At 43.4% G+C, this 121,896-nt stretch overlaps 1 protein-coding gene and 1 long non-coding RNA gene across 3 annotated transcripts; one reads left to right on the forward strand and one right to left on the reverse strand.

Annotated features, from left to right (window-relative positions):
• The first annotated feature begins 9,561 nt into the window (after positions 1–9,561).
• Positions 9,562–111,733, forward strand: WNT7B (Wnt family member 7B). 2 transcript variants are annotated; one of them, XM_072145303.1, is made up of 4 exons: positions 9,562–9,944; positions 83,784–84,010; positions 104,115–104,386; positions 110,355–111,733. In XM_072145303.1, the coding sequence occupies exons 1-4, from the start codon at positions 9,874–9,876 to the stop codon at positions 110,832–110,834; spliced, it is 1,050 nt and encodes a 349-aa protein (XP_072001404.1). In that variant the 5' UTR covers positions 9,562–9,873; the 3' UTR covers positions 110,835–111,733. The 2 variants fall into 2 exon arrangements, with proteins under 2 accessions (XP_072001404.1, XP_072001402.1); XM_072145301.1 differs by lacking the exon at positions 9,562–9,944 and adding an exon at positions 40,259–40,615.
• A 1,403-nt stretch (positions 111,734–113,136) lies between these two features.
• Positions 113,137–121,526, reverse strand: LOC140128869 (uncharacterized). The gene is made up of 3 exons (XR_011855162.1): positions 121,455–121,526; positions 114,681–114,843; positions 113,137–113,194 (listed from the first exon to the last, which is right to left on the reverse strand). It is a non-coding gene; the product is annotated as an uncharacterized lncRNA (long non-coding RNA).
• Between the last annotated feature and the right edge of the window lie 370 nt (positions 121,527–121,896).

Consider the following 121,896-nt stretch of genomic DNA (forward strand, 5'->3'; position numbering starts at 1 on the left):
TGCTCTATAACATGCTGCCTGCAGATAGGACACTATGTACAACCTGCTCTGCCTCTCTTGCTCTATAACATGCTGCCTGCAGATAGGACACTATGTACAATCTGCTCTGCCTCTCTTGCTCTATAACATGCTGCCTGCAGATAGGACACTATGTACAATCTGCGCAGATCCTACTGCTCTATAACATGCTGCCTGCAGATAGGACACTATGTACAATCTGCTCAGCTCCTCCTGCTCTATAACTTGCTGCCTGCAGATATGACACTATGTACAATCTGCTCAGCTCCTCTGGCTCTATAACATGCTGCTTGCAGATAGGACACTATGTACAATCTGCTCAGCTCCTCCTGCTCTATAACATGCTTCCTACAGATATGACACTGTGTATAATCTGCTCAGCTCCTCCTGCTCTATAACATGCTGCCTGCAGATATGACACTATGTACAACCTGCTCTGCCTCTCTTGCTCTATAACATGCTGCCTGCAGATAGGACACTATGTACAATCTGTGCAGATCCTACTGCTCTATAACTTGCTGCCTGTAGATAGGACACTATGTACAATCTGCTCAGCTCCTCCTGTTCCATAACATGCTGCCTGCAGATAGGACACTATGTACAATCTGCTCAGCTCCTCCTGCTCTATAACAGGCTGCCTGCAGATAGGACACTATGAACAATCTACTCAGCTCCTCCTGCTCTATAACATGCTGCCTGCAGATATGACACTATGTACAACCTGCTCTGCTTCTCTTGCTCTATAACATGCTGCCTGCAGATAGGACACTATGTACAATCTGCCCAGCTCCTCCTGTTCTATAACATGCTGCCTGCACATAGGACACTATGTACATTCTGCTCAGCCCCCCCCTGCTCTATAACATGCTGCCTGCAGATATGACACTATGTACAACCTGCTCTGCTTCTCTTGCTCTATAACATGCTGCCTGCAGATAGGACACTATGTACAATCTGCCCAGCTCCTCCTGTTCTATAACATGCTTCCTGCAGATAGGACACTATGTACAATCTGCTCAGCTCCTCCTGCTCTACAACATGCCGCCTGCAGATATGACACTATGTACAATCTGCGCAGATCCTACTGCTCTATAACATGCTGCCTGCAGATAGGACACTATGTACAATCTGCTCAGCTCCTCCTGCTCTATAACTTGCTGCCTGCAGATATGACACTATGTACAATCTGCTCAGCTCCTCTGGCTCTATAACATGCTGCTTGCAGATAGGACACTATGTACAATCTGCTCAGCTCCTCCTGCTCTATAACATGCTTCCTACAGATATGACACTGTGTATAATCTGCTCAGCTCCTCCTGCTCTATAACATGCTGCCTGCAGATATGACACTATGTACAACCTGCTCTGCCTCTCTTGCTCTATAACATGCTGCCTGCAGATAGGACACTATGTACAATCTGTGCAGATCCTACTGCTCTATAACTTGCTGCCTGCAGATAGGACACTATGTACAATCTGCTCAGCTCCTCCTGTTCCATAACATGCTGCCTGCAGATAGGATACTATGTACAATCTGCTCAGCTCCTCCTGCTCTATAACAGGCTGCCTGCAGATAGGACACTATGTACAATCTACTCAGCTCCTCCTGCTCTATAACATGCTGCCTGCAGATATGACACTATGTACAACCTGCTCTGCTTCTCTTGCTCTATAACATGCTGCCTGCAGATAGGACACTATGTACAATCTGCCCAGCTCCTCCTGTTCTATAACATGCTGCCTGCACATAGGACACTATGTACATTCTGCTCAGCCCCTCCTGCTCTATAACATGCTGCCTGCAGATATGACACTATGTACAACCTGCTCTGCTTCTCTTGCTCTATAACATGCTGCCTGCAGATAGGACACTATGTACAATCTGCCCAGCTCCTCCTGTTCTATAACATGCTTCCTGCAGATAGGACACTATGTACAATCTGCTCAGCTCCTCCTGCTCTACAACATGCCGCCTGCAGATATGACACTATGTACAATCTGCTCAGCTTCTCCTGCTCTATAACATGCTGCCTGCAGATAGGACACTATGAACAATCTGCTCCTGCTCTATAACATGCTGCTTGTAGATAGGACACTATGTACAATCTGCTCAGCTCTTTCTGCTCTATAACATGCTGCCTGCAGATAGGACACTATGTACAATCTGCACAGCTCCTCCTGCTCTATAGCATGCTGCCTGCAGATAGGACACTATGTACAATCTGCACAGCTCCTCCTGCTCTGTAGCATGCTGCCTGCAGATAGGTCACTATGTACAATCTACTCAGCTCCTCCTGCTCTATAACATGCTGCCTGCAGATAGAACACTATGTACATGTTCCCAGTATCAGGGGGATATCCTTAAGGTCATTGAAGAATAAACGAAGATCAAATTGACCATCCTCCTCCCAGAGTTTATGGTATGACGCTGGTGAGATCACCATGACATCATCTGACAGAATTGAGGAAAACCACTCCAAAGGTTACAACATCGGGAGTTTTTGTTGTTGTTTTACCTCAAGTTTTACCTAAGGTTTTACCTCAAGTTGTACCTCAAGTTTTACCTCAAGTTTTACCTCAAGTTTTACCTCAAGTTTTACCTCAGGTTTTACCTCAAGTCTTCTATAAAGATATCATGTGACCTCCTGGGTTGTAGGCCATGGGAATGGAGGTTCTCCGAGCAGGTTCTCAGATGTGTCATCTCAGCAGCCTCCAGCATGTCCTCCTACCACGTCCTGAGGGCCTTAGACCTAAGTAATAGAACCATCCATGGTCCTCCCAGGACCTCAGTGTCTTTCTTCTTGAAGACCTGCCAAGATGATCAAAGATCTCCCCTGGAACCCTGGTGGTGATCACGTTTCTCGCTGGATCCTTCTCATGTGGACAGGAAGAGATTATGTAAAACCCTTTTGGCATTTTTCTTTGACGTGACCTCGTCCACATGTCGCCTCGCGGGGGCTCTCTGTGAGAAATATCTCGAAGAAAAAAATTATTTTAGTCAAAAATTCTCAAAAACAAGGTGAAAAAAAGTAGTAACTCGATAGTGGGTGAAGACCTTCACATTTTTTGAAAAGTTTTGCCCTTGAGTTCCTACAAGAAATATTTTGGAAAATTCTGTAAGATGAAAATTCTCATACAGAATAAAAAAAATTTATTATTTCGAAAATTTTTCCTTTTAAAAATCCTCTCTGTGCTGGGAAGATGGTGGATCTACAGTAAATATGGGACAAACCCCAACAGGGTGTGTAGGGTCGATGGGGGGCGGGGGATACTTGATCACTAACTGCCCGTATAAGTGGAAGGTTCCTTGAAGATCTATCTGTGCTTTCTGGTCTGGGGTCTGTAGTAGATGAGGGGTCTGGGGTCTCTTTTCATAGGACATGTGAGGGCTGGACTCCTTTAGGTCTGCCCTTAGTCTGGATTTGTTTGTTGGGTCTGTGTCTGTCATTGTGTCTGTCTGGGGGTTGCATCTATTCTGGTAGTCTAGGGGCTTGGCTCTGGGGTCTGTATTCATTTAGGGGGTCTGTATTCATTTAGAGGGTCTGGGGGTGTATTCATTTAGGGGGTCTGGGGGTGTATTCATTTAGGGGGTCTGGGGTATGTGTTCATTTAGAGGGTCTGGGGTCTGTATTCATTTAGAGGGTATGGGGTATGTATTCATTTAGGGAATCTGGGGTCTGTATTCATTTAGGGGGCCTGGGGTCTGTATTCATTTAGGGGGCCTGGGGTCTGTATTCATTTAGGGGGCCTGGGGGTGTATTCATTTAGAGGGTCTGGGGTCTGTATTCATTTAGAGGGTCTGGGGTGTATTCATTTAGGGGGTCTGGGGTATGTATTCATTTAGAGGGTCTGGGGGTGTATTCATTTAGGGGGTCTGGGGTATGTATTCATTTAGGGGGTCTGGGGTATGTATTCATTTAGGGGGTCTGGGGTATGTATTTATTTAGGGGGTCTGGGGTATGTATTCATTTAGGGGGCCTGGGGTCTGTATTCATTTAGATGGTCTGGGGTCTGTATTCATTTAGATGGTCTGGGGTCTGTATTCATTTAGAGTGTCTGGGGTCTGTATTCATTTAGAGCAGCGGTGGCGAACCTATGGCACGGGTGCCAGAGGCGGCACTCAGAGCCCTTTTTGTGGGCACCCGGGCCATCACCCCATCACATCAGACAGGACTCAAAGAATCTTCCTCCAGTTCCAAGCAACTTAAAAGATGCTGCTTTCAGTCATATTTTGATACTTACTTCGCTACTTTGAGACTGTAGGAAGAAGGAGAAATAGACAGGGCCGAATTATCTGTGTACAGAGGGAAACTGGAAAGAAGTTAAAATGATGAAAATTGTCCATCTTTCTACTATGTTGCTCTCCTCAGGAGGCCAATATGATTGGAAGTTGTTGAAAAGGGAGCAATAAGTTACTGCTTTAATTTTTAGTTGGCACCTCGCGGTAAATAAGCGGGGTTTTGGGTTACAGTTTGGGCATTCGGCCTCTAAAAGGTTCGCCATCACTGATTTAGAGGGTCTGGGGGTGTATTCATTTAGGGGGCCTGGGGTCTGTATTCATTTAGAGGGTCTGGGGTCTGTATTCATTTAGAGGGTCTGGGGGTGTATTCATTTAGGGGGCCTGGGGTCTGTATTCATTTAGAGGGTCTGGGGGTGTATTCATTTAGGGGGCCTGGGGTCTGTATTCATTTAGAGGGTCTGGGGTCTGTATTCATTTAGGGGCCTGGGGTCTGTATTCATTTAGAGGGTCTGGGGGTGTATTCATTTAGGGGGCCTGGGGTCTGTATTCATTTAGAGGGTCTGGGGTATGTATTCATTTAGAGGGTCTGGGGTCTGTATTCATTTAGAGGGTCTGGGGGTGTATTCATTTAGGGGGTCTGGGGTGTGTATTCATTTAGAGGGTCTGGGGTCTGTATTCATTTAGAGTGTCTGGGGTCTGTATTCATTTAGAGGGTCTGGGGGTGTATTCATTTAGGGGGCCTGGGGTCTGTATTCATTTAGAGGGTCTGGGGTCTGTATTCATTTAGGGGCCTGGGGTCTGTATTCATTTAGAGGGTCTGGGGGTGTATTCATTTAGGGGGCCTGGGGGTGTATTCATTTAGAGGGTCTGGGGTCTGTATTCATTTAGAGTGTCTGGGATCTGTATTCATTTAGAGGGTCTGGGTATGTATTCATTTAGGGGGTCTGGGGTCTGTATTCATTTAGAGGGTCTGGGGGTGTATTCATTTAGGGGGTCTGGGGGTGTATTCATTTAGGGGGTCTGAGGTGTGTATTCATTTAGGGGGTCTGGGGGGTGTATTCATTTAGGGGGTCTGGGGTCTGTATTCATTTACGCGGTCTGGGGCTCTATATTTGATCTGGTAGTCTAGGGGTATGGTCTGGGGTCTGTGTTCATTTAGGAGGTCTGGGGGGTGTAATCATTTAGGGGGGCTAGGGGTCAATATTTAATCTGGTAGTCAAGGGGCTTGGCTCTGGGGTCTGTATTCATTTAGGGATCTGGTTTGGGGGTTTGCATTTATATTTCAGGTCTGGTCTTAGGCCTGTGTTGAATTTCCATGAGGAATCTTCTATTAGAAGTAGATGTGATGGTAGATTCCTCCCGCTGCCTCTGTCCTTATCTGGAATTTGATAATCCTGGAACATAACTTGTTAAAAACTTTATTTTAGTAATATGTAAATTAGCTGCAGCATAAACACACATACAGTATATACACACATACAGTATATACACAAAAAACACACCATATACACACATACTGCACACACATATAACATATTCACACATACATACCTTATATATATTTACAGTAAATATGTGTGTATATGTTATATGTATGTGTGTGGTATATGTATGTAGTGTGTTTATACTGCGTGTGTGTAAATATGGTCTGTATATACTGTATGTCTAAGTATATGATGTATATAAACTATGTATGTGTGTGTATGTGCTGTATGTTGTTTATATACTGTATGTATGTGTGAATATGTTATATGTGTGTGCAGTATGTGTGTATATGGTGTGTTTTTTACTGTATGTTTAAGTATATATACACTATATGTGTGTATATAATGTGTATGTACTATACAGTATGTGTGCACTTTTGATGTGTATATACTGTATGTGTGTATAAATATATGGATGTGTACATACTGTGTCTGTATATACTTTATGTGTGTATATAAAAAGTATAGAAATCTCTGTGATACATGTACGCAGGGTCTGGGGTTAGTATTCATTTGGGGGGGTTTAGGGTCTATACTTGTTTAAGGGTCTAGTCTGCTGTGTTGGTTCTAGGGATCAGGTTTGGGGGCTTTAGGGGTGTGGTCAGAGGTCTGTATTAGTTAGGGGGGGGGGGGTCTGTGCTTATTTAATGTTTTGGACTCGGGTCTGATCCCATGACCTGTGGGGGTTCTGGGTGTCGAGCTGTTCGGATATTGATAAATATATTTCACTTACTTCTGGTTTTGGGGTCTGTCTGGGTGTCTTTAGGGGTCTTGTCCCCTAAAAATTGATCAGGACTGTATTTTTTAAGCTATTTTAGTCCCAATTTTTGGATTTATAGTCCAGCTACACCTCAGCTTTGATAAGCAGAGCTGTCATGACATGAGATGTCCTGCGGGTGGAGTCAGCGGTACGTGTCTGACTAGGAGACGGACGTCTATGATGAGCCCTTCAATCACATTGTTAGTTATATCTGTTTTGGGAAATGTTAGGTGACACCTTATATAACTACCCCCCGCCCCCCCTCCCTCCCCCTCTGAGGTTGTCACCCAACTTTTTATAAACCCTTAACATCAAATCTCGTCTCGTAAACAAAGCAGGGAAAGTATCTCTCCGCAATGATACAAATTTCACAGCGATTAGTTGTGTTCCTTTTTTTCTACAGCGCCTCCGGAGGGGAAAGGGAGTATTACATGATTCCCATTGAAATGGGTCCTCCGGAGACAAAAACTTTATTTTGTGTTTTTTTTCCGTGGCTTAGTGATCAGAACGTGTAACTCACTATCCGAGATGGTGGAACTACAAGAACTACAAGTCCTAGCATGTCCGTTTAGGGCTATAAAGTTTTTTTTTCTTTAAAAATAGCATGACTATAGTTTTTTATAAAACCTGAGACATTGGATATATCGGACAACCCATAGGATAGAATGTCAGATGTAGCAGTGTTGAATGTGTTATATGTGGTCTGTCAGATGTAGCAGTGTTGAATGTGTTATATGTGGTCTGTCAGATGTAGCAGTGTTGAATGTGTTATATGTGGCCTGTCAGATGAAGCAGTGTTGAATGTGTTATATGTGGTCTGTCAGATGAAGCAGTGTTGAATGTGTTATATGTGGTCTGTCAGATGTAGCAGTGTTGAATGTGTTATATGTGGTCTGTCAGATGTAGCAGTGTTGAATGTGTTATATGTGGCCTGTCAGATGTAGCAGTGTTGAATGTGTTATATGTGGCCTGTCAGATGTAGCAGTGTTGAATGTGTTATATGTGGTCTGTCAGATGTAGCAGGTGCATTATGGTTAGATGTAGCAGAGCTATGTTTGTCAGATGTGACATAGCTGGGAATTTCACATGTAGCAGTGCCACCTTTGTTGTATATAGCAGTGACAAGTGTTTTAGAAGTAGCAGTGCTGTGTTTGTCACATGTAGAAGAACCTTAATAAGATACATCCTAACTACTTACTAGTTGGCGGGGATCCCTTCACCCTCACGCAAAGAGCCGGGTAACAAATTCATCACTGCTATTCCTCACCGTCTCTTCTATTAGGGCTCTTTCTATATGATGTAGTGAGTCTGTTAGATAGAGAAATTATGCATTAAGCAGATGTAGCAGAGCTCAGTTGGTCATGGGCGACTTTATGCTGCAGGTGGGGTGTAGCAGTGCTGAGTTTGTCAGATATACATATAGTGGTGGTGGGTTTGTTTGATGTAGCAGTATCAAATTTGATCTGAGATATAGCAATATTCATGTTATATATATATATATATTTGTGAAGTGTAGCAGAACTGGTTTTGTTAGATGTAGTAGAGCTGTATATGTCATATGGAGCAGTATTGAACTTGTCAGATATAGTGATGGAGACCTCTCACCCCCCCCCCCCCCCATAAAAGAGTAAAGTAACCCAGCACTGCTACATCTCGCCTTATCTATAGAAATATAGAATGATGTAGCAGAGCTTAGATGGTATTAGCCCGACAAAACTTATTGTATATAACGCAGCAGGTTTATCTTTGTCAGATGTAGTAGCACTGAGTTTGTCATACAAAGCAGCGCTGTGTCTATTATATATATAGAAGAGTTGTATTTGTCAGATGTAGTAGCACTGAGTTTGCCATATATACCAGTATGTGTATGTTAGATGTAGTAGAGCTGTCAATGTCAGATGTAGTTGTATTGAGTTTGTCATATATAGCAGCACTGTTTCTGCTATGTATAGTGGTACTGCTACATTTGTCAGATGTAGCAGTGCTGAGTTTGTCATGTATAGTAGCGCTGTGTCTGTTATATACAATAGAGTTGTATTTGTCAGGTGTAACGGTACTGAGTTTAGCAGTGCTGGGTATGTTAGTTGTAGTAGAGAGGGATTTGTCAGACTTAGCAGTACTAAGTTTGTCATGTATAGAAGCGCTGTGTCTGCTATATATAGTAGAGTTGTATTTGTCAGGTGTAGCAGTGCTGAGTTTGTCATATATTACATCGCTGTGTCTGCTATATACAGTAGAGATGTATTTGGGTCTGTTATATATACAGTAGAGGTGTATTTGTCAGGTGTAGCAGTGCTGAGTTTGTCATATACATCAGTGCTGTGTCAGCTACATATAGTAGAGTTGTATTTGTCAGGTGTAGCAGTGCTGAGTTTGTCATATATTACATCGCTGTGTCTGCTATATACAGTAGAGATGTATTTGGGTCTGTTATATATACAGTAGAGGTGTATTTGTCAGGTGTAGCAGTGCTGAGTTTGTCATATACATCAGTGCTGTGTCAGCTACATATAGTAGAGTTGTATTTGTTAGATGTAGCAGTGCTGAGTTTGTCACATACAGTAGCGCTGGGTCTGTTATATATAGTAGAGGTGTATTTGTCAGGTGTAGGAGTGCTGAGTTTGTCATATATTACAGCACTGAGTCTGCTATATATAGTAAGGTTGTATTTGTCAGGTGTAGCAGTGCTGAGTTTGTCATACACAGCAGTAATATGTAGTATAACACTTCTTTTTATCAGAATTGATCATCTCTCGCAGCCTGATCATAATGAAGACCCCCCCCCCCCTAAAGCGCGGCATAACTCCGCTCTGCTACATCTCTCCTCATCCATCCCATTACCAGGCGATGTAGCAGAGCTGATAATTTGCTCCAAATGTTTGCGAGCGCCTACAATATCACACGTTCCCTAAAAGTACAAAGAGAGAGAGAGAGACCCCACGAGTGACGGCTCTCAGCGCCCCGTGTAAGGTGTGTTTGTAGAGTGTAAAACGAGACTGCGAGAGAGAGACAGTCAGAGACAGAGAGAGAGTGACAGGCGATGTCTCACCCCGAGATCCTCCCTCCTACCTGCTCTCGCCCAGCCGGCGTGTTACCTGGAGTAGTCAGAACAAGTAGGGACACATTGGAGTGCGCACTGGATGGAGCCACGCTCACACTCACTCTCTCCGGGGGTTAAGTGATAATCCCTCCGCTCCGGCGCTCTCTCTCGCTCCCCACGTCCATGGATCGGGCGCCTTCCACATTGTTTTTACAGGCGAAACCCTCCGCTCTCCGCTCAGACTGAAACATGCCATTGCTGGGATCTTCTCCGGAGGAGACGCGTCTCATTTTTTCGTAACTTTTATATGGATCAGCCTGGTGTCTAGACCATGCACAGACACTCCCGGAGGTGGATTTTCTATGTGTTTCTCTGTTTCGGGATCATATACATGAAATTAGGGTGAGTACCTCTGACATATTCCGTAGCGCTGCACACACACACACTATCTATGTATTATAATACGGATGTAGCAGAGCTGGATTCGTTATTGGGATTCTCTATGGGCAGTGGACACACTCAGCTCTGCTACTTTGTTATTGGTGTTATAGAGGGGTCGAGGCAGAGGAGATTCTGATCTCAGGTGTTTGGGTTTTGAAGTTTGGTGCATATGACAAACTCGTTGCCGGTACGCCGTACTGATGTATGCGGCTGTGTTACCTGTGATAGATGGACAAGTTTGGACTTATGTTTGTTGTAGGCGACTGAATCGGCTCTGCTGGATGCGTAGAGATCCGCCGTGTTACAGCTGACAAACTCAGATCTGCTACATCTCTGTTATTAGTGACTAGATCATCCCTGAGATACCCAACAAACTCAGATCTGCTACATCTCTGTTATTAGTGACTAGATCATCCCTGAGATACCTGACAAACTCAGATCTGCTACATCTCTGTTACTAGATCATCCCTGAGATACCCGACAAACTCAGATCTGCTACATCTCTGTTACTAGATCATCCCTGAGATACCCGACAAACTCAGATCTGCTACATCTCTGTTACTAGATCATCCCTGAGATACCCGACGAACTCAGATCTGCTACATCTCTGTTACTAGATCATCTCTGCGATATCAGACAAACTCAGTTCTGCTACATCTCAGCTATCAGTGACTAAAACAGCCCTGTGATATCTGACAAACTCAGATCTGCTACATCTCTGTTACTAGTGACTAGATCATCCCTGTGATACCCGACAAACTCAGTCTTGCTACATCTCTGTTACTTGATCATCCCTGAGATACCTGACAAACTCAGTTCTGCTACATCTCTGTTACTAATGACTAGATCATTCCTGTGATACCCGACAAACTCAGTTCTGCTACATCTCTGTTACTAGATCATCCCTGCGATATCAGACAAACGCAGTTCTGCTACATCTCAGCTATTAGTGACAAGATCATCTCTGAGATACCCGACAAACTCAGATCTGCTACATCTCTGTTACCAGTGACTAGATCATCCCTGTGATATCTGACAAACTTAGATCTGCTATGTCTGACATCTCTGCTTTTCTTGACAGACTCAGTTCTGCTACATCTGTGTTACTAATGACTAGATCATCTCTGCGATATCTGACAGACTCAGTTCTGCTACATCTCACCACCCGAGCACTTGAGTATATAAGAAACATGTGTCTGTTACATCTGACAAACTCAGTTCTGCTACATCCGATGTGATGCGTTGAGAACGTTACATTTGGCAATTCTAGAACTAGTACAACTAGCACTTTACATCTGACAAACTCAGTTCTGCTACGTCTGACACAAACAGACCTAGGGAACCTCACAAAGACATCTGACAAACCCAATACTACTACATCTGACAGACCCAATGCTACTACATCTGACAGACCCAATACTACTACATCTGACAAACCCAGTACTACTACATCTGACAAACCCAATACTACAACATCTGACAAACCCAATACTACTACATCTGACAGACCCAATACTACTACATCTGACAGACCCAATACTACAACATCTGACAAACCCAACACTACTACATCTGACAGACCCAATACTACTACATCTAACAAACCCAATACTACTACATCTGACAAACCCAATACTACTACATCTGACAGACCCAACACTACTACATCTGACAAACCCAACACTACTACATCTGACAGACCCAATACTGCTACATCTGACAAACCCAATACTGCTACATCTGACAGACCCAATACTACTACATCTGACAGACCCAATACTACTACATCTGACAAACCCAACACTACTACATCTGACAGACCCAATACTGCTACATCTGACAAACCCAACACTACTACATCTGACAGACCCAATACTACTACATCTGACAGACCCAACAATACTACATCTGACAGACCCAATACTACTACACCTGACAGACCCAATACTACAACATCTGACAGACCCAATACTACTACATCTGACAAACCCAGTACTACAACATCTGACAAACCCAATACTACTACATCTGAAAGACCCAACACTACTACATCTGACAAACCCAATACTACAACATCTGAAAGACCCAACACTACTACATCTGACAAACCCAACAATACTACATCTGACAGACCCAATACTGCTACATCTGACAAACCCAATACTGCTACATCTGACAGACCCAATACTACTACATCTGACAAACCCAACACTACTACATCTGACAGACCCAATACTGCTACATCTGACAAACCCAATACTGCTACATCTGACAGACCCAATACTACTACATCTGACAAACCCAACACTACTACATCTGACAAACCCAATACTGCTACATCTGACAAACCCAATACTACTACATCTGACAAACCCAATACTGCAACATCTGACAAACCCAATACTACATCTGACAGACCCAACACTACTACATCTGACAAACCCAATACTACTACATCTGACAGAACCAACACTACTACATCTGACAGACCCAATACTACTACATCTGACAAACTCAATACTACTACATCTGACACACCCAATACTACTACATCTGACAAACCCAATACTACAACATCTGACAAACCCAATACTACTTCATCTGACAGACCCAATACTACTACATCTGACAAACCCAATACTACTACATCTGACAGACCCAATACTACTGCATCTGACAAACCCAATACTGCTACATCTGACAGACCCAATACTGCTACATCTGACAGACCCAATACTACAACATCTGACAAACCCAATACTACTACATCTGACAGACCCAATACTGCTACATCTGACAGACCCAGTACTACAACATCTGACAAACCCAATACTACTACATCTGACAAACCCAACAATACTACATCTGACAGACCCAATACTACTACATCTGACAAACCCAATACTACTACATCTGACAAACCCAATACTACTTCATCTGACAAACCCAATACTACTACATCTGACAAACCCAATACTGCTACATCTGACAGACCCAATACTACTACATCTGACAAACCCAATACTACTACATATGACAGACCCAGTACTACTACATCTGACAAACCCAATACTACTACATCTGACAAACCCAGTACTACTACATCTGACAGAACCAACACTACTACATCTGACAGACCCAATACTACTACATCTGACAAACTCAATACTACTACATCTGACACACCCAATACTACTACATCTGACAAACCCAATACTACAACATCTGACAGACCCAATACTACTGCATCTGACAAACCCAATACTGCTACATCTGACAGACCCAATACTGCTACATCTGACAGACCCAATACTACAACATCTGACAAACCCAATACTACTACATCTGACAGACCCAATACTGCTACATCTGACAAACCCAACAATACTACATCTGACAGACCCAATACTACTACATCTGACAAACCCAATACTACTTCATCTGACAAACCCAATACTACTACATCTGACAAACCCAATACTGCTACATCTGACAGACCCAATACTACTACATCTGACAAACCCAATACTACTACATATGACAAACCCAATACTACTTCATCTGACAAACCCAATACTACTACATCTGACAAACCCAATACTGCTACATCTGACAGACCCAATACTACTACATCTGACAAACCCAATACTACAACATCTGACAAACCCAATACTACTACATCTGACAGACCCAACACTACTACATCTGACAAACCCAACACTACTACATCTGACAGACCCAATACTGCTACATCTGACAAACCCAATACTGCTACATCTGACAGACCCAATACTACTACATCTGACAAACCCAATACTACTACATATGACAGACCCAGTACTACTACATCTGACAAACCCAATACTACTACATCTGACAAACCCAGTACTACTACATCTGACAGACCCAACACTACTACATCTGACAGACCCAATACTACTACATCTGACAGACCCAACACTACTACATCTGACAGACCCAATACTACTACATCTGACAAACCCAACAATACTACATCTGACAGACCCAATACTACTACATCTGACAGACCCAATACTACTTCATCTGACAAACCCAATACTACTACATCTGACAAACCCAATACTGCTACATCTGACAGACCCAATTCTACTACATCTGACAAACCCAATACTACTACATATGACAGACCCAGTACTACTACATCTGACAAACCCAATACTACTACATCTGACAAACCCAGTACTACTACATCTGACAGACCCAACACTACTACATCTGACAGACCCAATACTACTACATCTGACAGACCCAACACTACTACATCTGACAGACCCAATACTGCTACATCTGACAGACCCAATACTACTACATCTGACAGACCCAATACTACTACATCTGACAAACCCAACAATACTACATCTGACAGACCCAATACTACTACATCTGACAAACCCAATACTACTTCATCTGACAAACCCAATACTACTACATCTGACAAACCCAATACTGCTACATCTGACAGACCCAATTCTACTACATCTGACAAACCCAATACTACTACATATGACAGACCCAGTACTACTACATCTGACAAACCCAATACTACTACATCTGACAAACCCAGTACTACTACATCTGACAGACCCAACACTACTACATCTGACAGACCCAATACTACTACATCTGACAGACCCAACACTACTACATCTGACAGACCCAATACTGCTACATCTGACAGACCCAATACTACTACATATGACAGACCCAGTACTACTACATCTGACAAACCCAATACTACTACATCTGACAAACCCAGTACTACTACATCTGACAGACCCAACACTACTACATCTGACAGACCCAATACTACTACATCTGACAGACCCAACACTACTACATCTGACAGACCCAATACTACTACATCTGACAAACCCAACAATACTACATCTGACAGACCCAATACTACTTCATCTGACAAACCCAATACTACTACATCTGACAAACCCAATACTGCTACATCTGACAGACCCAATACTACTACATCTGACAAACCCAATACTACTACATATGACAGACCCAGTACTACTACATCTGACAAACCCAATACTACTACATCTGACAAACCCAGTACTACTACATCTGACAGACCCAACACTACTACATCTGACAGACCCAATACTACTACATCTGACAGACCCAACACTACTACATCTGACAGACCCAATACTACTACATCTGACAAACCCAACAATACTACATCTGACAGACCCAATACTACTTCATCTGACAAACCCAATACTACTACATCTGACAAACCCAATACTGCTACATCTGACAGACCCAGTACTACAACATCTGACAAACCCAATACTACTACATCTGACAGACCCAATACTGCTACATCTGACAGACCCAGTACTACAACATCTGACAAACCCAATACTACTACATCTGACAAACCCAACAATACTACATCTGACAGACCCACTACTGCTACATCTGACAAACCCAATACTACTACATCTGACAGACCCAATACTACTACATCTGACAAACCCAATACTACTTCATCTGACAAACCCAATACTACTACATCTGACAGACCCAATACTACTACATCTGACAAACCCAATACTACTTCATCTGACAAACCCAATACTACTACATCTGACAAACCCAACAATACTACATCTGACAGACCCAATACTGCTACATCTGACAAACCCAATACTACTACATCTGACAAACCCAATACTACTACATCTGACAAACCCAATACTACTTCATCTGACAAACCCAATACTACTACATCTGACAAACCCAATACTGCTACATCTGACAGACCCAATACTACTACATCTGACAAACCCAATACTACTACATATGACAGACCCAGTACTACTACATCTGACAAACCCAATACTACTACATCTGACAAACCCAGTACTACTACATCTGACAGACCCAACACTACTACATCTGACAGACCCAATACTACTACATCTGACAGACCCAACACTACTACATCTGACAGACCCAATACTACTACATCTGACAGACCCAACACTACTACATCTGACAGACCCAATACTACTACATCTGACAAACCCAACAATACTACATCTGACAGACCCAATACTACTACATCTGACAAACCCAATACTACTTCATCTGACAAACCCAATACTACTACATCTGACAAACCCAATACTGCTACATCTGACAGACCCAATACTACTACATCTGACAAACCCAATACTACTACATATGACAGACCCAGTACTACTACATCTGACAAACCCAATACTACTACATCTGACAAACCCAGTACTACTACATCTGACAGACCCAACACTACTACATCTGACAGACCCAATACTACTACATCTGACAGACCCAACACTACTACATCTGACAGACCCAATACTACTACATCTGACAAACCCAACAATACTACATCTGACAGACCCAATACTACTTCATCTGACAAACCCAATACTACTACATCTGACAAACCCAATACTGCTACATCTGACAGACCCAGTACTACAACATCTGACAAACCCAATACTACTACATCTGACAGACCCAATACTGCTACATCTGACAGACCCAGTACTACAACATCTGACAAACCCAATACTACTACATCTGACAAACCCAACAATACTACATCTGACAGACCCACTACTGCTACATCTGACAAACCCAATACTACTACATCTGACAGACCCAATACTACTACATCTGACAAACCCAATACTACTTCATCTGACAAACCCAATACTACTACATCTGACAGACCCAATACTACTACATCTGACAAACCCAATACTACTTCATCTGACAAACCCAATACTGCTACATCTGACAGACCCAATACTACTACATCTGACAAACCCAATACTACTACATCTGACAAACCCAACAATACTACATCTGACAGACCCAATACTGCTACATCTGACAAACCCAATACTACTACATCTGACAAACCCAATACTACTACATCTGACAAACCCAATACTACTTCATCTGACAAACCCAATACTACTACATCTGACAAACCCAATACTGCTACATCTGACAGACCCAATACTACTACATCTGACAAACCCAATACTACTACATATGACAGACCCAGTACTACTACATCTGACAAACCCAATACTACTACATCTGACAAACCCAGTACTACTACATCTGACAGACCCAACACTACTACATCTGACAGACCCAATACTACTACATCTGACAGACCCAACACTACTACATCTGACAGACCCAATACTACTACATCTGACAGACCCAACACTACTACATCTGACAGACCCAATACTACTACATCTGACAAACCCAACAATACTACATCTGACAGACCCAATGCTACTACATCTGACAAACCCAATGCTACTTCATCTGACAAACCCAATACTACTACATCTGACAAACCCAATACTGCTACATCTGACAGACCCAATACTACTACATCTGACAAACCCAATACTACTACATATGACAGACCCAGTACTACTACATCTGACAAACCCAATACTACTACATCTGACAGACCCAACACTACTACATCTGACAGACCCAACACTACTACATCTGACAGACCCAATACTACTACATCTGACAAACCCAACAATACTACATCTGACAGACCCAATACTACTACATCTGACAAACCCAACAATACTACATCTGACAGACCCAATACTACTTCATCTGACAAACCCAATACTACTACATCTGACAAACCCAATACTGCTACATCTGACAGACCCAATACTACTACATCTGACAGACCCAATACTACTACATCTGACAAACCCAATACTACTACATATGACAGACCCAATACTACTACATCTGACAAACCCAATACTACTACATCTGACAGACCCAATACTACTACATATGACAGACCCAATACTACTTGAAGGAGGGAGCCACAGCACCAAAGATGAAATTCAAGATGATTTATTTACATGTGCAAACCAACATGTTCAGCGCGACGTTTCGATTCGCAATGAATCTTTATCATGCTTGATAAAGATTCATTGCGAATCGAAACGTCGCGCTGAACATGTTGGTTTGCACATGTAAATAAATCATCTTGAATTTCATCTTTGGTGCTGTGGCTCCCTCCTTCAAGTATATTAACTCCTGGTTTCCGGCATCAGAAACTTCGGCCGCGGGCACCACTTTAAACTGCTTCTCACTGGAGACGGATTGCTGTCCTACCCTTCCATTTGTTTAGACCCAATACTACTACATCTGACAAACCCAATACTGCTACATCTGACAAACCCAATACTACTACATCTGACAAACCCAATACTGCAACATCTGACAAACCCAATACTACATCTGACAGACCCAACACTACTACATCTGACAAACCCAATACTACTACATCTGACAGAACCAACACTACTACATCTGACAGACCCAATACTACTACATCTGACAAACTCAATACTACTACATCTGACACACCCAATACTACTACATCTGACAAACCCAATACTACAACATCTGACAAACCCAATACTACTTCATCTGACAGACCCAATACTACTACATCTGACAAACCCAATACTACTACATCTGACAGACCCAATACTACTGCATCTGACAAACCCAATACTGCTACATCTGACAGACCCAATACTGCTACATCTGACAGACCCAATACTACAACATCTGACAAACCCAATACTACTACATCTGACAGACCCAATACTGCTACATCTGACAGACCCAGTACTACAACATCTGACAAACCCAATACTACTACATCTGACAAACCCAACAATACTACATCTGACAGACCCAATACTACTACATCTGACAAACCCAATACTACTACATCTGACAAACCCAATACTACTTCATCTGACAAACCCAATACTACTACATCTGACAAACCCAATACTGCTACATCTGACAGACCCAATACTACTACATCTGACAAACCCAATACTACTACATATGACAGACCCAGTACTACTACATCTGACAAACCCAATACTACTACATCTGACAGACCCAATACTACTACATATGACAGACCCAATACTACTACATCTGACAAACCCAATACTACTACATATGACAGACCCAGTACTACTACATCTGACAAACCCAATACTACTACATCTGACAAACCCAATACTACTACATATGACAGACCCAATACTACTACATCTGACAAACCCAATACTACTACATCTGACAGACCCAATACTACTACATATGACAGACCCAATACTACTTGAAGGAGGGAGCCACAGCACCAAAGATGAAATTCAAGATGATTTATTTACATGTGCAAACCAACATGTTCAGCGCGACGTTTCGATTCGCAATGAAACTTTATCATGCTTGATAAAGATTCATTGCGAATCGAAACGTCGCGCTGAACATGTTGGTTTGCACATGTAAATAAATCATCTTGAATTTCATCTTTGGTGCTGTGGCTCCCTCCTTCAAGTATATTAACTCCTGGTTTCCGGCATCAGAAACTTCGGCCGCGGGCACCACTTTAAACTGCTTCTCACTGGAGACGGATTGCTGTCCTACCCTTCCATTTGTTTAGACCCAATACTACTACATCTGACAAACCCAATACTGCTACATCTGACAAACCCAATACTACAACATCCGACAAACCCAATGCTACAACATCTGACAGACCCAATACTACTACATCTGACAGACCCAATATTACTTCATCTGACAAACCCAATACTACTACATCTGACACACCCAATACTACTACATCTGACAGACCCAATGCTACAACATCTGACAGACCCAATACTGCTACATCTGACAGACCCAATACTGCTACATCTGACAGACCCAATACTGCTACATCTGACAGACCCAATACTACTACATCTGACAAACCCAATACTACTACATCTGACAGACCCAATGCTACAACATCTGACAGACCCAATACTGCTACATCTGACAGACCCAATACTGCTACATCTGACAAACCCAATACTACTACATCTGACAGACCCAATACTGCTACATCTGACAGACCCAATACTACTACATCTGACAAACCCAATACTACTACATCTGACAGACCCAATACTGCTACATCTGACAGACCCAATACTACTACATCTGACAGACCCAATACTGCTACATCTGACAAACCCAATACTACTACATCTGACAGACCCAATACTACTACATCTGACAGACCCAATATTACTTCATCTGACAAACCCAATACTACTACATCTGACACACCCAATACTACTACATCTGACAGACCCAATGCTACAACATCTGACAGACCCAATACTGCTACATCTGACAGACCCAATACTGCTACATCTGACAGACCCAATACTACTACATCTGACAAACCCAATACTACTACATCTGACAGACCCAATGCTACAACATCTGACAGACCCAATACTGCTACATCTGACAGACCCAATACTGCTACATCTGACAAACCCAATACTACTACATCTGACAGACCCAATACTGCTACATCTGACAGACCCAATACTACTACATCTGACAAACCCAATACTACTACATCTGACAGACCCAATACTGCTACATCTGACAGACCCAATACTACTACATCTGACAGACCCAATACTGCTACATCTGACAAACCCAATACTACTACATCTGACAAACCCAGTACTACACCATCTGACAGACCCAATATTACTACATCTGACAGACCCAATACTACTACATCTGACAGACCCAATACTACTACATCTGACAAACCCAACAATACTACATCTGACAGACCCAATACTACTACATCTGACAAACCCAATACTACTACATCTGACAAACCCAATACTACTACATCTGACAAACCCAATACTACATCTGACAAACCCAATACTGCTACATCTGACAGACCCAATACTACTACATCTGACAGACCCAGTACTACTACATCTGACAAACCCAATACTACTACATCTGACAGACCCAATACTACTACATCTGACAGACCCAGTACTACTACATCTGACAAACCCAATACTACAACATCTGACAAACCCAACACTACTACATCTGACAGACCCAATACTACTACATCTGACAGACCCAGTACTACTACATCTGACAAACCCAATACTACTACATCTGACAGACCCAATACTACTACATCTGACAGACCCAGTACTACTACATCTGACAAACCCAATACTACAACATCTGACAAACCCAATACTACTACATCTGACAAACCCAATACTACTACATATGACAGACCCAATACTACTACATCTGACAAACCCAATACTGCAACATCTGACAAACCCAATACTACTACATCTGACAGACCCAATACTGCTACATCTGACAAACCCAATACTGCTACATCTGACAGACCCAATACTGCTACATCTGACAAACCCAACACTACTTCATCTGACAAACCCAGTACTACTACATCTGAGAAACCCAATACTACTACATCTGACAAACCCAATACTACTACATCTGACAAACCCAATACTACTACATCTGACAAACCCAATACTACTACATCTGACAGACCCAATACTGCTACATCTGACAGACCCAATACTACTGCATCTGACAGACCCAATACTGCTACATCTGACAAACCCAGTACTACTACATCTGACAGACCCAATACTGCTACATCTGACAAGCTGCGCTCAGCTCTATGTGACCTGTATTGACACGTGAGGCATTTCCCCCTCTCCGGAGGGATGGAGGGGACACGCTGCGCTGAGATTGTTGTCATTCCTCCCGAATTAGAGATGCTACACCTCAGCAGGAGGCGCTGACAGTCACTTGACATTTGCCCCACTTCGGGTCGCAGCCGGCCAGCAGATAGTACAATAGAAAATTTTGGGAATTTCAGCATTGACATAATACAGGGTGCCACTGTACTCGCAGTATAGGGAAGTCCTGCTACACTCCATTCACTTCTATGAGACTAATGGGGTCACATGACCCTCCAACTACGTGATTGGTGATTGGTTCCCACCAGTCGGACCACATTCATCCCCCTTTGCAATCCAAATCTCCTGCACAGACACAGAAGTGAATAACAGAACTCTGCCTGCCTGCAGTCACCACTAGAGGGAGCTCACGAGCAAACTGCATACAGCTTTATTATAGAGTTCAATGTAGAAACAGTATGCAGTCAGCTGCAGAGCTCCCTCTAGTGGCGCACATTTTTATAAGGACTTTGATTTTTTTCTTTACATGTTTATTAGAATACATCCCTGTATTCCCTGCGATATAACAATTCCGGAACATTCTTAGAACTGTATTTTGAGCTGTTCCTCTGTTGTGCTCTGTGCTCAGAGTAATTTATTGTGCCTGGAGAGATGTGTGATACCTTCTCTATGTTGTTAGTAGCAGCAGGGCTGTGAAATATGGATTTGTATTCCAGGATTGTAATAGGACAGGTCCTCACACTGTTGTGCTCTGTGCGCAGGGTAAGGTATTGTGCCTGGAGAGATGTGTTATATATTTCTATATGTTGTTAGTAGCAGCAGGGCTGTGATATATGGATTTCTATTCCAGGATTGTAATAGGACAAGTCCTCACACTGTTGTGCTCTGTGCTCAGAGTAAGGTATTGTGCCTGGAGAGATGTATGATACCTTTCTATATGTTGTTAGTAGCAGCAGAGCTGTGAAATATGGATTTCGATCCCGGAATTGTAATAGGACAAGTCCTCACAATGTTGTGCTCTGTGCTCAGAGTAAGTTATTGTGCTTGGAGACGTGTTATACCTTTCTAAAATTTGTTTGTAGAAGCAGAGCTGTGAAATTGGATTTATATTCCTTGATTGTGTATTTTTTCACACTGCTGTACTCTGTGCTCTCTGCATTGAACCACGGACAGTGTCAGGCATTAAGTAGCTGTGTTATTATACCTTTGTGTGTGTTGTTAGTAGCAGCTGAACTGTGAAATATTCTTATTCCATGATTATACTGGGGGGCGTGTCCTCACACTGCTGTGAACTCTCAGCAGACAATGTTAGGTTTTGCCCCTGGAGAGATGTGTAATTATACCTTTGTGTATAGGTTGTAACAAATGGATCTATACTCCTGTATTAAAGCTTCTCCAAGTGCACAGGGGGTGTGTCCTCAAACTGCTGTGCTCTAAAACCTTTGCATTTAAATGCACCACAGCCCTTCACCTTTATTCTGAGTGACTCCTGTAGTTTTCAACCAGAATGTGGCTGCTGAGGGGAGCATAGGTGGAAGAACTCATTGTACAGAGCTCAGAGCACAGCAGTGTGAGGGCACAATCCCAAACCTGGAATATAAATCCATATTTCACAGTCCTGCTGCTACTAACACTATACACAGAGGTATGATTACACATATCTCCAGCGGCAATACATAACACTGGCTCCAGAGAGCACAGAGCGCAGCAGTGTGAGGATGCGCCCCCAATCTTGAAATATCAATCCATATTTCGCAGTCCTGCTGCTACTAACACTATACACATAGGTATGATTACACATATCTCCAGCGACAATGCATAACACTGACTGCAGAGAGCACAGAGCTCAGCAGTGTGAGGACACAATCCCCAATTTTCAAATGTAAATCCATATAACACAGTCCTGCTGCTAAGATCACCATACACCGAGGTCTGATTACACATATCTCTAGTGACAATACATAACACTGGCTGCAGAGAGCACAGAGCGCAGCAGTGTGAGGACGCACCCCCGATCTTGAAATATCAATCCATATTTCGCAGTCCTGCTGCTACTATCACCATACACATAGGTATGATTACACATATCTCCAGCGACAATGCATAACACTGACTGCAGAGAGCACAGAGCACAGCAGTGTGAGGTCTGATTACACATCTCTCCAGCGACAATGCATAACACTGACTGCAGAGAGCACAGAGCGCAGCAGTGTGAGGACACAACCCCCAATCTTGAAATATAAATCCATATAACACAGTCCTGCTGCTACTATCACCATACACCGAGGTCTGATTACACATATCTCTAGTGACAATACATAACACTGGCTGCAGAGAGCACAGAGCGCAGCAGTGTGAGGACACAACCCCCAATCTTGAAATATAAATCCATATAACACAATCCTGCTGCTACTATCACCATACACATAGGTATGATTACACATATAATAATAATAATAATTCTTTATTTATATAGCGCACACAGATTACGCAGCGCTGTACAAAGCATGTCAAACTGGTCCCTGTCCCCATGGGGCTCACATTCTAAACAACCTAACAGTATGTTTTTGGAGTGTGGGAGGAAACCGGAGTACCCGGAGGAAACCCACGCAAACACGGAGAGAACATACAAACTCTTTGCAGATGTTGACCTGGGTGGGATTCGAACCCAGGACTCCAGTGCTGCAAGGCAGAAGCGCTACTCACTCAGCCACCGTGCTCTCTAGTGACAATACATAACACTGGCTGCAGAGAGCACAGAGAACAGCAGTGTGAGGACACGCCCCCCCCCCAATATTGAAATGTAAGTCCATATAACACAGTCCTGCTGCTACTACCACCATACACAGAGGTATGATTACACATATCTCCAGCGACAATACATAACACTGGCTGCAGAGAGCACAGAGCACAGCAGTGTGAGGACACGCCCCCCAATATTGAAATGTAAGTCCATATATCACAGTCCTGCTGCTACTAACACCATACACAGGGGTGTGATGAGACATGTGTGCAGTGTGGCTGCAGTGTGTAGGGTGGGCACTGCTGGTTGGTAGGTGATGGGCCACCCTGACCCCGGTGATTCGGCGCTCTCCCCACTATGTATGGCTTCTCCTGCCAGGCTCCCTTGTGCGGTGCCTTATTAATATGCTTGGCTCTAGAGTTGATTTTCCACATTCCTGAGACGTCGCTGAGTCTTTACCTGTTTTGTTGCAAACACCACAAGGAAGAAGAACGAGAGAAATTTGCCCCGTGGCTATTCTTACCCATCAGCCCGCCGAGCCGTCAGGTGGTCACCGCAGACAGACACAGGATGGTCCGCACCACCGCTCACCTGCACTCACCAGCGCCACCTAGCGGAGGGGAAGGGGCAAACTATTCTAGAGATAAACAGTGTCACCAGAAAGGGTTAATGCCGCAGGGATCTCAGAGATAGCAGGCTGTTGGCTTAGGTGGTTATAGAAGTGGTCCAGGTAGATAGATATGAGATAGATATGAGATAGATAGATATGAGATATATATAGAGGAAATAGCGCAGCACACCGGATGAAGTGAAAAAATCTTGTAGTTTTATTCCATGTTCAATAACACAAGCGACGTTTCGGCTACAGGTAGCCTTCCTCAAGCCATTTAACAAGTGTGAATGGTGGACATATATACAAACGTGAGAGGTCACATGACCTCATAAGTGCCGCCCATCATATTATCATATTTGTGTTACAATAGTCAAAAACAATTCAATATCATAATACATAGATGCAGTGTATATTTAAAATTGGGTAAGTACATATAGTGAAAGAAATTGCAGACATAATAAATATATATACAAGGTAAAGTGCATATGCCATATCCTGGTATCCAGCGGATCCCCCACAATAAAAGTGATAAAGTGCCAAGTGGATCGAGTGTATCCTCCTACTGTGTGTGGTTGATGCGTCCCCGGTTTGGCTGCGGACTCCGATCTGAGGCATCTAATAGCATGATCAAACAGAAGAAAAAGAAAAAGGCTCTCTGGAACGCACCAGTGGAACGCACGCCATCCAGGTCGCAGTGCGCATGCGCTGCGGTTGTTGTGGAGCTAGACACGCGTCATAGGAACCACTCCGTAGTCATGGCAACCTGCGGACAAGGCTACAGTCTGGATGTGCTTCAAGCACTGCGCTGATGCGGTATGTATCTCAAACAAGCATGGTCATCAGAGGCACAGGAACATGACAATGCGCTGAAATGATGCGCTGTAGTGTACAGTTCTATGTCCCATATCTAGTATAAGTGCCTATATACTCAGTTATCAAGGGTGCATATAGCAACGAGTGTGACCGGGACAGGGGTGGGATGATTAACCCCTCCCGGGGAAATCAACCCCCTTGAGGGTGACAACATACCTGGAAGCTCCCCATTTACGGGTGTAATCCAGTGTGTCACCTAAACCCTGATTTGTGGTCATGGGTATAATAATACCTTAATTTATCCCTAGCTGAGTGAGGCACAAATGGAAAAAATTCCACTTCATGGTATCAGGTTTTCAAAAGAAGAGGAAACAGGATGGCGTATGTCCATGGTACGATTCCAGCCTAAGGTAAGTATTATAGAGAAAAATATATAGAAAAAATTGATGTGCAAGGTCCAGCAGCTTTCGCGGGGAGACATCTGGGGCAAAAACCATAAAATCTGTAAAATAAAGAAACATCAGTAAATTTTTTTATATACAAATATGTTCACACTAAGTGTTATTGTGTATCTACAAATCAGATGGTTACAGAATACTACTGCCTGAATATGACTCCAAAAGCAATTCAAAGTGTCCACAACTTAAAATCCACATTAAGTCCCTTAGGTCTAAGTGTCTCCAATGTATAAATCCATTGGAGCTCTTTTTTCTTTAAGATTCTTTCCCTATCACCCCCCCGTCTAAGCGGGGGCACATGATCGATTATGCGAAACCTGAGGTGTCTTTCGGTATGTCCTAGCTCCGAAAAGTGCTTCGGAACCGGAAGATCTTTACGGTTGGATCTTATAGTGTACCTATGCTGGTTAAAGCGAGTTTTGAATTCCAATGTAGTTTCTCCTACATAGGCCAGTCCGCATGGACAACTTAAGAGATATATAACATAAGTGCTGTCACATGTTAAAAAATGAGTAATGTCATACTGTTTGCCATTATGGGAAAAGGTAGAGCCTTTGTCCATATGTTTGCAATTAACACATTTGCAGCAGGGGAAACATCCCTTCCTCAATTGTCCCAATATCCCTCACGTTTGTATATATGTCCACCATTCACACTTGTTAAATGGCTTGAGGAAGGCTACCTGTAGCCGAAACGTCGCTTGTGTTATTGAACATGGAATAAAACTACAAGATTTTTTCACTTCATCCGGTGTGCTGCGCTATTTCCTCTATATATACTACTAAAGGATTTAAGGCCCAATCCTTAGACGCTTGCACCCACCAACAAGACTTCTCTGAATGTGCTGCTTGGATTTTTCTATACGTAGATATGAGATAGATATGAGATAGATAGGAGATAGATATGAGATAGATAGATAGAAGAATAGATAGATAGATATGAGATAGATATGAGATAGATAGATATGATATTGATAGATGGATAGATAGATGGATAGATAGATAGATAGATAGATAGATAGATAGATAGATAGATAGATATGAGATAGATAAATAGATATGAGATAGATAGATTCATAGATAGATAGATAGATAGATAGATATGAGATAGATAGATAGATATGAGATAGATAGATAGATATGAGATAGATAGATAGATAGATAGATATGAGATAGATAGATATGAGATAGATAGATATGAGATAGATAGATGGATAGATATGAGATAGATATGAGATAGATAGATAGATAGATAGATAGATATGAGATAGATAGATAGATAGATAGATAGATATGAGATAGATAGATAGATATGAGATAGATAGATAGATAGGAGATAGATAGATATGGATATATAGATAGATAGATAGATAGATAGATAGATAGATAGATAGATAGATAGATAGATAGATATGAGATAGATAGATAGATAGATAGATATGAGATAGATAGATATGAGATAGATAGATATGAGATAGATATGAGATAGATAGATATGAGATAGATAGATAGATAGATAGATAGATAGATATGAGAGATAGATATATAGATATGAGATAGATAGATAGATAGATATGATATAGATAGATAGATAGATAGATAGATATGAGATAGATAGATAGATATGAGATAGATAGATAAATCGCCATCAGAGGGGGGCGTGTCCTGCTCAGCCAGCCCCTCCCATCTACTCCTTCCCATGCCTTATGGCTTCTTACTGGTCACAGTTCATGTCATGTGACCACAGTGACATCATCTCAGGTCCTTCAGCCTCTTAATAATAGCAAACTGTACACCGTGCATGTATCTGATCACATGAAGTCACAGTAACCTCCATGGACTCCTACTCCTTTCCATCCTCCATGGAGGTTGCTGTGATCTCATGTAATCACATACATGGTGTACAGTTTGCTATTATTAGCAGGCTGAGACCTGCGATGATGTCACTGGTCACATGTCATGAATGTAACACAAGGCACCCTGTAAAAAGATTGACAAAATACTTCCCATCTGTACATAGAGCTTTATATGTCTGTAGGTGAATATTAGCAGACGGTCCCTAAGAACAAGGGGGCAGGGCAGGGATTTGAAGAGACACAGAGCTGTCAGTCACAATAATGGGGCGTGGCTCACTGCCAGAGAGAGGAGTCACAAACACCAGACACGAGTCAGAAAAGCTAATTTGCATATCATAAAAACCTCTGTAATTAAGGTAGCCATCAGATGTTACAGGGTACATTGTGCTCATAAAGGGATGGACATGGTCAGCAACAATACTCAGGTAGGCTGTGGCGTTGTACCAAGGGGCCCAAAGAGTGCCAAAAAAATATTCCCCACACCATGACACCACCACCACCAGCCTGAGCCGCTGATACAAGGCAGGATGGATCCATGCTTTCATGTTGTTGACGCCAAATTCTGACCCTATCATCCGAATGTCGCAGCAGAAATCGAGACTCATCAGACCAGGCAACGTTTTTCCAATCTTCTACTGTCCAATTTCGATGAGCTTGTGCAAATTGCAGCCTCAGTTTCCTGTTCTTAGCTGAAAGGAGTGGCACCCGGTGTGGTCTTCTGCTGCTGTAGCCCATCTGCCTCAAAGTTGGACGTACTGTGCGTTCAGAGATGCTCTTCTGCCTACCTTGGTTGTAACGGGTGGCGATTTGAGTCACTGTTGCCTTTCTATCAGCTCAAACCAGTCTGCCCATTCTCCTCTGACCTCTGGCATCAACAAGGCATTTCCGCCCACAGAACTGCCGCTCACTGGATGTTTTTTCTTTTTCGGACCATTCTCTGTAAACCCTAGAGATGGTTGTGCGTGAAAATCCCAGTAGATCAGCAGTTTCTGAAATACTCAGACCAGCCCTTCTGGCACCAACAACCATGCCACGTTCAAAGGCACCAAATCACCTTTCTTCCCCATACTGATGCTCGGTTTGACTGCAGGAGATTGTCTTGACCATGTCTACATGCCTAAATGCACTGAGTTGCCGCCATGTGATTGGCTGATTAGAAATGAAGTGTTAACGAGCAGTTGGACAGGTGTACCTAATAAAGTGGCCGGTGAGTGTATGCCAAGCAAACATCTGTAGCACAGCCGCTCAGTATGACGAATAAGGCGCAAAAAAAAAAAAATAGAGACAAATCTACTACGTGGGCTACTACTATCTATACAATGTGTGTTCTCATGCCATGATGTAGTGGAGTTTTCTATCAGTATGTAGCAGAGCTGACTGTGTCCCTGGCTTGTCTCGTGTGCAGAGATGAGTCATTGTGGCTGTATCTGCAGTGCTATGCCAGGTGACACACACAGCTCAGCTACATGGAGATGTTGTGTAGTTACATCTCTAAGATAAGCTCTATGTCCCGTGTGTTCTATGTTATCTGATATATATCTTTAGTCTCGTTGTTGCGCCAGAATTATCACAACCTACAACCATCTGTGATGAGTTCAGTTCCTGCCTCTTATTAGTCACTTTTTCCGAGGCACAATGTTAGATTCGGGCACTTACATGTGATCCTCCTACAAGCTCCTCTCTGCTTCCCTTCCGCACCCCAGCATGAGAATGACCCCCACAGCAGCACCCAGGTGTGTGACTCCCTGCACCCAGTGACCTCCTCAGCAGGGGCTTTTCCTGGAGGGGATCCCCCAGTGCTGATCTCCTACTGCCCCCCTGTAATTCTGCACAGTATCCCCCTCAGATACCAGTGTGGTCATCCTGCTACACGGGGCACTTCTCTGTCCTGTCTGCAGTGCCACTCACTTCTCCTCTATCCTGCTACATGGGGGGCACTTCTCCGTAGTATCTGCAAAATCCTACAAACTTCTCACCCATCCTGCTACATGGGGGACACTTCTCTGTCCTGTCTACAAAATCCTACAAACTTCTCCTCTATCCTACTACTACACGGGGACACTTCTCTGTCCTGTCTACAAAATCCTACACACTTTTCTTCTATCCTACTACACGGGGACACTTCTCTGTCCTGTCTACAAAATCCTACACACTTTTCTTCTATCCTACTACACGGGGACACTTCCCTGTACTATCTACAAAATCCTACAAACTTCTCCTCTATCCTGCTACTACACAGGGTCACTTCTCTGTCCTGTCTACAAAATCCTACAAACTTCTCCGCTATCCTACTACTACACAGGGTCACTTCTCTGTCCTGTCTACAAAATCCTACAAACTTCTCCTCTATCCTACTACTACACGGGGACACTTCTCTGTCCTGTCTACAAAATCCTACACACTTCTCTTCTATCCTGCTCTGAGCTCCTGCTTTTGCAGATTGTTTGTAAATAGAAGGTCATGAACTGTAAACAGAGGCTGCAGTAGTGTCTGTAGTATCTGTAATGTCTGTGATGTCTGTAGTGTCTGCTGAGCTCTGCTGCTGGGGATAAGAGCTCAGTGCTGTCTCTGAGTTAACGCCACCTTTGGGCTGGAGTGTTTTCGCGGCCCGTTTATGCACCTAAGCGAACAAGTTGCTAAATGAGGGAAACATGGTTATTATTGCTGCGCGGCGAGTTTGATGTTTAGTTGCAAAACTGGCGCAAAAACTGTGCGACACTATGAAAAGGCGCAAAAACAACAGAAAAAAAAAGTGATACATCTGGCCCAATGTATATAATGAGAGCTTGAATCTGATTGGTAAATAAGATTCAGGGTGTACGTATAGATGGTCACAGAATGCGCGACAGTAACAGATGACCCCCACACCTATGGGTACTACCACTAAACCACTTAGTCACCAAAATGACCAAACCATCTGCTCCACTGATGCCGGATTGCGTAGCCTCAATATGGTTTTATATGTAAATTCCCATCTTGCTTTACTTGAATCTGATTGGTTGCCAGGTGTAGCTCCTCCAGTTTTACCTGCAGTACCTATACTGTCCTATAGATGGCGCTGATGTTTATACTACTTGCTATCTCCGCTGTGGTCCTATCTATTAAGTGCGGAGACCAAATATGTCCAGATAATGGAAAGAATATCCGCAGCGTCTCATCATATTCATATTCCAGCTGGCGACCGCGCTGCTGCGTGTCAGTGTCTCAGCCCGGCTGACTATAATCCTCATGATGTCATCTCTCATCACTATCATTATATCATATTATTGTGGCTTCTGGATGTTCCCTTCTCTTCATACCGAGACCCAGATCATAGACTGATACATAACCCCACAATAGTTATAGGGTCAGTATGTACCAGGACCCCCCCCCCCCAGATCTATCTATCTATCTATCTATCTATCTATGTATCTATCTCATATCTATCTATCTATCTATCTATCTATCTCATATGTATCTATCTATCTCCTATCTATCTCCTATCTATCTATCTATCTATCTATCTATCTATCTATCTCATATCTATCTATCTATCTATCTATCTATCTATCTATCTCATATCTATCTATCTATCTCATATGTATCTATCTTATATGTATCTATCTCATATCTATCTATCTATCTATCTATCTATCTATCTATCTATCTATCTCATATCTATCTATCTATCTATCTATCTATCTATCTATCTCCTATCTATCTATCTATCTATCTATCTATCTATCTATCCCCTGTCTGTGTATATTAAGCTTTCGGTGCCTTATGGGGTTAAGTCTCTCCCTATTACTTAATGTGAGGAGAGAAGAGATGAAGTCACATAATCACCCATCCCATGTCAGGTGTTTCGAGTGCTTTAATATTTGTCATTCCTCGCATTGTTTGTTCTCTTGCACAAGTGGATTAACCTTTCAAATCTTTCTTGGCTCATACACATATTTTATAGTCTACCTGTCCTGTGTGCAGGGGAGCCCCTGTGTATACTGCAAGGAGCCCCATCTATACTGCAGGGAGCCCCCATCTATACTGCAGGGAGCCTCCATCTATTCTGCAGGGAGCCCCATCTATACTGCAGGGAGCCCCATCTATACTGCTGGGAGCCCCCATATATACTGCAGGGAGCCCCATCTATACTGCAGGGAGCCCCCATCTATACTGCAGGGAGCCTCCATCTATTCTGCAGGGAGCCTCCATCTATTCTGCAGGGAGCCCCATCTATACTGCAGGGAGCCCCCATCTATACTGCAGGGAGCCCCCATCTATTCTGCAGGGAGCCTCCATCTATTCTGCAGGGAGCCCCATCTATACTGCAGGGAGCCCCCATCTATACTGCAGGGAGCCTCCATCTATTCTGCAGGGAGCCCCATCTATACTGCAGGGAGCCCCCATCTATACTGCAGGGAGCCCCCATCTATACTGCAGGGAGCCTCCATCTATTCTGCAGGGAGCCCCATCTATTCTTCAGGGAGTCCCCATCTATACTGCAGGGAGCCCCCATCTATTCTGCAGGGAGACCTCATCTATACTGCAGGGAGCCCCCATCTATACTGCAGGGAACCCCCATCTATACTGTAGGGAGCCCCCATCTATTCTGCAGGGAGACCTCATCTATACTGCAGGGAGCCCCCATCTATACTGCAGGGAGCCCCCATCTATACTGCAGGGAGCCCCCATCTATTCTGCAGGGAGACCTCATCTATACTGCAGGGAGCCCCCATCTATACTGCAGGGAGACCTCATCTATACTGCAGGGAGCCCCCATCTATTCTGCAGGGAGACCTCATCTATACTGCAGGGAGCCCCCATCTATACTGCAGGGAGCCCCCATCTATACTGCAGGGAACCCCCATCTATACTGTAGGGAGCCCCCATCTATTCTGCAGGGAGACCTCATCTATACTGCAGGGAGCCCCCATCTATACTGCAGGGAGCCCCCATCTATTCTGCAGGGAGACTTCATCTATACTGCAGGGAGCCCCCATCTATACTGCAGGGAGCCCCCATCTATTCTGCAGGGAGACTTCATCTATACTGCAGGGAGCCCCCACCTTTACTGAAGGGAGCCCCCATCTATTATGCAGGGAGCCCCCATCTATACTGCAGGGAGCCCCCATCTATACTGCAGGGAGCCCCATCTATACTGCAGGGAGCCCCCATCTATACTGCAGGGAGTCCCCATCTATACTGCAGGGAGCCCCCATCTATACTGTAGGGAGCCCCCATCTATTCTGCAGGGAGACCTCATCTATTCTGCAGGGAGCCCCCATCTATACTGCAGGGAGCCCCCATCTATACTGCAGGGAGCCCCCACCTATACTGCGGGGAGCCCCCATCTATACTGCTGGGAGCCTCCATCTATTCTGCAGGGAGCCCCCATCTATACTGCAGGGAGTCCCCATCTATACTGCAGGGAGCCCCCATCTATACTGTAGGGAGCCCCCATCTATTCTGCAGGGAGACCTCATCTATACTGCAGGGAGCCCCCATCTATACTGCAGGGAGCCCCCATCTATTCTGCAGGGAGACCTCATCTATACTGCAGGGAGCCCCCATCTATACTGCAGGGAGCCCCCATCTATTCTGCAGGGAGACTTCATCTATACTGCAGGGAGCCCCCATCTTTACTGCAGGGAGCCCCCATCTATTCTGCAGGGAGCCCCCATCTACACTGCAGGGAGCCCCCATCTATACTGCAGGGAGCCCCCATCTATTCTGCAGGGAGACCTCATCCATACTGCAGGGAGCCCCCACCTTTACTGCAGGGAGCCCCCATCTATTCTGCAGGGAGCCCCCATCTATACTGCAGGGAGCCCCCAACTATACTGCAGGGAGCCCCCATCTATACTGCAGGGAGCCTCCATCTATTCTGCAGGGAGCCCCCATCTATACTGCAGGGAGTCCCCATCTATACTGCAGGGAGCCCCCATCTATACTGCAGGGAGTCCCCATCTATACTGCAGGGAGTCCCCATCTATACTGCAGGGAGCCCCATCTATACTGCAGGGAGCCCCCATATATACTGCGGGGAGCTTTTATCTATACTGCGGGGAGCCCCCATCTATTCTGCAGGAAACCCCCATCTATACTGCGGGGAGCCCCCATCTATACTGCAGGGAGCCTCCATCTATACTGCGGGGAGCCCCCATCTATTCTGCAGGGAGCCCCCATCTATACTGCAGGGAGCCCCCATCTATTCTGCAGGAAACCCCCATCTATACTGCAGGGAGCCCCCATCTATACTGCGGGGAGCCCCCATCTATACTGCAGGGAGCCCCCATCTATGCTGCAGGGAGCCCCATCTATACTGCAGGGAGCCCCATCTATACTGCTGGGAGCCTCCATCTATTCTGCGGGGAGCCCCCATCTATACTGCAGGGAGCCCCCATCTATACTGCAGGGAGCCCCATCTATTCTGCGGGGAGCCCCCATCTATACTGCTGGGAGCCCCCATCTATACTGCAGGGAGCCCCATCTATATTGCAGGGAGCCTCCATCTATACTGCGGGGAGCCCCTATCTATACTGCAGGGAGCCTCCATCTATTCTGCAGGGAGCCCCCATCTATACTGCTGGGAGCCCCCATCTATACTGCAGGGAGCCCCCATCTATACTGCAGGGAGCCCCCATCTATACTGCGGGGAGCCCTCATCTATACTGCGGGGAGCCCCCATCTATACTGCGTGGAGCCCCCATCTATACTGCGGGGAGCCTCCATCTATACTGCGGGGAGCCCCATCTATACTGCAGGGAGCCCCCATCTATACTGCGGGGAGCCTCCATCTATACTGCAGGGAGCCCCATCTATACTGCGGGGAGCCCCCATCTATACTGCAGGGAGCCCCCATCTATACTGCAGGGAGCCCCATCTATACTGCGTGGAGCCCCCATCTATACTGCTGGGAGCCCCCATCTATACTGCTGGGAGCCCCCATCTATACTGCGGGGAGCCCCCATCTATACTGCGGGGAGCCCCCACCTATACTGCGGGGAGCCTCCATCTATACTGCGGGGAGCCCCCATCTATACTGCGGGGAGCCCCCATCTATACTGCGGGGAGCCCCCATTTATACTGCGGGGAGCCCCCATCTATACTGCGGGGAGCCCCCATCTAAACTGCAGGGAGACCTCATCTATACTGCAGGGAGCCCCATTTATACTGCAGGGAGCCCCCATCTATACTGCAGGGAGCCCCCATCTATACTGCAGGGAGCCCCCATCTATACTGCTGGGAGCCCCCATCTATACTGCAGGGAGCCCCATCTATATTGCAGGGAGCCTCCATCTATACTGCGGGGAGCCCCTATCTATACTGCAGGGAGCCTCCATCTATTCTGCAGGGAGCCCCCATCTATACTGCTGGGAGCCCCCATCTATACTGCAGGGAGCCCCCATCTATACTGCAGGGAGCCCCCATCTATACTGCGGGGAGCCCCCATCTATACTGCGTGGAGACCCCATCTATACTGCGGGGAGCCTCCATCTATACTGCGGGGAGCCCCATCTATACTGCAGGGAGCCCCATCTATACTGCGGGGAGCCCCCATCTATACTGCGGGGAGCCTCCATCTATACTGCAGGGAGCCCCATCTATACTGCGGGGAGCCCCCATCTATACTGCTGGGAGCCCCCATCTATACTGCGGGGAGCCCCCATCTATACTGCGGGGAGCCTCCATCTATACTGCAGGGAGCCCCCATCTATACTGCAGGGAGCCCCATCTATACTGCGTGGAGCCCCCATCTATACTGCTGGGAGCCCCCATCTATACTGCTGGGAGCCCCCATCTATACTGCGGGGAGCCCCCATCTATACTGCGGGGAGCCCCCACCTATACTGCGGGGACCCCCCATCTATACTGCGGGGAGCCCCCATCTATACTGCGGGGAGCCCCCATCTAAACTGCAGGGAGACCTCATCTATACTGCAGGGAGCCCCATCTATACTGCAGGGAGCCCCCATCTATACTGCAGGGAGCCCCCATCTATACTGCAGGGAGCCCCCATCTATACTGCAGGGAGCCCCATCTATACTGCAGGGAGCCCCCATCTATACTGCAGGGAGCCCCCATCTATACTGCAGGGAGCCCCCACCTATACTGCGGGGAGCCCCCATCTATACTGCAGGGAGCCCCCATCTATACTGCAGGGAGCCCCCATCTATACTGCAGGGAGCCCCCACCTATACTGCGGGGAGCCCCCATCTATACTGCGGGGAGCCCCCATCTATACTGCAGGGAGCCCCCATCTATACTGCAGGGAGCCCCCATCTATACTGCAGGGAGCCCCATCTATACTGCAGGGAGCCCCCATCTATACTGCAGGGAGCCCCCATCTATACTGCAGGGAGCCCCCACCTATACTGCGGGGAGCCCCCATCTTTACTGCAGGGAGCCCCCATCTATACTGCAGGGAGCCCCCATCTATACTGTAGGGAGCCCCCACCTATACTGCGGGGAGCCCCCATCTATACTGCAGGGAGACCTCATCTATACTGCAGGGAGCCCCCATCTATTCTGCAGGGAGACCTCATCTATACTGCAGGGAGCCCCCATCTATACTGCAGGGAACCCCCATCTATACTGCGGGGAGCACCCATCTATACTGCAGGGAGCCCCCATCTATACTGCGGGGAGCCCCCATCTATACTGCAGGGAGCACCCATCTATACTGCAGGGAGCCTCCATCTATACTGCAGGGAGCACCCATCTATACTGCAGGGAGCCACCATCTATACTGCAGGGAGCCCCCATCTATACTGCGGGGAGCCCCCATCTATACTGCGGGGAGCCCCCATCTATACTGCAGGGAGCCCCCATCTATACTGCGGGGAGCCCCTATCTATACTGCAGGGAGCCCCCATCTATACTGCGGGGAGCCCCCATCTATACTGCAGGGAGCACCCATCTATACTGCAGGGAGCCACCATCTATACTGCAGGGAGCCCCCATCTATACTGCGGGGAGCACCCATCTATACAGTAGGGCAGTGATGGTGAACCTCTTAGAGACCGAGTGCCCAAACTACAACCAAAACCCACTTATTTACCCTGATGTGCCAACGTTTCATTTTAAACAGTAACTTACTGCTACCTGTTCTTCCACTTCTCTAATTGTATCGCCCCCCTGAGGCCACCAATACAGTTGAAAGAAGAAGGGCAAATTCAGACTATTTTTGTAGCTTCTCTCCAGGGTCTCTCTGTTTAGGAAGAATGGTGGGTCCAGCAGGATGACCTCCAAAGATAATGAAGTTCTATCAAAACCTTCTCACTTTCCAAGCAGTCAATGAAGTGTCGCCTCAAAATAGTGTAGGACTGCAGGAAGATTTAATGGATTTGGTCCTGTTTGGTGAACTCTCTCCTGGGATGATGGCCCGAGTGCTCACAGAAAGGGCTCTAAATGCCACCTCTGGCACCCGTGCCATAGGTTCGCCATCACTGCAGTAGGGGAACCCAAATCCATGGAAGCCCCCATCTATACTGCAGAGAGCCCCCATCTATACTGCAGGGAGCCCCCATCTATACTGCAGAGAGCCCCCATCTATACTGCAGAGAGCCCCCATCTATACTGCAGGGAGCCTCCATCTATACTGCAGGGAGCCCCCATCTATTCTGCTGGGAACCCCCATCCATTCTGTGGGTAGCCCCCAACTATAGTGTGGGGAACCCCCATATATACTGCAGGGAGCCCCCAGTGATGTCACAGTACAGGGATAATACAAACAGTGATGTCACAGTACAGAGATAATACACACAGTGATGTCACAGTACAGAGATAATACACACAGTGATGTCACAGTACAGAGATAATACACACAGCGATGTCACAGTACAGAGATAATACACACAGTGATGTCACAGTACAGGAATAATACACACAGTGATGTCACAGTACAGGGATAATACAAACAGTGATGTCACAGTACAGGGATAATACACACAGTGATGTCACAGTACAAGGATAATACACACAGTGATGTCACAGTACAGGGATAATACACACAGTGATGTCACAGTACAAGGGATAATACACACAGTGATGTCACAGTACAGGATAATACACAGTGATGTCACAGTACGGGGATGATACAAACAGTGATGTCACAGTACAGGATAATACACACAGTGATGTCACAGTACAGAGATAATACACACAGTGATGTCACAGTACAGGGATAATACACACAGTGATGTCACAGTACAAGGGATAATACACACAGTGATGTCACAGTACAGGATAATACCCGCGGTGATGTCACAGTACAGGGATAATACACACAGTGATGTCACAGTACAGGGATACTACACACAGTGATGTCACAGTACAGGGATAATAAACACACTGATGTCACAGTACAGGGATAATACACACAGTGATGTCACAGTACAGGGATAATGCACACAGTGATGTCACAGTACAGGGATAATAAACACACTGATGTCACAGTACAGGGATAATACACACAGTGATGTCACAGTACAGGGTTAATACACACAGTGATGTCACAGTACAGGGATAATACACACAGATAATACACACAGATAATACACACAATGATGTCACAGTACAGGGATAATACACACAGTGATGTCACAGTACAGGGAGAATACACACAGTGATGTCACAGTACAGGGATAATACACACAGTGATGTCACAGTACAGGGTTAATACACACAGTGATGTCACAGTACAGGGATAATACACACAGTGATGTCACAGTACAGGGATAATACACACAGTGATGTCACAGTACAGGAATAATACACACAGTGATGTCACAGTACAGGGATAATACAAACAGTGATGTCACAGTACAGGGATAATACACACAGTGATGTCACAGTACAAGGATAATACACACAGTGATGTCACAGTACAGAGATAATACACACAGTGATGTCACAGTACAGGATAATACACAGTGATGTCACAGTACGGGGATGATACAGACAGTGATGTCACAGTACAGGATAATACACACAGTGATGTCACAGTACAGAGATAATACACACAGTGATGTCACAGTACAGGCATAATACACACAGTGATGTCACAGTACAAGGGATAATACACACAGTGATGTCACAGTACAGGATAATACCCGCGGTGATGTCACAGTACAGGGATAATACACACAGTGATGTCACAGTACAGGGATAATACACACAGTGATGTCACAGTACAGGGATACTACACACAGTGATGTCACAGTACAGGGATAATAAACACACTGATGTCACAGTACAGGGATAATACACACAGTGATGTCACAGTACAGGGATAATACACACAGTGATGTCACAGTACAGGGAGAATACACACAGTGATGTCACAGTACAGAGATAATACACAGAGTGATGTCACAGTACAGGGATAATACACAGAGTGATGTCACAGTACAGGAATAATACACACAGTGATGTCACAGTACAGAGATAATACACACAGTAATGTCACAGTACAGGGATAATACACGCAGTGATGTCACAGTACAGGGATAATACACACAGTGATGTCACAGTACAGGGATAATACACACAGTGATGTCACAGTACAGGGATAATACACACAGCGATGTCACAGTACAGGGATAATACACACAGTGATGTCACAGTACAGGGATAATACACACAGTGATGTCACAGTACAGGGGATAATACACACAGTGATGTCACAGTACAGGGATAATACACAGTAATGTCACAGTACAGGGATAATACACACAGTGATGTCACAGTACAGAGATAATACACACAGTGATGTCACAGTACAGATATGAGAAGGGGGCTGCGGTGTCCTGTATTACTTTCCTCCTTCCCTCAGATGTTTTTCTTTGTATTCGGCCAATTTTAACCCTTCGCCTGTGACATGAGGCGGCAGCTGATGTCTGTCCCTGGCTGGGTGTCCTCACTTCACTGTTCTGCACTTGTCTCGGGTCCAAGCATCGAGCTCCGGCCCCGGGACAGCTGGAATGAAAAGTGGGAAAGTATTCGGAACATCCCCCCCCCCCCCTTCTCCCGGCCGGTGAGGGTGGTAGCTGTATCCCTGTCACCCTATTGTCATCACCCACCACCTCTTCTTCTTCTTCTTCTTGTGTTTTTGTGAGGCTCCAGTAGGCGGACTGTGGTGTCCCCGGGCCCAATGGCAGTGCAGCGGCTGATGAAAGGCAGAGGGAGACATGAGGGGGTCCTACCATCATCACACAGATCCCAGGGCTGAGACATGACACAGTCCCAGCAGCTTCAGCCAAACCCTGCAGGACCTTACTGACAGCACAGAACCTGGACCGGACCCGGGGAGGGGGGTCCATACACTGGAATTAATAAGGATCTATTATTTCTCTTCCTATGAGAGGACGACAGTCATGATTCTGCTCACATCTCGCAGTGTATTACTCTCACTTCACTACCCCCAGATCTTCCTCATCCTCACCAGCGGCAGTTACCTGTAAGTTTTCCAAATTTTCCAAAAAATTTTTTTTTTTTTTAATGTAACTGAAAAAGTTGCAGGTTGCCCTTAGACCTCAGAGTAAAACCAGAAGGGGGCGCTCTGCCATGGGTGACAAATTCACTGGTGGGGGGTGGGGGTGCAAAAAAGTATCCAACTTCCGACAAAAAGTTTCACGTGGTGATCAAAATTAAAAAATGGTCACTTTTGCACATTTACAAAAAAAATTTAGGATTGTTTTGCAAAATTTTCCATAATTCAAATCGAAACACTAAAATGAGGTAGGATTAGTATTAACTATTTCTAATTAAATTTACAGAAACGAGTCATTTTTTTCCTTTAAAATTACAATTATTCTAATTAAAGGTTTATAAATATTTTGTTTTTTCGGGGTGTCTCTAGGGGTCTGCAAAGATATTTTAAGATGTTGTCAACACTTTTATATGTCACTGATATATCCTTAAATTATTGCAAGAAAAAAAAAATGTATATATATCTTGATTTTTTACAAATATTTTATTTATTAGTTATCTTTTTGTTTCTAAATTTATATTGTTTTTTTTAAATGAATTTATTTTATGGTATATAGTGAGATAGTGTTTTCATTCATGATATCTCTGTATCTGGAGAGCAGCTTGTTCTGCGGTTGTGGTTTATATTACCTGGGTTTTATTTCATTATAGATGTTTTTTTATTGTTGTTATTTCATTGATCTGTTTTTGTTGCTATTTTATTTAACCTGCGATTATTCTGTTTGCTTCAGATCTTTATTTATTTCATAATTTCCTCTTCCTTTTTTTTTTTTACTTTTTTTGTTTTATCTATAATTTTTTTTACATTCTTTTGGTTTTTTTGGTAATTTCGGGAGTGATAAGCTGGATATTAGATGTTCTCCTGGTGATTAGTAATGGTGTGATCCTGGGGTGATGCAGAAACACGACTTATCATATGTTATTATGTCATTTTATTCGGGTTTATAGTCGCTGTGTATGTAATGTGACTGGAGTTTTAGAATCTCATCTCTATCTATCTGTCTCATATCTATAAATGTATCTATTTATTATCTATCTATTTCTCTGTCTTTCTGTCTATCACATATTGATCTATTTCTATCTCATATCTAACTATTTTTCTATCAACGAACCAACCATCTATCTATTATCTGTCTATCTTCTATCTATCTCATATCTATCTATCTATCTATCTATCTCATATCTATCTATCTATCTATCTATCTCATATCTATCTATCTATCTCATATCTATCTATCTATCTATCTATCTCATATCTATCTATCTATCTATCTATCTATCTCATATCTATCTATCTATCTATCTCATATCTATCTATCTATCTATCTCATATCTATCTATCTATCTATCTATCTCATATCTATCTATTATCTGTCTATCTTCTATCTATCTCATATCTATCTATCTATCTATCTATCTCATATCTATCTATCTCTTATCTATCTATCTATCTATCTCATATCTATCTATCTATCTCATATCTATATATCTATATATCTTTCTATCTGTCTATCTCATATCTATCTCATATCTATATATCTTTCTATCTATCTATCTATCTATCTATCTATCTCATATCTATCTCCTATCTATCTATCTATCTATCTATCTATCTCATATCTATCTATCTATCTATCTATCTATCTATCTCATATCTATCTATCTATCTATCTATCTATCTATCTATCTCATGTCTATCTATCTATCTATCTCATATCTATCTATCTATCTATCTGTCTATCTCATATCTATCTCATATCTATCTATCTATCTATCTATCTCATATCTATCTATCTATCTATCTATCTATCCATCTCATATCTATCTATCTCTTATCTATCTATCTATCTATCTATCTATCTCATATCTATCTATCTCATATCTATCTATCTATCTATCTATCTATCTCATATCTACCTATCTATCTATCTATCTATCTATCTATCTATCTCCTATCTATCTATCTATCTATCTATCTATCTATCTATCTATCCATCTCATATCTATCTATCTCTTATCTATCTATCTATCTATCTATCTCATATCTATCTATCTCATATCTATCTATCTCATATCTATCTATCTATCTATCTATCTATCTATCTATCTATCTATCTCATATCTATCTATCTATCTATCTATCTCATATCTATCTATCTATCTATCTCATATCTATCTATCTATCTCATATCTATCTATCTATCTATCTATCTATCTATCTATCTCATATCTATCTATCTTGTATGAGGAGCGTGGTCCTGTGTTTCCCTGTGCCTGTGGGTTACATATCTGTCTATCTTTCTTCTACCTATCTCATATCTACATGAACATGTCACTGGGGCGGCAAATTTATTGTCTTTGTTAAAAAATGTTAAGATTTGTTGATGTGCAGAAGTCGTTGCTCTCTGTTGTGTCCTCTTCATATAGATTTTGACTTCCGACAAGAATTAGGTAGACTTTTCCATCTGCCATTATCAGATGTCAATTGTTGGACACATTTCATGCTTTGGTTGTGTTGTGGTTGATATTTGGCCATCAGGTCTGGACTTCACTATTGTTCATCTTCTGTTCATTGAACAGAAAATTATAGAGTTTACACTTTCAGAGTATTGGGATTCTGGCTCGGTTGAGTTGACTTTGTCCACGTGTATGGATATTCGTATATATATATATACCCTTAGGAATACATTACCCCTTACTGAACCTCCATAAGCCACCAATTTCAGAGCCACCAATTTCATGGTATGTCAGGAAGGCACATTGAATCACGTGTGGTGAGAGGGTTCTCTACGTACGTTTTTAGGGGAAAAAACAAGACCCCCACGATGACCCAAAAAACATCTAAAGGGGCTTTCTGGGCACAAGATTGACGACCTATCCTTGAGATACACCTTATCGATATCAGATTGGTGAGGGTTTGGTACTTGGCAAACCACCACCGATGAGAACAGATAATGGAAGAGGAAGCTGATGGCTCCACTCCCTATTTAGTGGTCAGACCAGGTTACTACAGATCAGCTTCTTGTTCCCTACCCTGTTGGTTAGTAAATATTTTTATCTTGAAAACTCCTTTTAGGCATCATAATATGGAAAGTTAAGGACTGGGTCCATAACTGCCCAATTATTGCCCTAGTTCTTCCATACGTGACCAGCTGTGACCCAACTCTATGTGAAATCCCAGGTTTTTGTTGGGACCCTTGTCCCATAAGACTAGAGATGAGTGGACCCGATATTTTGTGTTTGATTTGGACCAACGCGACCCAGACGTGCCTATGGTTGGCCAGGGGGGCACTTGTGGCCAATCACATCCCCCCCCCTTCTCCCGGCCGGTGAGGGTGGTAGCTGTATCCCTGTCACCCTATTGTCATCACCCACTATTGTCATCACCCAGTTGCTAGGTGTGTTAATTTCCCGAATAGGCCATTTGTCCGCCAATCTACCAATCCAGTTCAGGCCGAACCCCAAACATCGGAATCTCTTCATATGGACCAATAACCACGGAGTAAAATTGAATCGATTGGGTATTTTTGAAAAGAAATGTACTAGATGTGCACAAGAGATTTTTTAGGTCACCCTCTCTGTGCTATGGATTGCCTTGGCTCGGCTCTAGAAAAACAACATCAAATATTTGGAATATTTTTTTTTTTTTTTTTACATAAATGCAGCCATATTTTCATAAAACCGTATAGGAAATTACTATCCTGAAAAAATTTTGCTCCCTATAAATAGTTCTGATCTTGAAACAAAAGTTTTTGACCACATACCAGATGCTGAGATGCTCGTGGTTACCCGGACTGTGTGACATAATTATAACGTTTCATTGCCGGGGCTGGAATCGTTACAATACCAGAACACAGTTGCAGAAGGAATTACAAGTGAACGATTGCAGAAACCGATGGATGAATTATTTTTTTTTTCCGTCAAACTCAAGGACATTTTACAGTAACAATCCAGTCAAAAGGCAAAACCGGTATCACCTTGTGCTCCTTCCATGGGCCGATCCTGGAATCCGTGTATCAGTATGATAACAAGTTTTGGGAAACAAAATTTCCCACGCTAGTAATTTGCCACGCCCCCGCCTCCGCCCCGGTTTTAGATTTGGATATGAAAGTTTTTGGGTCCACAGAGAAGAAAAATGGACACCCAACAGTTATGGGGTTCAAGATAACCTCAGTTTTGTGGAACCAGGGAGAAGAAGTACTGTATGTAGAACCTGGATCCTGTCTACTCCTTAGTTTGACGATGCACCGTTACTCTTCTCCACTTGGTCTTCTTACTTCAAGGTAGAGCTGAAATTTCCAACACTAGCCAAAAAGAAAGAGAACTCAACTAACATGAGTAGTATAAGAGCCACATGGCACCAAGGGACAGAACTTTTCATTGGGTGGGGGATCCAAAACATAGATCTGCATGGGTTCCCCAAAATGTAAAATCCACCCCTGGATGACAGTATCATGTTAACATTAAGTCAATGTTGACATCTATGACTTGTTTTGGTGGATCTATCTCATCCATGGATAAAATGGTCTTCAATGGACAGTTAGGTGTTCATGAAAACCCCCTGTGCCTAAGCAGGGGTGGCCAAAACCGTCAAACTGCACTCACCCCGTGGTGGTGCCCATTTCCCGATGTTTCTTTTGGTCTTCAATGGTTTACCCAACCTGATGTGCTGGAAGGTTACGGGAGCCATTTTGGCTAATCGGTGGACTTACCTGACCACTGGATGTCATCTGTAATAGTGATGCCCTGTTGTCTGTCACATAAACCAGGGGGTCACGTGACACACATTGGCCACTCTGTAGTCTCCTCACACCATGGTTGTCACACTCTAAAAACCCCTTTAACTCCAAAAGAGGTTATTTTAAAGAGATGGCACCTTTAAACTGAACCTTCCTTGTTGTGTGGAATACTGTAGTTTTAGGAAATTAGGAGGTTCAGTCAAATTCACAGTTCGCAGATCATTATTCATGCATTGTAAGAAGGTGTCACCACCAGGCTCTGTAGAGACACCAAACCCAAAGGGCCATAGTTATCTGGGAATCTGAACATGGTGGTTCATGGTGGCCAACGAAGGGCTTGCATTTGTAATGGGCAGCCCTGGTAATGCAGAAGGTCTTGACGACTATGCCATAGTCATCGAAAAATGGAAGAAGGACAACTTTTTAGTCTTCAGGCCTCTTGCGTCTTGCCTTTGGTTATTGTTGTCCTTCTCATTGTTGGGTTCTTCTGTCTCTTTAGCTTCTTATTATATGTGTATGATATACATTTTGATATAAGATTATTTCACTGGTCAAACCTTCTATCCAATGATAACCAATGAAAGATCCAGAACAAGCTCCACCATAAAATTCAGCTATGGTCCCGGGTGACCCAGGACTTATGTGCCTTTATCTAGTCCCATGGATAATGGTCAGAAAAAATTAGCTAAGGAGAAACCCAATCAAATATAAAGAGTATTGAAGTTATTGTCATTGCCAACTTTTCTGGAACCATCCAGGAGGTTTCTCGAAAAGTTGACCTCCTGGAATGAGATCAATTCATATCCATATTCAATATGGCACCTTCTTCTCCTACACTTGTTCAAGGCCTCCATATGATCAAGTAATGGGACTCTGCATGGTCTCAATGCCAGTTGAGTTTGACGAGTTTGATGCCTCCACCAAGCTTGTCCATCAATCTTCTCCCACTCCTGGCCAGGTCCTGGTCTTTTTTTTTTACCATTTGTAAATCTGTGGCCACTCTTTTTGTTGTCTGTTTTTCTTTTCTCTGGTTATTTTTACAGTGTGGAGCTTATGAAAAGGCGTCTAAATAAACAGTAGTTATTACAGCATAGCTAATGTGTGATCTTTGTGAGGGTAAATATGCAAGCAGAAGACTCAACCGACAAGACGGTGTTACGTGTTCCCACTGAATTACTGAATGTACATCATGGATTTTTTGGCTTTGATCTTCAGTTTAACTTGGACTTTAAAAAAATTGGGCAAACAAGGGTGGTAGAGATATCTTTTATGGTGATAGCCAATAGCTGTTATGGTGGCCCGGCCTACCTCCAACAGGACCCTCTTTGGATTTTCGGCCAACAACTGGCTAGGCAATTTCCCCCAATAAGTTCTAAACCTCGAACCATTTTATTATTTTTTTCTCTGTCTGCAACTACACAAGGGTGATGGTCTTCTACCAGAAGGGCCATCTCCTCATCGGTAACCCCCAACCATGAATGGTCACTTTGAGTAGAATTTCGAAAAAAAATCACGATTTGGGCCAGGATGAGACAAATTTGCAACTTTTTTTTCTATGAGACCAAAAAAATTCTCCTCTACACCATCATTCGGGATATGTCTCCAATATATATCTCCAGTAAACCAGTTCAACAGAAAGTGGCCAAATTTTCAGGGATTCCCTCTTGATTTTTTCCATTGACCCACATTAGGAGCTGAATGATCAAGCCCAATTTCCTTCCAGGACTAATTAGCGGGTTTGTATTCAGATTGTTGGAGGTCGTCACACTTTGAAAGGTTTTTTTTTTTTTAACCCAAAACTAATTCCGTCCCATGACAGCTTTAAAATGCAAAACTTTTTTTTTTTTTTTCCCGAATTCGATCCATGATTTGTTCGGGAATGTTCGTCCCATAATAAGCGCCATTGTGCCACATCACAGCGGTGATCTGTCCTCGCCGTCATTAATATGCACGTCGAATTCTCACTGTAAAAAAAAAATGGTTTCATTTGCGTGCCAATGGCACATTGAGAAGTAACTTGGCCAAAAACAAAAGTTACTGGCAGGGGGTGTTCAGACTTCTTGTAGAGAATTAGAGAACTATAGATAATAAGAGGCTCCCTTTTCCGGCTGGGGCTGGCTTCTCTTTCATGGCCCATTCAGTCTTTCTTTGTTGAAGAGGTTCTGCAGCAGCAAGTAGAAATCTAGACAAATGGACTGTGTACAATTTTGCTCAATCTACTCTTTTCAACTGTGTTACATAAACTATTTGTTGAGTGTTTTTTATGCTTTTTTTGTGCCTGAAGTAGGCCGCACACAATGTCAGTAGCACTGCTAGAACACCTAACCGGTTCTTGATAAGAAAAAAGATTTTACGAAAACTTTTTGATGGGTATGAAGGTGTGTAGATATCTCAGGAGCTTTGAATGGAATTCCTGGACTGGAGTATAGCTGTTGGACCTTTATCTTTCTATGGTTTTTGTGCTGATATTTAGGTTACCCAGTTACCTTGTTGGACTGTGGTGGAGCAGCTGAAATTTTTTGAAGAACCACAGGACATTGAGCAGTCCACCTTGATATGAGGGTTTAGCTACAATATATTATTTTTGTTAACCATTTTCTTCAGAAGGTCCCTTCTTATGTGTTCTTCTTCAGGTTTCACATTGGTGAGTTCTGTTGCTGATTGTTCTCTTTTAACTTTTATGACCACAGAAGTGGTCTTGTATGGTCAACAATTGATCCTCCTGAACAGAGTTGTTTATGCATGTCTTCTCCATGGGGTGATCAAATTCCTCCCGAAATGGTTTACCTTAAAATAGAAAGATTGGGAATGTTTAAATTCAACACGTCTTACCTTATTTACCACACATTGGCCAATAATCAAAGAATGGGGATACACTTCCTCCTAGGAGAATAAAGTATAAAGCTTTTTGCTGTGACCATAGAGTCTTGTTGACCATAGAGTTTTGTCGACCATAGAGTTTTGTCGACCATAGAGTTTTGTCGACCATATAGTCTTGTCGACCGTAGAGTCTTGTCGACCGTAGAGTCTTGTCGACCGTAGAGTCTTGTCGACCGTAGAGTCTTGTTGACCGTAGAGTCTTGTTGACCATAGAGTCTTGTTGACCATAGAGTCTTGTCAACCATAGAGTCTTGTTGACCATAGAGTTTTGTTGACCGTAGAGTCTTGCTTTATTCAGAAGGTCCCTTCTTATGTGTCTCTCTTAAGGATTCACATTGGTGAGTTCTTGGTTTTCATCTTCTATTTTGTTGCTTATTGTCCTCTTCAACTTTTTTTTACCCCAATAGTGATCATGCAATTTAGACAGTTTGTATGACCAACAATTGTTCCTCCTGAACACACCTGCTTAGACAAGTATGCATGTCCTCTCTGAATGGAGAGAGAAGTAAGCTGTGGTAAGATTCCTCCAGAAATGGCTTACCTATTTTTAATATGGAAAGATTGGGCATGTTCACACTCAACATGCTTTACCTTATTTACCCCTCATTTGTAAAAAAAAATCAGAGAATGAAGATACCAACTACACTTCCTCCGAGGAGAATAAAGTATTAAGCTTCTTATTGTTGACCATAGAGTCTTATTGACCGTAGAATCTTGTTTTCTTCAGAAGGTCCTTCTCCAGGTTTCATATTGGTTCTTGGTTTCCTATCTTGTTGCTGATTGTCTTCCTCAACTTTTTTTTTACCCTAAAAGTGGTCATACAATTTAGACAGTTTGTATGACCAACAATTGTTCCTCCTGAACACACTTAGACAACTATGCATGTCTTCTCCGTAGGGAGAAAGAAGTAAGCCAAGTCCAGATTCCTCCAGAAATGGCTTACCGATCCTTAAAAACTGAAAGATTGGACATGTTTAAATTCAACATGCCAGACCTCATTTGCCATAGAATGGAGATACCACCTACACTTCCTCCCAGGCGAATAAAGTATCAAGCTTCTTGCCGTATTTATAGTCAGTGACAGCTTACCATAACCTAAAGTGATCAGACACCAATGACAGGGTTAGGACTACTAATAGATCATTTAGTGATGGAAATTGCCGAGTGCCGCGCTCCCCAGATCTCCGTCAGCTCCATAGAGATTAATGGAGCAGAGCGATCATGCATGGCCGTCTGCTCCATTACGGAGCGAAGAGGGGTCTGACGGAGGTAAGTGTGATCCCATCGGACCCCTCGTTTTCGTGATCTCTGGGGGTCTCATCACTGAGAGCCCCACCGATCAGCAACTTAGGCCCTTTCCTGTGGATAGGGCCTAACTTATTTTCGTGGGAAAACCGCTTTAAGTCAATATACTGACCTGCTAATGCTCTTTGTAGGTGTTCTTTTCTCCTCAGGGGCTGGGTCTCTATGCTAAATAGGGGAATGTCTACACCTTTGCTCTGTATGTTATGAATGAATACTTGTTTTTTTTTAGTAAAACAGGGACTAATCTGTGATGGAATAAGTGATGGAATAAGTGCTACACCCATTGTTCAAAATACAAACTTGCTCAGCGGCTTTGTATATATTTTCCATACCTCAGGGGCCGGATCTCTACAATATGTAGAATAAGTTTTTGACTATTCTTTGGCTTCTTCTTAATAGGACTTTTCCTCAGTTGTCTTCACTATGACACACCTGTACTACAATGGTCAGGGACAATACTTTGTAATAGCGCCTCCACAGGAGAAATGAAGCATTACACAGTTCAGAAAAAACAGCAGACAGTCCATTCAAGGCAAGGACCTGCTGCCACTCTCTGTATGTGCTTTCTGCTTCTAGTTTAGTACAAAACTTTGGGGCTCATTTACTAAGGGTCCGGACGCCGCTCTTTTGTCGGGTTTCCCGAATATTTCCGTTTTGCGCCGAATTGTGGCATTTTGGCCCACGTGATCGGATTTTGCCGCATCGGCACTGGCTTGCACGCGACAGAAATCAGGGGGCGGGTCGTCGGACAACCTGACGGATTCGGACAAACCGCGGAATTTAAAAAAGGATTTGTGTCGCAAGCACTTACATGCACCGGGAAGAAGCAGGTGAACTCCGGTGGACCTCGGCGCAGCAGCGACACATGCAGGAACTCGGACGCACGATGTTAGTGACTCGCGCCAGACCCGAATCCTCGTCGGACAATGCACCGTGGGATCGCGACGGGACCGGGTAAGTAAATCTGCCCCAATGTTCTACAGAGAGATTGACCCCAACCATGGGGCCGCATCCTAAGACACCTGGTCCCCAGGCCTTGACCGAAGAACCTTGTAAAATTAAACAATCAGATACGCAACTTTTTTGGGGTTAGCCGATCCCTCGTTATACAAAAAAAGGTTGTAGACCACTGCTAAAGAGGAACAAAAAAAAGGTAAATTTTTTTTTTCGTCCGGAAAGTTAAAAAGAAACAGAAGTACTTGAATAACCGCAGTCGCTTCTATAGACCGAAATAGTTAAGCCAGAAATGAAGGAACAAGATACGGTTTGAAGAAAATGTTGGTTATTCTGCTTACTTTGTGTAGGATTCAGAAACCACACCAGTCTTCTTTTCTTTTTGGGCAGCTGAAGAAGAGACTCTTGTGGTTTCGAATCTCATTGATACTTCAAGTGCGGCTCTGCTCATGCAGTGTAATTATAGACATCTCGCCCTAGGATTCCCATGCATTCTTAGGACGGGGATACAATTGTTCTTTGCATTGCTAAAACAAATCTCCTTCTCCTTTTGATGATCCGCTGAGGTTATTCAGCCGAGGCTGACTGATGCAAATTGGTGTAAAAATCCACATTTCAAGCCCCGTTGGTTTTTTCGCTAGCGTCAGTGTCGATTATTTTGCAGTGTTTACTTTAGTAACCAAAGTCTGAGGAGAAGAATGACTTTTTTTTAAATTTTTTTACCAGATTTCATTGGACGTATTGGAACATTTACTAGTTTCTTCCTATTTCAAGGTCCTCTTTGGTTTTGTGGTTGGGGTGTTGTGTGTTAAAGGGGATGTCCAGAGTAGAAAAGCTCAAAATTCATATATCTGAGTTCTAAGCTAATATAGATGAGACCTCTGGTTCTGCTTTTACATGCACCACTTAAAAAAAAGGTAAACTCCGTCGGACCTGAGCGGGGAAGCGACACATGCAGGATATCGGGCGCACGATCTTAGTGAATTGCGGCAGAGTGCATTATCGTCGGACAATGCACTTTCGGTGAACTTCATCGGACAGGTAAGTAAATGTGCCCTATTGATAGGAATAGTGTAATACTTCATTTCTCCTGTGGAGGCGCTGCAGGGAACGTCAACTCTAGCAATTGTGGGAGGTGGATAGAGAAGGAGAAAAGTTATAGAATAAAGCCTACTACTCCCCTAATCTAGGTGGTCCTTACCAGCAGTGTAGACCCGGAAACCTTCTACTGCTAGTCCAATCCAAATCAGACACGGTGAGTCTCCTTGTCAATCATATGTCCAAGTTCTAAGCTAATGAAGATGGGACCTCCGGTTCAGACCAGTATAATTTGGTGGTTACAAACAGCATCTCTTAATCTGTAGGACTCAACAAACACATTGATATGAATAGTGTAATACTTCATGTCTCCTGCGGAGGTGCTGCAGGAAAAGTCAACTCTAGCAATCGTGGGAGATGGATAGAGAAGGTGTAAAATTATTGACTAAGTCCTACTACCCCCCTAATTTAGGTGGTCCTTACCAGCAGTGTAGTCCCCGAAGCCCTCCACCGCTGGTCCAAACCAAATCAGACATGGTGAGGCTTCTTGCCAATCATATGTCCAAGTTCTAAGCTAATGTATATGGGACCTTCGGTTCAGACCCTTATAATTTGGTGGTGACAAATGGCTTCTCTTTATCTGGAGAACTCGTCAAACACATTGATATAAATAGTGAAGTACTTCATTTCTCCTGCAGGGGCGCTGCAGGGAAAGTCAACTCTAGCAATCGTGGGAGGTGGATAGAGAAGGTGTTAAATTATTGAATAAGTCCTACTACTCCCCTAATCTAGGTGGTCCTTACCAGCAATGTAGGCCCCAAAGCCCTCCACCGCTGGTCCGAACCAATCCAGAAGTGGTGAGGCTCCTTGCCAATTACTGGCCTCATTGGTCACATGTCCAAAATGGGTGATATCACTGATGATCAGTCAAAGGAACCTTACCACTTCTGGCTTAGCTTGGATGGAAAACAAAGAGAACATTGACTGCATTGCTGGAAAGGAAGGATGGAGTAGGAGAGTGGCCACCAAGGTTCTCATACTGGCAACCATCAGACGTCAACAATATGGCACATTGTAGGCACTTTTCTCACACGCACAGGTTCAGTCCATAAGATATGGACCATGTAAAGATCTTATTTACAGACTAGAGGGTGCCCCAGGAACCGTTCTACCAGAATCATAGTAACATATGATGCTAGTAGGCCCTGTAGGCCCACATGGAGGCCGGTACGCCTAGTATTCTACAAGTCATTGTTGAGTCCAGGAAATATGACATATCATTCGGACTGTCGCCCACGTCAAGGGGGTGGTGAACCACCACCAAACCATGTCAGAAGCTCCATTTTTGAGTGGGGAATGTGTAAATGTGCCGTGAATGTTTCCAAAAATTCAAGACAATTTCAGGACTCTTGACAAGGATGATAGGCGCCACAAATCACATGAAGTTGACTTGTTGATACCAGTGGATATCTCAAGCTCCGACTACAACTCAAGACTTTGGATACAATTGTCACGGAAAACAAGTGGCCAAACTGCGTGTCATATCGGTCACGTTCGTCGTTGTAGTCTATTCATGCCTCTGGATGACCACACAGGAAGCTCCATAGGACCCTGTTGGTGGTTATTGTCTAACATGTCTGATCATGATTGTCCCAAATTTAAGGGATTATTACCAAGCGTAGGGCTTAATTGTGGAGCCATAAATACTTCAAAAGCCGGACTGGTATCCCCGGTGTCTCCTCAATTATCTCAAAGTCTATAATAGCTGTGAGATGACCAGGCTGTCAGTCACCGTAATGCTTAGTTGTGGGTCAAGAGGTATCCACCTAATACTTTTACTCCACTATTATGTGTATATTACTCCACTGTGTATATTATCCCTGTACTGTGACATCACTGCGTGTATTATCCTTGTACTGTGACATCACTTTGTGTATTATCCTGTACTGTGACATCACTGTGTGTATTATCCTTGTACTGTGACATCACTGTGTGTATTATCCTTGTACTGTGACATCACTGTGTGTATTATCTCTGTACTGTGACATCACTGTGTGTATTATACCTGTACAGAGATAATACACACAGTGATGTCACAGTACAGGGATAATACACACAGTAATGTCACAGCACAGGGATAATACACACAGGGATGTCACAGTACAGGGATAATACACACAGTGATGTCACAGTACAGGGATAATACACACAGTGATGTCACAGTACAGGGGATAATACACACAGTGATGTCACAGTACAGAGATAATACACACAGTGATGTCACAGTACAGGGATAATACACACAGTGATGTCACAGTACAGGGATAATACACACAGTGATGTCACAGTACAGGGATAATACACACAGTGATGTCACAGCACATGGATAATACACACAGTGATGTCACAGTGCAGGGATAATACACACAGTGATGTCACAGTACAGGGATAATACACACAGTGATGTCACAGTACAGAGATAATACACACAGTGATATCATAGTACAGGGATAATACACACAGTGATGTCACAGTACAGGGATAATACACACAGTGATGTCACAGTACAGAGATAATACACACAGTGATGTCACAGTACAGGGATAATACACACAGTGATGTCACAGTACAGGGATAATGCACACAGTGATGTCACAGTACAGAGATAATACACACAGTGATGTCACAGTACAGGGATAATACACACAGTGATGTCTCAGTACAAGGACAATACACACAGTGATATCACAGTACAGGGATAATACACACAGTGATGTCACAGTACAGGGATAATACACACAGTGATATCACAGTACAGGGGATAATACACACAGTGATGTCACAGTACAGGGATAATACACACAGTGATGTCACAGTACAGAGATAATACACACAGTGATGTCACAGTACAGGGATAATACACACAGTGATGTCACAGTACAGAGACACCTGCAGTAAGGGGTGAGCCTGGTTTCTGTTTAATACAAAATAACTGCAGAGCATCTTTATTCACCGAGTATAAGGCCACAAGTTTTGGGGCATAATAGGTTAGAAAATTCCCTAGTTATACATCTGATTCTGAAAATAGAGAGACAACCAATATGGCTGCTACATTACCCTCCACAAGCTGCCATCAAACAGCTTAAGACCTGCCATTCAGGATCTTGGGAAAGTTGAAAGGGGAACTTAAAGGAGAAGTTAAAAATCTGTAGACATGGACTCCTTATAGTGTCTCTAATGATATGGTCTAGTAAAAAGCAGATATTGGTAGATTTCTGTATAAAGTTAGTGCCCCCCTCCCCCAGGGGCTCCCTATATATCTGCGCAGTCAGCGATACATGAATCTGTAATTACACCATGTTGTTGTTGCCCGGTAACAGGAAAGCAAAGGAAAGCGTTTCGTGGGGGTCACGGACTGCGACTCTTAATAACACAAGACATAATGTCGAGTCACAGCCCCTCGCTGAACAGAAATAAAGTCATAAATCAACTTTAATTATTGTTGTGGGGTCCGAGGATGAAGGAAGCTTCTGGAAGCTCTAGGAGGCGGCCATTTTTTTTCAATAGTATAATCATTCCTAGTAATTATGGGATGTAATATAGTATAATATCGCGGTGCAACATCCCCCACCGGGGCCTAGCCCTTGAGGTGAGGCCTGGAGACAGCCGGGGCCCGCGGTACCGGAGTGGCTGGCGGTTGCGGCCTAAGCACGCTATTGTCACGGTGCTTGGTACGGGGGAACCGGAGGGCTGTCCTACAGCCTGGCAGGTCTCCAGCAGGGTGGTGTTGGCAAGAAATGATGAGGGAGCGGCTGCTATAGCGGATCTCCCTGGGGCAACCCCTTAATGTCCCGAGTGTGAGTCTCTGGGTGATGGGCAGGGTGCCGGTGATGAAGGCAGCCGTATTAGCAGGGACCAGACGGAGACAGAAGTTGAAGAAAACAACTTACAGTTCTTTATTTGAACCGCAGGAACCGCAGCAAACGTGCCTTTAACAGGTAGGTAGGGTGCCGAGATGTGAGTTGGAGGGAGCCTCAGGAGATAGTTCACCAGCCTGGAAGTAGAGGGCAGGCTGGGAGGCAGCTGTGTCCTGGTAGGAAGCTTCAGCTTGTCCTGTAGGGCTTCAGGTATCACCTTCAAAGGTAAGATAATACCCCTTTTCCTCACTATACTAACTCTAGTCTAATGCTCCACTCTTCAGAGGCAGGGGCTAGGCTCTTCCTGCTCTGGTATGGGCTAGACAGAGATTACTCACTCACTCACTGATTCTCCTAGGATTCCACACTAGAATAATCCTCCAGAACATTCCTGGCCAAAGGTTTTAATTACCTCCCCTTGGTCAGGTGGTGGCTGCTCCTCCAATCACATCTCAGCTTACAGAGCACAGGATGTAACACATATCATTGGATAACAGCATCTGGCATTATACAAAATACTTAACTCCTGCCTTGCCAGGCAGGATTCACCACTGCAATACCGCTATGTCCTATCAGGACCATGTAGTGTAATGGAATTACATGCAGGTGGGACGTATTCGCAAACCCTCCCTCGCCATTGCATCGGCGAGGGTGTTGCATACCCCGGGGGCAATTGAAAGAGCCGCCCTCGGCTCGACTACAGTTGTTTTGGGGCACAGAGGGGGCTAAGGACACTTCTGGGAAGTGCAGGCTATGTGAGGTGTAGGGACAAACCGCCCATGGTCCTGGAGACAGGCACCTGGGTTGGTGTCGGACTAAGACAAAAAAACATGTAGCTGTATGACAGTTGGTCGCTGACGCCATTAAACCGAACTGTACAGTAGGAAAGGTGTGGTGTCATGTCCTGTAATCCACTCCTTGCACCAAGGCCTGTATATTTGTTTTATCAACGCTTCTTCCCTGGCGGCAATTATATAGTGTATATATGCATACATTGGCATATGTGACACAATAAAACATTGTACTACATAGAGACGGTCCGACACAGCCACACTACAACCTGAAAAGCCTATGAAAGGGTTAATGCAGACTACTGGCAGATATGACAGTGTGCAAACAGGTTAAGATCACATTGGCTTAGGAGCCCAATGGGTACACATCTTGAACGTTACAAACGTTACAGAGGTGGATAGGCTACTCAGGGTAGCACGATAGTAAATGTCTCTTTTCCTGCAAAGAAAAGGCATAAAAAGTGCAAACAGAATGTCCGTACCTAAAAGGAAGGCATTAAGTGCAAAATAGTAGTCAATGGCCACTTTTCCCTTGTAGTATCTGGCAAAAGTCTCTCAGAAGGTCTCTAATGACAAAGTCCATCTTCTGGGTACAGCCCTTGATGTGGGGGAAAAGTGCAATGAAGAAGCAAAGGGTCTCCTCTTTGTGTAGAGGGACAGAGTCCTTTGAAGAAATTATCTCTGCTGTGGCAGAGGAAGGGTGCTATCATAGCACAGGACAATAATCAGTTCAAGGTATGTCTCTTGACTGAGATAAATAAGGGTGAGAGTCTCAGGAAAGTCTCTGGCTCTTTGGGGTAAGGACAGAAATATACACAATATGTACAGTACCTGAAGTGGGCTACAGCCCTTCAGGGGTTACTCTGCATCTTCTTCGGTGGTAAGTACTTCGGTGTCAGAAAAACGTACCTGCCTCCTGCTTCTGCGTGTCACCAGCTGGTACTCCTGCAGGTACGCAGGAGCTTTACCTTTTGTCTCCCTTTGAGACCTTCGAAGTTCCGGCCTGGAGAAGATAACAATCTCCTCATCGTCCTCCTCTGATTCAGGCGCTGGAGTCGGAGTCTCAGCTTCCTCTGATGCTTCAGGGGTTGCAGACACTGGAGCCGGATCATCCTCCACAGGCAGCAGTATTGGAGACTGCGGTGGGGATGATGGTCTCTCCGAGGTACCTCTTACTGGAGTGGAAACAAAACAGAATTGAGGCACAGTCACAAGTTCCAAAAAACTGGGGGTAGGCGAACACAAGGAGGTCTGTAAGTTGGGGGTCGAGGTGAGAGGTGTAGACATAGGGGCAAAAGGACGAAGACATCTCTTCAGCCGGTTCCTATGTACCCGGAGTGGTGGACGGTCTCCTCTTGAAATCTCGTAGACTTCAGGGGAGAGACTGTCCCTAACTAGGTATGGCTCACGCTCCCAACGCCCATCTAGCTTACTGGTAGGATGGTTGTTGCGCAGCCACACTCGATCTCCTGGGGCAAAAGGCTCAGCACAGGCATTACGATCGAAGTCCCTTTTTTGTTTCTCTCGGGCCTCTTCCAACCGCAGATCCACAACTTCTCTGGCATCCGCCAGGCGCCTCTGGTGTTCGTGAACCCAGTCAGTCTGAGGGAGTAAAGACTGGGAATCAGGGGACTCCATGTCCCAGGTCATATCAGCAGGGAGATGGCCGTGTCTCCCGAACATCAGATAATACGGGGTGTATCCTGTGGAGCAATGAATGGTATTGTTGTACAGGTACACTAATTCGGGCAACAGATTTGGCCAGTCAGCCCTTTTTGCAGGGGTCAGAGTCCTCAGCATATTGATTAGAGTCTGGTTCATCTTTTCACAAAGCCCATTGCCTTGGGGATGATAGGCTGTGGTCCTCAGCTTCTTGCAGCCATATAGAGTGCACAGCTCCTGGAAGACTTGGGACTCAAATGCTGTTCCTTGGTCTGTAAGGATCTGGTCTGGACAGCCATAGGGGAGGATGAAGCTCTTCCACAGGGCCGCTGCGGTAGTCCTTGCAGACAGATCTCTGACAGGTACTGCAACCACAAATTTGGTATAGTGGTCGATGATCGTAAGAGCATAACTGTGACCGGATCTGCTGGGCTCCAACTTCACGTGGTCCAATGCCAGGATCTCCAAGGGCCGTTGGCTCACAATGGGACGTAGAGGGGCCTTTTGATTGTGTCGCTCTCCTCGAGCGATGGCGCAGGCTGGGCATTCTCGACACCAGGCTTCAATGTCGGACTTCATGTTGACCCAGAAGAATCGCCTTCGGAGGGTGGCTTCAGTCTTCTGAGCGCCAAAGTGCCCGGACTGGTCATGGTACATTTCCAGTACTATCTTGGCGTCCCTCCTGGGAATCAGAATCTGGTATATCCGATCATAAGTGATAGGGTCCAGAGTTCTTCTCTTTAGCAGACCCTGGTGCATGCTCAGAGTCTTCCTCTGGCGCCACAATTGAGACAGTTCTCCATCAGCTCTTCTGCGCCGGATTCTTTCAGGCACTCGCCCACTAGAGAGATAGTCCATTACTTCTCCTATGGCACGGCTATCAGCCTGAAGACTCATCCAGAGGTCCTTTTCCGCAGGGGGCTCTGACTCTTCTTGAGGAGTAGCTGGCGCTGCCTCTGTCGGTAGGGAGTAAACTCTCTGGGCATCTTGACGCACAAACCGGGCATAGAATGCTGGCATCTCGACATCTTCCCACTGAGCATCCGTGGAGGGTCCCTCCCACTGGTCAGGGAGACGGGACAGAGCGTCGGCGTTGTCATTGGTCTTACCAGCCCGGTACTTGATGGTAAAGCTGAAATTGGCAAGTCTGGAGGCCCACCGTTGTTCCAGTGCTCCAAGACGTGCGGTGTTCAGATGCGCCAACGGATTATTGTCTGTGAAGACAGTGAAAGATGATGCAGCTAGGTAGTCCTTGAACTTTTCGGTCACAGCCCAGACTAACGCCAGAAACTCCAACTTGAAGGAACTGTAGTTCTGGTCGTTTTGCTCCGGTTCTCGGAGGGAACGGCTGGCGTAGGCTATGACCCTTTCAGTTCCGTTTTGGAGCTGGGATAATACCGCCCCTAGACCTTGCTTGCTGGCATCAGTGTATAGGGTGAAAGGCAGACTATAGTCTGGATATCCCAACACCGGAGGTTCAGTCAGCCGTTGCTTGAGCATCTGGAAGGCAGCTTCTCGTTCGGCCGTCCACTCAATGGATACTCGGGAACGTTGGCTCTCTTTTGGCAGGCCCCTTAGAAGCTCTTGCAGGGGAGCCGCCAGCTGGGCAAACTTCGGGATGAAACGCCTGTAATAACTGGCAAATCCCAGGAAGCTTTTGATGTCCCGTACGGTTGATGGGGTAGGCCAGTCGTAGACAGCTGCAATCTTCTCTGGATCTGGCTCAATTCCATGAGCGCTCACCACATGTCCCAGGTACTTGACGCTAGGCTGTAGCAGGTGGCACTTGGATGGCTTGACCTTCAACCCATGTTGGGTCAGGATTTGGAAGACTTCAGCCAGATGGTGGAGGTGGTCTTCATAAGTCTTGGAGTAGATGATGATGTCGTCCAAATATAGCAGGACGGTCTCGAAGTTGCGATGACCCAAACATCTCTCCATCAGCCGTTGAAATGTGCCTGGGGCGTTGCATAGCCCAAACGGCATGTTGTTGAACTCGAACAAGCCCATTGGGGTGGTGAAAGCCGTCTTCTCTCTGTCTTCCGGCGCCATGGCCACTTGCCAGTAGCCACTGGTCAGGTCCAGGGTAGAGAAGTAGGCAGCTGACCCTAGGGCTGCGAGGGATTCCTCGATTCGAGGCAGAGGATAGGCGTCCTTGTGGGTGATATTGTTGATCTTCCTATAGTCAACACAGAATCGAAGGGTTCCATCCTTCTTCTTCACAAGGACCAGCGGGGCAGCCCATGGGCTGTGACTCTCCCGGATAACGTTGGCTGTCTTCATCTCTTGTACCAGCTTTTTCACCTCTTGGTAGCGGGCTGGAGGTATGGGCCGGTATCGTTCCTTGATAGGAGGATGAGAGCCAGTAGGGATGGTATGTTGGATCAGAGTAGTCTGCCCAAAATCCAGTGGGTGTTTGCTGAAGGCCTGGTGGTGCTTCATAACGACATCCAGGACACCTTGTACTTGGTCTGCAGGAGTAAAATCGTCGTCTCCAATATTGAGCTCAAGCCACCAGGATTGCTCGGCAGGCTCACCTTCAGCACTTGGCTTCACTTCCAACTGTTGGGAGGCAGACAGAGCGGTTTCCACCAAGTCTTCAGGATGGACACTGAAGAGAGTGGCTACGGCTTGGTACTTTCTCAGATCCACTGGGGAGTCTCCCACATTTAGTAATCGAATGGGTACTTGTCCTCGGGATACGGTGACTAGGCTCCTGGCGGCTAGAATGGGCAGGTCTTCATCAGCTGGTAGAGGTTCTACTATCGCCTGGTAGTCTTGACCTTGGACGCCCATGCAGGCTCGACACCATACTAACGTCTCAGTCCCAGGTTGAAGGCGGACAGGTTGGGGATCCTTGATCCGGGCTCTGCAGATTTCCCCATTAGGGCCAGCAAACTTCTGTTGCGCCGCTAGAACCTGCATAGTCTCCTGAATTACCTTCCGGGAACCGTTGGGCACTGTTGGCAGGGAGTCGTGGAGAGCCTTCAGCACTTCAGGGTAGCAATTGCGGAGGACATTGGTACCCAGTACCAGGGAGAAGTTACCGTTTTCGGGCACACGTGTCACCACTACGCCCTGTCTGGTTAACTCAGTGTCTCCAATGGTTAGCGTGGGCTCCCAGTAGCCGCGGATGGGTACGGGTTTTCCGTTCGTAGCAATAATGTTCAAGTAAGCCTTGGGAGGCTGGATTAGGGATGCTTTTCCTCGGCATTTCTCGAAGGCAGCACTCCGGAGGGTGGTCACTTGAGAGCCGGTATCAATTAAGGCCGGTAGGGTAACTCCATTGATGGTTACATGAACCATGGGGCGAGTCCCCACGAACCTGGGCATCCAGTTAGCATCTCGGGGACTTACAAGTTCTTCCCTTGGAGGTCGACCCTTAGCTCCAAGGGTTTGTCGTTTAACTGACGACACTCATTCTCTTCATGCCCATATTTATGGCAGTAGCTGCACCGCTGACGGGGTTTCTTCTGACTCCAGGTGCTTAACGACTTCGCTTCTTTTGGGCGCTGTTTAGTCGGAGATTCACGAGGAGTAGCTGACCGTACCGGGTTCTCTGGAGGTTTCCTCCTCATAGCGGAGACAGTTACTTCCACCTGGGTCAACCGATCGAGGATTTTATTCAGGGTATCCGCCAGATTAGAGACCTGTCCTGCTAAGTCAGCAACTTCCGTAGCCGCAGGAGTAGGTGATGTCGACTGCATTGGATAGCAAGCTAGAGCAGGTTCCTCCATTTCCACGGATTCAGGCTCTTTCTGCGGTCCAGCAGGCGGTCGGTCCCCTAATATGTCAATGGCAATTTCCTTGAACTCAAGGAAGGAGGCCTGGGCATGTTGAGAAGAGATGATCTTTAGTTGACACCTTTGATTTCTATCAACAAGTCCATTAATAAATTGTTCCCTTAAGGTTTGATCAGAGGTTTCAGCGTCTTTGGGCTCAAGGCAGGTGATGGCCTTCCATGTCTCCTGTAGGGAGAGGGCAAAGTCTCGGAGGGACTCTTGGGGCTTCTGTCTTTTCCCGAAGAATTTCTGCTTCAACTCGGAGACAGTACACTTGTCAAAGGTGTTGCGCAGCCTATCAAGAATCTGGACCACATTCTGACACTGTTCTCGGGGCCAGGACTTGACTTCCCGGAGAGCGGGTCCTTTCAACTGCCCGATGAGGATGCCCACTTTCTGTTCCTCTGTGAATGGGAGCAAGGCGAAGGTGGCTAACAAGTTGTCCCTGAATTCAGGGAGAGTATGTGATTCTCCCTCGTAGTAGGGTAACCAGGGGGCCCCCAGATAGTAGGGCATAGTCAGAGGCATCATGGTGGGAGTCCCAGGGACACTAGCTGTAGCAGGGCTGAAGGGACTCTCTGGAGGGCTTAACATGCTCCGGTACCCTGAGGAGGGACCAGGGGATGGGACTTGTTCCAGTCCCGTATCTTCGTCCTGGTTGGACATGACTGGCCTAGCTGAGGGAAGCCTGTAGGGTTACACAATGTCCGTTGCTATGGGCGATGGCTAGAATGGGACGTGGGCACTTTAAGACACAGTCACTATTCCCTGGGAGGTGAGCCAATAACCTAGCATCGGAAACAATCTCTACCCCCCTTTAACTTCCCCAGCGGTACTCACTCAGGATCAGCCGCGGTGACAGGACAGCTCCGGTGCACGAAGGTCTCCGTTCCCGATGTCCGGCAGGCAGCAGGGGCTCGGTGATGCTCAGCGGTGTTCTCCTCCAGTCGCAGGACACGTGCGCCGGAACTCCGGATGAGGCGCACACTGCTGGCAGGCTTCAGGCGCGGCCTGCGCCGAAATCCAAGATGGCCGATTAACCCTCTTCGTTGCCGGCCGCACTCACTCCAGCTCCTCCTCCACGGTAGTTCGCGCCACTCACGCAGGGGGCGGAGCCTAGTGACGCCTCTGGAGTTCCCGCCAGTGAGGATTTGGCGGGCTGGAAATACTTGCTGCGCCACACGCCTCTGAGGTAAATGCTTCAGGATGTAGCAGAGCTGAAACAGTTCTTGCAGGAATTAACCTCTTGAGTGCTGGAGCGGCGCTCGACAGCACGTGGCAGCAGTATAAAGTTCAATGTAGAAACACACAAATACTTGGGCCTAAACCCGGATGGCAGCAGGGTTAGGCAGCACAGTCTTTTTCTTAATAAAGTACAGTCTTTAGTGCCAGGATAAGGCACAGAAGTAAATATCCTGTGATTCGTGACGCCACTTGCAACATCCCCCACCGGGGCCTAGCCCTTGAGGTGAGGCCTGGAGACAGCCGGGGCCCGCGGTACCGGAGTGGCTGGCGGTTGCGGCCTAAGCACGCTATTGTCACGGTGCTTGGTACGGGGGAACCGGAGGGCTGTCCTACAGCCTGGCAGGTCTCCAGCAGGGTGGTGTTGGCAAGAAATGATGAGGGAGCGGCTGCTATAGCGGATCTCCCTGGGGCAACCCCTTAATGTCCCGAGTGTGAGTCTCTGGGTGATGGGCAGGGTGCCGGTGATGAAGGCAGCCGTATTAGCAGGGACCAGACGGAGACAGAAGTTGAAGAAAACAACTTACAGTTCTTTATTTGAACCGCAGGAACCGCAGCAAACGTGCCTTTAACAGGTAGGTAGGGTGCCGAGATGTGAGTTGGAGGGAGCCTCAGGAGATAGTTCACCAGCCTGGAAGTAGAGGGCAGGCTGGGAGGCAGCTGTGTCCTGGTAGGAAGCTTCAGCTTGTCCTGTAGGGCTTCAGGTATCACCTTCAAAGGTAAGATAATACCCCTTTTCCTCACTATACTAACTCTAGTCTAATGCTCCACTCTTCAGAGGCAGGGGCTAGGCTCTTCCTGCTCTGGTATGGGCTAGACAGAGATTACTCACTCACTCACTGATTCTCCTAGGATTCCACACTAGAATAATCCTCCAGAACATTCCTGGCCAAAGGTTTTAATTACCTCCCCTTGGTCAGGTGGTGGCTGCTCCTCCAATCACATCTCAGCTTACAGAGCACAGGATGTAACACATATCATTGGATAACAGCATCTGGCATTATACAAAATACTTAACTCCTGCCTTGCCAGGCAGGATTCACCACTGCAATACCGCTATGTCCTATCAGGACCATGTAGTGTAATGGAATTACATGCAGGTGGGACGTATTCGCAAACCCTCCCTCGCCATTGCATCGGCGAGGGTGTTGCAGCGGGCTTTACAATAATGTGATGATTCATGACACAAAAGTCGATAAATATGATAAAAAATGTCTAAAATATGATAAAATATAAAGTGATTCCTATTGACGGGTGTGACTATAGGCCCCGCCCATCAGTGACATCACTGAATTATAATTGGAACTTTCTGCTATTATTGGGGTCGTCTCACAAAGACATTTGAAGTCCTTATGCCCCTTTTTAAAGGGTTTCCATAAAAAAATTACGGCCCCCTTACATGACCTATCATGGATTTCCAGACGGTGCTCAGGTCTCTCCCTGCACCCTACTTCCTGGGGACAGACAGGAAAAGGATGGACATTATATTTAAAGGGCGCTCACTGATTGGCTGAATGGTATCTCTAACCGTTTCCTTTGTATCTAGAAAACAGACCCCTTTAATGGGGCTTTCGAAGGGAAATAGAGATATTCCTATATACACTGAACATGGGGACACTAAGATAACAAAATTTTGATGACTACTCTTGTCAAGCCCCTCCTACAATGCACTTTCTGGTCTCTCGAAACACATAGGTGGTGATTTTCATTCAGCCAATCACTGGCTAAAACAGGTCCCCTGACAAATGATGTGTTCTTTCTTTATCTTCTAATGACCTTGTTTTGGATAAAATCGTCTTTTAAAATTCTGCGGATGAGCCTCAGGGGCTCCTGTCTAGGTCATAGAAGCCCCTGCCTGTTACCTACCTCCCCAGCCAGTGAAGCGGGGACGTCATAATTAGCAGATTACAGAGCCAGAATTTACTTCTGTGATGTAGACAGGAGCCCCTGAGGCTCATTTGCATAACTTTAAAAGCTGATTTTCTCAAAAGCTAGGCTAGTAGAAGATAAAAGAAGAACGGATCTTGTTCCAGGGAACAAACACCAGTGTGTACAATTGCTTAGTATACAATGCTGAATCCATGTGGTAGATTTCCTTTAAGCCCTGATTTACCCCCTCTTTGGGGCATCTATCTAATGTACCATAAGTGAAATAAATTGTGGATCTTTCTGCTGCCCGCCCTCTTTAACATAGCAGGTCATGCCTTGTAGAACAAGCAAGACATGTCAAGCGCATCTGTCACCTCCGTTTATCGTGGATGTGATTGTGCTGACATGGTACTGGGGGTGGAAAATCCTTTGAAGCCGTAGTGAAGCATTTGTTGGGCCGGAGTCAGTGACAGCGTATTGTTAACTGGGTGACAGAGCTGGCAAGACCAGATACAAAAAAAACATACTCTTAAAGGGGAAGACCTAAGAAAAAGTATGTTTCTAGGAAATTTAGGGACAAGTATTACAAGAGCTTCAACAAAGTTGTCTCCAGATTTCTGAACGGCCAAATCCCTAAAAAGTGTCACACCAAATCCCTACAAAATGTAGCTTCTCACAATGTCCGGTTTCCAGGCTCATCTCTAGGTCATAAATCCCAGTATGGAGGTCTACAAACAAGTCTCCTCATTCACAGTCCATGGTGTCAGGACGCCACATATCAAGATGTCATCTCTAGCTGTTCCTATGTTTTGTCAGGAGGGGTTGGAGGTTAAAGGGGCTGGTTGGGGGTGTAAGATATGTACCTACTAAAACAAATTAGGATGAGTATCATATCGTATTCTGAGGAGAACGTAACTTCTATGAAAGGTTTTGGAAATGTTGATTGTATTTGAATGGTTGTTTAGGCTTTGTAGGGCCATGTAGGCCGCAGTCCTGGAGGCATGCTGGAGAAAAACTGTTTTTTATCAGACCTTTTTTTAATAAAAAGTCCTGTTTGCATAAATTGGTGAATCATAAACCATATTTTTCTATCTTTCTTCCACTTAAATATATGACTGTTTGAATTTACAGGCCCGAAGCCTGAGACTGCACTACTGAGAAATACTGGTAAACCATATCCTTCAGATGTAGGAGCTTATGTTTTGATCTAATTGTTATTGGGTTGAATATCTACAATGTATAGATGTGGGGACATTGATGTATTTGGTGATTTTAATGTGAGAAAGGTATGCACAACAACAAGGCATCATTTAGAGGGCACAATATCATTCCAAACTGGTCGTAGGTTTGGGGCCTATAAGTTTAATTGATTATTTAAACACAAAATATGGGGCACATACAGTAAGATTTTGGCCATTTTAATTAAATAAACTACCGTGAATGACCTATGGAACCCACTTAAGGTAACATGACCCCCATATACCGCCATTTTGGCGGTATAGCTAATGTATATGCCTGACACATCCCTTTTTGGGGATACGCCTAAAACGTAAAGTGCATAAAACTGTGCAAGATGTTTCAGAGGCTTAGGAGTCCGGGAGCTGAGATTTTCCCGCTCTTTTTACTCGAATGAAGGTTTCACATTAGTATTTACCTCATGTGTATGGCTTCATTTTTTTTCACCACCTAATTTATTGGCCTGTATTTTCTATGTTTAATTTCACCACCAGTTTAGGCATCCCCTATTTTTGACAATACAAGATATCCTGTGGTATGATATGTCCATGATCCCATAGCTTGTGACGGACCTATACTATACCTCTGTGTGTCTACAATTTTAATGGACCCTTAAAAGTTTTGGTGGTCTACGATTCATATACAATCTGTAACAATAAACTGTAATGTACTGTTTTCATCTCTTACTTCTAGGGGAGGTTCCCACATGGAAGCACCATGTGGCAACACACAAATTGCGGTACTTTCAGGACCAAAACATGACCTATTGGGACTATCTAGCTATCTAGTCTCAGTTGAGGGAATAGGCCTTCCCGTCCTTTGGCCTCCCTCTCAGTTTCAAGGGCTGATTATATAGCTACTACACTGATTAGGCCTAGGTTCTGACAGGGACCTCTGTGTAGGTAGCTTTTCGTGACCTCTCGTTTCCCATCCCACGTTATCGCTTTGGAATGCGGCACCTTTAAGATGTTCACATCTCGAAAGTAAAACCATGATGTCACCGATGTCGAACGAAAGTCTTGACAAGAAGAAAAAAAAATTTATAGCCGTAATTTGTGTGTGTATGTTTTTCCTATGGAAAGCCGGCTTAATCCTTCCTTTGCGGGGAGTAATAAGTTAAGTGTCGTTTGCCAGTAATTTGCGCGTGGTGTCTGTGTTTTTTTTACGAGGCCTTTCATGTGGGTTGTCCCATTGTGTTTATTGTGTGTCTAGCATATATGATTTCTACAAAGAGCTTAATAACATCAAAGATGGGCTGGCAGTTACGGGGTTACAATTGAAAATAATTACGGATGAGGCCCGCCTCGCCAAACGGAAAGAGTCCTCGTTGCGAAACGAGAAGAGCTGAAACCCCTGTAAATGTCCCAATAGACATGAATCTATAGACATTCGAAACTTGTCGCCTCTTTTGGAGCTTTCCAGGAAGCTTTGGGGTCGTAACAGGGAATATGGAAATGGATGACCGGTTTTATTGTTACTAAGGTGGACGTAGTAAGGGATGCTGGGTAAAAAATGATAGTGAGAAAAATTTTCCAGAGGGCGTTGGACTACAACCAAACCTTTTCTTTATGCTCCTAATAAAGGGGCATTTACAGTGCCTACATCACAAAAGCAGGCGTGTCTCATCTATACGTAGGTGTGGCATATGGAAGGGGGCGTGGTCAGCCCACAAAACTTTTTGTCTACATAGTAAAATCAGCCATTTAGCCCTGTATGGTAGTATCATTGGGGAATATTCTGTTGGAACTATATGGAAGTAGTATATTGGACTGCAAATGTGTTTAACACTATATGGTGGTATTATCTAGGAGTCAGTTATTAGTTCACAGCAGTATTATCAGGCTCCCTAGAACAATTTGGATATTTCATACTAGTTTATTTATTTTGATTTGATAGTATTATCTGGTTACGGTGTGGCAACTGTGGCAATTATCTGTACATGATATAGCGGTATTACAGTATGTGGTCTGTTTCCATTACATAGTTTTATGAGAATTTTGTATATTACTTTATTACTACGTAACATTATTTTTTAGGAACTGGATTGCAGCATTGCGGTATTATATGGTCTGTCTCTATAAGTTAGTATTATTTGGATACTTCATATAAATGTATTATCTTTAGGTGACAGTATTATTTAAGATTTCCGCACTATCCATGAACTATATAACAGTGTTGTATTTTCTGTCTACATATTATTGGATATTTCTTGTTTCTAGTTCTATTTCTAGTTCATAACCATGGGACATTTACAGCATTATCTGTGAACTATATGGCGGTTTTATATGCTCTGTCTCCATATTATTAGCAAATTTCCTGTTAGTTTATTACTACGTGACAATATTATATATGAAATATATAGCGGTATTATATAGTCTGTCTTTGTATTATCTGTTTTTTTTTATATTAGTTAATTGATATTTGACAGTATTATCCATGCACTATATAGCGGTATTATATAGTCTGTCTTTGTATTATTGGGATAGTTCATATTAGTTGATCACTGACAGTATTATCATCTGATAATATTACTCATAACCTATATAGCGGTATTACATAGTCTGTCTCTGTATTATATGGATATTTCATATTAGTTACCGTAATTGCTATTTGACAGTATTATCTGTGAACTATATAGCAGTATTATATAGTCTGTCTTTGTATTATCTGTTTTTTTTTTTATATCAGTTAATTGCTATTTGACAGTATTATCCGTGCACTATATAGCGGTATTACGGTATATAGTCTGTCTTTGTATTATTGGGATAGTTCATATTAGTTGATCACTGACAGTATTATCATCTGACAATATTACTTAGAACCCATATAGCGGTATTATATAATCTGTCTCTGTGTTATCTGGATATTTCATATTAGTTAATTACTATTTGACAGTATTATCTGTAAACTATATAGTACTATTATATAGTCTGTCTTTATATTTTGGATATTTCATATTATCATCTCACAGTATTATTTGCAACCTATATAGCGGTATTATATAGTCCGTCTCTGAATTATCTGGATATTTCATTGCTACGTGACAATATTATATGGGAACTGAATTGCAGTATTATCTGTGAACTACGGTATATAGCGGTATTATATTGTCTGTCTCTGTATTATCTGGATATTTCACACTAGTTTACACATTACTACAGTATGTGACATTATTATATTGGAACTGAATTGCAGCATTATCGGTGAACTATATAGCGGTTATATATGGTTTGTGTCCATATTATTTGGATATTTTATATTCTGACAGTATCTGGCAACTTTATTTGTATTATCCTATCCTAAACTATATAGCGGTATTATATGGGCTCTGTAACCCCCAATCTGTACTTGGCCCAGGTCTGTGGGGCCAAAATCATTGTACTTTATCCCTATACTAGTTATATTAACCCACAATAGAAGTACGGTATATTACCGCGGTATTATTTAGCTTTTAGACCGAATAAAATTCTACCGCCATGTCTCCATAATACCGCACTCCACTGCCGAGTGATAGACTGATCTGTATTTAACCTTTCCGAATAGCTGATCCTCACCTCTGGAGCGCCCCGCAGCTTATCCGCCTTTAATATCTCTCTACATCTGTCTTCAAATCTAAATTAAAACTAGATAGCCTGAGTGCGATTAATATGCTGTACCTGTCATCAGCATTTTTAACTAGTCTTTTATAGTATGGGATGGGGAGGGGGGTGCTAGTTCAGGTCAGGTCAGGGCACCGCTTGCCTGGATTTGTATGTATTCTATGTATGTGCACCTGTGTCCTGAGGCCCCATGAATATTTGCATAAAACACAGCCATCCTTACCAGTGGTCATAGGGTCCTATCCAATTCTCTTAAGACTCTTCCCTTTTCTTTGATATATATAAATTTGCCACATTGTGCACAGTAATAATCATGCCATATAAGTGTTGTGCAATATAATACCGCCATACATTGGCCATTAAAAGTACTGATACATAAAACGGTGTGTAAAATTACTAATAATAATTTGGGGTGGCCTAAGGGACCAGGTGGCAGAAGCCAACAAGTGGTCGCGGCTCACACTTCATGGTGGCTAACAGATAAAGAAGTGACTAGTGAAGAGAAAGTTAAAGTATTGTTTCCCCAGCTGTTAGTAGGAGAAGTCATCAGAAGAGGTTTTGGTGGTAGTCTGGGGCCCAATCCTTTTAGGGGGCCGATGACAACCAAACCACCCACCAAATTTTATAGTGAGAAGGATCTTCACCCATGAAATCCTTGTACATCTGTTCTTTCTCTCAATACACATATATACAAGAGCCATTTCAGGACCTTTGAAGGTCCTACAAAGGTCCTAAAACCACAGACTGAAAGCAGTAGAAGGGGCACATCCTCCATTCCTCTAGAACAGTGACGGCAAACCTTTTAGACACAGAGTGCCCAAACTACAACCAAAACCCACATATTTTTTGCAAAGCGTCAATGCGACAATTTAAGCAGTAACTTATTACTACCTGCTCTGTCACAGGTTTAAATTGTATAGGCACCTGAGGACACCAATACAGTAGAAAGAAGGAGAAGAGGTTTGGGTCATCATTGTAGCTTCCTTCTAGGGTCCTAGGCTGCCTGGGAGTACAAGAGGCCTTGAGTCCTGTTTGGCAAACTCTACCCTGGGGTGATGGCAAGGGTGCCCATATGGAGGGCTCTGAGTGCCACCTCTGGCACCCGTGCCATAGGTTCGCCACCACTGACCTAGAAGCTGATTCTATTACCAGATGTAGGAAGTGACTTCCAGACTTGTAGGGGATATACTATCCATACAACCCAGGGCCCATGGCAGTATTAATCTGCCCTTGGTAGTCACCCTGTGTGGGGTGGTAAATCCGGGTCAATAAAAACGAGAAGAGGATGATAACCAGGAAGCTCAGATTACCTAAGGGATTGGAGGCGCCCTATACCGCCCCATCACCTTAGGACTGGCCTATCACTCCTTTTCTGGGCCTAGCATCAACCATCCCTTCCCACCCCAGATACTTGTTTTGGTTGACTCCCGAAATATGACTTGTTGAGTCCTCTTCTTCTGGGCTCATGTAGTGGGCTCCAGCTGGCGATAAAGCCCCTAACCCATGAGGGTGACCGTATTGAATCCAAGTTTTCCGATATAGTTGGCGAGCTGTATGAAGGATTATAAGGTTTCTTAAAGGAGATGAGTCTCTACTCATTGGGGCCCAACTGATGAGAAGCCTAGTGATCATGGGAACAGGAGCCAAGGGTGCACAGTTCTCGGTCAGAGAAATAATTGACTTACATGTTCATCATCGCACCATTCACATGGTGTTATCAAGGACCCTTACGGAGGTGGGGGTCCCAGTAGTCAGTGAAACTTATCCTTTATTCTGTCGAATTTGTAGGAAATTTATTTGTAGGGAAACCCACAATCTTTAAAACAGTACACACCTGATAATCTGTCATAAATCCTCATACAAGATATTCAGGAGCGGGGCCTGACACAGGAATTCTCTCATTGGTATTCATTGTGCCTTGCTCCACCCCTGAGGATCCGAATAGACCAAATACAATGAATCTAATTTACCTACCGTGTTCCTTTAACTTCTGAGTCATCTCAAGTGATGTCAGAAGTAATAAATTATTATCGTGGTGAACAATCACAAAATAAAACTCAACTGACTAAAGACAAATCTTTTGGCCTTTGCCAATTTTGTAATCTAGATGCAACGCTGGTATGGAGTGAATTCGAAGCATTCATCGTAGGGAATCTTACATCTTATCACCGTGATTGGAACAGATGGTCTCTGTGATGTTCAAGAATTGGACGCACCTTTCCAAATATTTTGAAAGGACTTTGAGTCCTGCTGTGTTAGACATCCGTATATCGAAGTGGGCCGTAACGGGAGGGAGTGGACTTGTCAGTGTTGTGGTTTGTCTTATAAATATGGCATGTGAAGGGCAGAAATATCACAATGTAAATCTAAGAATACCTAGAAAGTCTTGACAATGAGACTTGCATAACATATGAGACTATATTCACTTGGCCTCTAAATACTTAAAGGGGTATTCTCATCTGGGCATTCACATTCAGTTTAATTAATCTGCCATATATAAACATTTCTTCAATTGGATGTTATTAAAAAAAATGTTCCTGTGTGAAAAAAATTTCTTATTAACGTAGCTATGTTGTCCCTTAGAAACGAGATAGCTTCCTCGGTTACGACCACGTCACACTCCAGGAGCAGTGGCCAGACATGTGCTATTCAGTACTGCCTGACCACCAGGATTCAGCAATCATTACTACAGGACGGCTGCGGAACACGCAGTAACTCCCGGACATTTCATGTACAAAAACTTTTTGTTTATTTGTTCAATCCCTTCAGCAGACGTGGTCGTATCTAGGGACACAGTCTTGTTTCTAAGGGACCATATTACTACACTTATGAGAAATTATCTTCACACAGGAACATTTTTTTAATAACATCTAATTGAAGAAATGTTTATATATGGCAAATTAATTAATCTGGATGTGAATGCCCAGACGAGAATACCCCTTTAAAGGACATCTACCACCAGGATGAAGGATTGTAAACCAAGCACACTGACATACTGGTGTGTTCCCCTCTGGCAGGATCTGCTCTTATTTTAGCTTCTTATTCCATGGTTTTTACAAAAAAGGCTTTTAAAATTATGCAAATGAGCCTAAGGAGCTCCAGGCTCCACAGGTGTTAATGGAGCCCAGAGCCCCTAAGGCTCAAAGCCTTTTTTACTTGAAAACCAGGGCATAAGTAGGTAAAAAAGGGGCAGATCCTGCCAGAGGGGGCACACACCAGTATGTCAGTGTGCTTGGTTTACAATCCTTTATCCTGGTGGTAGATGTCTTTTAAAGGAAATCACAATCTATCATGATAAACCAGGGACATTACTCATAGATCCAGGCACTGTGACAGTGGTAATCTTCTTATATTTGTTATCCATGGCCTCATTCTTCAAAATCATCTTCAAATATTATGCTAATGAGCCTGAAGGGCTTTGGGGGTCAATACCAGAGCCCATCTGAGCTCTAGCTTCAGAGGCTGTTACACTGTGCAGGAGCATATCTCACCCCCCATCTGCTCCCTTAGCACTTCTCCTTTCCCTCTTTCCCTCTAATTTAAGTAAAAGCCTGTGAAGCTACAATACGGAGGAGCTCTGGTTAATCCCCCAGAGCCCTTCAGACTCATTAGCATAATTATACAAGTTGATTTTTAGAAGGAGGAGGCCATGAAAAACAGAGTCCATAGTTTATCCGAACTTGGTTTTAATGGTAGATTTTATTTAATTATCTGAAATTTTGGTATAGCTGTTTGGATCCAGGGGGAGGGGGGGGGGGGCTAACAAACATTGACTTCACCAACTTGTTGCATACAACAGTTCTACCCAGGGTAAGGAAAGTGCTATAAAAAATAGGTGCCCTCTAGGTGCCCATCCACATCCCTCACTAGTCCATCAGTAACTTTAGAGAGTCCAAACTAAGGCAGGTCATGGTCATGAGTTTCCTGTACTGACATCTGGTAAGGAGCTCCAGGTTGTATCTTACCACGGTTCAAAAAGTTGCGTCCATTAAGTTGGGTTTGACCTCTTTTTGAGTAACCTTTTTGGATAAAAAGTCAATTTCAGCATTTCCTATAAGGTCTTCTTGGGCTGTGTTGGTAGCGTCCTAGATACACTCTATGGTTTTATTACTCATATACCACACACCACAAGGTCAACACTAAAGGGTTCAGCTCGTAAATTAGACGTCCACCAAATTGTTGCCGTCTTGAGCTCATGCAAATTCCACTAAAAAATTGGCTCTGAAAAGATTGCTAATTGCTGGGGGTGGTCAACAATCAGTTGGACATTGTCTCCCGTTATTCCACAATTTGGGAATTCCCATATTTCTCTGGGGGTTGCAAGGTTGCGGGGGGAAGGGATAGGTCATCACTCATGGACTCTTCCATCTACTACTGAGATTTGTGACTTTGGCCTAACTTGGCCTTTATGTTGGGTTGAACCCTTGACCTCATAATCCCATGGCATGTGTAGGGTCTACGGTGGTTGTAAAATGTCCATTACAAATGGGTGAACAGATCTGGTGAATGCCTGTGACCTTCCCAGGCAGAGTGGTCCTAGCAACCATATTACGAGTAGGGTCTTTTATCCTTGGGAGGTTGACCGGGTAGCTGTCATTATGTCCTCTTTATTTCATACTCATTTCCTGCTCATTCGCATGACATTGCTCTGGATTGTGTGAAATCCTGATAAGTCTGGACAAATGGGGCCATCACATGCTTGTCCCATGATAGTAGGTTGAGGCCACCATGACGACAATGGAGAATGACTGTCAAAGGTCCTCGTATTGAACTCAGCAAGTCAAGGCCTTGTTAACCTAGTAACGAGAAGGAACAACTTTACACAATAGGAGCCTTTTATGGTGGCACTATAGGATTATTTTTAGGTTTTTGGCTGGCGGTGTGTGTAGGATATCTCTATGGAATATCTTCATTGTTGACTCACACAACACACCCTAATAAAAAACACTGATTACATTGGAGCACATTTATTTACCCGGTCCAGTCGCGATCCAGCGGCGCGTTCTCTGACGCGGATTCGGGTCTGCCGGGATTCACTAAGGTCCGTGCGCCCGATATCCACCAGGTGTCGCTGCTGTGCCGAGTTCCGCCGGAGTTCACCTGCTTCTTCCCGGTGCATGTGAGTGCTGATCTTGCGACACAAATTCTTTTTTAAATTCCGCGGTTTTTACGAATCCATCAGGTTGACCAACGGCCACGCCCTCCGATTTCTGTTGTGTGAAAGCTGGCGCCGATGCGCCAAAATCCCGGGGCCATCTGGCGCAAATCAGAAATCGTCGGGAAACCCGACGAAAGTGCGCAATTTGGACCCTTATAAATGAGCCCCAATGGGTTTTGATACTTTGGTAGATGTTGAGTAGACCACATGGGTCCAAAATATGGTGTCAATGCATTAGGATGAGGCTAAGTGTTGTCCCATAAGAAATAAAATGGTGGTACAAAGAAGTTTCGGAGAAGTGGAGATCTAGAAAATCTTTCTTTTTGTGGGTGTTTTGCTACTATACCAAAATTTGGCCATTTACAATAGGTCCAACCCATGGCCATCTCTGACCCAGCCCCGTACGGGCTAGGTTTACATAACCCACATTCTTAAAGGGGTTTTCCCACAAACAAAAGTTAGGCCCTATCTACAGGATATCTCAGTGCGAATCCTCGTCGGTCCTTCAGACTAATGGAGCCACGCATGACCGTTCTGCTCCATTAATCTCTATTACGAAGGCTCAAATATGGAGCCAGAACGTGTTGTGTCCCCAAATAAGGGGTCAAAGCTACCTGCTGCACCAGTTATTCTTGTTGGATCCACCCGTTTTTTTCAATCCATGATTTCGTGATATGACAAGTCAAGCAATTTGGGACTGGAGTACAATTTTATTGTCAGGGTTCAGATAAATATTTATTCAGGCATAGAATTGGGGTACAAGAACAGGAACAGGGTTCAGGTGCTGAAACAGGGTTTACAGTACAGGTTTGGGGTTCCAGATCCAGTTGGGGTTCAGGATTACCAGATCAGATCTGCATATAGTGTTCCAGATCAGATCTGCATATAGTGTTCCAGATCAGGTTCTGGATACAGAATATCAGGTCAGGATACAGGATTCAGGATCAGATCTGGATATAAGATTAGGTCAGGATACAGGACTCCAGGTCAAGATACAGGGTTCCAGATCTGGTTGGGGTTCAGGGTTAACGGATCAGGTGAGGTTACAGGGTTCCAAATCAGGCTCAGGATACAGGATACCAGGTCAGGATACAGTGTTCGGATCAGGTAAGGATACAGGATTCGGGACCAGGTATGGATACAAGATTAGGACAGCATACAGGACTCCAGGTCAAGATACAGGGTTCCAGATCTGGTCTAGATACAAGATTAGGTCTGGATACAGGACTCCAGGTCAAGATACAGGGTTCCAGATCTGGTCTAGATACAAGATTAGGTCTGGATACAGGACTCCAGGTCAAGATACAGGGTTCCTGATCTGGTTGGGGTTCAGGGTTAACGGATTAGGTGAGGATATAGGGTTCCGAATCAGGTTCAGGATACCAGGTCAGGGTTCTGGAACAGGTCAGATACAGGATTTCAGGTTCCGCATCAGAACAAGATCAGATAGAGGTTCCGGGTCAGATTGGGATTTAATAGATGACCTCAGGCTGGATACCGGGTTTCAATTCGGACTGGGATTCAGGTACCGGCTCAGACTCGATAACGCCTTGAATACAGGTTTCTAGAACTGCAGGATACAGGATATGTCATAACCAAAGGGGCGTGGTTTATAATACTGTGCATCAAAATTGGCCAAAAATGATAAAAGCTAAAGACAACTGAGAGGATCCTGCTAGAAGAGACACACGAGTTTGGTAAGTGTGCTTGGTTTACAATCCTTCATCCTGGGGGCTAAATTATATCTATAAAAAGAATTTTAAAAATGCTCAAAAATAGAAAACTTTATTGTTCTCCTCGATCAACTTACTGTTTCTTTAAAGAAAAAAAAAATTCTGCAAGAGGATACGGCTGGTAAAATGTGTGAGCCCGGCCCCAGCCAGAGCACCTGTAAATATTTTAGGAGCTTGGTGGCTATAGGATACGTAAGCCGAGGTCGGTGGTGTGGGGCAGATATTGTATTGCTTGCACATTAGGCACTTTCTCAGTCAGTGGGCTGGAAGGCCGGCTCGCCCCGGTGATACAGAAGTGCTGGGAATTAGTCACGGAGGAAGAATGGCCGTCTCCGGAATTCTCAGGCCGTATTTCTGCATTATTTACCATGTGTTCAAGCTGAGTAAATATTGCGTAAAAAACTACTACACAATCGTCTCTCGGGATAAATGATGGAAATGTTGCAATGTTGTTTACGCTTATTACGCGGATGAAGGAATGTAGATTCTTGAGACATAACCCTCCGGTCTGTGATGGGAACTTTATCAGATATGCAGGGCGACGAGAAGGGGGAATTTACTGTCGCTGAAAGCAGGATCGGTTATGCAAAGCGAAGCTCTAGATTTAAAGGGAGTGTCCTTCTTCCCAAATCACCCCACAAGAAAACAAAACAGTGTGTAGGGCGCATTATTAGCTTTACAGACAGAGCTTTCTTTTTTTCGCTGAGATCTGTCATTCTAGAGAAAATTCAAAATTTATATTTATGTAAATGAGCTTCTCAGTGAACCAGGGGCGTGGCCAGGACTACTGGTACACCTATTTTCTCCATTCTATGCATTATTTTTAGAGGGGATGTCAATTATTATGTAAAGGGAAGGTACTGGATAGCACTAGGAATCACATAAATATGAAAATGAGTGCACTAATTGATAGCCCCGCCCCTGAGGAGCTAAGCAGAACTTTTCTCCAAAAAGAAAGATTATTAAGTGCATTACTCGATTACCTAAGAAGTGATTTTGGAGCTGGTAGACTTCCCTTAAAGGTGTATTCCGATTATATCAGAAACAAGGGATCCCATTTATAGAGCCCAACTGTGGGTACCCCACTGATCTGCAAGTCAGGGGGCAAAATTCTGGAGTTTTTGCCAGAGTTTTTTTCTTAAAGATATGTATCCCCTGTCCACAAAATAGTTGATAAAAGTTTGATTGTGGGTGGTCCAACAGGTGGGAAACCGCACAATCAAAAGAATGGGGGACCATCTATTTTTATAGGACTTCTCAGGTGGTTTACAGGAAGTTCTGTTTAAAGGCTCCTTTTACACCCTGATGGCCAATATTTAGGATTTAGGTATCAATATTTAATTTAACTTTGGGGCCCGAAATAATAAGCTGAATGAAGGGCCACAGAGGAATATAAAGATATAGTACTGTTTCACAGCCTGGTACAGGAGACTGTGGCCCTAACAGCTTTCTATCTATGAAGAAAAGCGATGGTAGATTAGGGTGAAAGCTTCATAGGAATCGGGGCTATCGTAGGTTGTAGGCTTTCCTGAAGAATGTATTTTTGGTTGGTTTTCAAAGTTTGGATGTGGGGGAGTCTGATGTTGAGGAAGCGAATTCCAGAATATGGGGGAAGCACTAGAGAAATCTTGGAAGCAATGTGAGAATCAGACAAGTGTAGGACAAACAAGGTCTTTTAAGAACCTGAGGTTACATATGTGGTGGTATTACACATTTGGGGCAGAGATGTATTCTATGGAGGGGATGAGGATGGATTGGAAGGGAGGCAAGGTAAGTGGATTGCCTAAAAATGATGATAGAGACAAATTCAGAAGTGAATCATTTCATTTGATGGATATCTGTCGACTTGCCATGTTGGAGTTTTTAGGTCTTTATTGGTTGTTGTTGTCGATGTCTGACAATAGATTTCCAATTAAAGAAAGCTCAGACCAGGCCAGCACGTATGGCATAGACTGGTTAGTTGTTATAGTCGAAATTAATTGACAAGATCGTTTACAAACTTCACAGACCAACCATGAAGATACATTCATCAGGAAATGGCCACCAGAAACCGCCCGAAAGGCCACCTTCTAACGGGGGAGCTGATGAAGTAAGATGATTCATTCATCTAAATGTGAGATGGTGAGGGATAAAGGGGAGTTAAAGGGGTTGCCCAATATTACAAAACTTTACTAGGGTAAGTACAAGACCCTATATAGTACTTATCTTGGTAAAGTTTGTGTAAAGCCGCTGTGATCCACCAGAACCAGGACTTGGGACTTCCTGTGATGTCCCGTGTTCTGCTACCAGTTGGAGGGGGACATACTCATTATTACTGTATGTACACCCACTCCATCATAACCAAACCCATAACGGTGATTGGAGGGGGTGTGCTAAGGGCGTGGTTAAGATGGAGGGTATGTGCAGACAGTACTGACTGCAAAGTCCTTTCCATCCGCCAGAAGATGTCTCTGGTTCTGACCTGATCGACTACCATCAAGAACATCTCAGTGAACCAGGGGCGTCGTCAGGACTACTGGTACACCTATTTTCTCCATTCCATGCATTATTTTTAGAGGGGATGTCAAATATTATGTAAAGGGGTGGTACTGGATAGCACTAGGAATCACAGAAATAATTAACTAATTCATAGCCCCGCCCCTGAGGAGCTAAGCTGAACTGTCTCCGAAAAGAGAGATTATTAAGTGCATTACTTGATTACCTATGAAAATGAGTGACTTATATATAAACTACAAAAGGGGATGTCAATTATCCAACTGATGCTATGTCTGTGGTCATGATGAAGGAAGCTTGTAGACAAAAATGACTACATGGCCTACATGGCCTCAGTCCCAACATCGATAGTTGGTATTGCCTGTTCCTTCAGTGTTACACAATGTTTATCAGGGTAAATATAATATGGGTGACCCTTTTAGGGTCTTGTACTCAGAATAGTAGAGTTTTCTAACGATGATGAATATGGTTTGATGGGGAATAAGAGGGTGTTTTCATCCTGAAAGACCAAATCAGGAATGAATCACTCCAGAAAACGACCATCTGAAACCTATAGGGGCAGATTTATCAAGCAGTCTGAAAGTCAGAATAACATGGCAACCAATCACAGCTCCCCTTTAAAATATTCATGAGCACTGGTAAAATGAAAGCTGAGCTGTGATTGGTTGCCATGAGAAACTAGAAATATTCTGACTTTCAGACAGCTTGATAAATCTGCCCCATAGTGTCCATCTTCAGAGGGACATTGAAGTTATCTAAGCGGGAGATGATGAGGGCACATTCTAGCAGTTTTGGGGTAAAAGTGGATTCAGAAGAAGTTTTAGATGGATTGAGTAGAAGATTATGGTGTCGTGAATGTGTGGTCTGAAGGACAATTTGAAGGTTCTATCAATGGCTGAGTAGGAAGTGACGAGCCATTGACAGGGTGGTGCAATAGGACGGGGAAAATTAAAAATTGGGTTATGTTGGAGAACGTCAAGATAGATAGGAAATGTGTTCATCCTGGAATACTGAGACCATATCAGCAGTGAATCATTGTGTGACTCCATGATTCATCGACAAGAATTACTGATGGTGTGAGAGTGATGTCTGGCCATGAGGAGGAGATCATCGATGCTTATGATGGGGCTTTGTTACCTTAAACACGGCGGTATCCTATGTGGTGGGGATTGTTATGACTGTACTGGGCAGCTTAACTTCAGTCAGCTATTAGGTTTTATCACGGAATCTAGTCGTAGACATTCAAGAGCGGAGAGAAGTGCTCGGCACTAATCTGATGCTACATTGTCTGCGGCCTCATTGTGTATCTTGGTGGTTGAGACACTAAACTTGGTTGTCATATGGAAGTTATTTCAATGGTATTGTTATTTTTACAGTGTAATACCTCCAGTCAATCATAAGATTCCCCCTTTAACCTTGTGTTTTTAATGTCTGAACTATTTGTAGGTGGAAATTCCCGAGTTCTCAGGTAGACGTGCGAGCAGTGTTGATACAGTTCTATCTCTTTCCACGTTCAAAAATCATTCCATACTCGGTAAAGAAAGGGCTGGATTTGCTGATTGTCAGTGTTTTCATGACAGGAGCAGGAAATTTAAGGGAAAACTCCAAGGTGGAGCTCCAGTTGGCCACATTCCACAGTTTGGGGCCATTTATATGGTGGTATTATAGATCTGCACACAACCCACCATTGTCCATGTGATACATGGTATACATTGTTCTTCAAGTATATATATATATATATATGTTGATGCATAGTTCATATGACAAAAAAAAAAAAAAAAATATATATATATATATATATATATATACTATGCATCAACATGCATAGTCAGAATGTGCTTCAGGTTCTTCTCAGTTACTATCGTACAATATCAAAATTCTGATTGACTGTGGAAACAGCAAGTCATGTGCTGGTTGTTTAAGTTGGCGAGAATATTAAAGAGGGAGAGAAGCTGAGCAGTGTGATATATGGTTATATAGAATTTATGGGAGGATTTGTGAGTAAAAAGTAGAGTAGAGTTGATTACCCCGTCCACACACAATGATTGACAGTGAGAGTCCTGATTACTCCACCCACACACAGTTATTGGCAGTGAGAGTCCTGATTACCCCTCCCACACAGTGATTGACAGTGAGTCCTGATTACCCCACCCACACACAGTGATTGACAGTGAGAGTCTGGTTACTCCGCCCACACACAGTTATTGGCAGTGAGAGTCCTGGTTACTCCGCCTACACATAGTAATTAGCAGTGAGAGTCCTGATTACTCCGCCTACACATAGTGATTGACAGTGAGAGTCCTGATTACTCCACCCACATACATTGATTGACAGTGAGTGTCCTGATTACTCCACCCACACACAGTGATTGACAGTAAGAGTCCTGATTCCCCCGCCCACACACAGTGATTGACAGTGAGAGTCCTGATTACTCCATCCACACACAGTGATTGACAGTAAGAGTCCTGATTACCCCGCCCACACACAGTGATTGACAGTGAGAGGGCTGCAGTAATACACTTTGTGACAATTCGTCTTAATTATATAATAAGGTATTGTCGCCTCATTGCACTATTATGTGATCTCTGTATGGAGACTAATTAGGATGATACATTGCAGTGTTGTGTGGACAGTTTGGCTTGATCATTATCGATGCACTATGGGTCAGTATTATAAATTGTAGGTGTATGTTCATATTATTACACCCCATTTTTATATTTCTAAGAGGTTGTCCTACACATCTTAAGTTGAGGCCTTCATACTTCTGATCTTGAGTTGTCCATTGAATTTTTTTGGTATATTAGAAGTAATCTAGGCGTCGCATTCCCATGATGGTGCCATCCCCCTGGCCCGCCAAGCTCCACTGTAAGTGGCTTTTAAGGACATGAGGATTAAGCTCCTTCTGAGATTTTGTGTTGTCACAACACGCTCGGCGAGGCCCTTACACTGTAAATATTTCTTGTTTCTTCAGCACCAGACAGAGCACTTAATGCAGAGAACAAAATGGCTGCCCCCTCCCCATTCCCCCCCATACATAAAAACCTTAAAATGCCACCAAGACAGGATTGTAATCCTTATCCGCAAAGTAAAGAAACAAAATGCTATAAAAACATAAAAAATTTCCAATGAAGAAACAATCGCTTCCAGGTCACAGCAGATGATGGGTTACACGGGACAAGGGGATCACGTCAAGCATTAGTTATATATGCCATATGCCTTAATGGGATATAAAAAAAAATCTCTAATCAGAAACAGCGCCACATGTGTTGATAGTTGGTATTGCAGCTTCATTAACACTAGGGCTGTAATGCAATTCCTAACACACCCTGAGGATGAGTGTGGTGCTGCTTTTTGCCAAAATGGAGAGATGTTTTATTAATTCTAGACAGTTCATGGATGGTAGATCATTAAGTGATGCTTTTTCCTAGGGAATAGAAGTTCTATTACTAGAATATCCCTTGCCATTCACATTGGGGAAATGTCAGTGAGAGTCCTGATTACTCTGCCCACACACAGTAATTGGTAGTGAGAGTCCAGATTACTCTGCCCACACACAGTAATTGGTAGTGAGAGTCCAGATTACTCTGCCCACACACAGTGATTGGCAGCGAGAGTCCTGATTACTTCATCCACAAACGGTGATTGACAGCAAGAGTCTTGATTACTCCGCCCACACACAGTAATTGGCATTGAAAGTCCTGAATACTCTGCCCACACACAGTGATTGGCTATAAGAGTCCTGATTACCCCACCGACACACAGTGATTGGCAGTGAGAGTCCTGATTACCCCGCCCACACAGAGTGATTGGCAGTGAGAGTCCTGATTACTCCTCCCACACTCAGTGATTGGCAGTGAGAGTCCTGATTACCCTGCCCACAAACAGTAACTGGCAGTGAGAGTCCTGATTACCCCACCCACACACAGTGACTGACAGTGAGAGTCCTGATTACTCGCCCACACATAGTGATTGGCAGTCTTAGTCCTGACTACCCCACCCACACAAAGTGATTGACTGTGAGAGTCCTGATTACCCCTCCCACCCAAAGTGACTGGCAGTGAGTCCTGATTACTCCACAAAATGCTCAGTGATTGGCAATGATCTGAGCATGACCAAATGACTGATCTGATGTGCAGGAGTAGGCTCGATTCTTTCATCATGTCGGGGTTGCATTCTAGTACCCTTTAATTTTTTTCGGAAGCCTGGTAGCAATTTTCCTCTCTCACCCAATGATAACACCATTGTTGCAAAAAATCCTAAATTTGCTAGACTTGTTCAATATTTTTAATGACAATTCCAGAAAATCAACCTATAAGAGATACAGTTCATGTACAAACCACTCAAATAAAGGTGTTCACATAAAGGTTGGGCCATTCCCGGGACGGGCCTTTGAATCCTCCAATTACACAAATGTAAGAAGAAAGGACATTGAGAAGAGTAGCTTTCAATCCAGACTAATGGAGTGTCTACAATTGGTGGTGTCTCCACCAATGTTACATGAAAGTGGGCCTGGATTTACCTACCAATACCACAACTGGCTATGGGGCCTTAGAGATTCATCTGCTTTAGGCCTGTAATATAGTTGTGTATTGGATGCTAAATGCACATTTTTAGACATATTTGGAGAAGAATGATAACCAACAAGGCCACCATCGCAGATTTCCAGTCCACCACCCATTGCATGCCACCAACCTAACCTTCCCTTTCACCTCTGATAGCTCATTTTATTCCTTTCTAGAGCTTTGTCATCTGTGGTGGCTTTGGGAGCAAATATAATCTGCAACAAGATTCCAGGGTTGGCGCCTCGGCAAAGAGCCATCTGCGAGAGCCGCCCGGATGCCATTATAGTTATCGGAGAAGGCGCACAGATGGGGATCAATGAATGTCAGTATCAGTTCCGCTACTCCAGATGGAATTGCTCGGCACTTGGAGAGAGGACGGTCTTTGGACAAGAGCTACGAGTAGGTAAGCAATTTTTCTCATTATAGGCAATGATAAGTCAAAGATTTTTCACCCCGGATGAAGTGTTTTTTCTCTATTGTGTTGTGTTGAGTAATTCGATGTACATTTTTCCTTGTCACAACGATTACCCACTATTTTTTTATTCAGGTGCCCCCCGGTCCCACTTCCTGTTATTAATGCATCACCCAGGAAGTGACCACTCAGCCAATCAATGGCTGGGGGGGAAGGATCACTGTCACCAAACTTTGGCTGAGTTGTTGTTTCCTGTGTGTGTCAAGGGGATGATGAGACCAATGGGTATGGGGTTAGTGCGTATCCATTGGGTCCCTTCTAAAAACGTTTCATCTGTCGGAGAACCCTTTTAGCTGTGTTGCTTGGTGGCAGATAAGTAGATCTGCTGAAGGGTAGTTTCATATTTTTTTGTACAAATTTTTGAAATAAAGTTAATGGCTTGTAGTTTCAGGGTGTACACAACAGTCAGTGCAGCTTTTAGGCCTCCATTTCAAGTTACTCTTTTCCCATAGTGATTTTGAAGGCTCCCTATGCATTGGCCTAAAGGTCCACCTAAATCCCTTCCACCTTGTGTAGCAAAGCCTGCCACCATCATAGGTTTACTCTTTTCCATGTACATCCCTCTTATTGAAACAGTTAATTTATGTACTGACTTTATAGTAAGATTATGTTTAGAGATGAGCAGACCCGATGTTTGCGTTAGGGGTTCGGCCACGCGACCAAGACATATTGCCGAATTGACAGCTGAACAGCCAATTCGGCAAATTGACACCCCTAGCAACTAGCCATAGCTATGATTGGACAGGGAGCACCCTCCAATCCGGTGATCCAGGTCATGCGGCCTTACCCCAACCTGAGAGTGGAGATCAGATTCGCTCATCTTTACTTATGATTATATAGAGTAACCAATCTGAACAGGACGAGCTTCAGTTCTAAACCTAGAAGAGGGCTACTAGAAGACCAGTTTGAGACCCTGAAGAGCTTGATAGTAAACTTTTAGATAATGTGCAGTTCTAAGATTGAATATGGCTGTATTTCTAGTTGTCGTGCTTCTGGAAATTACTGTAGAACGGAAAGAAAAAATTTCAAAAATATTCATTTTAAATTAAGGGATATATATACGATTTTTAAGGTACTTTCTCGGGGTCAACATGTTCAGCTTTAAATAATCTTCAGGAAGAGAAACAGAGACAACAATGTCAGTTTATATGTATTTAAGGTGAAGCTAAAAAAAATAGCCCCTAGACCTCCATTGGGCTCCAAAGCCCATCAAAGGAAAAGAGGGAATGCTCCAGGAAACGTGTTCCTTTTATGGTGCTTGGGAATGTGTCCTGCTGACAGCTCAGGCCTTAGGATATATAAAGAGAAGTTACTTATCCGTACAAGCAGCGATGATGCCTATGGCTAAGGAATGTATCTATTTGGATGTTTATGTAAAGTTTTCCACAGAAATGTCAAGTAGCAATGTCGGATTAAGTTCAGTTCATGACCCTTTGAGTTTAGACGGTCAGCCCTAGCCCTGATCTTCTACCTTAAGAAACGTCAAAAAAATTGTCTATGCCACCATGTTTCCTGACCCAAAACATCAGCTCCACAACAGAGCCAAAGTGCATGAACCATAACAACTAGAAGTGTTCCCGTAGGGATAGCCATAAAGTTTTCATGAGGATAATCCTATAGTGTATATAAATGTCCATTATTAGGGTGTTTTCCATGGATTTCCGTATGAAAATCCTCATGAAAAAAGTGAGAATTTACCTTTAGGGCGTAGACAAGGGATTACTGTTTTGGATCGTGACCTAACAAAAGTTCAATGGAACTATGGGAATCCATTCTCTTACACCTTTGAGGTAACTGGTCATGACCAGAAGTATATGGGTCATGGACTTTCCCTCGATAGTGCAAAAGAAGAGCTCTGGGAGGTCATCCACTTTACCCTGCTCCATGGAGGTTACAACTGGAGAACTATGGGTGGTCATCTTCCTACTCTTCTAAGGTAACCAAACACAGCTAACAGTTTTAGGTCCCAATTCAACTACCTGGAGCCATGGACCTTTACCTTTTCCTAGTCTATGAAGGTGAACTCCAAGAAGTTATAGACTTCATCCCTTCAAGGTCCCTGGCCACAACCAGTGCTATTGGATCCTGATTCTTTAGCCATCATCCTGGGACTTGGCCAAACAAAATTTTCCCTGGTCTTGTCCTTGTTGACATGTGGTCTTGGTGTTGAAGAACTTGTTGGTGGTTGACCTCCACCGCGTTTTCGAGCAATAAACGTTCACTTTTAATTTTCAACCAAATTTATTCTAGAGACTTTAGAATTGAATTCTAGACAATCAGGTTTAAAATGAATTGAACTAATTTGCTCAACTTTATTAATTGTTAAAATAATGGAGAAATGACACTCAATTCAATCCCAAGTTGAAAGATGTTTATGGCTTGGTAGACGGTAACATCTACCATCAATGAAGTAAGATACCACTTCATTGACTTCTGAGATGTCTAACTTTACCATTAGAAGTAATGCTGATGTCTATGGAAATCTCCAAAACTGGTGGCCTTAGAGGAAGCCGCCATAATTGTTGGCTTATATTGAGATGTTTATTTTTGGTATTTTCGATCTGCTGCCCAAATACTAGATCCAAAACAAAATATCTCTCTCTACAGCAAAGCAATCTTTCTTGACTGACAAAGAACTATGACCCACAGACCAAGACTATTAAAGAGAAACATCCTCCTTCCCCCAAAAAGAGGAAGAGTCATCACCAGATTGCCAATTGAGAAACTTACTTCAGATGTTGTCCTCTTCTCTCCTGCCCACTTCTTGCATATCATTCTATACCTGTCTTTGACGTGTTTTCCACAATTATCTATCACTAGAACATCAGGTGACCTTGCGTCTGTCCCGCTCACTCAATGCTAAGCTGGTGTTGGTTAAAGTTACTGTTCACTTTACAATCCTGTGACCCCCAAACACAAAACTCTTTCACCTTCTGGGCGGCCACATAGCATCCTTGTTTACGAAGGAGAAGCAAAAGGATATTGATATAATTTGTTAAATTTGGGTAGCTACTTTTTGGGAGATTTTGTACTGTATTTGTATACTTTACATATTCTGGTTATTTTCTTCTGTTAACTTAAATTAAGAAATTCCTTGAAGGAAATCTACCACCAGGATCAAAGATTATAAACCAAGCACACTGACATACTGGGGTGTGCCCCCTCTAGCAGGATCTGCTCTTCTTTTAGCTTCTTATGCCCTTGTTTTTGAGGAAAAAAAGTCTTTAAAAATTATCCAAACTCCATTAAAACCTATGGAACACGGAGACCCTTAGGCTCATTTGCATAATATTAAAATCCCGTTTTTTTCTTAAAAACAAGGGCATAAGAAGTTAAAAGAAGAGCAGATCCTGTTAGAGGGGGCACACCCCAGTATGTAACTCTGCTTGCTTTATAATCCTTCATCCTGGTGGTAGATGTTTTTTTATTTCATCTGTGAGTGTCCATCAAAATGGCTGCTTATAAATATTCATTAATGTTCCACCTCTGCTCAACCCTCTTACAATACATCATTTAGATGGTTACAATACATCACAGAAGGGTGCAAAGAACTAGCATCAGTAGAGATGTACAAGGTCCACTTTAAGCTGGCCTAACAATACAGATAGCAGTCGAGAGGGAAAGTTTTAGCCAGACATCTCTTCGTTGGGTGACTTATAAGTTCTGGATACTGGGCAGACAAGCCAGTCCTACGTAAATTGGTCATCCTGGTCATGATGGGGGAATGCATTCTGTTAGGAATAAGGGGGGGGGGAGTAGTGATTGAGACAATAATGGGGCACATTTACTTACCCAGTCCTATCGCGATCCAGCGGCGCGTTCTCCGTCGAGGATTCGGGTCCGGCTGGGATTCATTAAGCTCGTGCGCCCGATGTCCACCAGGTGTCACTGCTGTGCTGAAGTCCGCCGGAGTTCACCATCCTATCCTGGGTGCAGGTAAGCGCGTGTCAAGCGACACATTTTTTAAAAAAAAATACAGCGGTTTTTCCGAAACCGTCGGGTTTTCCATTTCCCCGATTTCCATTGCATGCATGCCGGTGCCAATGCGCCACAATCCAATCGTGTGCATCAAAAGCCCAGAGCAATTCAGCGCAAACGGAAAAGAGAGATTTGGGCCCTTAGTAAATGACCCCCAATGAGGTTGATGGGTTTCTTGTAAGGCCACAAAGGCTTACGTTTTCTGGGCCTCTATGCAAAGAAAATTGTGGGCCTCCTGGAATAGAAGAAGAAATAAAGATCAGCTAGATGAAATGTAGTGTAGGTTGTCTTCTTCTGCTCTTGATGAGCTTTTACGAGGATGACCACACTGGTCATAGTTTCCTTTACACAATCACCATCAAAGAATTCCTTATTAGCTTTTGAAGGCATGAATGGATACGTCTTCATTCCTCTTGTGTTGTCGGGGAGTTTGTGAATGATGTATGATGTAGTTAGGTGTGTCCAGGTAATAACGCATATCCTCGGGAATGGATGACAGTAAAGCTGGTGGTGATGCTGAGGGATTCAGCAATGAAAGGTGACTTCTTTGATATTTCGAGACAACCACTGTATGATACGATACACAAGCCGTACCTAGAGGACCTTCAGCTTAATTTAATTTCACAACACTTTGTAAGATATTGCTTAGGTCCTGTTAAGTTCTGTCGAGCAACCTGAAGGTGTCCATACCTATAACGATGGATAAATACTATGATAGAACCCAACATGTAAATATATTTAGTACCCAACAGCTACCGTATGTGTACGTCCAACTTAAAACTAGACTGGTTGCTACAAGAAGCCTAAGAACCTCACTGCAAAGATGATGGTTGGCTGATAGGCATGGCTATGGCATGCAGGGTGGATCAGGCGAGCAATATTACGACCATTCCGTGGTCAGTTGGGTTAAGTATTTTAAGTGATGATGTAATTTCGAAAAAGGGTACAAAGTCAAAGTATTTCGTTGGGAGATACCTGACTACACACATTTATAGACACAAGGAAATTGGGGTAAACCCTTCATGAACTATCCTCGTAAGGTCGGAAACATTGTCCACTGTGGTGAGAGTGTTGGTGGTTTCGCCAACAGATTCTGGTGTAAAGATAGAACCACCTAAAGCAGGGAAAAGCATTGACGGATCTATACATCATTACTATGTTGACACTATGGGGCAGATTTACTTACCCGGTCCTGTCGCGATCCAGCGGCGTGTTCTCAGAGGAGCATTCGGTTTCTGTTGGGATTCACTAAGGTTGTGCGCCCCGATGTCCACTAGGCGTCACTGCTGTGCTGAAGTCCGTCGGAGTTCACTGAAGTTCACGATCCTATTCCTGGTGCAGGTAAGCACATGTCAAGCGACACATTTTATGTTTTAAATTCGGCGGTTTTGCCGATTCCGTCGGGTTTTCCGATGGCGACGCCCCCGATTTCCGACGCGTGAAAGCCGGCGCCGATGAGCCACAAACCGATTGCGTGCGCCAAAAACCTGGGCTAAATCAGGGAAAAACTGCGCAAATCGGAAAAATACGGGAAACCCGACGAAAATGCGCGAATCGGACCCTTAGTAAATGACCCCCTTGGATCACATTTACTTACCCGATCCCAGATCCCTGCGCGATTCCCGATCCGGAATGTCTGTAGAGGATGAAGTCTGCCTCGATTCACTACGAGCATGGGCCCAATTTCCTTCTTGTGTCGCTTCCCCAATCAGGTCCACCGGAGTTCACCTTCTTCTCCCCGGTGCATGTAAGTGCTTGGCTTGCGACATAATCCCGCGCGTTGTCTCATCCGATGGGTTGCCCCCCCGATTTGTTTTGCGTGAAAGCAGGCGCGATTGCGACATAATTTGATCACGTGCAACGCAATCCCCGGCACGATCCCCAGAAACGTCAGGAAACCCAACGGCCGTGGGACCTTAGTAAATGAGCCCCCATATGGTGGTATGGTTTGCCTACTTTCTTACTTTTATTTGGTGCCATCAAAATTTCCAGTAATTTGCGTCCCAAAGTTGATGGATCTCCTGGGCAGGCTGATGACTCTCATGGAACAGGGTCTCATTTGGTTGTAATTTTTATAAATGACCTTTACCGTAATATACTCATCCGTCCAATCTTGTTGAGTCTCTACAAAAAAAAAAACCCCAAGCTGTAAAAATCAGTAATATTAAGAAGCACGTCAGGTATGCCAAGCTTAGAGAGTCTCAGCATAGTGGCCTCTTTTGTTATCAGTGCCAAAAATGATAATTTAAGGTCCATTTGCTGGTGCCAGAACTGGGGAGCCTCTCGCCGGTCCAAGAGAGATAACGGTATTGGGTAACAGATACAGTTTAGCCATTATTTATTTATTGCGCTATTATCTTTTCAATAAAGCAATTATCTTACCGCAGATTATTTACCGTCAGGGTCCCCGGAGGGGAGAGAACTCAAGCTTTTAATGGAAAAGAAGAACGCATTGAAATTAGAGCAAAGGTTTTCGGATTATTTTGGTCAAAACAAACTTTTTATTTTGGGTCAAGGGATTGGATACCTTTCTTTGTGCTTCGACAAATCAGCGCTAGTTAGCTATAGGAGGCCCCCGACTATACATTTTAGTTAAATTTATTAAAGCAGTTGTCCAGTAGTAAGGTACCTTTTTTAAAAAAATTTTTTTCAAAAATCTCTCCGTTGCAGCATGGCGCCTCCAGTCTCTGTTTTACAGAGGTGGAACGGCTACAATCAGGTCGGCAGCCTCTGCCTGTAGCGGGTGGGGGGCTATCGACTTGACATCACTACTGAGCCTCTGTTTACCACCTAAACCGCCAGTGATGGGAGGCGGGAGAGTGTAGTGTGTTTGTTATTTTATACCCTCTGGAGCCCCTGTTAAAAAAAAACTAATCCCCCATTTAAAGGGTCAAATATTGTAAACCAAACACATTCACGTCCTAGTGTGTGGCCCCACTAGGATCCACTCTTCTTTTAACTTTTTATGCCCTTGTTTTTACAAAAAAAAAAAACCCTTTTAACAATTATGCAAATGAGCCCAAGGGGCTCCGCGTTCCGTAGCTGTTAATTGATCCCAGAGCTCCTCGGGCTCGTTTGCATACTTTTTAAAGCTTTTTTTTGGTAAAAACAGGGAATAATGAGCTAAAAGAAAAGTAGATCCTGCCAGAGTGGGCACTCACTAGTATGTTATTGTGCTTGGTTTGCAATCCTTCATCCTGGTCGTAAATTTCCTTTAAATACATTGACAAGCTGGGTGTGCCTGACTGAGAACGGTTGTAGCTTATGGTCCCTCTAAGATGTTCTGAGTCTCCTATAAACCTGTCTATTACAAGTGCTGGACATGATATATACTTATGTATTACACATGCTGGACATGACCCCCCCATATGCTGCTCTCTGTATCCTGCGCTTCAGCATGAACCCTTGTTATATGGAAATCGGATGTAAATCTAACACTGTATCCCAGAAACCTCAGGTTACAGTATATGGAATCAAGCCGCCTGGTGTTTATTGTCTAGACATCAGACAAGGAGAGGAGTCGTGGACATTTTTGTCCATTTTAACCTCGCTGCCAGAGGAAGGTCCCACCTGGCAAAGAAACGGTGGGATTGGGTCTATTGGCAAGGAACACTCCATAAGGTTGTATAGCAGCGGCTCGTCCCTATAATGACATAATGATCTGTGAATGAAGCTGCCAAGGAACAACCGTGAAGACTATCTCGGTTTACTGTATCGCCTCTTGTAATATTATTGAGTTGCCCGGTCATATTGTACGGGGATGATGTGTGTTACATCCCTGCCAAAGCCTATGTAAACACTGTATTTGTACAAGAGTCATTAGTTGGCATAGAAAGGAGATTCCCAAACTAAAGAAAAAGAAAGCACAGCATGGACCCTCCTCCAGGGTCCAAAACTTTTCTTATATCTTTCCAAAAAGAATATCACTAGCCTTGGAGGACTCATCTTTTGTAATTCCTTGTATGTCCTGTGGGGGTGCTAAAGGGAAATTGAACGCTTCCTGCCAGATTTCTTTCCTTATTACAGGAGATCCCAGTAAAAAAAAGTTATTTTTTGATAATATTTTTTGGGTTCTCTCCAAGCAAATAGGCAATGACTAAAGCAGAGGAACGTACACATTTTACTTAATTCCAATTTCTAGGCAAAAGTAAACTTAAAGGGAGTCTACAACCACCCCCACCTCTGGCACTGCCAGATACAGCCCTCTACATTAAATCCCAACATACTATACTAAAATCATCCCAGTCTGAACAGTTTTCCTGAAAATCCAGTTTTTCAATTATATGCAAATTAGGACGTTGGTGCATCTGGGGCATTTCCTTCACTACTGAAGCACCACGTTGCATCCTAACCCGGTGTTGACCTGTTCTTCCTTTGCCCTCTCCTTCCTTTTTTGGTCACCTCATTCTTCTCCTGGGCTAATGCTCATCTTTCCACCTCACTCCTAATTGCACATGCGCCACTTGGCCCCGTCCCAGTGCATGCACACTGGCGGACATGACCCGAGCAGATGAGAGGGGTCATCAATGAAATGAGAAGGAGGAAACACAAGGCAGCATTGAGCAAGGATGCGGAGTAAGAGTTGTCCAACGCCCCAGCCAATGCCCCAAGGGCACCAACAGCCTCGTTTCCATATTTTTCAGGATGCAAGTTGGAATTCAGGGTGGAGATTGTATTTGGCACTACCAACAGGTTATAAGTACCGGAGATGGTGGTAGACTCTTTTTAAAAAGATTTTTTTTTGGTCCACCAGCATAGGCGGTTTTAGCCAGTTTTAGACAAAGTGGGGCCCCAAAATAAAACTTTTATGAACAGTCACATTCAATACAGTATATCAGGAGGGGCCCTGGGCCAATGCCCAGTTTGCCGTCCCCGAGCATAGGGGCTGGGCTGTGCCCTGAGCTCTGTTTGAAATCTGGCTCATGCGTCAAATAATCCAAGTCCGGCGCATGAGTAGTACTTTGTACAATGGTGAGAAGGTGGACAGTAATGCGCATGCGCAGCCTTGGGGAGATATCTTCTGCACTTCCTTGTTTGCCCTGTGGGGGTGCTGCTGTGAAAGTTAACAGTTACTGGCAGATTTCTTCATCAATTACAGATGAACCTAGTTGAAAGTATACTTATTGTCAAAGTTAGAAGTGGGTATTGTCTTGTCCGAGAAATAGTAGCATGGGGCATGACCTTGTGCTTGCATCAAGTGATCCCGGTGTATCTTATGTTTAGGACTATGTACAATGGTGAGAAGATAGGTAGAACTGCGCATACGCCGGACTCAACACTGTTAATAATAGCATGAAGTAGGCATATGGGATCCAATGTATTGACCTCACTACTGACAATAACCTCATAGGATGTCCTCCACTAGTTGTAGACCTGGTTACAAGTATCCAATTCCCATGAAGCACTTCCACAAAAAAATATGGGGCAATACATAGTAAACATTGATTATTTTTATTATTCCCAGTGGACATTCTTTCAGACTAACAAAATTACAGGTGTTGGCCATGTGCCTTTACTGCCTTAATATTAATCCCTGAATGTGCATCAAGTGATTCAGCATTCCTGCTGCTTACTTTTGCGTTTTCTGCAGACTCTCCGTGATTCTTTGTTTACGTTTGTGAGCAATGATGAATAGCAGGAGCTGTAACAGGAAAGTTACAACTCATCCAGCTCCCCCACTCTCCTCTTCCTGTGTTTGTTAGTGAGGACGGACAATCTTTTAGAGACAACCAATTGAAGGCGGTTCACCATAGCTACTGTCGTCTAGAAATAGACGAGGAATCTTCGCCAAAGGTTGTGTCTGAATTGTAGGTAAGCTCCATAAGTTAATAATGGAGCTAATGATCAATACTACATACAACCAATAGACACGTTTAGCAGTTTTTTTTAGAAAAGGGGGAGATTTTTAAATTCTAATCTTGTAGAACAGCTTCTTGCAGAGAACCTATTTCATCTTCGAAGTGTCTACATGAGGAGGACTTCTACTCATCGCCCCACAAACTCTCTATAGAAATAGAGTTCCCAGTGGGGTTCTGCAGATAATTTAGAGGAGATCATTAGGAATTCATCTGAAAGGCGAGCTCTCTGTGTAAGCCATCCCACCTCCGAGTCTTCTCATTTATCTAGTCTCAATGGCTTTGAGAAGTGAAGACCATGTCTATTACGTCTCTAAGCTCATGGGCAAAATGGAAAGTGCAAGGCAGACAAAACTGGGCAAGTATCTGTTGTGTCATTCTTAGTGCAGAACTTTCCAAAAACACCCCGAGCAGTGCATTGTCTGCTCCCTCCTCATGTACAATGGTTTTCTTGGAGGCCATCGAGCCGTGAAGGGCTTGTCTTTTGCTTTCGACTTCAGAGGACCACAAATACTTGAACCGTGTTTGTTCCCTTTTGTCTCTGCCTTCTCGTCTGTTGAACAACTTTGGTTGTCCTACCAGATCTTTTGACTATATTTTTCAACTTGGTTTTAAGAATTCGATTCCGACAGATGGAAGACAAACTGTCTACATGAAAACACAGATACTACAGAAATTGTGGTTGCGGATATTTCAATTTCATCACGGAGTTGAATGGGATAAGAAAGAGATATTTGTTTTTGTTGTTAAGAAATAGTGCCACTCTTGCCTATAGGCCATGTCAGGTATTGCAGCTAGGACCCAAGCTGACTTGCACAAGCAGAACAAAGGAACCAAGCATTTCTAGTCCTATATAAACCCTCATACAAAAATGAAAAAACAATTTATGGCCATGAAGCTCTGCAATTGTACTGATGCTAGAAAAACTTCTCCAAGTTCTCGTGTTCGTAGAAGGATGTGAAACGACACCAATCAACTAATGGATACCAATGTAAAGTGGCAGTTGTCCCTCAACGAGAAGGGCCCATCTTCACCGATATTAGATGACAATTCCTATGGGACCTCCTATGGTTCTGGATTTTTAAAAGTTTTAGAGATAGACTGAGAGTGGACCAACCACCATATTTATAATGCACCTGAATCAATGATCCAAGAGCTCTTGACTTCTTCAAGTCTTGACTATGACCAGACAGCGCTCATAGGCTGATAATGTTTAGTTTCAGGAAATCAGTATGGTAAGTGGTTGCTCACCTGGTCGAGTTGTGCTCAACGTAAGGCACAACTCTAGTGTTGGTTTATAAAACGGTGGCCGAAGGTGCAGCCGATGTTTTAGTGTGTTCTCCAAACACGGGAAGTCGGTTGGAGTCAAGGGGTAGGTTCAAGAGGGTCAAAAACGGCAGGCGCACAACGAGACTAGGTAGTTTTTTTTCGAAGAGGAGACCCCAAGGACCCCTGTTCCCCGAAACGCGTTGTGATGACCTGTTTACCACCCTTTTTAATATTTAATAAAACTCTTGGAGAGAAAGCTACCTAGTCTCGTTGTGAGCCTGCCATTTTTGACCCTCTTGAACCTTGATTATGACCTGACGCCATAGATAACACATAAACGTAGCCTTAACTATGTCAAAGACTGGATTAGAAAACATCTTAGACAGGAAGAATCATGCATTTCCAGGTGATTACCTTAAACAATATTCAAATCACATATAACGAGATGGGACTGGGAATCAATCAGGTGGAGCATGCTTAAATCTCCATCAACCAATTCTTCATCTCAATCCTACTATGCACCATGATAAATATCTCTTGATGAAATCCTCCATCCATTGGCCAATTCCTGACAGGTCACTAGGAACAACGCTGAAGAAACTTATCACCAGGAACTTCATCAGAAGTCCTTCTAAATTAAAAACTCGGCATCACTTGCGTGATGACTTGCTCATGTCTCATGTCAAAGCTCTTTGTGGAGCAGACTCAACTCTATTATCTACATAACCGAAAGGGGATTGTTCTAGTGCAGTGATGGCTAACCTATGGCACGGGTGCCAGAGGTGGCACTCAGAGCCCTTTCTGTGGGCACTCAGGCCATCACCAGAGATGACTCCAGGTATCTTCCTGCGGTCCCAGAGAGCCCAGGACTTGCTGTGCACAGAGCTATTTTAAAGTGACAGCTGTACCTGGGACTGTTTTCTGCTTTATTGGTGTCCTCAGGGGCAGGTATCAATGAAAACTGTGACAGAGAAGGGAGTATAAATCACAAATTAAATTTCTGTGTTGGCACTTTGCGATAAATAAGCGGGTCTTTGTAGTAGTTTGGGCACTCAGCCTCTAAAAGGTTTGCCATCACTGTTCTAGTGTGTCATGGACGAATATAATTCAAGAATAGCAGTACAGGTGTAACTATAGGGGTTGCAACTGAACCCAGGCCTAAGAAGTCCCACCATCTAAAGGGACTGTCTCACTAGATGAACCTGGAGATCAGGTGACAACATATGGAGAAGCTTCCCCATTGTAGTTGTGTTGGCATTGGGAAATTGCCCTAATCGTATGGTTTTGCTATTGGGACCCACCAGTTGCCCCCATACTATCAGTATGGACTATAACAAGCATGTCGACCCAATGCCTCTTCTTCTTTGACTGTATTAAGCCATATTTGGTTTTTTTTCTGCAAGATTCTCTTGAAGCCAAATTGCTTGTCTACACCTGCTCACCGAGCCATACAGCTCCTATATGTTGGTGTTGACAGTTCAACTTATACATATCCAAGTGCTAGAGTATAGTAAAGTTTATAATCCATTTGTGAGACGGCCAGTACAAAGGTCTTCCCAGGAGCATTATGGTGGGCTTGGTGGGATCAGTGTTGGACTGGCCCACCAGAGTACCAGAGGATCCTCCGGTGGGCCCTGGCTCAACCCAATAGGGAATCCCAGAGGCCCATCAGAAAACACCACAATTTGGAGGCTGCTAGAGTATATTTCCTGGGGAATAATGAAGAGTGGGCCCCAAAAATTATTTTCTCTGGTGAGCCTAAGGATACCCAGTCCGACACTGGGTGGGATCATCATGTTATGTCATACAATAGTCTCTATGATTGGTTTAACCAGACAGATTCTACTACAATCATCTGATCTACCATCAAAATAACCAAATTTTTTTTTTTTAAATGTAATCACCCCTGGACCCACAATGCACATTGATGATAAATACCGAATACAAGGTATGAGCACCACTGCAACGTGTGCACTCATTTACGAGCTCCCGATTATATTAAAGGTTTTCAGAATTTACCATAAATAGTTAAGGGTAAATTTTCTTGAAAAATGCTAAGTGGTCACTTTGTATTAAAGAACATATTGAAGACTTTGCTGCTATTGGCACGGGAGCGCCTGGTACCACTTCCTTCATTGAACATCAATGATTATAGGAAATCGTTGTGTATTTGCTTTGTCTCTCCAGCACTGTATGGTTTCCAGCTGATAACCACAAGTTACATTATCATGTCTGGACTTCTCAGACATTCTCATACTTTGGCGTTTGGATAATCTTATAGAATATTCCTAGAAGAATGGAAAAATACCCAGGAATTTACAGTTCATAAGTAGAGTTGTCTTCCTTACCAATCAAGTTCTCCAAGTAGAACTCAAGTTCACCAAGTAGAGTCGTCTTGTGATATAGTGATATATCTGGATAGAGCTTGGTCAAGCTTGGTCAGGACACTTAGGACAAAAAGTCAATTTTTAAAAATAGTAGTGTAAAATAATGTGCAGTGGCCTGTCTAAAGGGACTGTCTAACTAGATGAACATGGAGATCAAGTACAACATCTGGAGAAGCTCCTGGTAGATATATTTTTCCTAATCTGCAGAACCTATAATGCCCTAATACAGTGATGGCGAACCTATGGCACGGGTGCCAGAGGTGGCACTCGGAGACCTTTCTGTGGGCACTCAGGCTATCACCAGGACAGAGTTCACCAGACAGGACTTGAATGTTCCTGCAGTTCCAGACAACTTGAGATGCAGCTCTCAACGCTCTTTTAGGGTGACACATCTTCGACTGATCGGAACTTCAGAAAGAGTCAGAGACAGATTATTTTTTGAGTTCCCCTTGCTGGTCCCATGATTCTTCCTGTACATAGAGACCCTAGAGAGAAGCTACAATGACGTCTGAATTTGCCCTCCTGCTTTTAACTATATTGGTGTACTCACGGGGTCAATACGATTGGATGTTGTGAAAGAACAGGGAGCAATAAGTTGCTGTTTAAATTGTCATGTTGGCACTTGATGGTAAATAATTGGGTTTTGGTTGTAGCTTGGGCACCCGGTCTCTAAAAGGTTTGCCATCACTGCCCTAATAGTATGTATAAACAATCCACATGAGACAATCCATTTGAAATAATAAAAAAATCTCCAAAAAAACCTAGTCTTCACCATTCCTCTGCCACCTCTATCCATCTGACTTCAGAAATCAAAAACCATAATAAAAACCTGAGTGACCATTGTTGAGGATTACCTTGTAGATGTAATTTGTAATTTTTTAATTTTATTTAATTTGTTTTCTGGATAGTTGTTCATAGAGTCGGGGGTTCGAAGGGGCGATACTTCCGGGTGTGATGTAAGAGCTGTGACTTATGCTCTAAATAAGATGTCTTCTTGATCTTTCTCTGCGTTCCCTTTCTTCCTCTTGCTGTTTTACGATTGCAGTTGCATCTCCCTCCTCCCCCGTAGATGAATTCTTATATTGACTTTACAGAGAAAAGAGAACTACGGACTGGTGCCAGTTCCAAAATTTCTAAGATTATCCTATGTTCGGTGACAATCCAAAAAAATAAAGTCTCCCTGCCCAAAAATAGTTTAGGCTTGCATATAGTTACTCAGCAGGTCTTCCTGTTCTGAAGTTAAATGCCCTGAATTTTACAAAGTTGGTATACATGATAGGATATGTTACAAAAAGTTTTTCAAAAATTGTAACGGTAGGAACTGTACACCTTAACACAAAAATCTGGAGTTATACTGAGGAGGTGTAATAGGGTAAAAAAAAATTTCCTCTTGATTGGTGTTTTCACCAGGAGGAAGTTCAGCGTAGGACACCGTCTAAGTAGATCAGTTCAGAGTAAGAACCTTCAGAGAGAGTAGATCATCAAGAGTTAATGGACGTTTCTGCATGACAGAGTTTACGGCACTTGGATAGTTCAGGACTTCAGATTCAACCCTGACGTGATGGATGTTGTCTCACATCAACACCTCATCTGTGGCTTTCAAAGAAATCTTCTCAGGAGCATTGGTGCCTGTGATCCTAATTAGCTCCATGGCCTTCTCCAATGCATGACATCATAACATCCAATCCCGGGCCTATACCTTCGAGCTCCTTGCCTCGGATATGCTCTCTAGAGCATGCAAAAAAGGTCTTAGTGGTTGATGGTCCTTAATGTTTCTGAGCTGTGTGTGCGGCGTATGATGTATTATTGCTGGTTTTTAGCTTTTACAAGCTGTCGAAATGTCACACGAGGAGGACAGGCCTTAACTAATGGGAGTCATACTCTTCCTGGCATAACGGTACCTTCATGGGAGATCTGGAGGAAACCTTAATCCACAAAGCCCCAAATCCTTTCACACTAAACATTCTTTTTTTGCCGTATTTTATAGTATTTGTATGGATATTTTTGGCAATATGTTCTCTTTCCGCTAGGTTTTATTTTGGCACTCTACCATAGAGGATTATGGGTGACCGGCATCTGATGTCACATAGATTTATAGACTAATTTATGATAAAGGAGACTGTAAAGGAGACTGTGGGGCTCATTTATTGAGGGTCCGCGGTTTCCCAACGATTTCCGTTTTGCGCCGCATCGCACAGGGGATGGTGCCGCTCGCGATCAGATTTTGGCACATAGGCGCCGCCAACAGAAATTGGTGGGCAGACTGTCGGAGAACCAGACGGATTCGGACAACGCGCAAGATTTAACATTTAGAATTGTGTCACAACACGCACTTACAAGCACCGGGAAGAAGAAGGTGAACTCTGGTGAACCTCGGCGGGGAAGCGACGGATGCAGGAACTCTTCATGAATCGCGCCGGACTTCATCCTTGTCGGACCGTCCGAATCGGGGATCGCGACAGGACCAGGTAAGTAAATTTGCCCCTGTATCTCCCTGTATTTCCCAAATGGTTGTTTTACAAGATGGACCACAAATGGACCTTACCCATGTCTGGGACATATGTTCTCTATTACTTTGCTCCAAAATTGCAGCATATTTTTTAAATACGTTTAAAACAAAAAATTGTCAAATTGAAACTGATGAGAAAATTCTGGCCCACTAAGGCAAACTTATCATGTCCATGTCTTCCTGCCAAATACCATAAAATTTGAGTCCTTCGAGCAAGAGAACACGTGAAAACATTGGAAGCAATTAAGGTAGGGCTTCAGGTACCGGCCAAGTGTGACTCATTTATTAACGTTTTCCGACAATTTGATTGGATCTTTCCCCATATTTCTAGTTCACTTTCCACCTCGTGGACGGAAAATGTGCATTTTTTTGGATGTGGGCATGGCTGATAAATTGAAATTTTTGAGTGTAGTCATGTTGCAAATATGTGTGTGTGTGTTTTGGTTGCAGTTTTCTCTGAATCTCATTCGTACCCACTACTGCAGCCAGGATTTCGCCACTTTTGAATCCTGAATGGGGTTTTCGAGAGAATGTCGGGAGTCTGCCAGGGCATGTTTAACATTTCTGCCATACCAAAGTCATCTTTTTTATATTTAACATTTTGATGAGGAGCGGTGAGGAAGGAATCGTGGAAATTAATGTATAATAAGCTAAGAAAAAATGCATGCAGTCAGACTTTACCCAGAATTCCTGGCACAGGGAGAGAACTGTCAGGCCTTGGCTCGTACTATCAAATGATTAGAAAACTGAGCCTCTATGTATAAATGTTTAAATGTTTTCTTTCACTCCTTGGATTTGACATGAGTATTCTAGGAGGCGCAGGATGGTACTGAAAATATTACCAACAGAAAGGAATCATTGTATATTTTTAGTGGAAACGATAAATCTGCCAAAATATTACCAAAATAAACACTATAAAGATCTGCCACACCTTTCAGAACCATTATCTTCTCGACATTATCATATGGTCCATTGCCCCATTGATGGGCCTCAGTTGACTCTTTAAGGGTCTTCTGTGAAAGGGGCAGTAAACCATGTTGAGCATCTTCATGGAGCTTTTCACAGGGTAGTTAGTTTTTTTTAACGGTTTACTCCAAAAGGGGCATCCAACTAAGGGCAACATCTTCATGGAGCTTGTACGTTTGCTCTCTGGTTGTGTTGGTTTTCTCAGGGTACTTAGTTTTTTTTCATGGATTACTCTCAGAAAGGGGCAACCAACTAAGGGCATCTTCATGGAGCTTGTACGTTGCTCTCTGGTTGTGTTGGTTTTCTCAGGGTACTTAGTTTTTTTTAAACAGTTTACTCCGAAAGGGGCAACCAACTAAGGGCAACATCTTCATCAACTTTTTATGTTTGCTTTTTGGTGGGGTGTTTTTCTAGGATTACTAAACACATGAGGTGAGCCCTGACTATTTCCATAACTCTCATGGCAAGGTCTCCTAAAGAAGTCTACTCACTTCCCTTATAAGGAACTCCCATGGCAGCATAGAGATTTCATTCATTAAGAGCCACCAATTTTCAATTTTGGGTGGTTTGGTCACCATGTTAGTTAAACTGCCAATGGAAGTTCGAAGACTATGGAACTTAGTAGTTGGGACCCAAGAGCTTAGTATCAAGTCTTTGACATTGGGTTGACCCAATCTTGAAGGTTGAACAAAACTTTTTAGGCTTACATAGATCTCAATCCTATACTAGGACTTTATATGACAATGTATTACTGGCCCCAGGTGACACATTACATAAATTGTTGTTTATGTTGGTCTGTGTTTACAAAGTTTGAGCCCGAATCATGGTGACAGACTTGTCTATGTCTGATGTTCCTGTATGACATTACGTACCTTTAAAGGTCACAGAGGAATGATAAGGATTTCAGATATTCATTGTGTGTAAATACACTCTCTTTGGAATCTAGGTCTAGATGTTGTGCTACTCTTACTGTCAGATTCTTAAAATTGGGGGTCATTTACTAAGGGCCCGATTCGCGTTTTCCCGACGTGTTACCCGAATATTTCCGATTTGTGCCGATTTCCCCTGAATTGCCCCGGGATTTTGGCGCACGCGAACGGATTGTGGCGCATCTGCGCTGGCATGCACGCGCCGGAAATCGGGGGGCGTGGCCGAACGAAAACGGATTCGGAAAACCGCTGCATTTTTAAAAAAAAAGTGTTGCGGAGCTTGCACTTACCTTCACTAGGAATAGGCCGGTGAACTTGAGTGCGTTCCGATGCTCTTCATCGCAGCAGCGCCACCTGGTGGACGTCGGAGAAACTGCCTTAATGCCGGCCGGACCTGAGTCCACCGGAGAGAAGGCGCCGCTGGATTGCGAATGGACCCGGGTAAGTAAATCTGCCCCAGTGTATGTTTATGACAATTTTGGCCAAGACAACAGTAGATCTTAGTGTGGTGAAAGAAATTGTGGGACCTTAACCCCTCCTATAGGTATCCAGGATAAAAACGTAAAAAAAAAATGAAAAATTTAGTATTAGTCTCCAGTTGTAGTTAGAACCGTGTATGAAATGCAAAAGAGGAAGCCATTTTGAACCCCCAATTTTGGTTGAGGCTGTAACCTGGATTACGGATTACGAGTAACCTGGCCGGCAAGCGTTTTAAAGGAGAAGCTTGCATTTTGGAAAAACTTGTAACTTTGTTTACTAGAAAAATTTCATAATACAAGCATTATGTGAGCCCTCCCTAATCTCTACAGTACTGTACTTCCCACTCTCACAAAATTATAACACAATATAACACAATATTGAAGAAGTAGAAGAAATAAAGAGGGTAGTACTAAATTATAACTAATGATTTCCTATGGGAAACCTTGCTTTGATATACAAGTAATTTAGATTAGGAGCACAAATTCTGCTTGTAATGCAAGGTTTTCTGTCATTGTGGAACCAATCATCAGCGTTTCAATGATTTCCTATGGGAGAACTTGCTTTGATATACAAGCAATTTAGATCAGGAGCACAAATTCTGATTGTAATACAATGGGCCACATTTATCACTTTTGTGCGCCTAAGTGTAGTAGTTGCGCCTAAATTCTGGCGCACTGTTTTGCCAGAATTATCACAAGCTACAACCATCTGTGATAAGTACATTTTCTGCCTCTTATTAATCACTTTCCTTTAACACAGTTTAGGCGCAGTTTAGGCGCAATGTTAGATTCGGGCACTTACATGTGATCCTGCTACAAGCTCCTCTCTGCTTCTCCCACAGCCCAGAATGAAGATAACACTCACAGCAGCACCCAGGTGTGTGACACCCTGCACCCAGTGACCTCCTCAGCAGGGGCTTCTCCTGGAGGGGATCCCCCAGTGCTGGTCTCCTGCTGCACCCCTGTAATTCTGCACAATATCCCCCTCAGATACTGTGCAGAATTACATGGGGGACACTTGTCTGTAGTATCTACAAACTTCTGCAAACTTGTGCAAACTTCTCTTGCTCTTGCTGTGAGCTCAGGATTCTGCAGAATATTTAGTAAATAGAAGGTGATGAACTGTAAATAGAGTCTGCAGCTCCTGTCTGTAATGTATCTAATGTATCTATTATATGTACCAGTGTCTGGCTGAGCTTTGCTGCTAGAAATGAGCTGTTCTGCAAAGGGGCTCAGTGCTTTCTTCTCAGATAACGCCACCTTCGGGCTGGAGTGTTTTTGCGCCCGTTTTTGCACCTAAATGCAAAAGTCGCACGTGATGAATATCATTAGGCGCAGCAAAACATCTGGAATTGAACGATAGATGAGGGAAAGGTGGTTATTTTAGCTGCGCGGCTAATTTGACGTTTAATCGCAAAAATGGCGCAAAAACGGTGCGCCTAAACGAAAAGGCGCAAAAACAACAGAAAAAACAAGTGATAAATGTGGCCCCATGTTTTCTGTCAGTGTGGAACCAATCATGGGGTTTCCTTGATTTCAATTAGGAGTTGCCTCAATTGGCAGTCTGTTTTTGCTTGGGCTACTTGATCATATTTACAAGACTAATCTTATAGTATTTTATTACTTTCCACTTTAAGGACACTTTTCTGTTCTGTCTCTACAGGTAGCAGGGAAGCCGCCTTCACCTATGCCATCACTGCCGCTGGGGTAGCATATGCCGTGACCTCCGCCTGCAGCCAAGGAAATTTCAGCAACTGTGGCTGTGACCGAGAGAAGCAGGGGTACTACAATCAGGAGGAGGGCTGGAAGTGGGGAGGATGTTCTGCCGACATCAAATACGGCATCGAATTCTCTAGGAAGTTTGTGGATGCCAGAGAAATCAGAAAGAACGCCCGGCGGCTCATGAACCTCCATAACAACGAATGTGGAAGAAAGGTATTCTAGATCAGGGTAAACACGTTACATTTCTTGGTTGATGATATGAGAGAAATTTTTGCCATCTCCATGGTCTACTAAGATAAATCACCTTGACTTGGCCATCAACCTCATGTTTTTTCGAGGGATATGCCTTAGGTTTTTAGCCAAGATGTGTTTAAGGCTTCCCCTTTAGGGTGATAATTTAGTAGTTAAGAACACCACTGGTGGTCTACGTCCATAGAGGGGTTGATAGGCACATCCCAGTGATCAGGGATGTGACCAGGAGGATGCTTGTAGGCCTCCTTTAAAGAGAACATTATAGGGCAGTGTTGACGAACCTTTTTGAGACCGAGTGCCCAGACTACAACCAAAACCCACACATTTATCACAAAGTGCCAAGATAAGCGGTCATTTATTTATTTGTCGAAATGTTCTCCTAACCTACCAGCCTCCTAAGGACACTAATACAATTGAAAGCAGGAGGGCAAATCCGGACTATCACTGTAGCTTCTCTCCAGGTTCCCGCTGTACAGGAAGAGTTGTGTGGACAGCCGGAGGACCTTCAAAGATATTCTGGTCTTCTCCAGACCTTCTCGCTTTTCCTTGAGTCCCAAGCTGCCAAGAGATTCTAGGTGCCAGGGATCTAAAGTTATGGCTCCTATTTTCCAGGATGTATCTCATCCATGCTTGGCCACTGAGATGCCTCCCTGTGAGGACATATGAGATACTTCCTTGGCGATTAAAGGGTTAAAATAGCACTGAGATGAGTAAATCTTGACTTGTGTTGAACTGCAGTTAGATTCTTTGAGTCCTGTCTGGTGAACTCTGTGCTGAGCTTGAGTGCCCACAGTGAGCACCCGTGCCATAGGTTCGCCACCACTGTTATAGGGGGTTAGGTCAGTTTTGTATTCTGCAGGCTTCTTTCTTTGTCTATTGTTCTTAGAAGACTTTCCTGTACGAAAGTTGGGTTGGCTGCATGCGCACAGTGACTGGAAGACCGCCATATAGATCACAAAGAAAAATAATATAAATTTTATTGATAGAAATTGGCTGGATCCATGGCCTAGACTCCGTTCATATGGTTTACCTAGTTTGTTTCTCGGTTAATATTTCCGTCATCATGAACAGTAAAACGTGATGGTCTTTGGCATATCCAAGGGGGCCATTACACCGCGGTCTGATAGAAGTCAGCTTATGCTGACTCCGCATGGCTTACACAATTATATAGTGAGGTTGAAACAAACAACTCAAGTCCATCAAGTTCAACAGGAAGCGTAACTCTTGCGTCTCTGATGGAAAATCTATCACGGGACCCCCACCTACATATAGATGTCTGCTATGTCATCTGCTTTGACTGTCAACCATTATATCCACTATAGCTAGGCTACGGATTTTAACCTATTCCAAATTCTCTCCATTCTATATATGCTTGCCCAAAAAGTGATAATAATTTCATCTGAAAGCTATAGTTATAGTTTACATTACGAAAAAAAATCCTTGCGTTGGGTTGTTCATGACTTAATGAATACTGAAACAACCACTCTGTCCACCAAGGTCCACTTGGCAAGGTACAAGAACATCCTCCATTGGGCCTAGAATCTGACAAAATAGTAAGCTTCCACTACCACATGGACCTGAAGGTCCAACAGAAGATATCCCCTACTTTGGAGCCAACAACTAGGGTCTAGCTTTTACGGCATGATTCACAAGTCATCTATTACACCTTATAGATGATGGTTTGTGTGCAGTTTTAAGTTCCTTAGGTCATATTGAGTAACTTTGAGTTACTTATATTTTAGTATCAATGGATACAATTTTTTGGTGCAAAACCAGGTCCCAATCGCACCTGGAAACGTTGTAAAATCCTAGTAATTTGTACCATATGTGTACAGTGATAACCATGCATGTTCTGTAAATGTTGCAGGTGGTCCCTCAGAATCATCTGCTGGTTGGGCCAAGGAATCCCAGTCCAATAACTATGATAAACATTTATATACTCCAATTATCTCAAACTTTCCTAAGTTCCTTGTCAAATACCTGTATTGTATGGATACAGTAAATCCCTTGCTTCAATTTGCCATGTAGTAGGACAACTTTGAGGCACAAAGTACATCTAACTCTGGCCACCATAGTGAAAAAACAACAACAATCTAAAGAGGTTCTCTACTATGGACGTAGCCTTCCTTTTGAAAGTATCCATGGATTTTAAGATGATCACATAGTGTCCTCCTGTTGAGAACTCCAGCCAGCAGCCATGATGCAGTGCACCCACTGAAGTTTTAAATAACTTCCATATGAAATTAATTATCTTTTTACTGTAGGACAGGACAGGTCCTACACTCCAAGGACCGACAGGAGCGAGAGATGATCTCAGTAACTAACTTCCAACTTGGCCAAGAGATGAGGATACCAACTAGAGGACCTTAAGTAGGTCCAAGGCCCCTTAGGGCATCTAAGGTGATCTGTGCGTATGAAAAAACTGTTGTCAACAAAAGACCACCCAAACCTGACCCCTTGACCTCTAACCTCAAACTACAAGACTAAACTACATGGTCAGGAAAGGGGTTAATTACTTAACTATCCCTCTAAAAAATGTCCGACAGAGCTTGGTGGGTGTGAAAGGTGAAGCAGGGTTGTAAATACTGCGGAGAGAATGCCAATCATTTGCCTAGAGCGAGCAGGCTCATCTTCACAATTAGTGTTGTGACGGTGTAAACCTGTCACCGAAACAATGGCCCGTGTTGTACCGACGTAGTGTGATGGGTTTGGACAGTGGAATTTACACCTCGGTCTTGTTTTGCTCCGGTGCGTAGAGCAGATATTTGCAGAATGTGCCCGTGCTGACCTCATCGCTTAGTGAGATGGAGCTGATGAACTTCTGACAGGGATGTAGGTGGAAGAGTCAGGACATAGGAGCTCGTTCTCCTTGTGGAGATCCAGCTGATAAGATGGGTTCAGGGAAATGATTTCTCCCTTTAGGCCCATTTTAGGCTTATTTTAGCCTTCAGCCTACCAAGGTCCCTTGTTCCATCAATGGACATCAGGCTCTAGAGGTTGGAGAAGAGTTGACACCAATCTTTTTTGCTGTACATTGACCAAGATGTCGTCTTGACATATCTAGACATAGTTTGCTACATTTGTAATGCAAATTTTAAGCCCAACCAATGGACTGTAGTCCAACCAGAGTGGGAACAGGCACTTTCTGTTAGGCTTTTATAGAACATTAAGGTGGAACGGCTGAAAATTTTGGAACGGCTGGCAGGTTAGACCCAATTACCCCACCCCCCCACGTAGACAAAAGAGGGCACTGAGATTTTACATCGAGATCCAGGAACTTTGGGCGCATTTGGTCTTCGGGATAATGGCCCCAAGTTATAACCGTTCTTGTTTTAACCATTCGCAATCTTTCCAACATTGGAAAGCGGAGCTATTACTCAGCCGGCGGAATCTGTAAACTGTGACATCCACTTGTCTTATAAAACGTCTCGTGAATTTTTTATTGCTTATGTTTTCCTAGGTGGCATTTCTCTCCACGTTGGCCCAAGGCGTTTCCACCTGCCCCAGCGCTACCTGGTGGTTTATCTGCTGTCAACTAAATTTATAGACAAGTTCTTACCCAATCAGCAGCCCCCGCTGACAAGTACCTGCCTGAATAGACCGCAGGCCGTTAATAATGCCTGTATGATTACAATAGAAGGTGTCTGGAGATTTGTAAGATGGATAATTATACGGAGCAGCTCGCCCCGGCTGAATTCGGGATAGAATTCCTCGCATACATGTCATTTTTTATTAGTCGAGGGTTGAGCTCATAATAATGGTGATTGACATGTAGCAGAAGGCTGTTATTTTATGTCTACCAGGCAGATACAAAAGGCTGTGTAAATTCTGCTGCAGTCAACATCTGTTACAGGAATGTGACCCCCCCCCCCCCCCCCCATCCCATCCCATAATCAGGGCGGCCAAATACAAATAAGCAGGTACAGTAAGTTCTTGCCAACAATCCATGATATAGTTCTACAATCACAGAGCAATTTAAAGAACAGTAGGAAATCCCTTTATCAGGTGTTATATTTTCCTGTAGCACTCCCACAGGTGGAAAAAAGTATGACATGTTTCCCATTAAAATCAATTAAGCTGTGTCCTCCAGAGAGAGAGATGTGCTCTTTTTAAGTGGTCAACAGGGACCATTGGGAACCCTTATTCAAGTCTGTTTTCTCATCCTCTTCACCCCCTAGACCGGGGTCTCCAACCGGTGGCCATGGATGATTTAGTCCCAGTCCACGAGAAGAAGATAAGTCAATGCACTGGTGCTGTGGGCTAGTGAGTGTTAGGAAGAGTCATGGCCAGGTGGCTATATATATCTTCAGTTTTCTATGTTCAAAAAAACCCCTTAAAGCCTAAGCTCTGCTACTTTTGACCAACTCAGCACAGATACATACCATAGTATACGTCCTTACATTGCGTTCTTGCATCACCGTTCAGACTTCACACCTTATTTGCATATCAGATGGTTATTTGGGCACCCGGCATGCGTACATCAGCCTCGGGCAGGGTGATTAGGATGGAAATGTGCCTTGTGCATTGGAGCAGTGTGTGTATCTCTGCGTGTGAGGGCTTGATATGTGAGGAACACATCTGTGAAGAGGTCACCATAGCTAATGGGTTTTCTGTCTGTAATCAGGAGCTCCCTGGCAGCCACCACTAAACCTGGATAACCATATAGACATTGGCTAGCGGCCAGAGGTGGGAAGGCTGTATCCCAAGCCAAACCTGGTATTGATATTTTCTCATTCTGCATCATTTTCTAAGGAATCTTAAAGACATAGCTGCCAAACCCTTGGAAGTATTAGCTTACGGCTTAGAAATCCTGTACCAGCTTTGTGGTTCCTTCTGGGTAAAGGTGAATGTAAAGCATCTCTTACTGAAGAATTAGTGCTAGGATATGGTTGAATTAGGGCCCTTACTTATCAGAGAGCTCATACGAATATGATCCACAAAGCTTGCCCACAACATCTGTCCATGCCCCTTAGTGGTCACCCGAAGAACGTGTTGAGGAGTAGACCATACACCACCATGAGATGGCCAGGGACTACCAACATTTTGTGGTATTTTAGTCATTTACTATCAATGAGTCTGCACAATTTTGGAAAGCAAACAAATTTAAGATTGGGGTGAGGGTTCTCATGACCTGTCACCTGTCATTAGACCTAGTGGCCTGGGAATCCAAAACTTGTTCCATAAATGGTAATTAGACACAGCATAGTTTGGGCAATTTATGGATGTTTTAACACATTTCAGGGACCTAGTCTTGAGAAGAGCCAAACCCCAACTTATCTACGGGTGACCTAATATTAACCTCATGGGCCTTTCACATGTGTCTACCATAAACCATGACTCATCAAGACTTTTCACAGTGTCTATCCTGGCACAGATTTTCCATTAACTGGAGGTGCCATATGGTAGACCATATGCAGTGGTGGCAAACCTTTGGGACGGGGGCCAGAGGTGGCACTCAAAGTCCTTTCTGTTGGCGCCCAGGCTGTCCCCTCCAGCACAGAGTTCACTAGACAGGACTCGAGGCCTCCTTCTGCAGTCAGAGGTACTCAAGGAAATGCCTGGCTGCCTTTACCTGTAGGAGTAGTGGGAAGGTGTGGAAAGAGCTGGATTATCATTGGAGCTCCTGCTCTGGCCCAACAATTCTTCCTGTTCAGGGGACCCTGTAGGAAAGCTACAATAATATTCAAAATGTCTCCTTTATACTGTATTGGTGTCCTCAGGATGGTGATATGTTTGAAAGCTGTAACAGAGCAGGAAGCAATAAGTTGGTTTCTGTTTTTTGGGCACTCTGCCTGTAAAAGGTTCACCATGACTGCCATATAGGGTACTATCCAACTTAAGCATGTGCTGAACCAATACCAATATGCTACCGCTCAGAGGTTTATGCAGATTTTATCTATAATATATATATATTTTCCCCCCCAACCAGGTATTAGAAGAACAGATGAAGCTGGAATGTAAATGTCACGGGGTCTCGGGAAGCTGCACCACCAAAACCTGTTGGAATACTTTACCCAAATTTCGGGATATTGGATTTATTTTAAAAGAAAAGTATAACGACGCGGTCCATGTGGAAGTGGTGAGGGCCCACCGGCTACGTCAACCAACGTTCCTCACCATCAAAAAAGTAAAAAATTACCAGAAGCCCATGGATACAGATTTGGTGTACATTGAGCGTTCTCCAAACTACTGCGAGGAAGACAGCGCCACCGGGAGCGTGGGGACCCAGGGTCGGCTTTGTAACCGCACCTCCCCACACGTTGATGGTTGTGACCTCATGTGTTGCGGTCGTGGATACAACACCCACCAGTACACCAAAGTATGGCAGTGCAACTGTAAATTTCACTGGTGCTGTTTTGTCAAGTGCAACACATGCAGCGAAAGGACAGAAGTTTTTACCTGCAAATAGAGCACGGCGGTGCCCAGAAACCCGCGTTACAGGACCACTATGGCGCCATTTTGCACACTTAATTTTCTTTTATTAAGAAAATTAGACCCTTTTGTTACAGGCAGGGAGGGAACGCTTTGTTCATTGCTGATTTCCCAAGTCTACCGGGGAGCATTGCACCTTTTCACGCTGGAGGGGTATATTGTAGATATTTTTTAAATTATACATTTTGCAAAAAAAAAAGTCTAAAAATAAGGAGCGGGAGAGAAAGGTCGCAAAATAATATGACGGGACTGTAGGACTGCTGAGAAGGGACCAAAAAACGGAATAAACTATAATACAAATCTCAACTATTAGCTAAATGCCTTCAATTTTGTATCACCTGCCAGTCACACTGGAATTATTCTAATGAACATAAAACAAAAATTTATAATTATTAATTTATGTTTTTAATAGTATGAACAAATTCTGAGCACTAACGGGTAGCTTGTGTCTTAATTCCCTACTAAATGTTAAACTTATAGATGTCTGACTTACAATGAATCTTGTATATGTTATTTTTTTTTATACTATTTTGTGCTACTGAGGGGGTCCTAAATTTTAAATATTTGAATATTTTTTTTTTTTGTTATTTTGTTACGGAGCAGAATAGAGAAGCGATATGTACTGGCCCCGGTGGATGACTGCGGAGAGCACAAGTGTTGACCAATACACGGGAGCTTTGTCGCAGAAAATTGATAGATTAAGGTTATAGATTAGCTATGACAACATCCTTATCCCTCGCCATTACTCATTCGTCTGTCCAAATGAGACCTCAGCAGTGGCAGGACCTTAAGCACACCATGACTGGTATATTAAACCAACTACCTACGTACTGTATGATGTTCGGTATTTGTTCAATAAATGTTTATTTTCTAGAATTTTGGATTCTAAGGCTGAATTTTGCTATTTTTTTCTTTTACAAAATTTTTTTTATTTGGGTGATGGGACTTCGTGACTATCATGAAAATATTCATCACTTTGGGTACCTGGTATATGTTAATATTATGTTTTATTTGGTCTTTTGGGCTGATTTGGCCGCCGTTTTTTTGTTCTAGGTTCCTCATGGGTGTGGTCTAACATTCTTCTAAATTTCCAATTGTCTTTCAATGCCTATTCACATGTTTTCTTTGTTTACCCTGAAATATGAAGTTGATTTTTTGAAATAATGAAGAGTAAGTAGAGGAACACTCACTTAAAGAGGTCCTTCTACCATCTTCTCTACCTCCAACTTTTTGCATCCATTAACGTCACTCCACTGATTTTCAAGCATTCGGAATATTTTTCTGTAGTCCCAACGTCATGCAATAACTACTCATATTTTTGGTATCTAGTATGCTGATATGATTAGCCTCTTTAAGGTCAAGTAGGTGGCCCTGGACTGGAGCAAAGATCTTGCCACTGCCCACCTGACTATTGGCTAAAATTACAGTGGGTGGGGACGGCACCCACTGAATCTGTGGAGTGAGGACAAGCACAGGATGCAAAGATTTGGACGTAGTTAAAAGTCTTCTTTTCTACGAGACTATGTCACACTACTTGTCCACACCGTCACAGAAATAAAAAAGTTACACACCTAGATGTCCATAATTGTGGACGAGCACCAATGATGATGAGACTGTACAGGGTTTTATAGATAGAAAATGGTCAAATTTTTGTTTGATGAGACTGTTAGAAAAGTTTAGTCGTTTTTTTTTTTTTGTATTACTTCAAAAAGAAAAAAAATTGTTGGGAAGGTAGAGATATCTTTGAAGGCTCCTTCTACCTTTCACTTGTCTGATTGATGCTGCTGATATTAGGAGATTGTTTCCCCACCAGATACATTGGTTTCTAGAAGAATGCTGTCGTTGATTCTCGCTCAAGGGCAGGGTCAGAGATTTCACAGCAGCTCAGATGACTGCATTCTCGACTTTTTTGACGTTATCTTCTCCAGTTATGATAGCATTGGAGGAATGAGGAGGACCTTTGGCTGTGTGTAATGGAGGAATTAAATAATGGCTTGTATCCTTTGCATTGGTATAGTGGAATTTCACAAAACGGTTTGATCGGCTTTCAAAGTCCATATCTGAAGTCAACAATTTTAGAAGTTGGTTGTCGTCTCAAACACAGGCGAGGCTCTGTTGTCAGCTTCACCAGCTGAACATGGTAGAACTATGGTAATACAAGACCTTTCTATCCTTCAACCAAGGAAGCCCATCGGCAATTTTTTACGAGGTCAACATGGAATTATGATTGTCTCATTAAAGGAAATCTACCATTTAAAAAAAAAGTTAAAAAAACAATCTACAAATACATCATGATCCTGGCGCTTGTCTTTTCTAAGATTGACATGACGGGATTACCTAGAAAAGAGATTTATAAAAATCAGCCCTGGGACAAGATGTCCGGCCCTCCGGGATGCTAATTATGCACACCTCCAGTGTTGGAGAGGGTGGTGATGTCATGAAGGGGTGTGCATAATTAGCAGCACAGAGCGCGGGACATCATCTGCTTTTTATAATTCTCTTTACTAGGTGATCATGACATGTGAAGATGAAGAGGGGCGTAGGTAAGTATTTGTAGAATTTATTACAATTATTAATATTTCTTTTAGGGTCAATTAAAGCTAACCTGGACTTCTGCCAAACACATGTCCTTCAAAAACCACCCATTGACCATACTTTCAAAACTATGGTTAGATCCTCCAAAAGAGAGCTTCTATAGTTAGTGTCACTATTTCAAGAACAGCTGTGTCTTCTTGGAGGTGAAACTAGCCACACTCTGGATTCTTCTTAATCCAAAAGTTATTTGTCTGAAAACATAGTGCACTCGGGTGACCGACTAACCTGGTCCTTTACCAGCACAAGATACAGGGGCACATTTACTTACCCGGTCCAGTCGCGATCCAGCGGCGCGTTCTCCGACGAGGATTCGGGTCTGCCGGGTCGGGTTCGTGAGCCCTATATATACCAGGTATTGCTGCTGTGCCGAGGTCCGCCAAGTTCGCCTTCTTCTTCCCAGTGCATGTAAGTGCTTGATCTTGCGACACAAATTATTTTTTAAATCCTGCAGTTTTTCCGAATCCATCGGGTTGTCTGACGGCCACGCCCCCCGATTTCTGATGCGTGAAAGCCGAAGCCGATGTGACAAAATCCAATCGCATGCGCCAAAATCCCAGGGGAATTCAGGGCAAATCGAAAATCGTCGAGAAACCCAACAAAAGTGCGCGATTTGGACCCTTAGTAAATGAGCCCCACGGTATCTAACTTTATTTTAGGATATTCTGGGACACTGGAAAAAGAGAATTCTGGTCATAAAGGGTCAAATTGCAGCTCAGTCCCTTTCAAGTGAATACAAGACTAAGGGCAGCAATGGGGCTTTAGTCTTTGTCTATTTCATTTTATAGGGGGTCAACAATAAAGAGATTAGTGATATTTTAAAACATGAACAAATCCCCAAAAATTGGGGGTTCCTCAGATCTTACAAAATTCCCTTTTGATGAAAAGACCTATACCAAAGGTAATGGAAAATAGCCACAAAAAACAGCAAACCTGCACCAACAAAGAAGTCACCAAACTTCAACTCAACGAAGGTGAACATAAACCACCCTCGGGGCCACACTTCCTAACAGACAAGGGATATTTTAGATAAAATCATTAAGAGACAACTTCCCAGAAATATTGACATTTTTTTGTAGACTGGGTTATTTGAGCAGACACGGATTCAGCGTTGAGGTATTTGTGTACGGTGGGGGAGGGGGGGGGGTCACATATTTCATATTCTCTGTGTAAGTTGACTGATGACAATTGACATCTTTAGTGAAAGGTGCTGAGAGCTGGTAGCCTTTACCTGTTAATGCTACGTGCTCGGTGTTCTGCTGGAATTACTTCTAGAACAACTCGCTCCTGATGTAGGACGTGTGGAAGCAGTGGAGTCTACCTCGACGGCCAAAGTTCAAGGGATTCATTGCCTTTAACTTCTTCACAAAAACTGTATGTTTTTTAGATATTTTCTATGGTTCATGGACAAAAATAAATTAACCATGGGCAACTGGCATATGATTTTTAGTAGACCTAGTCTTGACATCTGCAACGGGTTGGACAGTGGACATTTGAGGTTCTCTAGAGCGGTGGTTCTCAACCTTTCTAATGCTGTGACCCCACAATACAGTTCCTCATGTTCTGGTGACCCCAAATCATGTACAAGAATATTGTATTTGGGCCAAAAAATGCAATAAAATCGTGGCTCCGATGGCTTTAGGCGACCCCTGTGTTCTGGTCGTTCGACCCCTGCCGGGGTCGCGGCCCACAGGTTGAGAACCACTGCTCTAGAGTGAGATAATCCTTCGTTACTTGGATCCTGCTTGGGGAAACTCTCATCATACCTGAAAATTGTCCAATAGGATTTTGGACAACCCTTATTCAGATGACTTATTAAGGCATCAGTCTGCACCCTGTGTAAACCTACATCAGTTAGTGGAAAGTCATATTTAGGAAGTATATAATATACACGTTTACAATAGTGTAGACCATGAGTGGTGCCGTTCTTCTGAATTTCTTGGTTGTTTCATTACTGTACATCAAAATTAAAAAAGTTAGGAGAAACATTTACCCCCCCACCCTAAATTACAAATATTTCGACCTCAAAATTAAAGGGATTTGCAGCAGACAGAATTAGTTTGCTACTACGGTGGGCCCAGCGATCCTTATCGAGTTCTTGTCAATCTTGCAGCTCCATCTTTCTGGATCACAGACTGTTTGTTCACAAAAATGCCAAACTTGCCCTGACTATTTTTTTTTTCCTCACCGTTAACCCTTTAAAGAATGTATCCTTTTGTCAACGTGTTAAAATGACTCACTTCTGCTGAGTTATTTCAGGTGACTTGGAGGTCTTTCCACCATAATCCTTGTATGTTCGTTACAGCAGACTGCAACTGTCTCGGAAAGCCTTTGACCTTCACCAAACAAGACTGATCTCAAAAAGTATATAACCCCCCCCCATTCTCACACAGTTGTGATTATGGGACTGTTTTGGCTGTAGCTACTAGGAGAGTACAAGCCTTTTTACGAAGCTCTGTACTGAAGAGCCTCAGAATAAAGAGGTTGTGTTGGTTCAGAAAGTTGATGAGATATCACTAAGAGATAACATCCACATTCATTAGGATGGGGACTGACAGATGTGATCACTACCGATCACTAGCTACAGGGCCGGACAGCACTTGTCTTTTGGCTTCTCCTCTGGCCCACTATATAGAAGGTTGACCAATTGACCTCCAGAAGAAAAATTACAGAGACAATGTGTCTGGATACAGTGGCATACGAAGAAAAGAACTCAGTACCCAGCAGTTTAGATCACAATGTTAAGATCCTACAACGATGAAGGTTGACCATGTGGCCTCCAGAAGAAAAGTTATGGAGATAATGGGGCAGATTTACTTACTCGGTCCATTCGCGATCCAGCGTCGCGTTTTCTGCGGGGGATTCGGGTCCGGCCGGGATTCATTAAGGCAGTTCCTCCGACGTCCACCAGGTGGCTCTGCTGCGCTGAAGAGCATCGGAACGCACTCAAGTTCACCGGCCTATTCCTAGTGAAGGTAAGTGCAAGCTCCGCAACACTTTTTTTGTTTTAAATGTGGCGGTTTTTCCGAATCCGTCGGGTTTTCGTTCGGCCACGCTCCCCCCGATTTCTGTCGCATGCATGACAGCGCCGATGGGCCACAATCCGATCGCGTGCACCAAAATCCCGGGGCAATTCAGGGAAAATCGGCGCAAATCGGAAATATTCGGGTAACACGTCGGGAAAATGCGAATCGGGCCCTTAGTAAATGACCCCCAATGTGTCTCAATACAGTGCCATACGAAGAAAAGAACTCAGTACCCAGCAGTTTAGATCACAATGGCTAAGGTCCTACAATGATGAAGGTTGACCATGTGGCCTCCAGAAGAAAAGTTATGGAGATACAGTTCCATAAGTAGAAGTAGAAGTTTTACATCTAAATGATATTTTCTAATTTTTAAGTTCTTTGTCGAGAACATTCCACCCTCAAAAGTCCAGCAGGAACTTGAGATGTAAGGGTTTGTTTGACGTGGTCCTTATAGGGTGCCTTTGCCTGCCTAGGACATTGGTAGTGCAGTGGTTTTGGTTTGGGGGACCATAAAATAATAACCAATAAAGTCCATAAAGTGACCATTGTTGGTAGTCATGAGAAAAAACAACCTCCATGCCGTAGTGGGGGTCAACATCAAGGTCAAGTATAACAGACAGCGGCTTTCACATTGGAGGTGGACAGGGACATGTGCGTTACGATCAGCGTGGTCCCACCGCTCCCGCCACCTTCTTCCGTCTGGTTTCCATTTGTTCTACAGACAAGCCGTCCCGGAAGGAATTAGTGCGGAGCATTAGCTTGCAGAATACATGCCACTGAGCTAATGATTTTGACACATCCACAATGGCCGGCTTTGTAGACAAACAGCTATGTTTTTCTATCTCTTATATTTTACTGGCTGAAGGTTTGGAGGAAACAAAATGGACTTATTCTTGTCAATCCGGGGTATAATATAGAGGCTTATGGAGTTCCGGGACCCCGGACCTTAGATAACTGAAAGACCCATCTTACTTCTGCTCCACTGGTTGCTTCATATACTTCACACACAATGATCAAGAATAGTGGAGACTCAATACAGGGGCAGTATTATAGTAGTTATATTCTTGTACATAGGGGCAGTATTATAGTATTTATATTCTTGTACATAGGGGGCAGTATTAGAGTAGTTATATTCCTGTACATAGGGGGCAGTATTATAGTAGTTATATTCCTGTACATAGGGGCAGTATTATAGTAGTTATATCCCTGTACATAGGGGGCAGTATTATAGCAGTTATATTCCTGTACATAGGGGGCAGTATTATAGCAGTTATATTCCTGTACATAGGGGCAGTATTATAGTAGTTATATCCCTGTACATAGGGGGCAGTATTATAGCAGTTATATTCCTGTACATAGGGGGCAGTATTATAGTAGTTATATTCTTGTACATAGGGGGCAGTATTATAGTAGTTATATTCTTGTACATAGGGGGCAGTATTATAGTAGTTATATTCTTGTACATAGGGGGCAGTATTATAGTAGTTATATTCTTGTACACGGGGGGCAGTATTATAGTAGTTATATTCTTGTACATAGGGGGCAGTATTATAGTAGTTATATTCTTGTACATAGGGGGCAGTATTATAGTAGTTATATCCCTGTACATAGGGGGCAGTATTATAGCAGTTATATTCCTGTACATAGGGGGCAGTATTATAGTAGTTATATTCTTGTACACAGGAGGGCAGTATTATAGTAGTTATATTCTTGTACACAGGAGGGCAGTATTATAGTAGTTATATTCTTGTACTTAGGGGGCAGTATTATAGTAGTTATATTCCTGTACATAGGGGCAGTATTATAGTAGTTATATTCCTGTACATAGGGGGCAGTATTATAGTAGTTATAGTCTTGTACATAGGGGGCAGTATTATAGTAGTTATATTCCTGTACACAGGGGGCAGTATTATAGTAGTTATATCCCTGTACATAGGGGGCAGTATTATAGTAGTTATATTCCTGTACATGGGGGCAGTATTATAGTAGTTATATTCTTGTACATAGGGGGCAGTATTATAGTAGTTATATTCTTGTACTTAGGGGGCAGTATTATAGTAGTTATATTCCTGTACATAGGGGCAGTATTATAGTAGTTATATTCTTGTACATAGGGGGCAGTATTATAGTAGTTATATCCTTGTACATAGGGGGCAGTATTATAGTAGTTATATTCCTGTACATAGGGAGCAGTATTATATTAGTTATATCCTTGTACATAGGGGGCAGTATTATAGTAGTTATATTCTTGTACATAGGGGGCAGTATTATAGTAGTTATATTCTTGTACATAGGGGGCAGTATTATAGTAGTTATATCCTTGTACATAGGGGCAGTATTATAGTAGTTATATTCCTGTACATAGAGGGCAGTATTATAGTAGTTATATTCTTGTACATAGGGAGCAGTATTAAAGTAGTTATATTCCTGTACATAGGGGGCAGTATTATAGTAGTTATATTCCTGTACATAGAGGGCAGTATTATAGTAGTTATATTACTGTACATAGGGGACAGTATTATAGTAGTTATATTCTTGTACATAGGGGACAGTATTATAGTAGTTATATTCTTGTACATAGGGGGCAGCATTATACTAGTTATATTCTTGTACATAGGGGCAGTATTATAGTAGTTATATTCTTGTACATAGGGAGCAGTATTATAGTAGTTATATTCTTGTACATAGGGGCAGTATTATAGTAGTTATATTCTTGTACATAGGAGGCAGTATTATAGTAGTTATATTCTTGTACATAGGGGGCAGTATTATAGTAGTTATATTCTTGTACATAGGGGGCAGTATTGTAGTAGTTATATTCTTGTACATAGGGGCAGTATTATAGTAGTTATATTCTTGTACATAGGGGCAGTATTATAGTAGTTATATTCTTGTACATAGGGGGCAGTATTATAGTAGTTATATTCTTGCACATAGGGGGCAGTATTATAGTAGTTATTTTCTTGTACATAGGGGCAGTATTATAGTAGTTATATTCCTGTACAAAGGGGGCAGTATTATAGTAGTTATATTCTTGTAAATAGGGGGCAGTATTATAGTAGTTATATTCTTGTACATAGGGGGCAGTATTATAGTAGTTATATTCTTGTACATAGGGGGCAATATTATAGTAGTTATATTCTTGTACATAGGGGGCAGTATTATAGTAGTTATATTCCTGTACATAGGGTGCATTATTATAGTAGTTATATTCTTGTACATAGGGAGCAGTATTATAGTAGTTATATTCTTGTACATAGGGGGCAGTATTATAGTAGTTATATTCTTGTACATAGGGGGCAGTATTACAGGAGTTATATTCTTGTACATAGGGGGCAGTATTATAGTAGTTATATTCTTGTACATAGGGGGCAGTATTATAGTAGTTATATTCTTGTACATAGGGGGCAGTATTACAGGAGTTATATTCTTGTACATAGGGGGCAGTATTATAGTAGTTATATTCTCGTACATAGGGGGCAGTATTACAGGAGTTATATTCTTGTACATAGGGGGCAGTATTATAGTAGTTATATTCCTGTACATAGGGGGCAGTATTATAGTAGTTATATTCTTGTACATAGGGAGCAATATTATAGTAGTTATATTCTTGTACATAGGGGGCAGTATTATAGTAGTTATATTCCTGTACATAGGGGACATTATTATAGTAGTTATATTCCTGTACATAGGGGGCATTATTATAGTAGTTATATTCTTGTACATAGGGAGCAGTATTATAGTAGTTATATTCTTGTACATAGGGAGCAGTATTATAGTAGTTATATTCTTGTACATAGGGGGCAGTATTATAGTAGTTATATTCTTGTACATAGGGGCAGTATTATAGTAGTTATATTCTTGTACATAGGGGCAGTATTATAGTAGTTATATTTTTGTACATAGGGGCAGTATTATAGTAGTTATATTCTTGTACATAGGGGGCAGTATTATAGTAGTTATATTCTTGTACATAGGGGGCAGTATTATAGTAGTTATTTTCTTGTACATAGGGGCAGTATTATAGTAGTTATTTTCTTGTACATAGGGGCAGTATTATAGTAGTTATATTCCTGTACATAGGGGGCAGTATTATAGTAGTTATATTCCTGTACATAGGGGGCAGTATTATAGTAGTTATAGTCTTGTACATAGGGGCAGTATTATAGTAGTTATATTCTTGTACATAGGGGGCAGTATTATAGTAGTTATATTCTTGTACATAGGGGGCAGTATTATAGTAGTTATATTGTTGCACATAGGGGGCAGTATTACAGGAGTTATATTCTTGTACATAGGGAGCAGTATTATAGTAGTTATATTCTTGTACATAGGGGGCAGTATAATAGTAGTTATATTGTTGTACATAGGGGGCAGTATTACAGGAGTTATATTGTTGTACATAGGGGGCAGTATTATAGTAGTTATATTCTTGTACATAGGGGGCAGTATTACAGGAGTTATATTCTTGTACATAGGGAGCAGTATTATAGTAGTTATATTCTTGTACATAGGGGCAGTATTATAGTAGTTATATTCTTGTACATAGGGGGCAGTATAATAGTAGTTATATTCTTGTACTTAGGGGGCAGTATTATAGTAGTTATATTCTTGTACATAGGGGGCAGTATTATAGTAGTTATATTCCTGTAGATAGGGGGCAGTATTATAGTAGTTATATTCTTGTACATAGGGGGCAGTATTATAGTAGTTATATTCTTGTACATAGAGACACTATAATCCAAAAAACAGAACTCTGAAAACAGTTGGTGCTATAATTTTGCTTCCATAGAAAAACTGTAGCACAGTGACCCCTATGTGGACCTCTATAAACTGCATGACATGGAGCCATACATCCCATTACAGGGCACAGCAGGAAGTCTAGTCGTGATAACCTCTTATCAGGAGGACATAGTTAATCATCCGAGACGATGGATATTGATGTCAATACTTTGTTCCCATCATATTCCCAAACCAACCTGTCTGTTCTAGGAGATGACTTGTGACCTCCCCTCTCTGTATTTTGTCATCTCAACGTGTTGCCGGGGAGATGATTCTGATGTCATGAATAAAAGTCTTTGTGTGATTCCCACTTCCGGGGTCATTGGAGGAATGAGAAGAAAAAAAAATCACCAGTTAAACATTATTGAATAATAAACTTCTCAAGAACAGTCAATGTAAGGTTCAGCTGTGTACATAGAGGTAATGGGGCCCCATGGTAAATATTAAAATGGGGCCCGGTCAGGTGCTGGACAACACTTGTGCCTGTTTGTGCCTATTGTTACTTGGGTTTTTAATTCCAAATTCTTAACAATCTAAAAATGAAAAATTATAATAATACCGTAATGTTTCCAAATGATAGTGTCATACATAGCTCCACCCAAACTGCCATAGAGTCTCCAAATAATAATGTCACACAAA

Source organism: Engystomops pustulosus, chromosome 4 (genome assembly GCF_040894005.1).
Source record: "Engystomops pustulosus chromosome 4, aEngPut4.maternal, whole genome shotgun sequence".
Classification (NCBI taxonomy): Eukaryota; Metazoa; Chordata; class Amphibia; order Anura; family Leptodactylidae; genus Engystomops; species Engystomops pustulosus.

What these genes read in the sequence shown, in the direction of transcription:
- WNT7B (XM_072145301.1), top strand. Translation starts at nt 40,533, where the DNA reads ATGATTCTGCTCACATCTCGCAGTGTATTACTCTCACTTCACTACCCC. An exon ending in TGGACAAGAGCTACGAGTAG is followed by an intron (nt 84,011 to 104,114) that starts GTAAGCAATTTT and finishes CTGTCTCTACAG; the next exon opens with GTAGCAGGGAAGCCGCCTTC. An exon ending in ACAACGAATGTGGAAGAAAG is followed by an intron (nt 104,387 to 110,354) that starts GTATTCTAGATC and finishes CCCCCCAACCAG; the next exon opens with GTATTAGAAGAACAGATGAA.